This window comes from Centropristis striata, chromosome 11, assembly GCF_030273125.1.
Source record: "Centropristis striata isolate RG_2023a ecotype Rhode Island chromosome 11, C.striata_1.0, whole genome shotgun sequence".
Taxonomy (NCBI): domain Eukaryota; kingdom Metazoa; phylum Chordata; class Actinopteri; order Perciformes; family Serranidae; genus Centropristis; species Centropristis striata.
Genome location: NC_081527.1, coordinates 22460570 through 22602299, shown reverse-complemented (window position 1 = coordinate 22602299; position 141730 = coordinate 22460570). Strand labels below are relative to the sequence as shown.

At 42.1% G+C, this 141730-nt stretch overlaps 12 protein-coding genes and 2 long non-coding RNA genes across 18 annotated transcripts in view; 8 read left to right on the top strand and 6 right to left on the bottom strand.

Annotated features, from left to right (window-relative positions):
* slc4a2a (solute carrier family 4 member 2a) overlaps window positions 1–9377 on the top strand; it is a 16228-nt gene extending 6851 nt beyond the window's left edge. Inside the window, exons 7-22 of the mRNA XM_059344889.1 lie at window positions 1–16; window positions 667–802; window positions 1435–1582; window positions 1673–1772; window positions 1857–2041; window positions 2934–3153; window positions 3705–3908; window positions 4036–4184; window positions 4620–4814; window positions 5279–5488; window positions 5836–5925; window positions 6271–6437; window positions 6769–7022; window positions 7624–7793; window positions 8799–8972; window positions 9083–9377. The exon at window positions 1–16 is cut by the window's left edge and continues 165 nt beyond it. Of these exons, the coding sequence (XP_059200872.1) occupies window positions 1–16; window positions 667–802; window positions 1435–1582; window positions 1673–1772; window positions 1857–2041; window positions 2934–3153; window positions 3705–3908; window positions 4036–4184; window positions 4620–4814; window positions 5279–5488; window positions 5836–5925; window positions 6271–6437; window positions 6769–7022; window positions 7624–7793; window positions 8799–8972; window positions 9083–9163 (2499 nt within the window). The 3' untranslated portion in view covers window positions 9164–9377. The remainder of the gene's footprint in view (window positions 17–666; window positions 803–1434; window positions 1583–1672; window positions 1773–1856; window positions 2042–2933; window positions 3154–3704; window positions 3909–4035; window positions 4185–4619; window positions 4815–5278; window positions 5489–5835; window positions 5926–6270; window positions 6438–6768; window positions 7023–7623; window positions 7794–8798; window positions 8973–9082) is intronic.
* Window positions 9378–14587: 5210 nt separating this feature from the next.
* LOC131980980 (uromodulin-like) lies at window positions 14588–26697 on the top strand. The gene is given in 10 exon segments (XM_059345281.1): window positions 14588–14649; window positions 14872–15665; window positions 16103–16189; window positions 18255–18572; window positions 20338–20546; window positions 24166–24323; window positions 24461–24706; window positions 24824–24983; window positions 25866–25944; window positions 26027–26697. Coding segments are annotated over 10 exon segments (2121 nt in total). The 3' UTR covers window positions 26035–26697.
* A 6982-nt stretch (window positions 26698–33679) lies between these two features.
* LOC131980718 (dnaJ homolog subfamily C member 5-like) lies at window positions 33680–37083 on the top strand. Its single transcript, XM_059345006.1, has 4 exons — window positions 33680–33786; window positions 34090–34303; window positions 36058–36232; window positions 36880–37083. The coding sequence occupies exons 1-4, from the start codon at window positions 33680–33682 to the stop codon at window positions 36972–36974; spliced, it is 591 nt and encodes a 196-aa protein (XP_059200989.1). The 3' UTR covers window positions 36975–37083.
* A 1945-nt stretch (window positions 37084–39028) lies between these two features.
* On the top strand, window positions 39029–52743 carry LOC131979734 (E3 ubiquitin-protein ligase TRIM63-like). The gene is made up of 9 exons (XM_059343729.1): window positions 39029–39151; window positions 39930–40102; window positions 50059–50233; window positions 50444–50539; window positions 50938–51171; window positions 51281–51303; window positions 51584–51708; window positions 52041–52342; window positions 52500–52743. Exons 1-9 carry the CDS (start codon window positions 39032–39034, stop codon window positions 52572–52574), a joined length of 1323 nt encoding a protein of 440 aa, XP_059199712.1. The 5' UTR covers window positions 39029–39031; the 3' UTR covers window positions 52575–52743.
* A 553-nt stretch (window positions 52744–53296) lies between these two features.
* Window positions 53297–55352, bottom strand: LOC131979735 (corticoliberin-like). Its single transcript, XM_059343730.1, has 2 exons — window positions 55305–55352; window positions 53297–53887 (listed from the first exon to the last, which is right to left on the bottom strand). Exon 2 carries the CDS (start codon window positions 53879–53881, stop codon window positions 53459–53461), a length of 423 nt encoding a protein of 140 aa, XP_059199713.1. The 5' UTR covers window positions 53882–53887; window positions 55305–55352; the 3' UTR covers window positions 53297–53458.
* Window positions 55353–59227: 3875 nt separating this feature from the next.
* Window positions 59228–67280, top strand: adhfe1 (alcohol dehydrogenase iron containing 1). Its single transcript, XM_059345433.1, has 14 exons — window positions 59228–59344; window positions 61135–61172; window positions 61362–61411; window positions 61955–62008; window positions 62669–62823; window positions 62940–63136; window positions 63219–63296; window positions 63515–63620; window positions 64692–64844; window positions 65165–65263; window positions 65531–65609; window positions 65722–65818; window positions 65985–66142; window positions 67036–67280. Exons 1-14 carry the CDS (start codon window positions 59292–59294, stop codon window positions 67117–67119), a joined length of 1401 nt encoding a protein of 466 aa, XP_059201416.1. The 5' UTR covers window positions 59228–59291; the 3' UTR covers window positions 67120–67280.
* Window positions 67281–67421: 141 nt separating this feature from the next.
* On the bottom strand, window positions 67422–69079 carry LOC131981128 (uncharacterized). Its single transcript, XR_009395274.1, has 3 exons — window positions 68937–69079; window positions 68551–68657; window positions 67422–68349 (listed from the first exon to the last, which is right to left on the bottom strand). It is a non-coding gene; the product is annotated as an uncharacterized LOC131981128 (long non-coding RNA).
* Window positions 69080–70511: 1432 nt separating this feature from the next.
* Window positions 70512–76645, bottom strand: LOC131980304 (transcriptional activator Myb-like). Its single transcript, XM_059344515.1, has 12 exons — window positions 76565–76645; window positions 75734–75853; window positions 75372–75443; window positions 75087–75182; window positions 74739–74959; window positions 72878–73013; window positions 72613–72792; window positions 72430–72525; window positions 71260–71352; window positions 71048–71181; window positions 70899–70959; window positions 70512–70817 (listed from the first exon to the last, which is right to left on the bottom strand). The coding sequence occupies exons 1-12, from the start codon at window positions 76643–76645 to the stop codon at window positions 70725–70727; spliced, it is 1383 nt and encodes a 460-aa protein (XP_059200498.1). The 3' UTR covers window positions 70512–70724.
* Window positions 76646–77367: 722 nt separating this feature from the next.
* Window positions 77368–79098, bottom strand: LOC131980782 (uncharacterized). 2 transcript variants are annotated; one of them, XR_009395247.1, is made up of 3 exons: window positions 78924–79098; window positions 77769–77833; window positions 77368–77476 (listed from the first exon to the last, which is right to left on the bottom strand). It is a non-coding gene; the product is annotated as an uncharacterized LOC131980782 (long non-coding RNA). The 2 variants fall into 2 exon arrangements; XR_009395248.1 differs by having other exon boundaries at window positions 77769–77830.
* Window positions 79099–80444: 1346 nt separating this feature from the next.
* Window positions 80445–99736, top strand: wdr33 (WD repeat domain 33). The gene is made up of 21 exons (XM_059344602.1): window positions 80445–80617; window positions 85942–86159; window positions 86896–86964; window positions 87308–87412; window positions 87689–87784; window positions 88791–88942; window positions 93112–93209; window positions 93624–93750; window positions 94318–94472; window positions 94688–94766; window positions 94862–94972; window positions 95112–95206; window positions 95289–95375; window positions 96018–96157; window positions 96284–96439; window positions 97144–97983; window positions 98059–98116; window positions 98223–98547; window positions 98649–98806; window positions 99003–99182; window positions 99264–99736. Exons 2-21 carry the CDS (start codon window positions 85956–85958, stop codon window positions 99410–99412), a joined length of 3384 nt encoding a protein of 1127 aa, XP_059200585.1. The 5' UTR covers window positions 80445–80617; window positions 85942–85955; the 3' UTR covers window positions 99413–99736.
* Window positions 99737–100120: 384 nt separating this feature from the next.
* sft2d3 (SFT2 domain containing 3) lies at window positions 100121–101399 on the bottom strand. 2 transcript variants are annotated; one of them, XM_059344605.1, is made up of 2 exons: window positions 100434–101399; window positions 100121–100332 (listed from the first exon to the last, which is right to left on the bottom strand). In XM_059344605.1, exon 1 carries the CDS (start codon window positions 101217–101219, stop codon window positions 100533–100535), a length of 687 nt encoding a protein of 228 aa, XP_059200588.1. In that variant the 5' UTR covers window positions 101220–101399; the 3' UTR covers window positions 100121–100332; window positions 100434–100532. The 2 variants fall into 2 exon arrangements, with proteins under 2 accessions (XP_059200588.1, XP_059200589.1); XM_059344606.1 differs by having other exon boundaries at window positions 100438–101399.
* Window positions 101400–101962: 563 nt separating this feature from the next.
* si:ch1073-184j22.2 (dual specificity protein phosphatase 18) lies at window positions 101963–106449 on the top strand. Its single transcript, XM_059344607.1, has 2 exons — window positions 101963–102907; window positions 103574–106449. Exon 2 carries the CDS (start codon window positions 103583–103585, stop codon window positions 104189–104191), a length of 609 nt encoding a protein of 202 aa, XP_059200590.1. The 5' UTR covers window positions 101963–102907; window positions 103574–103582; the 3' UTR covers window positions 104192–106449.
* Window positions 106450–106813: 364 nt separating this feature from the next.
* On the top strand, window positions 106814–132916 carry pex5lb (peroxisomal biogenesis factor 5-like b). 2 transcript variants are annotated; one of them, XM_059344603.1, is made up of 14 exons: window positions 106814–107150; window positions 114137–114211; window positions 117339–117453; window positions 118760–118969; window positions 119235–119355; window positions 120297–120384; window positions 120638–120736; window positions 123057–123176; window positions 126635–126778; window positions 127618–127688; window positions 127854–128066; window positions 129965–130130; window positions 130873–131030; window positions 132301–132916. In XM_059344603.1, exons 1-14 carry the CDS (start codon window positions 107136–107138, stop codon window positions 132497–132499), a joined length of 1794 nt encoding a protein of 597 aa, XP_059200586.1. In that variant the 5' UTR covers window positions 106814–107135; the 3' UTR covers window positions 132500–132916. The 2 variants fall into 2 exon arrangements, with proteins under 2 accessions (XP_059200586.1, XP_059200587.1); XM_059344604.1 differs by lacking the exon at window positions 114137–114211 and having other exon boundaries at window positions 106817–107150.
* A 4058-nt stretch (window positions 132917–136974) lies between these two features.
* Window positions 136975–141730, bottom strand: part of rasal2 (RAS protein activator like 2) — an 85477-nt gene continuing 80721 nt past the window's right edge. For both annotated transcript variants that reach the window (XM_059344601.1, XM_059344600.1), the window contains exons 15-18: window positions 141368–141562; window positions 140952–141154; window positions 140044–140131; window positions 136975–137621 (exon numbers count right to left, since the gene is read on the bottom strand). In XM_059344601.1, coding sequence (XP_059200584.1) covers window positions 137463–137621; window positions 140044–140131; window positions 140952–141154; window positions 141368–141562 — 645 coding nt within the window. In that variant the 3' untranslated portion in view covers window positions 136975–137462. The remainder of the gene's footprint in view (window positions 137622–140043; window positions 140132–140951; window positions 141155–141367; window positions 141563–141730) is intronic.

Here is a 141730-nt window from a genome sequence, read left to right as displayed (position 1 = left end):
AGGACCATCTCCCACGGTGAGGAGGCCCCCTGGGGGCCAGCAGGCTCTTTGCTGCCCCTGGGGGCCAGCACTGGCATGGCACAGTGTTTTAACTTCAGGTTGTAGCCAGAGATCGTTCAGCTGTTCTTTAATTTGGGACAAATGACTGAGACTTATTGAAAATGTGTGCCTTAAATGATGGGATAATGGATGGCTTAATGATTGGATTATAATCTTTTTTTTTTTTTAAAGATATTTATTTGGCCATTTTAAAGGCTTTATTGATAGTGATATGAGGTTTAGAACCCGGCCCACCTGCTCACGAGGACAATGCCTCTATGCTGTGCCACCGGGATGCCCTGGATTATGATCATTTTTGAAGGATTATCATCAAGGGTTTATGGTGAATTTTATTTTATATTTATTGAATAAAACAGTAGCCGTCTCCTCACTGTGTTGTTTAAGGGGCTGAATAGGCAATCATGTCAACTTCAAGTCGCATTTCTGTTGAGAAGTCAAACAGTAATTATGACAAACTTTCACACAAATGTCTGAATTTCGGGTTACGAAGAGTTGATGTTTTCTATCCAAAAGTCAAAGGTCAGCATCACTGTGACATCATCATGTTGACAGAGTGATTTGGTCAGTGTGTGATGTCAGTGTGTAATGTCACGGCGCTGTGTTTAGGGGCGGTGCTCCTGGACCTGAAGCAGCGGACTCTGCCGGGGATTGCTCAGCAGGTGGTGGAGCAGATGGTGATCTCAGACCAGATCAAAGCCCAAGACCGGGCCAACGTCCTGAGAGCCCTGCTGCTCAGACACAGGTCCTACATCTGTCCATCCATCCATCCAGCCATGCATCCATCCATGCATCCATCGATCCATCCATCCATCCATCATCCATCATCCATCCATCATTCATCCATCCACCCATCCATCCATTAACTCATCCATCCATCCATCCATCCATCCATCCATCCATCCATCCACTCATCCATCCATTAACTCATCCATCCATTCATCCATTCATCCATCCATCCATCCATCCATCCATCCATCCACTCATCCATCCATTAACTCATCCATCCATCCATCCATCCATCCATCCATCCACCCATCCATCAATCCATCAATCCATCCATCCAGAATCACTGTGTTGGGTTCATATAGATGTATTAGCGGCGGGCCCTGGTTGAACCAGACTCCATTCAGAAAACCATCATTTTAACAGCAGTTAAGTTGTGTTCTTCAGACCTGAAAAATCATTAATTCAGACTTTTTCCACATCAGCATCATGTTGGAGTTATTTCAGCATGCTTTAGATCCATTTATTTACTTTAAATCACAGATAAATCACTTCGTTTGATGTGTTGGTGCTGTAGCAGCAGCCATCAGACTCAGTTCAGGATCAGATTATTGATCCCTCCTCTGATGAAGAATGTTTTTCCTCTGTCAGTCACCCCAGTGATGAAAAGGATCACAGCTCCTTCAGTAAGAACATCTCTGCAGCCAACATGGCCGCCCTGATGGACAGACACAACGGCCAATCAGAGCCCTCCATCACTCCAACAAATCACACGGAGGCTGACGGAGAGAAGAACAAGGTGTTAATAACACATCCCAGCATTTGATGTATCTGTTAACCTGTTAAATATCTGAATAATGAATCCTAATGACATTAAAATGTGATGAAGCAGAAAGAAGCCCCGCCCCTCAGCCACTCCCGATCCAAACACGAGGTGAAGCTGATGGAGAAGATCCCGGAGAGGGCTGAGGCCACCGTGGTGCTTGTGGGTACGTTGGCACATCATGGCGTCTTAACATGTCGCTCCGTGTGTGGTTCAGTGGGTTCAGTGTGTCCCTCCGCTGTGTCTGCAGGCAGCGTGGGCTTCCTGGAGCAGCCATCCGTGGCGTTCGTGCGGCTGCAGGAGGCGGTGTTGCTGGAGTCTGTCCTGGAGGTTCCCGTCCCCGTCAGGTTCCTGTTCCTGCTGCTGGGCCCGCCAACCGCCAACGTCGACTACCATCAGATCGGACGCTCCATCTCCACGCTGATGTCCGATAAGGTGAGTCCCACCAGGTGGCGCCAAACAGAGAGTAAGCGCCTGGAACACAGCGGAGAACCTGCAGGACGTACAGAGACTACTCCTACTTTATGAATATGGAAGAAATATCTTTCTTCAATCTTTATTGAAGAGCGTAGATTTTCAGTTTGAGAGCATGATTTTATTCCTTTTCAGTGAAACAGCTCCTTCTCGTGCTCAGATTTATTCTCCTCATGAATATTGGTGCGTGTAATGCAGTGTATTACCTTCATCGTCTTCTAATTAGTAAGCCTATTTATGTTGACACCCGGTGGTCAAAGCCAGGGGCCGCATAATTAAGGTAGTGTTGGTTATGCACTGCAAAAGATTTGAGTGCGTGGACTTTAGATCTGATCACAGGACATATTTGCATGCGAGCGAAATGTTTGTGTCAAAGAAGAAGAAATGTGAGCACAAGCATGTGATTTTTGAGTTCAAGTAAACATTTATAAAGAAAGCAGCAGAAATCTGAGTGCGAGCACAAAATGTAAGCATTAGGAGAATAAATCTGAGCACGAGAAGGAGCTGTTTCACTGAAAAGGAATAAAATCAGGCTCTCAAACTGTAAATGTATGCTCTTGAATAAAGATAGGATATTTCTTCCATATATTAACCTCATAACTTCTGTCTGTCCAAACCTTGAGCACAAATATCTGAGGAGGTTGTTATTAGGGACAGAGCTGCTGCTGTCTGTGTTAAATGTTACTTTAAGTTATACATGTATATGTATGTATGGTGGGAAACAGCTACTGGTACCTATGAAGACACTAAGGAGGGATCAGAAGATTTTCAGGCTGTTGGATAGTTCTAGATCTTATTGATGACGTGGTGAGAGTGAACCTGCAGCATGACGTTCCTCTGTCTGCTCCTTCAGCACTTTCACGAGGCGGCGTACCAGGCTGACGACCGCCACGACCTGCTGACTGCCATCAACCGCTTCCTGGACTGCAGCATTGTGCTGCCGCCCTCCGACGTCGGCGGCGACGAGCTGCTCCACTCGGTCGCTCGCTTCCAGAGAGAAATGCTCCGAAAGAGAGAGGAGGAGCAGAGCGGCAAGCTGATGGAGAAACAGAGCAGCACTCAGCAGGACCAAGGTCTGTTTACACAGAGCAGAGAGGAGAGGACAGGAGAGGCTGTTTACACAGAGCAGAGAGGAGAGGACAGGAGAGGCTGTTTACACAGAGCAGAAAGGAGAGGACAGGAGAAGCTGTTTACACAGAGCAGAGAGGAGAGGGCAGGAGAAGCTGGAAACATGACAATACTTCAATATGTGGATAAAAATAGTTTTACTACATTCAGGACACAATAATTTATCAGAGAAATTAAACTTTTTTCTCATTTCTGTCGTTCGAACTGTGTTATTCTGCAGAAAGACTTCTTCTGATTGTGCGGATTCCACAGAGCTGCAGGACTCATAGATTATATAGATTTGATATATTTCAGTTAAACACAAGGACACAGAGAGGAGAATGTAGAAAGAGGAAAAAAGCGTCCTGAAACTGTTTGTTGGGTTCAGTTCTATCATGATCAAAGAGGAGCTCAGTTTGAATTCTTGTAATAGGTAGAGCAGTGAATCTTTCTTTCATATTGTAACGTGCCATCAGCTGGTTGATCCATTCTGACGGACTCTCCTCTGACCCCCCAGACTCCCTCGTCCCCTGTAAACCCGGAGACGAGCCTCTAAGGCGCTCAGGCCGTCTGTTCGGAGGTCTGATCAAAGACGTGACTCGGCGCTACCCGCAGTACCTTAGCGACATCCGGGACGCTCTGAACCCTCAGTGCATGGCTGCCATTATCTTCATCTACTTCGCCGCACTGTCGCCCGCCATCACCTTCGGGGGACTCCTTGGTGAGTCTGGATCGCCTGATGAGGTCCGGTTGACCAGTTAAAAATCACTGCAAGTCGACCGTCCTTCTTTTAAAGTCGTTCCACAGCGTTCCATGTATGAAGGTTTAGTTGTCTTCCTGTGGCTCAGGCGAGAAGACAGAGGGTCTGATCGGTGTGTCGGAGCTGATCGTTGCCACAGCGATGCAGGGCGTGGTGTTCAGCGTGCTCGGGGCTCAGCCGCTGCTGGTGATCGGCTTCTCCGGACCGCTGCTGGTGTTTGAAGAGGCCTTCTACACCGTCAGTTCACCTCAATACGCTCAGAGACCTTCCTCTGTTTACTGTCCATCTGTCCAACTTCACCTCATCTAAAGAACACTTACTGTCCCCCTGTCCTCCTGTCCCTCTCCACCTGTCTCTGTCCCCCTGTCTCTGACCCCCCCATCTCTGTCTCTGTTCCCCGTCTCTGTCTCTGCCCCCTTGTCTCTGTCCCCCTGTCTATGTCTCCCTGTCCTTGTCCCCGTCTCTGTCCCACCTGTCTCTGTCCCTGTCCCCCTGTCTCTGACCCACCTGTCTCTGCCCCCCTGTCTCTGTGGTCTCTGTCTCTGTTTACATGAAGTCATCAGTGTCTCTCAGACCGTGTTACACATAAACCGTTATGCAGATGATGTTTTCTTATATTTCTTCAAAATATAACAGCGTCCTACCTGTTACCTGCTGCGTGTGTGTGTGTAGTTCTGTAAGGAGAACGGGATAGAGTACCTGACGGGCCGGGTCTGGATCGGGTTCTGGCTGGTGCTCATTGTGCTCCTCACCGTGGCCTTCGAGGGAAGCATCCTGGTCCGCTTCGTGTCCCGATTCACCCAGGAGATCTTCTCCTTCCTCATCTCCCTCATCTTCATCTACGAGACCTTCGCCAAGCTCATCAAGGTGATAGACAGACAGACAGACAGACAGACAGATAGACAGATAGACAGATAGATAGATAGATAGATAGATAGATAGATAGATAGATAGATGGATTGTGATTTTATCTTCAGCGTCATGTTTTTATGAATCAGTAGATTGTAAAATGTCTCTAGTCAAACATCAATAAACAGCCATAAGTTATTACACAGATCAAGTTAGATAAGTAAGTAAAAATAACGAACAGTAAATATCTGTATGTTTTTTTTACGTCAATATGACTGTGAATGTTTGGAAACTGCTGACAGACTTTTGTTTAAAAACATTTTTTTTAATTCAATTTAAAGTTTTACTGTAAGAAAACAGAAAGTTTTCCATAGAATTCTCTGTAATTTGACATCAAAGATCTTTAGGCAATTAAATAATACTGTATATAAAATCTGTCATGTCCCATTATATTAATTCTTCTTCTTCTTTGTCTTTCTTAGATCTTTCAGGAGCATCCTCTCCAGAACTGTCTCCGTGGAAACAACACAGTGTCTCTGGCGCTGTGCAACTTCACTGCAGCAGCCGGGGATTCTGGGAAGGTTGTTGGAGAACCGAACACCGCTCTGCTGTCGTTCGTTCTCATGGTGGGAACATACTTCATCGCCTTCTACCTGCGCAAGTTCAAGAACAGCTCCTTTTTCCCCGGCAGGGTCAGTAACAGAGCCAACACACTGCAACCTTCACCAGACTCCAGTCAGAAAACCATTTTACCGTTTTAATAGCAGAGTTGTTTCTCTTCAGACCTGACAAAGCATCAATTCAGACTCATGTTATAGTTATTTCAGCACCTTTAGATCTGTTATTCTCATTAAATCACAGATAAATCTCTTTACTGAGCTTCAGACTGATGTGTTAGTGAACCAACAGTAAAGTGACACAAGGAGAAACTTGGTCCTGTAGCAGCAGCAGACCTGGACCTGGACCTGGACCTGGACCAGGAGTTCACCTTGAGAGGTTTTGTGTTCCTCACTGATCATTAAACCTCTCTGTCTTTCAGCTCCGTCGGATCATTGGAGACTTCGGCGTCCCCATCGCGATCCTGCTGATGGTGCTGGTGGACTACAGCGTGGAGGACACCTACACACAGGTAGGACCTGCACCGGGTCAGACCTGCACACCGGTCAGACCTGTACTGGGTTAGACCTGCACACAGGTAGGACCTGCACCAAGTCAGACCTGCACCAGGTAAATAGTAAATGGACTGCACCAAGGCTACCAGGGCACACTGGTGCCACCTGCCACCATTGGTAATTCATTCACACACCGATGAACGCAGCATGGGGAGCCATTTGGGGTTTGACCACTCTACCAACTGAGCCACAGCCGCCCCTGACAGCCAGGTCAGACCTGCACCGGGTCAGACCTGCACCTGGTAAGACCTGCAGACTCTACCTGTGCACTGACTCTCACCTCTCTTCCTATTGGCCAACAGAAACTGAACGTGCCTAGTGGATTCTCGGTGTCCACTCCGGAGAAGCGGGGCTGGCTGATCTCTCCTCTGGGCTCAGACGGACAGTTTCCTGTCTGGATGATGGCCGCCAGCATCCTGCCGGCCATCCTCGTCTTCATCCTCATCTTCATGGAGTCTCAGATCACAGCGTACGACCTCTTCTTCTTCTCTTTGTTGTTCTGCTGCAGAGCCTCAGTAAACATTTTCAATATTATATTATTAACCTGTCGCCTTAAAACGATACGTTTTTAACAGTGTGCTGATGAGACTAAAGTTACATTAATGATGCAAAATGTCACCATTAAACTGTAAAATATGCAACATTTCCAATCAAATTGTTTATTCGTTGTTTGTTGCATCCTGTCTGCATAGAGTCATATATTAATATTTTTGGGGTCAGTGTTGTTTGCAGGAGTTATGTAATGTATATTTTCATGTGTTCTGCTGTTTAACTGACTGAGATGGATGTGTGTCCTTCAGGCTGATCGTCAGTAAGAAGGAGCGGATGCTGGTGAAGGGAACTGGCTTCCACCTGGACCTGCTCATCATCGTGGTGGTGGGCGGAGTCTCTGCGCTGTTCGGGTTACCGTGGTTATCGGCTGCCACTGTGCGCTCCGTCACCCACACCAACGCCCTCACCGTCATGAGCAAAGCTGTCGCCCCCGGAGACAAGCCTCGCATCCAGGAGGTCAAGGAGCAGCGGGTGACCGGCTTCCTGGTGGCGGTTTTAGTTGGTAAGTTCTCTCTCAGCCCCGACTTCTTCCTCACCAGAACTCTGTTAGTCTGATGTAACGAGAGAATCAGCAGCAGGAGGAAAAATATCTCTAATGAGGAAGGAAAGATCCAAATATGGTCAGACCATCACAGAACACACACCAGAGTCGGGACTAAGTCATTGTTTTGCAAGTCATCTAGAAGTCTCAAGTCTTTGCCCTCAAGTCAAGTCCCAAGTCCTACAGTTTGAGTTTCGAGTCCTTCCAAGTTCTTTTAACCTCTACCTATTCAAATTTATACACAGAGAGATAGAGCGGTCCTCAGTCACAGACTTTTTAATCTTTGAGTTTTGGGGAGTCTTTTTAAGTGAAAAGGCTCGAGTCCAAGTGAAGTCATAAGTTATTAGTCATATTGCAAGACTCTTTACATTTTGTCAAGTCCAGTCAAAAGTCATCAAATTCATGACTCGAGTCTGACTTGAGTCCAAGTCAAGTGACTCGAGTCAACACCTCTGACACACAAACAAACATTTAAATCTGACCAACAACACATTAAAGTGTAAACAGGGTCAGATTCTGTCCAACAGACCAAAGAGACCAGACCTTTGACCTCTCCCCTCAGGTCTGTCCATTGTGATCGGGGACGTCCTGCGTCAGATCCCCCTCGCCGTGCTGTTCGGGATCTTCCTCTACATGGGTGTGATGTCACTGAATGGGATCCAGCTGACGGAGCGCCTCATCATGCTGCTGATGCCCCCAAAGTACCACCCCGACCACAACTACGTCCGCAAGGTGAGCCCCGCACAGGCTGGGGACTTTATCTTTCAAACTGATTTACAAACTCGACTTTGTCAGCTTTGACACAAATGACTCGTGACTTGGAATTTAATCTACTAACTTGACTGACTCAATGATGTTCTGATCAGAAACATTTACAGAAGATGTTCTAACAAAGATCTCAGCCAATCAGTTTGCACGAGGCAACAGACGAGTCACCACGAGTCCCAATTTGACTTGGGACTTGTTTGACTCAGGACTTGTTGGACTTGAATTGAACATCAAGTGGATTCTGCAAACAATTCACAATAAAAACTCTCACCCATCTCACCTGTCTCTCTCTGTCTCTGTCTCTGTCTCTCTCTCTCTCTCTCTCTCTCTCTCTCACCTGTCTCTCTCTGTCTCACCTGTCTGACCTGTCTCTCTCTGTCTCTCTGTCTCTCTCTCTGTCTGACCTGTCTCACAGGTGGGCCAGTTTGTTATTCCACTCTTGTGTTTTATGAAGAAACAACATAACGTCTGTGTCCTAAATGTTTTTATTATTGAGATATGTGAATAATAATCAGCACTGATTCGATGGTTTGGAGTTCATGACCTCTTTCTGTGGTTTATCAGTGTTTTATTATTTGTTTTATTTGGGTCAGAAATGTGTTTGCAGTTCTGATGAACACGGAAACAAACTGTTGTTTAATGATTAATCTTTAGTGATCTTTATCATCCTGATACAGTTTCCTGGACAGATAATATGAACCTTTTTTATGATGTTATTTCAGATTTAGACTGAACCTTTGTTCCCAATAAAACATTTAAACATGTTTTCATATTTATAGAATTGTTCTAGAATACTGCAGAAACTCAGTAATTAAACAGTCAAAAGTCTTTTTGTTTCTGCAGATTTTTGGTCCAAACTGACACAAAAACAGAAAAAGTGTGGATGTGAAGGCTCTTTGAGTCTGACCCAGATACTTTAATACTTTAAGTACTTTAAACTTTAGATACTTTTAATTTATATCTTCACAGGTGAGGACATTAAGGATGCACCTGTTCACTGTGGTGCAGCTCACGTGTCTGTCTCTCCTCTGGGTGGTCATGGCGACAGCGGCGGCACTGGCGTTCCCGTTTATGCTGCTGCTGACCATCCCCGTGAGGATGCTGCTGCTGCCGCGACTCTTCACCCGCCGAGAGCTGCAGAGTGTGAGTCACCACGACAACATCCTCACAGCTGCTGTTAGCCAGTCAGCTAGGTGTTAGCGACCCCTGCCCTCTGACCCCTGACCTCTGACCTGTGTTCTGTGGTCCTGCAGCTGGACGCTGACGATGCGGAGCCTCACCTGGAGGAGAAGGAGGGGCAGGACGAGTACTCACAGCTGCAGATGCCCGTGTGACCCGGCAGCAGCCTCCTGATTGGTCGCTCCTCCTCCCTCATTAGCATATCTGGCGTGCATCCTGCTGCAGCGCCAGGCGGTGGACTGAGCTTCTGAAATCCTGTTTTTATAAATCTGATGCGTATTTCCTGTGTGGGAGTGGGTTTGTTTTAAAGATCTCACTAACTGAAACGTCTCTCATGTTTTCTCTCTGTCATTAAAAGCACATTTTAGCTTTAAAAGTTACTTTGTTGCATATTTACTTTTTCACTCTCTCGTTTTAAACTCCACCCAACAACCGGATCATAAACTGTTATCATCATTAACCAGCAGGTGGAGCAGGTCAGCAGGTTCTTACCAGCTCAGTCATTGGGCTTTTCCACCAGAGCCGGTTCTCGGTTGGTGCCCAATTGCGGACTGGTTCTTTGGTTTGCAACGGCAAAGAGCCGGCTCCCAGCCGGGATCTGCTGGTCTTGAACCATGAACCGCTACATCAGGGGCTGGGGGCAGGGCTATCAGACCAACAAGACCAACTGGGTGCCGTTGGAGAGAAACCAACTAAAATGTGTATCATTTATTTATTTGATTTGTTGAGCTGCAATGTGATTGATACGTGCGAGCTAGCGTGCTAACATTAGTTATTTAGCTAACATTATTTTTTAGTTGGCGATTGATAGCGTGATAATGTTAGCGGGCTAGCGTTAGCTTACAACAAAGTCCAACATTAACATCTTATGTTTAGTGTTAATAAGAGTGTATTCGGCGTCCATAGTAATCAGGATGAGCACAGATGTGTTGTAGAGACATATTAAATTGGCTTAGAGGGCGGAGACATATACAGACATTAGCAGTGACATAATGACGTGGCTCTAGAGCCTGTGGAAAAAGCAAACAGGTTCATAGCTGGTTCATAAGCTGAACCAACTGTGAACCAGCAGTAGCACTGGCTCCGAACCGACCAGGAATCGGCCCTGAAACTGCTTTGGTCAAAAAGGGGTATCAATGTGCTGATAAATTAACGTGTGTTGTTATGTGGCAGCACCAAAGTGGAAGCGAAGGAGGAAGTGAAGAAACAGAAGAATGAAAAGCTCCTCAGAGGTCAGACTGGCAGGAGACCACCGATAGAGTCCTGTGTGAAACTAAAGCTCACAATATTATAAGTCAGTTAACTTCAGTGAGTTCTGACCTTGTTTAGTCTCAAGCTTCACTTTACTGAGTTCACTCCTGTCTCACTTTCATAAAGCTGCTCTGATGTCTACATCAAAAACAAAAAATAAAATGATGTATTAGCTTTTTTAGTTTGTTATTCCACTCTTGTGTTTTATGGAGAAAAAAACATAACATCTGTGTCCTAAATGTTTCTATAGTTCTCTAGATATGTGAATAATAACCAGCACTGATTTGATGGTTTGGAGTTGATAACCTTACTGTGGGTTATGAGTCAGTTGTATTTGGGTTGTGAGTCAGAAATGTGTTTGCAGTTCTGATGAACACGGAAACAAACTGCTTTTTTGTTTAATGATTAATCTTTAGTGATCTTTATCATCCTGATATGATCATTGTTTTTCTGCCTAAGTTTCCTGGACAGATAATATGAACCTTTATTTATGATGTTATTTTTAATTTAGACTGAACTTTTGCTGCCCATGTGCTGCGACGTGTTTGACCCAGATACTTTTTATTGGCTTTATAACTGATGATTGATGAAGCTGCCTTTAAATATCGTTCACCAGAAACAAACCGTCAGAACTGAAGAACTAAAGAACTAAAGAACTGAAGAACCAAACTCCACTCAGAGCTTCTAAAGGTAATTGAACTTTAACTGATTATTAGGGCCTCGGGGCAATCGCACCGAGCACTGGTCCCATACAGCAATAGCTGTAGGAACCAGTGCAAAAGCCCCGAGCACTACTGTTATACTGTGGATTTCTTCTTCTTCCTCTTCCGGATGCAATTTCGTCCCGCTATTAGTCCTACAACTTGAAGAGTTGCAGGACAAATTATATATCAAAACGTGCAGTTTGATCGGGATTGGTGTGCTATTACTTTTCTCTACAGAATACAAATTTTTTGTGACGTAAGTCGCGAAAAACTGCCCAAAATTTTGCATTGAAATGAATGGGACGGCTGACAAAAAATGAGCGAAAAAGAACAATAATTGGAGATTTTTAAACGTCTACTCCTCTGGCATAATTTCACCTAGAGACTCCATTTAAACTTTAAACAGTAGACACAAGTCTTGTGTATCGGTGTATTAATCCACGTTTCGATAGGTCATATAGTTTTTTATCAATCCCTGTTCAATGACCATGATCATTTTTGGAGAAATTCTGAGATTATAATGGGTGTGTATTGCACGGAATGTTCGTGTCAGAGTGTGTAATGTCATCGCTCAGAGTGTAGAGGGAGAGGTAAAACTGTCAAAAAATAAAATTTAAAACTGCGCTCCAGGCCGCAAATTCCACTCTACAGAAATAATTTATACATAGAAACGTAGGAAAATTTGTCTTCTCACTCACAATCCTCTGATAAAGCTGTCAGAGTTATAGTTTGGGCGTAAGACGCAGAGATGATCCACCAACATGCACCAACAGCCTCATTGGCTCCCATATTAAAAACGCAGGAAGATTTCGGAAAAAGGGAAAAAAAACATATTTTTTAAATCGCTCTAACAATGCTATTTTTTCATTTTTCTTTAAAAAAAAACATTTGTAGACGTTCAGGAAGAACTCAGGACGCTCAAAGTGAAGTCGGATCAATGATAGGTATTATGGTTTTGCCAAAAATGCTTTCTGTTCGAGACCAGAAACTTCAGTCTGTCCACCTCTGCTGTCACTATGCCGGAACAGGTGCCAGTTAATTCTGTTGATTGCTTTGATCTGATTGCCTTTGATCTTTGATGTGATTACAGTTACAGATACACACACACACATGCGTGTAAGCACGCACACTCCTCACACATGCATACACATACTTCAAACACGCACGCACGCACGCACGCACACACGCACACACACACACACACACACACACACTTTGAGGTTAAAGGGCATAGCTTGAAATCTCTGAAGAATCTCATCATAGTGTACACACACCGGCAGTAGCCCCCGTGGCCCTTTCAAAATTTCCCCAGAGGAAATTTTGTAGTTATTATTATTATCATCGAGGCTCATAATATGCTCATAAGAATAATAATAGCTTTATTTATTTTTAATACTTTATTTTTCAACACATTTTCATATATGCAGCACAGAAACAAACAAAACAGAACTGAATCGAATCAATAAAGAAAATTATATGAACAGTAAATAAATATGCACACACACACACACACACACACACACACACACAATTCCACTCCGTGTGTGTGTGTGTGTGTGTATTTTGTATTAACTTTATTTATTCTGCACCTTTAAACACATTTATGAAGTTATAACATTTGGTCAGCTGTATGTTTCTAGTGTTTCCATTATTTTTTCCACCACTCTTTTATCAATAATGATAACCTTTATTACACTTCTGCTGGATCTGATTACATTAGTTTAACCAAACTGTACCTAATAAAGTGGACGCTGAGTGATGATACAGTAAAAATTTTCTACAAATGTACTTTTCATTTCATATCATTTTATCAGGAAGAATGTGACAACATTTTATTTAGCCGCTAAATGTGATTAATTTGTTGTTGTTTTTAACTTAGGGATTTTAGGATGCCTCTTTTATAAATAAATGATGCCTCACGCCGGAGCATCAAAAATGTAAAAAGGGCGTTATCATAAATGTTATCCCTCCCATGGGGAAATCAGAATGCACCTGAGCAACACTTATTTGGGTCTCATGGTTCAAAAGTTTGATTTCATGGCTATAAGAATTATTAATAATTATCATAAGTAATTATTAATTATTAAAATGATATTACTTGATTTACTCTAAGTCCCCTCGAGTTAGGGAATCACTCTTAAAACAGAGAAAAATATAGCCAATTCACCTTAATCAGTCTCATAATGTTACTAAACTATCAATGTGAAACAATGATTAATAATTAACTTAATAATTATAATCAAATTACCATATTCATATTTAGTAGTTATTGAAAGAATTTGGAATTATTTTCAAATAAGAGGTTGACATATCGTTTGTATTGTACAACATAAAAGGAAAGCATGTATATTCCAAAAAGGTATTTTTAAATAAACAAAGTAAAATAGTCAAAACACACAATGTACTGAGTATAGAGAGCTACAAGGTCTGTGTGTGTGTGTGTGTGTGTGTGTGTGTGTGTGTGTGTGTGTGTGTGTGTGAAGCTGCATGTCTTCACACAAAGGGTCACAAAACTACAAGATAGTGTAAAAATGTCTTTCCTGCTTTGAAGGACAATAAGTCATGTGGTGCTGTGCAAGCTTCTACAAAACTGTGTTTTTGTTAAAAAACAATTTAAAGTATATTTTATATGCAAATCAGTGTGTGAGCAGATAAAAAAAGTGTACGTATTATTGTCTGTGTAAAGCAAGATTAACATACAACTTCAAATCTTACAGCATTTATACTTAAAAACATAAACCAAATCACTGATTATAGGTCAATACTTTGTGCTTTAGTCCTTGCTGATTCTCTTATCTAAGCACGGTACATACCAGTCCATAAAAGTGAAGAATTATGAAGAAAGGTGTTGTGAGGAGGTTTAGTTTCAGGCTGAAATAAAGCAGTTCTTTGCTGATTTAGTTGCAGGATGGGTTTCAAATTCATTGCAAATTAAGTTTTGCTCGCTCCTGTTTGTTGAGGAAGTATTTCTAGCGTTTGCTATGAACGTGTTTTCGATAATCCAACCTTTCGGTGCAAAGATTAGACTGGGAGTTGTTTCAGAATTCCTTGTTAAAAAGGAATGAACATTTTCTGCAGAAGGGCCTCCAACCTGAGATGGAGGGGATCTCTACAGGGGGTGAGGAAGGAGTAGGGCGTCTGGGGGACCCAGACCTCTGTAGCCTCCTGAGGCCAGTGGAGAAAGAGAGAGAAGAGAGGGCTCTGATCTCTTTTTACAGAAGACCTCATGTAGTGTCACAGGTCTCCTGCCCAATGAGGTGATCACATATCTGTAGGGGTCAAAAAAGCCAAGCATCATGAGAGGGGAGATCTCTGAAACAAAATGGGGGTTGAGATGGTGAATGGAAATGCTGCTGGATTAATCTACATCAGTTCAAACCCACAGATGAACCCAGGATTCACATGTGGCAAGATCCCAACACACTGGTCACAATTTAAAAATATATATTTGGGAATAACGTTTAAGAGATATTACTGCATTATTATTATTATTATTATTATTATTATTGTTTTAATTTTATGTCTTTAATTTGTTTGTATTTGAGGAATGCTTCCATCATGAACTAAATCTGTAATAAACATTCAACAAAAACAATCAAATTCTTTACGTCACAGTGACTAAAAATGATCGTCGGCCTGCTTTTGCTGCTTCTCATGGAGGTCTGTCCGGCTCAGAGCACAGGTGAGCTCATTTACAGAGAATTCACTGTAATTTTACATCAAAGACCATTTTAATATTTTTTATAATGCTGTAAATTAATATAATGTCCCATTATATTATTTACAGACTTAAAGTTTTATTTTATGGTTAATGTTTGTAATAAAAGTGATATGTGTTTTTATTTGTAGAATACAGTATGTTTCTGTAGAGTAACTGCTGATCCGTGACGCTCGCTGTGTTCTGTCTCGTCCTCAGGGTCGGCTGCTATCAGCTGTGCGGCCTGTCACCAGCTGGCTCGCTGCCACTCTTCCCTCCAGGACAACGTGGAGACTGTGGGCGTGTCCTGTAGTTGTGAGGACGGTGTGGTTGGAGACGGCGCCACGTGCTACAACAAGAGCACCTGCAACGACGACTGCTGCGGCCGAGGCTTCCGCTGGTCGCCGCTGCACGGCTGTGTGGACGTGGACGAGTGTTCGCTGCCCCTCCCTCCCTGCGGCCCCGGCCAGCTCTGCGAAAACACCCGCGGCTCCTTCACCTGCCTGCTGCCCGCCGATTCACATCAGGCAGCAACCAAAACCAAACCACGATCGGTGGTGTTCAGCTGCGGGGATACACAGTGCCCCTTTGGTCAGGACTGCCTCCAGGAGAACGGCTTGGCTCGCTGCATCGACCCGTGTCAGCACTACACGCCGTTAGATGACGCCTGGCGAGCCACAGACTTCAGGACAGACCCGTCGTCTGTGGCCTGTGACAGCCGTTCAGACTGGCAGGGCTGGTACCGCCTGTTTGTAGGTAACAGCAGCGTTCGGATGCCGGAGTGATGCATCGAGAGTCACATGTGTGGCACCGACACCCCGCTGTGGCTGCTCACGCCCCACCCGCCGCAGTCTGAGGGTATTGTACGGGCGGATGTCTGTGGCAGCTGGGAGGGAGGCTGCTGCCAGTTTCACTCCAACATCATCCATGTGAAAGCCTGCCCAAGAAACTATTACGTCTACAAGCTTGTAAGCCCAAACTTGTGTAGGCTGGCTTACTGCGCAGGTACGCAACAAAGATTAATTTATTCTGTGTAGAGTCGAGGCTGAATGCTGGATCAGATCTACAGACCTGTTAGAGTCCGAGGAGCCACAGAGATTAACATTCAGCCACTATCTGAAAAGATTTACCACAAACCCCCAAAACTTCTCTGGAGCCGATCAGAGTTTATTCTCAAACAAGAATAAGACCTGAGTTGATCTCTGAAACTTCAACCATAAATGCAAAATTTTGCATCAGATTATTTAATGTAATCGCCTCCTGATATCTGCTGAATCTCCTTATTTTCTAAAATAATAACTTCCTCCCTCGTTACAAGACGGTCATATTGTTTTAATCTGGACGATGAGTCCACGTGTACTAAAGATGATCATGTGTTAAAAGATCATCTGGTGCATCAGAATCACTCATGGATTTGTTGTTGTTGTTGTGTTCCTAATCAGATGTCAACACTGTGGTGTGTGACAGCTGTGCTGACGGTGAGACCTGTGTGAGCGACGACAAGATCAGTTGGAGGTGTGAACGTCCAGGTGAGACCCTGACACGAAGCTGCTGGAACACACAGTGACGGTTCTTCAGCTCACAGTCGGCCTCCCCTTACCTCGCCATCTGAAAGATCTTCTACAAGTTACATTAACCAGGACGCCAAACAAATGTGTTGAAAATTTTATTGACATTTTGACCGGCAAATTTTAACAGGCGAAAGAAAAAGTGATCTAATGTTTGTTTCTATCCGCTACTGTTATGATTATTAAGAGTCGGTTCAATGAGTCAGCAGCAGGGGGCGCCACCTCTACAATCAAAAGTATCAGAGCCCCACCCCCGACCATTAAACCTTCTGTGACGTTTTATTTGACTTCTAAGAAATTATGGTGTAATGCGCAAATTCAAAATACAGAATAAAACACACATGTTGGGTCTCTAAAGAGGTTCTTCAGGTAAAGGGTTCTCACATCATTACATCCTAATAGATTCTAGTAACCTCAGGATAATTACAATTTTTAGGATTCTAAATACATTGTGATCAAAACACTCGTATCAAAGCTTGTTTCCTGTTTTCGTTTAGCTTCTAACCCTCAGGTGAGGTTGGTGAATGGAAACACGCCTTGCTCTGGTAGAGTGGAAGTCCTCCACAACAACCAGTGGGGAACAGTCTGTGATGATGATTGGGGTCTAAACGACGCCCAGGTGGTCTGCAGACAGCTACAGTGTGGCCCCGCCCAAACTGCAACTATCACCGCCCACTTTGGACAGGGCACCGGGCAGATCTGGATGGATAATGTGGCCTGTTCAGGCAGCGAATCTTCATTATTTAACTGTGGCCATAATGGGTTTGGATCACATAACTGTGTCCATGGTGAAGATGCAGGTGTCATCTGTTCAGGTTAGTCACATTTATTGCAGACTGAAGTCATCCAAGCTTGACAGTGCCAGAACCTTATCCTTAATCCCAGTTACATCTTTCACAATGTTTAACCTGACCCCACCCTCAGCCTCGCCCCAACATTCATTATTTAAATGTGGCCATAATGGGTTGGGATCACAAATTTCAGGAGGAAAAAGAAACTCCAAAAACTTCTCTAAAGCCAATCAGTTGAAGGCAAAAAGAGTTTATCTCAAACAAGAACCAACCCGAGTTGAACTCCAGAATATCTACTAAAAACTGCAGATGTGAGTGATGTGTTGAGGATGATGTGCGGCAGTTTCACCTGGCAGAGCACAGGAACCGCGTTCTCACTCGGTCCTCATGGCGCTGCTGCTGTGACATCATCTCCATGGCAACACTCGCTGAAACCTTTCATCTGCAACCAAACAGAAGAACGTCTGCACTTTAATTGTCTGTCTTGTATATTTAACCCTCGTGTTGTCCTGGGGAACGACCCCCAGGACAACACGCGGTTTAACTCAAAGACAGGTATACTTTTGATGTAAACAAGGTCTGTTGGCCATAAACTCCAAAACCAAGGGAAACATTTGTGGTAATGTGTTGGACTGAAGTAAAACTGAAGGTGTTACACAGAATTAATTGACAATTTATACCATATGCTTTAAATAACAGTCAAACCAGACGACAAAAGGTGTACGGGGACATTACGGGGGTTAACAATGAAGAGTTTGTGCAGGATGTCCGTGTCTCTCAGACCGGTCGCTGGTCTGCAGAGTTTTTAAACCACATGCTAGGATCTGCTCAGCTCACTTGGAACCAAAAAGAGGTGGCACCAAAAAAATACCAGGTACTATCCACAAGTTCTGCTAGTGGTACCAAGCAATGAAATAAGAGCTTTAGACGGGTTCTAGAAGTCCTTCAGAGGGAGTTCCATGGGTCCAACAGAAGTTACAGAGATCCCTCAGGGGTTCCTACAGGTCTTCATAGGTTCCATATGTCGAATTCTGAAGGTTCTTCAAACTTCCCCACTGGTCCTTAAAAAGGTTCTAGGATGGACTTTAATAGAATCAGCTGTCAGTGATCTTGTCTTCGTCTGGATATCTGTAACATTGATTCTTACTATTCAAAATTTCTTCTGATCAATCCACAGATTGTTTAAAATAACAAAAACACTCGTATCAAAGCTTGTTTCCTTTTTTCCTGTTAAGCTTCTGACTCTCAGGTGAGGTTGGTGAATGGAAACACGCCGTGCTCCGGCAGAGTGGAAGTCCTCCACAACAACCAATGGGGAACAGTCTGTGATGATGGGTGGGATCTAAACGACGCCCAGGTGGTCTGCAGACAGCTACAGTGTGGCCCCGCCCAAACTGCAACTATCACCGCCCACTTTGGACAGGGCACCGGGCAGATCTGGATGGATAATGTGGCCTGTTCAGGCAGCGAATCTTCATTATTTAACTGTGGCCATAATGGGTTTGGATCACATAACTGTGTCCATGGTGAAGATGCAGGTGTCATCTGTTCAGGTTAGTCACATTTATTGCAGACTGAAGTCATCCAAGCTTGACAGTGCCGTTGCTCCGTTATCTAACTTTAACCAGAACCAAACCTTATCCTTAATCCCAGTTACATCTTTCACAATGTTTAACTTGACCCCACCCTCAGCCTCGCCCCAACACTGAGGAGGAACCAGACTCCAGGTGTTTTCAGACCAAGTGGGAGTTCTGGGGATTCCCTGAGAGGAAGTACCCAACAGGGAGTTCTACAAACGTTTGCCGACAGTAACAAAGTGACGTAAACCCCCATCACATATATTCTCTGTAAAGCTTGGAATTCAATATCGGCCCATTTCTCCATGTTTACAGTTTTGTGTTGTCTTTGTGTTTGACCGCTCAACGTGTCTCACATCGCGGTCGAATCCTTTTCTGCTGGGAGAGTAACAACTCTGAAACAGGACATCAAAAAGTTCCTCAAAACAAAGTTCTAAGAACTACAGTTGTTCCTTCCTTTTTAGCCATGTGTAGCTGGTCTCGCCTAAAACTTTGGTGTGCTGCAATCTCTGCGTTGTGTTTATATATGGTAAGGAAGGAGATGCTGACAACTGCTGGTCTGCTTGGCTGGGGTGTATTTATTCAGTGTAAAACACAAAAAAATCAGTACAGCAACATCTCATGACCAGTCTCCAAAAGCACACCTCTCCTCTGCAGGGCTAAAAGCTGAGTGTCTTATAGCATTTACTATGTTCAATTACATTAAATTGAACCAATAAAACAAAATACATCCTATTCAATTGTGCAATCACAGAAATATTTATCCACCCAACAGCAGCAGTCTTTTATATTTTATGCATTAACAACATGACAAAATAACAAATAGGGGAGCTCACATACATGTGTACAACACATAAAAATCAGTACAGCAACATCTCATGACCAGTCTCCAAAAGCACACCTTTAAAAGGAAGGTACATAACAACAAACTGCATCAGAAACGGTCTCCATGCTCTGGTAGCATAACTTAAAAACAGCGAGTTAACTTGCTACTCTGAAGTGCTGTACATGACAAAAAAAATAGATATACACACTAGAGCAAACATTATGCTAATGAAATACAACATATGTGACCTATACAAAGTACAATTTGCATCGATATTTAGCGTTTTTTAACATTTTAACACACTATTAGCAAGAGCACTTGTGCGGTCTTACCTCTCCTCTGCAGGAGAGTATACTCTCTTCCGGCGAAACAGCCAGAAGTGACATCACCGAAATGTCAAAGGTCCCCAAAATAAATACAGAAACAGCATTTTTATATGAAAACTAACAGTGAAACATGAACAGAAAATAAATAAATGGACTTTTGGTGAAATATAAACCATCTCATTTATACACCGGTTACACATGCAACACAATAAAAAGGAGGTTCTTAAAACTATTTTCTTGAGAATGTTAAAAAGGTGTCAAACACATTTATCTTTCGTTCCAGTAGGACCTATACCACCTCCAGTATCAAATCCCACAATCTTGATTTAGTTTAAAATATTTGGATGTTATATATAATGTTTTGTTTTTCCTCCGTATGACATTTGGTAAATTCACTAATTTACCAAGAAACTATTAAATTATTCATTAAATCTATGAGTCACTTAAAACATTTACATGGTGAAAAATCTGTCAACATGTTGAATTTCAAAATTCAGCCAGTTGAAACTGTGTTGTGCTACAATGACAAAGACTCTAACACCCATAATGCCTTGCTCCTGTTGACCTGTGCTTCACGTGTCGTCTTCAGGTGAACTTGGTGGTTTTCCAGAGCCGGAGCTGGAGTGTGGACAGGACCGGCTGCGTCTGACGATCCAGAAGAGTCTGCTGCAGGAGCGCGGGCTGAACCCCTCCTCAGCTCACATGATTGACCCGCAGTGCCACGAGCAGGTGGACCGCCCGGCCGAGATGTGGTACCTGGTGGAGCGGAAGAAGGGGCTCTGTGGAAACAGGGTGCAGGTGAGTTCACGTCTGGGAATTCTTATTATACTATGATCGCATTCTGCCTCCACATCCACAGAGCAACACCGTCCTCAACGATCCGTGTCAATAATAACTGATGGAGTTCCTCAGGGTTGTATACTGGGTCCTTTATATTTGAATTTGGCTAAAGTTGCATAATAGTTTTATTTCTTGGCACACAAAAAAACACAAAAAACATCTGACATGTTGTCATCTAATTCAGTTTATAACGCTCCCTGCAGTTCTGATTTCCATTTCATATATTCACATTTATTTGTTGGTTGCACAATGAAAGGCAGGTTATTCCCCTCATACTGCACAAGAAAAACAAAACAAAACTCTTTTTAATGGTGGAGTACATGCTGCGGATGCTTCTGTATCAGGTTCAGAATCAGCTTTTTTTGTTTCATTGTTAGCAAGCTAGAAACACGTCGGACAGAGAAACGTCTCAGCTCTGTAAAAGGCAACTGTGTCCTCTCTTCTTCTTCTTCTTGATGTTTTTTATGTTACACTATGTGATAGTATGTGTATTATGTTATTCTGTGCCATGTGATGCAAGACAATTTTTCATGCAAATGGAGTTTTATCTTTGAACTTGTGTTAGTGTGCCAACCCGTTCTCATTCCCAAAGCGTAATATACCGACGATTTGTCACACCCCTAGACGTATCATACTGGCGCAAAGGGTACCCTTCCACGTCTGTGTGAAACACTCTGGGTTCTCAATTGACTCCAATATAAACCCGCTCGCGGCGCTGAGAAACGCTTAGAGCAGAGGCTTACAGCCATCTATTCACTCCAATAATATCCCGACCACGGCCCTCCATGACGCTGCCAACAACAATCTGAATGGAGAACCGAGCACCCTGTGCACGGAAGTATTTTTCTCCCTATTTTAAGGATTTCTTTTAATGACATCGTCAACATTTCTCAACACAAACACATCAAAGTCTCACTGATAATTCAACAATAAAATAGCTTCATGTTGTGGCTCTCAGAATCATTTTTTTCTCCTTCGATTCTGAGAAATAAACTTTTATTTGTTTGTTTTGCGGCACTCCACTGGCGGACATTTCTCTCATTTTTAGTGAAAAAATATATATATTTTGACTTTGTTTCTGCATAAAAATGGATTTTGATTACATTTCTAGCGAGAAATATATGTTTTATTTTCTTAATTTTTCACTCAGTGAATGTACATAATCACTTTGTGGCGAAGATCTCGCCAGAAAAAGACGATCCGCTGTGTTTTATTTTGAAATCTGTTTTATTTTGTAATCTACCGCGATCATACCGGATGTGGTCCGATCCTCGCGGATGTGCTGTGCGATCTCATTGAATCGCGCTTCACTGTAAATGGCCCCGACTCTGCTCTCCTGTTTTAGTTAAAATATCTTCATTAAACAAACATTGTTGTCTTTTTTTAGCATAGATAATATACATACAGTGTAATTATTTATTAGACAGTGTGTGATATTCGATATATTGGGTAGAAATAGGTTTTCACAACCCTAATAGGGAAGAACTACAAAACGAGAGGTCTAGGGAGTTGTAGTTTTTTTAATAAAACAGGTTTTTCCCTAAAATTGGAAGTTGGAAATACTTAATTAGTGGCTTTCCAGGGGTTTGAGGGGATGTCAATCACATTTTTGGCATCAGAATTTAAATATTGTCTTGTTCAATGGGGGATTTGTTATTTTTTCAGCATATCCTAAAGCCCCCCCACTCCCACCCCTTAGTGACTATGCTCACATTATAGTCCATGTCAACACCTTTCTATAACAGTAGGTCTCATGTCTGTAACCCTTTTTGTCTCTTAGTTATAATCATTTAAATATGCCCAAGGGTTAAGGTTCAAAGGTCAATATCTCAAAGCAAGAATATTATAGAACCTTGAAATTGATATATGTTACTCTCCAGGCCAAGACCTTTCCGGTGATGTATTTGGTTTAGCTCTATGACAAAGTTTTATTTTTTTCAAACCTTGGAAATCTGCCCTAACAGACTTAGATTCCCATAGCCCTTTGAGTGCTCTGAGTGCGAGATGTGAAAAAATAAAACTTTGTCATAGAGCTAAACCAAATACATCACCGGAAAGGTCTTGGCCTGGAGAGTGACATATATCAATTTCAAGGTTCTATAATATTCTTGCTTTGAGATATTGACCTTTGAACCTTAACCCTGGGGCATATTTAAATGATTATAACTAAGAGACAAAAAGGGTTACAGACATGAGACCTACTGTTATAGAAAGGTGTTGACATGGACTATAATGTGAGCATAGTCATTAAGGGGTGGGAGTGGGGGGGCTTTAGGATATGCTGAAAAAATAACAAATCCCCCATTGAACAAGACATTATTTAAATTCTGATGCCAAAAATGTGATTGACATCCCCTCAAACCCCTGGAAAGCCACTAATTAAGTATTTCCAACTTCCAATTTTAGGGAAAAACCTGTTTTATTAAAAAAACTACAACTCCCTAGACCTCTCGTTTTGTAGTTCTTCCCTATTAGGGTTGTGAAAACCTATTTCTACCCAATATATCAAATATCACACACTGTCTAATAAATAATTACACTGTATGTATATTATCTATGCTAAAAAAAGACAACAATGTTTGTTTAATGAAGATATTTTAACTAAAACAGGAGAGCAGAGTCGGGGCCATTTACAGTGAAGCGCGATTCAATGAGATCGCACAGCACATCCGCGAGGATCGGACCACATCCAGTATGATCGCGGTAGATTACAAAATAAAACAGATTTCAAAATAAAACACAGCGGATCGTCTTTTTCTGGCGAGATCTTCGCCACAAAGTGATTATGTACATTCACTGAGTGAATATTAAGAAAATAAAACATATATTTCTCGCTAGAAATGTAATCAAAATCCATTTTTATGCAGAAACAAAGTCAAAATATATATTTTTTTCACTAAAAATGAGAGAAATGTCCGCCAGTGGTGTGCCGTAAAACAAACAAATAAAAGTTTATTTCTCAGAATCGAAGGAGAAAAAAATGATAGTGAGAGCCACAACATGAAGCTATTTTATTGTTGAATTATCAGTGAGACTTTGATGTGTTTGTGTTGAGAAATGTTGACGATGTCATTAAAAGAAATCCTTAAAATAGGGGGAAAAATACTTCCGTGCACAGGGTCCTCGGTTCTCCATTCAGATTGTCGTTGGCAGCGTCATGGAGGGCCGTGGTCGGGATATTATTGGAGTGAATAGACGGCTGTAAGCCTCTGCTCTAAGCGTTTCTCAGCGCCGCGAGCGGGTTTATATTGGAGTCAATTGAGAACCCAGAGCGTTTCACACAGACGTGGAAGGGTACCCTTTGCTTCAGTATGATACGTCTAGGGGTGTGACAAATCGTCGGTATATTACGCTTTGGGAATGAGAATGGGTTGAGTGTGCAGCAGGCTTGTTAGCTCGTTAGCTTGTTGACTTCAGTGTCACACTGTTTACAGACAATGAGCTGAACAAAGTTGCGACTCACCTGGTGATTGTGATGTTTTTATGTGTGTTTTATGTATGTGTAGCATGCTAATGTTAGCTTTCAGCTACAGCTCTTTTATTTTCACTGATTTCATCACGTTTTTATCTGTTGCAGACCAACGGCTCCCACATCACATACTCCAACATTTTGTTTGTGTACCCAAACGTTTTGAGGGACGTCAAACTGTCTGTCCCAATTAGCATCCCTTTCTCCTGCGTCTTCCCACTCGATGACATCACCAGCCTGAACGCCACCCTTCAGTACCAGCTGCCGGGAGCTCACCGCAACCACACACGGAATTTAAAGTCTGTAGTTTTTTTTCCTCATCTGCTCTGAAGCATCAGGGCTGTTTAACAGTTGACATGTTGTGACTGCTGTCCCTGAACGCCTCGTCTGTCTCGTCTGTCTGCAGTAGGAGACTCGGCGTGGTGCGTTCAGGGGACGCCATTAGAGCGGTGATGACTCTGTACAAGAGGTCGGACTACAGCGAGCCGTTCCCCGCTGGCCCGGTCAGCCTGCCGCTGGGCGCCGCCCTGCACGTCGGCGTCTCCCTGGACTACGACAACAACAGCTTTGTGCTCCTTCTGGAGAACTGCTATGTCACAAACTCCCCCAGTGCCGACGACCCCACCAAGTACTTCCTGATCCAGAACAGGTGAGCTGGCAAATTCAGACATCCTCACAAAAAACAGGAACCTTCTTGTCAGTCTAAAGGTAGATTTTCACAAAAAAAGTTGAGCTCAGCTGCTGTGTGATTGGCCACCTCCTCCAGGTGTCCAGTGGACGGCCGCCACGTGAAGGTGAAGGAAAGCGGCCTGTCGCAGCGCGCTCGCTTCTCGGCGCTGCTCTTCCTGTTCCATGGGATGTATGAGGACGTTTATCTGCACTGCAGGATCAGCCTCTGTAACCGGAACAGCGACCCCTGCAGGCCAGTGAGTGCACTGCAGCCAGAAATGTGTTGGAAGATTTGTCCAGGGTCTGATTCCACAGGTCCAAAAAGAGGTTCTTTTTAATTCCTGAGCCATGTCTCCATTAATGCCAGAGGTCCATCAGGGGGTTCCACAGATTCTTACAAAGGTTCTAGACATTCTTAAAGTAGTCAAACAAAGTCTTAAAGTCTTGGTCCCAGAAGTTCAAAGAAGGATTCATACATTCTCAAAAAGGCCCTACAGGTTCTTAAATGATTTTCAGAAGTTCAAGAGGCTCTAGAGGTTCTTAAGGTCCCACAGAGTTCTAGAGGTCTCGACTGACTCAGAAAATATTCAAGACGTTACAGAGTAAATCTGTTGGGGTTTCCAGTGAGGTTCTTGAAATCCCTAATGCAGTCATGATAGATTTCTTTAAGGAGTTCTACAGATCCTTTAAGGGGCTGAAAAAGATATTCCAATGGTTCTAGAGATTCTAGAAGTTCAAAGGGGGGAGGAGTCCTGGGTTCCTGAAAAAGGCTCACAGGGTTCTTATAGGATTCTCAGAGGTCTTTGACAAGGTTCTACTAATCTGGTCTTAAATATCAGGAAGAAGTTCCCTTGAGTTAAAGACATCTCAAAGGTTCTGAATTGACCCTGAAGAAATGCAAGAGTTTATAGAGTAGATGGGGTCTCACTGGTTTCTTAAAGTTGGTTGAGTCCTGTAAGGTGTTCTAGAGGTTCCAACAAGAACCTGAATGAGCTTAGATGTTCCTACAGGTCTTAGAAGAAGTCCCATATAAAGTCTCAGAGGTCTGGAGGGACTTCAGGGTTCTTTAACTTGTCTTTTTATTTTCATGTTGTGTCGTGTTTATTCCTCATCAGCAAACTTTGATGACTTTCTTTCAGAACTGTTCCAGACGCCGGGCTCGGTCCACCACCGCAGCCTCGACCAATCAGCTCCCTGTCACCTTCGGACCAATCGGCTGCGAGTATTTCCTCTAACGACAGCAGAATAAAGTTTAATCGTGGTTCTAGTCAGACGTAGTGATGTTCTGATCTGTGTTCAGGGTCCTGAAACACGACAAGGCTCCGGACGTCCTGCTGGGAGCCAGACTGACTCTCTGGCCCCAGAGTTTTCTGATGAAGATGGTTAATCAGAATCAACGTTTTACACTGTTATTACACTGTTATTACACTGCTATTACACTGCTATTTCATCGTTATTACACGGCTATTGCACTGCTATAGCACTCCTATTACACTATTATTACACTGTTGCATTATGTACAAAACACCTGTGTTTGAGTTGATATTCATGCTGCTTGTCATTGTAAAGCTGAGATTCTTGTGATTATATTGATAAAACCACATTTGAACACGTTAACAAGGAAGTCAAACTTTAAGTTTAGTTCCAAAGTGGAAAAGGTTTTTTTTCCAACAGTAAATCTGTGTCTGACCTGGGATATGATTCCTCTAAATGTCACCTTTCATTGGAGCCCAGAATGACATTTGGTATGTCACCATGGTTACCAAGGATACTATTGGAGTCTCCATGAATACATAATCATAATAATTATTATGATAATTATAAAAACCTGTGTAAAATAGCAATATTTTGAGATGTCTTCATTGTAATATTTTATACTTTGACTCTGTTGTGTTTCAGCTGTAATGATCTACAGGCCTGTATTTACCAACAATATTCAGACGGACAATAAAAATCATATTTTTCACTGTGTTTCAGCTTCTATCACTCAGCAGCATCCTCACTCCTCACTCAGAGTCATTCTGACTCTTTGTTACCTTTCAAATGTGACCAAAACCAGATTTACTCCAAATTCGTGATTCGTTCATTCTTTCCATTTTCAATTGGTAATCAAAATCAAATAATGAAAAATTGACTGGTTATTCTGTTATTTCTTGTCTATTATAAAACAAAAAATGAAACAAATGCTTGTTTTTTCATATTTCAATCTTAGGCTCAGATCAAAAATACAAAATGGAAAAACGGGCACCAGGAATTAATTTGATTTTAATTTTAAATTAGTCGGGTTTACGTGACCCCGAAGTTTGACTGTTGGTCAAATCAGCTGTCCCTATATAATGTAGTGCGCCCATATTGTGATATTTATGGTAAATTCATTGAAACTGCTCAGAGCGAGCTGACATGAAGGATAAACACTTTACTGTCATTCTTTATCACTTTTTTCAGTATAACACTCTTACCAGCAGAGAGGAGATGAAGTATTAACTTTACATGAACACACCACGTGAAATAGTCAAATTGCGTCGCACCAAAAATGTGTTTGTTGTGTCAGAATAAAGTGTTACACAACCAGGCCAAAAAACAGATAAATATGGAAATAAGATTAATTGCATGATATTCACCGAACTGTTCACTGTGGATTTTTATTTATTTAAATAAAACGCCTTTGGCTATAGACTACAGTAAAATATTAAATTATATTAAAATTCATAATAAAATGCACTTGAATATTTACTGTACAGTAAATTTTCAAGTGCATTTTAAACTGATATTCCACAGTGAAACGTCGTGTAAGTTTGTGAGAATATACCTGAGGTCCTCTGGAATGTACCTGAAGTTGAATTAGTGACTGGAAACAGACATTTTAATTTTAATAATTTTTTAATATAATGTAATATTTTACTGTACAGTCTATATCCAAAGGCGCTATTTTTAAAAAAATCCACAGTGAACTGTTCGGTGAATATCATGCAATTAATCTTATTTTCATATTTATCTGTTTTTTGGCCTGGTTGTGTAACACTTTATTCTGAAAACCGCACGTCGACACAACAAACACAATTTAATTATTTCATGTGGTGTGTACATGTAAAGTTAATACTTCATCTCCTCTCTGCTGGTAAGTTTTATACTGTAAAAAGGTACTACTGGTTTGAAGCGAATGACGGCTCACTTGACCGCAGTCAAACTTCCGGGTCACGTAATCCCAACCAATTAAATATTAAAATCAAATTCAGTCCTGGTGCCCGTTTTTCCATTTCGTATTTTTGATCTGAGCCTAATATTGAAATATGAAAAAACAAGCATTTTGTTCGTTTTTTGTGTTATAATAAAAAACAAATAACAAAATAACCAGTCAATTTTTCATTATTTGATTTTTGATTGCTGTCATGAGTTATTACTCATTTATGAAGAACGAGGACTTACTCAACTTGCTGCGTCATTTATTGATGAACATGCGAGCATCACATAGACATCCTGTTTACCTAAGTGACGTCACAACCCAACTATGGTGGCCTGTAATCACATCTCACCACATCTCCCCTCTCAAGTTGGTAGACTCACATTTTTAAACAAAGATGTATCCTCATAGCATAAACATAAACATAGAGAACATAACTGCTTTTAAATCTAGGACATCGGGGTAGATTGCCCTCAGTCCACAGCATCGTAGGGATTATTCTGCCCTTGATAGATGCTGTTCCTATTAATGTAACCGTTTGGAAAGTCCTTCATAAACTCAGCATTAACAACACAGGATGTGATATTACAGACCTATGATTCCCTTTTGTTAACTGAATCAAAAGTCACATTTCTTCAAGAAAAACAATCAGCAACATATAACATACTGTACTGCATACATATTACTTTGCAAGAGCACATCTCTCAGACACTGATGGCCTTGTGCTATACCAAGACCGGCTGGTCATACCTGCTGCACTAAGGGCCAATGTGCTGAAACAGCTGCACCACGGGCACCAGGGACTAACACGGTGCTGGGCACGCGCCAGGATGTCGGTGTGGTGGCCATGTATCAGTGCAGAGATCACACAAATAGTGTCAACATGCAAATTCTGCATTGAGAACAAACCTACCCAGAGACACAAGCCTCTGCTGACCACACCTCTGCCAGAAGGCCCCTGGCAGCAAATAGCTGCTGATTTGTGTGAGTTTGAGAGGGAGGATTATCTCATCATGACTGACGACTATTCTAGGGACATTGAAATTACTCGCCTGTCATCAACTTCGAGCCGTCAAGTCATCAACAGGCTCAAGAGCATGTTTGTGAGATGGGGCATCCCACTAGAACTGGTGAGCGACAATGCCACACAGTTTCCGTCTGCAGAGTTTCAGGACTTCAGCCAGGAATACGGGTTTGTGCACACAACATCTAGCCGGCATTATCCCCAGGCTAACGGTGCTGTGGAGCGTGCCGTTCAGACAGCAAAACACATCCTGAAACAGCTTGACCCGCATCTGGCTCTTATGTGCTACAAGGCGACCCCTAGTGCTGCAACAGGAGTGTGTCCAGCTTTGCTCATGGCTGGAAGACACATTCGAACCACTCTCCCTATGCTGGAGGGCAACTTACTAGCTACTCCTGTGGACAGACAGAAAGATAGCCAGACCAAGTCAGCCTATCGGTTCTTCCATGACCGCTGCAGTCTGTGACATTACAGTGATGTTGGCACCTGTGTCAATTTTAAACTCAACAGTGCAACCGTTAACAGGTAACTCCACGAGCCACTCATCTTCTGAATCTGGCTGCTCAATTATGGCTGTCTCAGGTTCAGTCACTGCTCCCAGGAAAAACACATCATCTCCGTCAATTGTGTCATTAGAAGCCACTTTCACTTCCTTCAGCATCTTTGTTTTACAGGCCGCTTCGAAATGTCCAATTTTATTGCACTTTCTGGATCTTTTATTCTTAGCTGGGCAGGGCTGTGTTTTCCCATGTTGTCTAGTGCAGCGCGTACATGCAGCCACAGGTTCTGTCTCACGGTATGCTTGCTGTCTCCGCCATTTTCCGCCATTGTTGCTCCTTCTAGTGCGAAGCTTCACGAGTCATTTATTGATGGACATACGCGACATCCTGTTTACCTAAGTGACATCACAACCCAACTACGGTGGCCTGTACACTCTAAGAAATGATTCATGGAGTTAGTAGGTACAGCTCAAAATCAACAGCTTTTTCTGTATAAAAAAATAAGTTTGTTATGTTTATACATTATAATGAGTTGATAACTTAATTTAATAAGTTTGTCTAACTGAAAATAAATAAAAAAGTTTTAACTCAATAATGCATGGATTTTCAACGGATATTTCTGCCTCAACTCAACATGTAGGTGTATTCAGTTTGCACAACTTAAAAATCCATGTCCATGTTACTTAATTAGCTGAGTACAAGGCTGAGCGCGAACAGACCATGCGGCATTGCCAGTTGGAAGTGGAGGACACGAGTGAGCACAGCACACATCTGCTAACTTTGCGGTTTGGTGAGTAAAAATTGACACATATTAGTCACAGCAGCTAATCAGTAGTCAGTATAAGAAATAGTTTTACACAACACTAGGTGATTTTTCTTGGTCAGCAGTGCTACTGTGTAAGCTAGCAGTAACTCCTAGTAATTTGGTCTAACCGTATTGCTAAGTTTTGTTTTTTAGGTTGGTTTAGTCAGCCATTGCAGCACCAAAATCCACATTGACGACGAGAATATTATATATATTATAATATAATATATTATATATAGAGTTGCTTTTGTTAACAGCGCATGTGTATTTCTCCCTGCCCATTTCGTTGCAGTAATTTGTGTGAATTTTCTTTTGTTTTCCATCTTGAAAAAAAAAACAGTTAAATCAAATTTATTGTTATTAAGTTGCAAGTTGTAGGCATCATAGCTTAGGTCTAACCGTATTGGCTGCTAAGTTTTGTTTTTTAGGTTGCAAATGTTGATTGGCACTGGTTAACTTTGTTTCTTTCAAATTAATTTAAAACTTGTAGTGTTTGAGCAGCAATAGCCTCATGGCTAGGCTGTAGGTTACTGCACTCATTCGGTTTGTTTTAGTCAGCCATTGCAGCACCAAAATCCACATTGACGACGAGAATATTATATATATTATAATATAATATATTATATATAGAGTTGCTTTTGTTAACAGCGCATGTGTATTTCTCCCTGCCCATTTCGTTGCAGTAGTTTGTGTGAATTTTCTTTTGTTTTCCATCTTGAAAAACAGTTCAATCAAATGTATTGTTATTAAGTTGCAAGTTGTAGGCATCATAGCTTTCTGATTTACCTTAATTTAAGTTATTTGAACAGAACTGCTAGTTTTCAAAAATGAAGTGTGTAATGTGTTCTACAATTAAACAAACAAATAGCAGGCGGCTTGTTTACATAAAAGAACTATGTGCATGTGAAATGTTCCCTCTACAAACAAACTTAAAACATTTATGCTGATTCTGACCAACCAGGATGGTGATGGGGATATCACAGGCGAAGTGATGAAGATCGTTCCAACAGGTGGCATACCTGCAACCCATGCAAAGATTGTCCTGGAGGGAACCGAGGTCCTAATGGATGACATGGATATTCCCAGAGCCTGTGCCTTGCTAATGGGGCTAATATATGCACTCAACCTCAGCTACCCAAAAGAACTGAAAAGCACTTTCAAAGTCTTTCAAAAGATCTTTCTTGAGCTGGATGACCTCAAAGCAAGCCCCAAGGTAATGATGCTTAAAAATAAGCTGTTGTGCTGAAAAGGAAAGAGGCATCTAAGATGTCCTCTTATTAAAAAAAGAAATGTTGCCATGTTGTTTGGAATGTGTTGATTACTGTGTGCTGTTTAATATTGTATTGTGTATTTAATGTTGAGAGTTTAGACATTTGGGTTGTCCTCAAAGTAAGAGGAAATGTTGCGTTATTTGCAATGTGTTGTTTAAATACTGTATAGTATCTGTACTGTTCAGAGACTGTTTTAGAGTCTAAACTCTAAACTATACAATAGTTCAGAGTCTCAAATTAAGAGGAAGTATTGCATTATTTGCAGTGTGTTGTTTACAGTACGTGTAGTGTTGAAAGTTTAGACATTTATGCTCTCCTCAAATTAAGAGGAAATGTTGCATTACAGTATTTGCAATGTGTTGTTTAATTACTGTACTTATTGTGTAGTGTTGAGAGTTAAGACATGTATGCCATCCTCAAATTTCTGCAAGAGGACATGTTACATTATTTGCAATGTGTATAGGCCTTGTGCATGTAGGTGTACTGTTGAGTTTACACCTAGTTCAAAGCAATGTAGGCTATAACTTAAAATGTCACACCGCGAAAATGTTCACATCTAAGTGAGATGCTGACTGTTTGAATAAACAGATCATAAAAGTGGAATTTCAATGTGTGATATTTTCTGACTTAGATAAATAAGTTCTTGTACAAAAAAAATTGTGCTGGCTCAACATAAAAAAAATGAGGTAAGAATTTCCATGGACATTTCTGAGTAGAATGAAAGGAAAATAAATAAGTTAGATTAACTAAAAGGAGTAATTTTAAAACAATTAAAATTAAGTTGGCTTAACTTAAATAAACTTGTAGAGGAATAGGCAAATCATGTTCATTGAACTAAAGTAACTGAGTTGGCTTAACTAGAAAAGTCTTGTGGCATGTACTTAATACTAGCTAAGTTGAAATAACTTAAAAATATCCATGGAAATTCTTACCTCAATTTTTTTGCGTTGAGCCAGCACATCTTTTGTTAGAGTGTAGTCACATCTCACCACAATTGCCATTTGAAAATGGAAAGAATGAATGATACAGGGATTACTCCAAACTGTTCAGGAATAGATTTCACTTTACTCTGGGTCAGCTTTGATCTGATTTTTAGGCGTTTTAAGGTGAATTTGCAGGAATGGTGAGAGGGTTAAAATAAATAATGAAAGATTTGTGATTATTCAATAAAAATAAAGTGAAAACTTGACAAACACGTGTTGGTTTTATTCTGATGGATGTTTCCATTGAAACACCACAGCTCAGATATTAAACTGTGACACTGTGAAGTCCTGCAGCGCCTGAAGGTAACATCACTGTACTGCAGTATAACTGTAGTAATATTATAGTACTATACTACTGTCTGTCTGTCTCCCTGTCTCTCTCTGTCTCACCTGGTTGCCATGGCTCCTGTCCCTCCCTGTCTCTGTGTCCAGCGGAGCGTCTCAGAGACACCCGAGCCGATGGCGTCTCGTGGTCACCTGATCCGAGCGGCTGCTGAATGTTTGATGTCCGTCAGGGATCCTGAGAGACACAAACACCTGAACAGGTCCAGACTGCAGCAGGACTCTGAGGACCAGCAGACAGGTACTTTATGTTTTATTATAACTGTGACATCATCAGCTGCTGTAACAACAGGATCAAAGGTTCACATTATTCTTTTCATTACATGTTGTTTGTTCCTTCAGTTTGTGTCGATCAGCTGCTGCAGTGTTTGTTCTGTCAGAAAGAATAGATGATCTCTGTTACACAAAGTTTAAATTATATGTAATTTGTAATTTGGCAGATCAAAATAACTTTTAATATATGTTCTACTGAAAGATATATAAATAATAAGAGGCAGGGTGTCAGGGTGTGTATATATATATATATATGTATATATGTGTGTGTGTGTGTGTGTGTGTGTGTGTGTGTGTATTTACTGTAGACACACACACACACACACACACATATACATATATATGTATTTACTGTATGTGTGTATATGTATATGATTATATGTTGAAGCAGCGTTGAGTTTCTCTGCATCTGTATCTGAACTCTGCAGATTTTTCTACATTATTTAAAGTGTTTTGCTGCTGTTTGTCCTAATGTTTTTCATGTGTGAAGCACTTTGTTTGCTCGTGTTGCCAACATGTTCTATAAGTTAACTCTCCATTGGCTCGTCCTCCTGCGACAGGTGATGCTGTCAGGATGTCTGACGGGAGACAGCGAGCTTTGTCCACCTCTGGAGAGTCTCTGTACCAGGTCCTGGGTCTGGAGAAAGGCTGCTGCCATGACGACATCAAGAAGTCCTATAGGTAAGCCCCGCCCCCTCACCTGTGGCAGGTGATGAGTCATCAATCACACGATTTATAAACATGATCTAATTCTGCTGAGGCCTCATCCACATGGAGCACGCCACACCACCAGGTGGCGATCAAATGCTGATCCTAAAGCTCTGTCAGCCAATCAGAAGCCTGAAAAAAGACAAAACACAGTTTTACAAAAGCTTTCAGTGATCTAAAAGCACATTTGCATCCGTGTGGACCTGGCCTGAGCCTTCTGAGGTCAGTGACCATGTGTGTGTGTGTGTTGACCCGAGAACTTGTGTGTGCCGACAGGAAGCTGGCGCTGCGGTTCCACCCAGATAAGAACCCCGACAACCCGGAGGCGGCAGAGAAGTTCAAGGAGCTGAACAGCGCCCACGCCGTGCTGTCCGACCTCACCAAGAGGAACATCTATGACTCGTACGGCTCTCTGGGACTCTACGTGGCGCAGCAGTTCGGCGAGGACAACGTCAACACCTACTTCATGCTGTCCACCTGGTGGGCCAAGGTGGGCGGGGCTTACACTATCCCGACAGGAAACAGTCTGATCGCTGCTGATCCTGGTGGTCCTGATGAGAATCTCTGTTCATTCAGCAGCTGTTTAAATATGATTATTATTATTAATTTAGTCAGCTCTGAACATACTGTTTATAGTTATTAACATTGTGTTTTGTAGCATTTTTTCTGTCATTTTCATACCACTAACAAGGGCTGGGCGATATGGTCTAAAAGTCATATCCCGATATATTTAGGCTGAATATCGATATGCGATATATATCCTGATATTTTTATCGCAAAGTGAGAGCAAATGTTCAGTCAAAGTCAAATATGATATGTCAAAAGTAGTTTATTTAAGTGAACATAAATACGGTATAACAACAAGAGAACCTTTTTTTTAATCAAAGCTCCATAAAGTGCACATTTAAATAAAAGAAATATCTTAAATAAATAGCCTATGAAATAAAATAGGCCAATCTTTTTCTGAAAGAAATATATTTATATGAGAAAAGAATAATGAACATTACAAAAGAACTGAATATGACAAACCCTAGTAAGGGCAGCATTTATATCTAAAGAAAGAAAAAAAACATTTGATTGATATATGTGATATGGTCTAATTCCATATCACATTTAAAATATATATCTTTTATATCGATATATCGCCCAGCCCTACCACTAACCAATGTTTAGTATCTAGCCCCGCCCTGCGGTGCTGTGATTGGTCAGCGGTGCCTTACAGAGCCCCACCCCTCCAAACACCTGAAACTCTTAAAAACCTGAAACTCCCTCCGCCTCACCAAGTTTGGCTTTTCTTGTCACCTTTAGAAGAAGCGAGCAAAATATGTTGTTTATTAACCAAATATTCTGCTGAAGCAGGTGATTAAACCTCCAGGAGTCCTCACGTAGTTGGAAGTTTACGACTGACCAATCACAGCATTGCAGGGCGGGGCTTGTTCTTGGGATCAGTAATAACTTGTCCAGAAGGTCAGGAGAGACAAAGCTGTGGACTCGGTCCACACGTCCACAGATCAGTCTGTTCAGGGCCAACACCACAGACTGAGGGACGTCCAACCACAGTCAGCTAATTTCACACTGGTGTCACCTGTTGGACCGGCCTGCAGATGTAGAGCCAGTTCAGAAGTGGAGTCAGTTCACATCCTGGAGTCAGAGAGTCCTTCATGCAGGAACACTCACCGACCAGAGCGCCCAGGACGATCGTGTTCAAGCTGCAGTGCACTGGTCGGCTCCCCTCAGGGTCCGGAGGGCTCCGCAGTGTGGAGACGTCATTACTGACGCTGCAGCGCTGTGGACGATCAGGGCCACACGTCTCTGTGGCTGAACTTTAGAAAGTGTATGGAGGATTTCTTAACTGGCTGGTCAGCTCAGGTTGGAGGTCAAACCCGCACCGCAGGTCTGATCCCTGCGGTGCGGTGGAGAAACAAATGTTTTGTTCAGTTTAGTGTGGATTGGTGGAAAATGGTTTAGGTTGTTGATCAGTTGGTTAGTTCTAAAAGCTAAACCAAACTAACGCTTAACAGAAACTTTAGGGTTAATGTATGATCCTGACAGGTCTCATGTCGGTTTAATCGTAGCGTGATTGGACCAAACGACAGTGGTTCAGGTCGTCTTTGGCTGGACGGGATGACGGCTTTGTCAGGTTCTGTTCCTGGTCTGCGGGGTCCTGATGTTGTTGTTTACCTGTCAGGGTCCTGATGTTGTTGTTTACCTATCAGGATCCTGATGTCGTTGTTTACCTGTCAGGGTCTGTTCCTGGTCTGCGGGGTCCTGACCGGCTGTTACTGCTGCTGCTGTCTCTGCTGCTGCTGTAACTGCTGCTGTGGGAAACTGAAGCCGACGCCCACAGGTGAGGGGGCGGAGACGGACTACGTCTCCCCCCAGGACCTGGAGGAGGAGATACGCAATGACCCCGACAACGGTGAGGCATTAGGAAGTCCTGGGTTTTTATTTTGACAGTCACACAGCTGTGTTTGTCTCCTTTGTAATGAAAAAACTTTTCTACAGATTTGATAAAAAACAATCAGATCAGAATTTATTGATTAGATGTTTCTATAAAAGTTTAATATCTGAGTCAATAATGACCTAAAATATACAAAATAATCATGATGTTTAAAAGTTCCAGAGATTCTTAAAGGGGTCAAACAGTCTTGAAGTCTTGGTTCTGGAGGTTCTAGAAGATCAGGATCCATATGTTCCTGTGAGTCCTCAGAGGTCCTAGAGGCTCTGGAAGTTTAAAAGGTCCTGCAGGTCTAGACTCCTTCAGGACCTGATAGAGTTAAAGAGGTCTAGAGATTCTTCTTCAAATGGTTCTAGAAACTCCAGAAGACAAACAAATGTAAACATGACTCATGATGTCATTAAGGTATTTTAATGGATTTTCGACAGATGAAACACATGATCCACCTCAGGAAAGGTTTGATTTTTAACATTTAAACATTACCTTGGTGACAGAGTTTCACTCTGACACTGAAACTTATCAGTTAATGAATTTTATTTTGAAGCCCTTCAGGTGTTTTTACTCTTTTGTCCCAAACGTATGAAAGAAGTTTGTGTTTTTCTTTGCAGACGTTGAAACTCCGATCATTCAGCAGCCGACCAACACCAGCGAGAAATCTCAGCTGATCACCAATGGACACCGCAAATACGGAGACACCTGCTAATGAAAAAGGAAACAGGAAAAGCATCACTGCAGGAGCAGCTGGTCACTGCTCCACAAGACGAGCTGTTATTACACGTGTTGTAACAACAGGAGGAACTGAATCAGAGACACGATGAGGACAGACGAGTGTGGACACAATGTCCTCACCCGTCTGTCCTCCTGTGACTCTGAGAAGCTTGTTTAATATAATAAATATTTATGCAGTAACTGAGTACAATTACTCGAGTACTTAAGTACAATTACTCGAGTACTTAAGTACAATTCTGAGGTACTTGTACTTCCACATGTGTAACTTTATACTTTTACTCCACTACATTTATCTGACAGTTTTAGTTACTTTTGACGTTGAGATTTAACATAAAAACATGATTATTATAAATTAAAGCTCATAACAGTCTATTAAGAAGTTAAATTGAGCCCTATCTTTACATTTAAAATGATAGAAATGCATCAATAATAATATTCTAATAATATATTTGGTATATATGAAACAATCTGCATAATAAGTACTTTTAGTTTTGATACTTTAAGTACATGTTGACGATTTCTTTTGTGGTATTAGTACTTGGTATTAGTATGAGTATTTCTGCTCCAGTAAGAGATTTGAATACTTCCACCACTGATGATGTGAATAATCAAAATCATAATGTCGCTTTAAATAATATTTCTAGAAGTTGCAGTGCAGTTGTCTCGTTATCAAACTAACATTCTGATTGGCTGTTGAGCTGGGTGATGGCGGAGGGGCGGGGCTTCAAACACCTTCCGACTGTTCACACTTATTACACATAAAGTTTATAATTCAATATTTAAAGCAGCGACAAAGATCTTTGACTTGGTCTTATTTGGCGAGTGAGTGTTTCCACCAGACTCCCTTTAGAAAACGTCACGTTTTACTGCAGCAACTCAAAGTGTTTAATAAACAGTTAAAAGTTTCTTGTAGTTGCTTTAATGGTTTGTAAACTATAATCATAACAACGTTCTTTAATGACTTGATGTAAATAATGTTTTGGGTTGGAAGTCTGTTTCCTGTTGGTTGTCTTTATTTGTTTATTTGTGTGAACTGAAGTCAGCTTGGAAAATAAACCTGTGATGATGTCACGTCCTCTCGTCTGTTATGATTATGTTAATTAAGAATTTATAACTTACAAATAGGAAGTAGTAGTATTGTAGTAGTGATATTAGTAGTATTATAGTAATAGTATTGTTGCTGTAGTATTATTATAGTAGTACAGTAGTAGTATGGGTACTTTCCTGCAGCAGTGTCAGTGAGCAGCAGGGGGCACTGCAGCCTGCTTTATTTTGTGTACTGTCCCTTTAAGAAGCCTGCTTTATTCTGTGTACTGTCCCTTTAAGAAGCCTGCTTTATTCCGTGTACTGTCTCTTTAAGAAGCCTGCTTTATTCCGTGTACTGTCCCTTTAAGAAGCCTGCTTTATTCCGTGTACTGTCCCTTTAAGAAGCCTGCTTTATTCCGTGTACTGTCCCTTTAAGAAGCCTGCTTTATTCCATGTACTGTCCCTTTAAGAAGCCTGCTTTATTCCGTGTACTGTCCCTTTAAGAAGCCTGCTTTATTCCGTGTACTGTCCCTTTAAGAAGCCTGATTTATTCCGTGTACTGTCCCTTCAAGAAGCCTGCTTTATTCCGTGCACTGTCCCTTCAAGAAGCCTGCTTTATTCCGTGCACTGTCCCTTTAAGAAGCCTGCTTTATTCTGTGTACTGTCCTTTTGAGAAGCCTGTTTTATTCCATGTACTGTCTTTTTAAGAACCCTGCTTTGTTCTGTGTACTGTCCCTTTAAGAAGCCCACTCTGCTCTGTCATGTCTCCTCTGACCTTTGACATATAAGGGCATGTGGGCATGGCAACAGCTGATGTCTGTCAGTCTAAAAACAGTCAGAGTCTCTGCAGCGTGCAGGCCTCCACACTCCGCTGCTGCTGCTGTTCTTTTATTTCTTTGATTTTCTCTTCCTCAGTTCTGTCCCCCTGTCTGTCCCCCTGTCTGTCCCCCTGTTTGTCCTCCTGTCTGTCCCCCTGTCTGTCTGTCCCCGGGGCTCGTCTGCATCATGGACAGTCTGGAAAAGCAGCTCATCTGTCCCATCTGTCTGGAGATGTTCACGAAGCCGGTGGTGATCCTGCCCTGCCAACACAACCTGTGCAGGAAATGTGCCAACGACGTGTTCCAGGTGAGACACACACACACACACACACACACACACACACAAATGTTGTGAAGACATAAAGCAGCATGAACTCTGCACATAGAGAGGCTGTGGCTCGGTTGCTAGAGTGGTCGACCCACTGATCGGACGGCTGGTGGTTCGATCCCCGACCATGGCAGCCTACATGTGTAAGTATCCTTGGGCAAGATACTGAACCCCAAATGGCTCCTAATGCTGCGTTCATCAGTGTGTGAATGAACTCCCAATGGTGGCCTTCATGAGGTGCCCTCGTCCACCAGCATGAATGTGTGTGTGAACGGCTGAATGAGCGCAGTCTGTAGTTTAAAGCGCTTTGAATAAAATCGATATATAAGTGCAGTCCATTTCCATTTCCACATTCTAACACAAAGCCTGGTTATTACTGAGGTTATAATTGAGATTATTACTTATGTTATTACAGAGGTTATTACTGATGTTATTATTGATGTTATTACTGAGGTTATTACTGATGTTATTACTGAGGGTATTACTGATGTTATTACAGAGGTTATTATTAAGGTTATTACTGAGGTTATAACTGATGATATTATTAAGGTTATAACTGATGTTATTACTGATGTTATTACAGAGGTTATTATTGAGGTTATTACTGAGGTTATTACTGATGATATTATTAAGGTTATAACTAATGTTATCACTAAGGATATTACTGAGGTTACAGTGTATAAGTTGTGGTTGTGCGGGATAATAAATGTTTTATGATTGTCTTGTATTGATGAATGTACTGACCTCTGACCTGCAGGCGTCTAACCCGTACCTGACAACCAGGAGTGGCTCTACCGTGGCGTCCGGCGGCCGTTTCCGCTGCCCATCCTGCAGACATGAGGTGGTGCTGGACCGCCACGGGGTCTACGGGCTGCAGCGCAACCTGCTGGTGGAGAACATCATCGACATGTACAAGCAGGGGAGCAGCAGGTAACACATCTGTACTCACCTGGACACATCTGTACTCACCTGGACACACTTGTCCTCACCTGTGCACGCCTGGACACATCTGCACACACCTGTACTCACTTGCACACACCTGTACACATCTGTACTCACCTGGACACATCTGTACTCACCTGCTATCATCTGTACTCACCTGGTACATGTATGAAAGAGTGCGTAGCTTTCATACTGAAACATGGCGTACTCCCAAAACTAGGAAAGTACGTACGCAAACTCACCTCCACATGTATCAAACTGTGCTTACGCCAGGTTCAGCGCACCTTTCCTTGATACAACCCAATCAGTGGGGAACTGAGCGCACATGCACGAGCCTCCAGCCACGCCCCGGCTCCTCCCGAAAATGAATACGCAAATGTCTATAAATCGCCGGCATGCCCGCTGATTACCGACAAAACAACGACAAATCAACTTACTGCGACTGCGCGCGAGGTGGACGTGGTGATCTCCGGTGTGGAGGCAGGAAAAATGAGCTTTTTAGTGTCTCAGGTGTGGGATCAGCAACAAGGTGTCACTGTGGCTGTTAAAGCAGCCGGATCAGAGACCTGCACCATGACAGAAGGGTCCCTCCACACACGCTCCTTCTAAACGCCACCGTTATTGAATGAAGTCAGAGCCGTGAGAGCTGCCAGTGCGTAATGCGTGCCAATATCATTTTTACGCATCAGTTTATAAGCCACACTTAACTTGTTGTCCCAATTAAACATCACATACGGGATCAAATATGCACCACACCTGACTTATTCTGGAAGGATTTCCAACACGCGTTTTTTCTCCGGGGAGAGGGATCTGTGCGTCATGGATCGCTCTTCACCTGCAGCGTTAACATCTCCATGTTAAACCAAAGGGGAAACGGTCGGCGATCGGGACTTTGACACAGTAATTAAGGCAGGTTAACTGTGAAAAATGTGTGCGCTCTATAATCAGAATCACAAGTACTTTATTGGATATTCGGTATATATGTGACCTCTGCGTTGTGTCTTGTGTTGAAGGAAAACTCTTTACGCCGCTCAGCTCTTGGTAACAGCAGGATTTATTAACATCTGCATTTATGACAAAAGGAGACACCATAGGTAACGTCATCTGCCGTGGACAACTGGCACATTTCAGTCTTTGTGATAATCCTCCGTCTTACTGAGTTTACACAAAATTGTATATTATAAATAAAATAATCCATTGATCATATAGTGGTTTTTACAAAATAAATAATTTAAACAACTGAAGTTTGCATAATATAAAAAATGATATTGCACAATAAAATACATTTTCAACTGGACTGTTACCAACTTTTTAGTATCATTTTCTTAATAACATGGAATGAACACTTAATTCATATAGAAAACACATATTAAACATCACATAATACATACCTGCATTTATGACAAAAGGAGACACCATAGGTAACGTCATCTGCCGTGGACAACTGGCACATTTCAGTCTAGAAGGATAACGCCACGTTATAGTTAGCTGGCTATGCTAGCGGCATATCTACCACCCTAAAACATAGTGAAACAATTTGCAACTCGGAAGATATGTGCTAAATTCAGACCACAGACACATAATATCCACCCACATATCAATAGTGCAACATTTGATATTCATGCACATCGTTAACATTACTTTTGTCCACAGGATTTTACAGACACGTTACCTTTGTGATAATCCTCCGTCTTACTGAGGATTACCCACAATCCTTTGCCTTATTAATTGCGATTGCAATGCAGGTACATAATAGCGCCAGCAGACGGCGCTGTTCAACTTAGCAGAATTTATTAACTGCCTTATTCAACTATGTTACATACACCCCCTTTAAATTCTGCTAACTTGGGGAATCACAAAGTATAAAACAACCTAAAGTCACAACAATACCCTGTGCAGCAATACAAGCATAGCTCAGTTTAAGTCAGTAAAAAAAAAACTCTCCACTTGGAATAATGTCAGCAATGGGTTGGCCAATCCCAGAAACCAACATTGACTCGAAAGATGCAGTGTACACCTCTCTTATTATAAACATCGTACAGGGACAGCTGTAAGACACTTCAGGTTTGTACTAATAAAAAAAACACATTCCAAAACATATACATGTCTATCCAGAGAACATATTTCTCACAAAGGAAAACAAAGAATCAGTTGTTGACGCTGAATCATCTATAATCTGTTCATTCATCTCACAAATGAGTCGAGCTGGGGGTTTGATAGAGCTACCTGCCCTAGTGCAAAGTGGAGGTGGCTGTGTGCAAACTACATTTCCCTCTGTGAGTTCACCTGGCTGTGTACTGAGGTCAGTGGATGTACCTGACTGTGTGCCTGTTACATGTTCAGGGGAGGGGACATGATCAGAGCTCTCTGCTAAGAGCAGGGGAGGTGCATGCTGGGATCCCACACTGTGAACTGAGGTTTCAGGCAAGGGCAACTGTGGAGAATCTACAGAAGTCTCTGAGGCATTCAAGACCTCATCCACAGCTTGTTCAGCTTCAGCCATTTCATACCCATCATCCGAGGGTAGGGAGCTCCTAGCCACACCAAGGGAACAATCAGGCTGACTAGCTGTGTCAACCTCAATACTGGCATCTTCTGTCTGCAGAAGCCATGCAACCGTCTTTGTCTCACTGTCCTGCAGGTCAACTGGAAGCACTGAGTCACATTGTTCATCTCCAGCAATAGAAGAGCAGCTTGACTGTGAAGCACCATCACATCCCGCAGGGAGAAAACTCACAGGAAGAAGGAGGTTTCGGTGGACAACTTTCTCCTTTGATGTCACTGGATCTCTGATGCAGTACACGTTGATTCCGGGCTTCACATGTGCCACTTCATAAACTATGGAGTCCCATCTGTCCGCGATTTTCCTCATTCCTCGTCCACCACGATTTGCAAGCAGGACTCTGTCACCAACAACAAGAGGCGATCCTTTTGCCTTGCGGTTGTAGTGCTTCGCTTGTCGGGCCTGTTCTGTCCGACTATTCTTCTGGGCAATGCGAGCAGCTTCAGAAAGGTCAAGTTTAAGGCGAGAGACAAACTCACTGTGGTCAACAACAGTACTGCTGGGAAAGGCATGCTGGAAAACCACATCAACTGGCAGACGTGGGATCCTCCCAAACATGAGCAAGAATGGCGCAAAGCCTGTTGTTTCATGCTCAGTACAGTTGTAACAGAATGTCAGCATTTGAAGCATTTGTGGCCATCTGGCTTTGGACTGTGGAGGAAGTGCACGAATCATGTTCCCAAGAGTCCTGTTGTAACGCTCTACAACTCCATTCCCCATCGGATGATAGGGTGTCGTGTGGGATTTCTGGATGCCAGCCATTTCCAGGAGCTCTTTAATAAGCTGACTCTCAAAATTCGCCCCCTGATCTGAATGGATGCGTTTAGGGAACCCATATATACAGAAGTAGTCATTCCAGAGACGACGGGCAACTTGTTTTGCTGACTGGTTTTTGCATGGAAAGGCATGCGACAGCTTTGAAAAGTGATCCGTGACCACCAAAACGTCCACACACTTCTTGTCTGTTTGCTCAGCAGTCCAAAAGTCGATACATACTAGTTCCATTGGCTCAGAAGTACAAATGCTTTCAAGAAGTGCACGACTGTTAGGCTCAAGGGTCTTCCCGACCACACAGCGAAAGCAGTTCTTGACATGATTGAGGATATCACGCTCCATCCCTGTCCAAAAGAACCTCTGTCTGGCGAGAGAAAGTGTTCGAGCCTGCCCTTGGTGACCAGCTGAGTCGTGGAGGCCTTGGAGGACCTGTGTTTTCAGAGAATCTGGAACAATGAACTGATGAACTGTCATATTCATTTGTCTGTCCTTCTTTGTCTTGTACAGCATGCCATCCCTGATACAGAGCTTGGGCCAAAGCCGCAGTAGTTTTACCACACCACAAGACTCTTCAGCACGTTCACGTCTTGAGGGCCTCCTGTGACGCTGGACGTAAAAGAAGACTCTGCTCAAGACATCATCTTGCTCCTGCTGATTTATCAGTTCACTCCTTGGTACGGAGGTGGTTTGGTCAACACTGGCAAGCTGAGGAATAACTGGCCCTGTGCCATTCATTAGGCTGATACCTCCAGAGTTCTGTGCATCCAATACAGCTGAGACATCCTGTGAAGAGAGAGACCCTTGAGGAGATGTGGCGACAACAGCTTCCTCCCCTGACTGGGTGCCAACAAACTGGCAATTTGTTGTATATCTGAACGCATCTTGTACTGTACTATCCACCATCCCATTAACTTGGTTCAGTAATGAGGCATAAGGTTCGGTGACAAGACGATGGCTCATACACGACTGGACGAAGGGCTCTCTGCTTAAGGCGTCGGCCACCACATTCTTCGTGCCAGGGACATATTTCAGGTTGAAATTGTATGCCGCAAGCTTTGAAACCCATCGCTGTTCACAAGCATCCAACCGTGGCTTCGTCAAGACATATGTTAGTGGATTATTGTCCGTCCAGACTGTGAAGCACCGTCCTTTTAGCCAATGGCTAAACTTGTCACACACTGCCCATTTTAGAGCAAGAAACTCCAGGCGATGTGCTGGATAGTTCAGTTGGGAGTTCGAAAGAGTCTTGCTAGCAAACGCCACTGGTCTGGCGATCTTTTCACCAGGAGGCAGCTGTGACAGCACTGCTCCTAGGCCATCAAATGAGGCATCAACTGCAAGGATGAATGGCGCAGTGAAGTCTGGGTGGGCCAATGTGACACTGTGAACTAGCTCATGTTTCAGAGTCCTAAATGCTTCTTTGCACTTATCAGTCCAATCAGAAGGGGATAGTCTAACATGGCCCTTTTTGAACCTCGTTTTACGGCCTCTCTTTTTGTGTGGTGCAGCAGGCTCAGCCACAAGGCTGAACAAGGGCTTTGCCTTAGCAGAGCACCCCTCGATGAAGTGGTGGTAATAGAGGACCATTCCAAGGAAAGATCTGATTTTCTTAGCACAAGGTGTTTCTCCATCAGATTCCATGAGGTCAGCTTCCTGCACATCATTTATAGCCCGCACTTTACTGGGGTCAGTTTTAACACCATCTCCACATATGATGTGTCGCAGGAACTTGACGGACCGTCGCAGAAAATGGCACTTCTTAGGTGAGAGCTTCAGGTTATTGGCAGCAAGACGTGAGAAAACCATCTGCAGACGCTCAAGTGCAACTTGTTCAGATGGAGCATATACCATAAGGTCATCAAGGTAGCATAAAAGGCTTGTGAAGTTCTGGTCACCAAAGATGGACATCATCATACGCATGAAAGTGGCAGGGCTATTCGTCAGGCCCTGAGGCATCCTGTTATATTCATGGAGACCAAATGAAGAGGAGAAAGCTGTGTATTTTTTGTCGTCCTCATGCAGACGAACATTGTAGAACCCTGATGTAAGGTCCATCGTGGAGAAGAACACGTTGCCACCAAGTGCAGCGAGAGCGTCTGTCTGATGAGGAAGAGGGTGTGCATCTTTCACAGTTCTTGCGTTCAACCATCTGAAGTCATTGCAGATGCGAAGATCACCATTTGGTTTAGTAACCAAGACAAGGGGAGATGAGTACTCACTCTGAGATTTGCAAATTATCCCCAATTCTTCCATCTCATCCAGGGCAACGCGAAGCTTGTCATAATGGCACGGTGGTACTCGTCTGTATGGAAGTCTAAAAGGTTTGTCATCCAGTAGGCGGATTCTGTGGACAAAATCCATCGCTTCACCACAGTCCATTTTATGCCTCGAAAAGATGGACTCATATTGCTCTATGATCTGCAAGAGTTTGTCTTTCCACTCAGGGGAAACCTCACAGGATGAGAGGTCTAGGTCCTGTAGGCCCATGTCAGTTAAGACGCGTGACATCTCTTCGGCTGATCTCGACGTATGTGATGAGCTCTGTGCATACTGTGTACTAGATTGAATGTGAACTGGTTCAGGCAGGCCCTTCACAGAAAGACATGGGGTCACATCAGCAATCTTTGCATTTCTCTTAAGGGTTAGTTGCTTCTCAGTTGGGTTTACAACTTTAACTGGAACCCATCCATCTCCCCATAGGTGAGTGACGACTCTTCCCACCAGGATTTGTGCTGGTCTGGTTTTGGACTGTGTGGGTTCAACAACGACAGTGCTCCCTACAGCAGAGACCTCAGGTGCAGGCAGCTTAGCCCACACTAAATGTTCTGACATGGGTTGGAGAGTAACAGATCTCTTTAGCTTAGCTGTGCCAATCCTGGTCAGCTTTGGTCCAGTTTCACGTTCATCCAGACGAGACAGCAAAGACACCAAACGGGGCAGATTGTCACGTGGAACATCATCCACTATGGTGGTGGCGTGCTGGTCACCAACAGTGTCTCCCATACGTGAAATCAGCCACTTGATAGCGTTACTTCCAAGAATCATGTCATCCATCTGGCCTGGGACAACTAGAACAGGGATCATTACTTTATAGCCATAAACAGATACAGTTAGGTCATACAAGGCAGTGGGTGTGACATGGTGACCGCCACAACCCACAATGACAAAGTCCTCAGCTGATTTCTTTTCAATGTCAGGCATAGCCTGAGTCAGTTTTGTGTCGGCTGCTACACTCATAGTACACGCCATCGACCCACTGTCCACTAATGCTCTCAGGGCATGTCCAGTATCTGTGGTCACATTTGTGTAGAAAAGGCCATCAGTCTTTTCAAGTTTTTGAAGCCTCTGCACAATCACAGTCTTTTCTGGCGACACCATGCCACTATAGGTGTGACACAATGTTTCATAATCAATGTCCAAGATGGGAGGTTCAACCACTTGATCTGCGCTGTCCTCCCCTTCGCGCAGATCATTTAGTTTCCCTGCTGGCCATGGAGAGGAGGATGCTTCCCCTCTGGGCAGTTACGTCTGGAATGGCCAGGCAAGTGACACAGGAAACACAGTCTGTTATCTCTGCAGTGTGTGAAGGCAGAGTGAGAGCTGTCCGAACATACTGAACATGGCATGTCATTCAAGCCTTCTATTCTTGGAAGTCTGTTGTTGGTTTGTGGCTTCCTACTGTTCTGAGCATAACCTGGGCCCTGAAGCAATACTTTCTCCAACATTCCAATCAGCCTCTCCAGAGTAGAGTTGTCCTGGCATACATTTTTGTCATGTTCAAGTGTGTCTGAAGCTGGGCTCAAAGCGGCATTAGAGCCAACCTCTGCTCTGTTTATGTTGATTTTTCTACTGTCCTGGGCAGAAGACAAGGCTCCCTTCTCAAAATGGTACTCATCTAACACTTCCTGAACCTCACATGCTGACCATTTATCAATAGTCTTAGACCTGAAAGTCAGAGCCAAATCTCTACTGGGGCAGTGCCTGATGAACATGCGTGTGACTTCAATACTGGGGTTGTCAAAAGTTTTACCTTGCTCTTTAAGACATGTCGCAGCAACATCAGCAGCTCTGTTGAGTCTCAACCAATAGCTATAGGAGTCCTCCTGTTCTCTTGGCAGGGTAGCGTAAAAGTCAGCCAGCGGTACAGAGGAACAGTGGCCAGAGCTGAAATGTTTGCGCAGGAGTCCATAGATGGCCTGTGGGTTATGCTGCACATCAATTCCACCATTTCTTATACCGAATCTCACTACATCCTTTGCTCTGCCTCTCAGATGGGTCAGGATTTCCTCAGACTGATCTTCCAACTGAACACCACATTTCCGGATGTAATTTTTCATTGAATCTTCCCACTCATCGACAGCAAGTGAATCTGAACTTTCCCCTCGGAACACAGGTGGTTCCTTAGCTCCTCTCTGGGTGACCAATTGGACTTGGGAGAGATCAAGAGTGTGGCTGGGTGAGGGGTCTATCTTATTGTATGTTTCATCATGACTACTGTGCTTAACAGCTGCAGGACTTGGTGTGTTAATACGTGATATGATGTTATCAGCTAATTGTTGGCCTATCTGTTGCACAATAGTGCTCATCTGATCAAGTATTACATTATTAGCAGGAGGAGGGTCTCTACCTGATGTGCTAGAACACTGTGGCAGGGGAAACTCAAGTGTGGGCTCATTTTCAGGTGACACATCATTATTACATTCAAGGGGACTGTGAACAGAATTTCCACCAACATTTTCACACTCCACCTGACTGCCATTCAGTGAAAAAGGAACAGGTGTTCTGAATAACCCTCTACCCCGACCAACATTGCGAGGAGTATCAAATATACCAAATTTGCTGAGGCTCATATTTGGTTGTCAGATAGCAAAACACAACATATATATATATATTATATAAAATAGTGGAAATAGCAGAGACTTAAGAAAATATACAATCTTAACATCAAAACATATAGACTTCAACATACTATCATTGCACAAGTCAGCAGCAGTACGCAGGTGAAGTCTAAAATATGATAATAGATGGAAAAAAAACATCTATACCCTCATATTTAGAACAGGTTTTTGATGGTGGAAAACGGCATTTTTCTTCCATTTTCTGAGAGCTATGAACTATAAAATAATGTCAGTTGTGTGTAGTTTGAGTTTAGACATGAAAGACGTTTTAAATAGAGCATAAAAGACAGTAGTTTCTGCCAAACAAAAGTTTGCGGTGCCACCGCACATTCTCACGGCACCTCGATAGGTTGCGGAGCGGTCTGCACATTCTCACGGCAAGTTCACTTTTCATACATGTGGCGTGTGCGGAAAAAACAGCGTATGCAATGTTTTTTTGCGTACGCAGCGTTGATACATGAGGCCCCTGGACACACTTGTCCTCACCTGTACACGCCTGGACACATCTGCAATCACCTGGACGCACTTGTACTCACCTGGACACATCTGTACTCACCTGGACACACTTGTCCTCACCTGTGCACGCCTGAACACATCTGCACACACCTGTACTCACTTGCACACACCTGTACACATCTGTACGTATCTGTATACACCTGTACTCACCTGGACACATCTGTACTCACCTGCTATCATCTGTACTGACCTGGATACACCTGCACACACTATACACACCTGTATACATCTGTTGGTTTGTGAAACCTTTAATTTGATAGGTTGTTTTTTAAATTATTCCTGTCAGTTCTGATGACATCACACAGCTGATACAGATTTTTTCTAAGTGTTGAAACTGTCCAGCTCCTGTTTCTGCTGAGTCACATGTTCACAACAACAACAACAGCAACAGCAACAACAACAGCAACAACAACAACAACAACAGCAGCAGCAGCAGGTCCTGCTAGCTTGTACTTAGCTTCCAGCCCTGCAGTACAGTGTCTTAGTCTTAGTGCTTAGCTAGGCTAACATGTCTTGACACAGTGAGTGTTTGTTGGTCAACGGGATGTTTACAGTGAGTCAGGACTCTGCAGGAAGACAGGTGTGTGTTAGCTGTTAGCTGTTAGCTCTATTTATAGATGTGGGTCAGTGAGGCAGCAGGATATTTCTGGAACCTCTTGACATTCTGTGACGGAGACGAGCTGATAAACATGTTGAAGCTTTCTGCTGCTGGAGCTCAAACTGACAACCACATCAAGTCATTAAAGAAACTCATGAGATGGATAAAGTTATTTATATACAAGCAACAACTAACAATAAACAATAAACAGATTTAATGTGATGGTAAAAATATGAATATACACACACAGAGACACACACACTGTCACACACGCAGACACACACAGACAGACACAGACACAGACACACACACACAAACACACACACTCTCTCTCTCTCTCTCTCTCTCTCTCTCTCACACACACACACACACACACACACATTTAAAGAAACTCATGAGACAGATAAAGTTAATTTACAAACAACAACTATCAATAAACAATAAACAGATTTAATATGATGGTAAAAATATGAATATATTGCTGCATACATGAAAATAATATATATACATAACTATAGATACAGATATGAGTTCTATAAACTCAGTTGAATCAGTATTTATGTTAGATATTATAATATTATTCCTGTGTGTGCAGCCGGCCGGTCCCTGAAGTGAAGCCGGATCAGCCGATGTGTGAGACTCATGAAGAGGAGAAGCTCAACATCTACTGTGTGAGCTGCAGCGCCCCCACCTGCTCACTCTGCAAGGTGTTCGGAGACCACAGGGACTGTGAGGTCGCTCCTCTGGACCAGGTGTTCACCAAGCAGAAGGTGACACACACACACACACACACAGACATACACACACACACACACACACTCACATACACACACTCACATACACAAACACACACACACAGACACACGCACACACACACACACACACACACACACACACACACACAGACACACACAAATACACTCTGAAACATGACCTGTGTTTGTGTGTGTGTGTGTGTGTGTGTGTGCGTGTGTGTGCAGGCTGAGCTGACTGACTGTATCTCCATGCTGGTGGGAAACAATGAGAGGACTCAGGCCATCATCAGTCAGCTGGAGGAGACCTGCAGAGCTGTGGATGTGAGTCCACCTGTCATACCTGTCCTCACTCTGACTCACCTGTCCTCACTCTGTCTCATCTGTCCTCACACTGTCTCACCTGTCCTCACACTGTCTCACCTGTCCTCACACTGTCTCACCTGTCCTCACTCTGACTCACCTGTCCTCACACTGTCTCACCTGTCCTCACTCTGACTCACCTGTGCTCACCTGTCCTGTCCTAATACTGTCTCACCTGTCCTCACACTTTCTCACCTGTCCTCACTCTGACTCACCTGTCCTCACACTGTCTCACCTGTCCTCACTCTGTCTCACCTGTCCTCACACTTTCTCACCTGTCCTCACTCTGACTCACCTGTCCTCACCTGTCCTGTCCTCATACTGTCTCAACTGTCCTCTCTGTCTCACCTGTCCACCAGGAGAACGGTCGCCGGCAGAAGTCGAAGGTATGTGAGGTGTTTGACCATCTGTTTGCGGTGCTGGAGGAGAGGAAAGGGGAGCTGAGCCAGAGGATCAGCTGTGAGCAGGAGGAGAAGCTTGACTACATCAGAGGTCTGACGAGGAAGTACACGGAGCACCTGGAGGACACGGCCAAGCTGCTGGAGACCGCCATCCAGACCATGGACGAGTCCGAGATGGCCGTGTTCCTGCAGGTCAACCTCATGTTCAATAACAGCCACCTATTAGAATAAAAACACTTTAACATTATTGATAAAAATTATAATTACTATGTCAGCAATAACTTTAAGTTCTCCTCCACAGACGACCAAACCTCTGCTGCAGAAGTGAGTCTGAAACTGACTGTCTGATGTATTATAATAATAATAATGATATTTATAATAATAATTATAATAATGATAAAAATAATATTAATGATGGTAATAATAATCATAATAATAATGATTATAATAATATTAATGATACTACTACTACTTGTAATAATAATAATAATAATGATGATGATGATGATGATGATGATAATGATAATAATAATAAATAATAATAAATATTATTATTATTAATAATAACAATCATAATTATTATAATAACATGTTGTGTGTTGAGGATCGTAGCGGGCACCGACACATCTCGTCTGGATAAAGTCCAGCTCGGCTACGAGAACATGGATCACTACACGGCTAACTTCGAGTGCCAGCGGAGGGCGCTGCAGAGCGTCGACTTCATCAAACGTGAGGACCAATCAGACACCTCCTTCTTACTGGCTGCTGTTGGCATGTGTCATTTATAATGTGTGCTAACGTTTATCAGTGATGCTGAAGCTAATGTGTTAGCATGCTAATGTGTTAGCATTGAGCTACTCATTAAGTTTCGTGTATGCTAATGGGTTGCTAATGTGTTAGCATTGAGGTAATGTGTTAGCATTGAGCAACTCATTAAGTGTTGTGTATGCTAATGTGTTGCTAATGTGTTAGCATGGAACCACTCTCATCTGTGTTGTGTTTGCTAACATGCTAACATTAGCATGTAGCTACCCTCACATTAGTGCTCTGTTGCTCCTCAGTCGATGAAGATGATGATGATGATGACGAGTTCATGGAGGTCAGAGGGACAACAACCAATCAGCAGCCTGCTCCTGTTCATCTCTCAGCCCCGCCCCCTCAGAGACCCTCAGAGGCCCCGCCCACCGTGACATCATCACCAAAAAGCCCCGCCCCATCCTTAGCCACACAGGCCCCGCCCTCTCCGAGGGCATCTGAGGCTCTGCCCACAATGACCTTACTGACAAAAAGCTCCGCCCCCTCCTCCTCCTCCACACAGGCCACGCCCCCTGCGACCCTCCCCGCTGCAGGCTCCGCCCCCCAGGTATGACGTCATGAAGTCGGTTTTACTTGTTTAGCATTCATCATAATTTATTGATTCAATATGATATATATATTTTTTTCTATGAATACTTGACTTGTAAAAAATAATTACATTAGTAAAGAATAATTACAAATTAATTTAAAATAATATTTTTTAGTCTGATCAGCAGACAGACGACGACAAAGACGGACCAAAACACGTCTTCTCCTTCAGCTGGCTCAACCAGAAGTGACCAGATCAGGATCAGTCCAGGTCCTGGACCAGGTCGGCTCACTCTGAGCCAGTCTTTCTGCCAGACTTCAGTATTTTATTTTATATTATTTTTCATGGTTTATGTCACACAGAATTGTTCCTGAAGCTGCAGATGAATTTAATGTGAAATATTTAAACACTTTTTTTCTCCAATTAAAAAGTTTCCTGTTCAAATGTAAAATAAATTATTGTTTTATTATGAACGTCTTTCTTCAGATTTACTGAAATATTGTGTTGTTTTTCTCACCAGACTCCATTTTAAAATCCTTCATTGTACAGTTTTTCTCTGTTTGTCTGTTTTCTGTCTGAAACTGGTTGAAATTGTTCAAAAGAGCTTTCTGTAAGAACTCAATAACTTATAATAATTGATAATTATTGTCTACGTTTAGTGCTCAAAGATGAAAAAATACGTTTGTGGAAACAGATGGAGGGAAACAAACAAAAACATGCATTTAAAATGATTTAAAGAATAAATGCAAAAATAAGTTTATAATAAAAAAATGGGAATAAAGGGATATAAACACAAAAGTAAGTAAATATATTTAAATATATTTTATATTCAGTACATTTAATGGCATATTTATCTGTTTATCCAGTAGTTTATTCATGAATGTATTTATAAAAGTGTTTTATTACCAACAAACACTCTTATACATATTGTAACACTACATATTAATAAGATCAATTCACTTTATTCAAATGCTTTAAAAATCATTTGAATATTCATGTATTTATTAATCATAATATAATAGTTTCATCTTCCATAAAATATCCACGTTTCTGTACTGATGCAGGTTAAACAGATGAAATGTCAGCAGATTTGAATATGAAACATTGAAATAATAAAAACAATAAGTCAATTAGTTATTTTCCGAAACTGTCCATCATCTTGCGGTTGCTGTCGGCCTGCTGAGCGATCTGCTCTGCCCGCGCCATCTCCAGCACCTCCCGCAGAAGGTGGAAGGTCAGGTCCAGAGAGATGGGAGGCTCCTCCGCCCGCTTACCCTTCTCCCCACCCTCCTCCTGCTGTTCCTCCTGCTGCTGTTGCTCTGCCTGCAGGAGGCGCTGTGCCAGCTGCACCAGAGCTCGGTTCACCGCCGAGGAGGAGGAGGAGGAGGAGGAGGAGGAGGAGGGTCGTGCACCTCCTCCCAGGCGGAGGGAGAACTCCTCCCCCAGGTGGAGCAGCAGTGGCGGGTGGAGGAGCAGGTTGGCGGGTCGACAGTCAGCCGAGCGAGGGAGGACGGCGCCAAGCAGCGTGGCGAGCCACAACAACACGGTCAGCTTCATCTCCACCTGCAGGAAGATTATTATTATTATTATTATTATTAATGAATTAAAATTATTACCATTGTCATTTATTTTTTAGGCATTTTTAGGCTTTATTGACAGTGACAGAGTGAAAGGGGGTGACAGAGGGGAAGACATGCGGCAAAGGGAGCTCAGGCCGGATTCGAACCCGGCTCCGCCGCAGAAAGGCCTCAGCCTCCATGGCAAGCGCTCTACCAATGTGAGCCACCGGGACGCACCTGATCATTTAAAAAAAATTATAACATTATTATTATTATTATTAATAATAATAATAATAATAATAATAATAATGATGATGATAATAATAATAATAATAATAATAACTAGAAAATTTCCTCTGGGGGAAATTTTGAAAGGGCCACGGGGGCTACTGCCGGTGTGTGTACACTATGATGAGATTCTTCAGAGATTTCAAACAATTAATACTAGTAATGTTATGATACTATTCCTCTTCAAGTATTTATTTATACAGCAAACCTATGCCCTTTAACCTCAAAATGTGTGTGTGTGAAACATTTGTATCTGGAGGAGTGTGCGCGCTTACGCGCGCATATGTGTGTGTGTGTGTGTGTGTGTGTGTGCGTGCGTGCGTGTATCTTTAACTGTTATAACATTAAATGACCAGTGTGTGTGTGTGCGTGTATCTTTAACTGTTATTACATTAAATGACCAGTGTGTGTGTGTGTACGTGCGTGTATCTTTAACTGATATTACATTAAATGACCAGTGTGTGTGTGCGTGCGTGTATCTTTAACTGTTATTACATTAAATGACCAGTGTGTGTGTGTGCGTGCGTGTATCTTTAACTGTTATTACATTAAATGACCAGTGTGTGTGTGTGTGTGCGTGTATCTTTAACTGTTATTACATTAAATGACCAGTGTGTGTGTGCGTGCGTGTGTCTGTAACTGTAATCACATCAAATGTTTCTATATAGAAGATTTTTAATGCCCTATTGAAAAGAAATTAAACAAATTATAGAGACAGTAAAAAGTTTCTGTCAAATATTAGGAAACAACCGTCAGTTATTTTACTGATCATTGATTTAAAAATACAGATAATAAACAATAAAAATCTATATTTAATAAGAAATCTATACAATAACTAAAATGATTACTTTAACATGACACTTTAATATAATATATTTTTTTAAATATTATATATTATATTAAAGTGTCATGTTAAAGTAAATCATTTATATATATATATATAACGTAAAAACAGTAAAAAAATTATATTATATTAAAGTGTCATGTTAAAGTAAATCATTTTATATAAATATAATATAATATAACATAACAAAACATAACATAACATAACATAATATAATATAATATAATATAATGTAATATAATATAATATAATATAATATAATATAATATAAAATAATATGTTTTCTTACCTGATCGTCCTGCAGAGATGCTGTCTGTCTTTGTCCACCTCGGTCCTGTCTCTCTCTCTGTCTCTCTCTCTGTCTCTCTATCTGTGTCTCTGTTTCTCTTCGTGTCTTGAGTGAAACAGACACAGAAACTCTCTGTTTGTGTTCCTTCTTTATATCTCAGAGTTTGTTGGGAGGAGCTCCATGTGAAGAACTGATGATGATGATAGTGAGTCATAAAACATGCAGCTGAGAGATTTATTTGTTTGCTTGTTTATTTATTTATTTATTATAGAAGATAGCTCTTTATTATAAGAGCTTCATCATCATCCTCATCATCATCATCATCAACCCTGTGCACCAATGTGCTGCTCCCTGCATGGTGTGTTCACTGGTCTGTAATGGGTTAATGCAGAGGTGAATTTCCCCATTGTGGGATTAATAAAATGATTAATCTTAATCTATCATCATCATCATCATCATCATCATCATCATTTATCAGATATTTAATCTCCTTTTATGATAAACTTCCCATTGACTTGCTGTCTGTGAACTCGGTTCTGAGGATGAAGATGATGAAGATGATGTGACCTTTGTGTAAACAGGCTCTCTGACCTTCATCTCCTGCAGAAACACAAAACACTGTGACACTCAGCAGGAAGTTCACAGCTCTCGGAGTCTGAACGTCAAAACCACTGAAGAAGAAACATTTCCAGTGGAGGACTTTATCTGGATCAGCTGCTGGTTCATTAGGGACTTCCTGCCCCAGGACTCGTTCATCTGGCTGCAGCTTCTTCTGCTGGTGGTCTTTTTCAGGGTCATCTTAGACTTAGAAGTCATAAATAATATAATAATCCATCCATCCATTTTCATCCGCTTATACGGGGCCAGGTTGTGGGGGCAGCAGGCTAAGCAGGGCATTCCAGACGTCCCTCTCCCCAGTCACAACGTCCAGCTCCTCCTGGGGAACCCCAAGGCGTTCCCAGGCCAGGCGAGAGATATAATTGGGAGGCGCCCGGGACACATCCTTACCAGATGTCCAAACCACCTCAGCTGGCTCCTTTCGACGTGAAGGAGCAGCAGCTCTACTCCGAGCTCCCAACGGATGTCTGAGCTCCTCACCCTATCTCTAAGGCTGAGCCCAGCCACCCTATGGGGAAAGCTCATTTCAGCCACTTGTATCCGCAATCTCATTCTTGCGGTCACTACCCAAAGCTCATGACCATGGGTGAGGGTTGGAACATAGATGCACTGGAAAATCGAGAGCTTTGTCTTTTGGCTTAGCTCCTTCTTCACCACAATGGTCTCGTACAACACCCGCATCACTGCTGATGCTGCACCAAACCGCCTGTCCATCTCACGCTCCGTTCTACCGTCACTCGTGAACAAAACCCCGATATACTTGAATTCCTTCTCTTGAGGCAGTACCTCTCTCCCCACCCAGAGGGGGCAATCCACCTTTTTTAGGCAGAGAACCATGGCCTCAGACTTGGAGGTGCTGACTCTTATCCCAACCGCTTCGCCCCAATGAGTGCTGGAGGTCCTGGTCTGATGAAGCCAAAAGAACCACATCATCTGCAAAAAGCAGAGATGCAATTCTAAGGTCACCAAACCGGATCCCTTTCTCCCCCTGGCTGCGCCTTGAGATCCTGTCCATGAAGACCACGAACAGAATCGGAGACAAGGGGCAACCCTGGTGGAGGCCAACACCCACCGGGAACAGTTTTGACTTTGCGCCAAGTATGTGGACACAGCTCTCACTTTGGTTGTATAGGGACCGGATAGCTCATAGCAACCAGCCCGATACCCCATGTTCCCGCAGTACCCCCCACAAGACTCCCAGAGGGACACGTTAATAAGCCCTCTTACCCTGCGAGGGTAAAGAGCTTGTCCGCTGTTCTTTGGCCAGGACAGAAGCCGCATCTGAATCTGAGGTTCGACAATTGGCTGGAGCCTCCTTTCCAGCACCCTGGAGTAGACTTTCCTGGGGACACTGAGCAGTGTGATTCCATGGTAATTGTAACACACCCTCCAGTCCCCTTTTTTGAAATTAGGAACCACCACCCCGGTCTGCCACTCCACTGGCACTGTCCCAGACCTCCAAGTGACACTGAAGAGGCGTGTTAACCATTACAGCCCAACAGTGTCCAGAGCCTTCAGCATTTCAGGGCGAATCTCATCCAAACCTGGCGCCTTGCCGGCGGGCAGCTACCTCAGCGACTTCTGCCAGGGATACTGGTGAGTTTTCCCCTGAGTCTTCAGACTCTGCTTCCCCCACAGAGGACTTGTTGGCTGGATTAAGGAGTTCCTCAAAGTGCTCTTTCCACTGTCTGACAACATCCACAGGTCGGGTCAGCAGGTCTCCGCCCCCGCTGAACACAACTTGGGCCAAGCCCTGCTTTCCCTTCCTGAGTCACCCGACAGTTTTCCAGAACCCCTTTGGACCGAAAGTCCTCCTCCATAGCCTCCCCGAATTCCTCCCATACCCGAGTTTTTGCTTCAGTGACTGCTGCAGCTCTTCTTGCTGAATGGTACCTGTCTGCTGCTTCCGGAGACCCCTCAGCCAGCCAAGAACGAAAGGCCTCCCTTACCGCTGGTGTCAGCGGGTTCTTGGGTTGCCACCATGATAGGCATCGACGACTTTCAGACCACAGCTCCCACCAGCCGCATCGACAATTGAGGCTTTGAAGATGGCCCATTCGGACTCCATGTCCCCAACCTCACCTGGGATGCTGGAGAAAACCCCTGCAGGCAGGGGCCTCTGCTAGACGTTCCCAATTCACCCTCACTACACATTTGGGTATGCCAGGTCTGTCCAGCAGCCTCCCTCGCCACCTGATCCAACTCACCACCAGGTGGTGATCAGTTGACAGCTCTGCTCCTCTCTTCACCCGAGTATCCAGAGCATGCGGCTGTAGATCTGATGATACGATAATGAAATAGATCATCGATCTTTGGCCTAGAGTGCTCTGGTACCAAGTACACTTATAAGCAGCTCTAAGTTCAAACATGGTGTTTGTTATGGACAATCTGTGACTAGCACAGAAGTCCAATAACAAAACACCTGGTGTTATTTTGTGTTTTATAACCTTCAGACTAGTTGACATTTTTATTCTCCACTGAAGCCGAAGTAAATAAATAAATAAACAAAAAAATAAATGAAACAAAGCGACAGTCTCAGTTTGTTTAAAGGTCGATATGTCGATGCTGCTCTCTGCTGCGACCTTTGACCTTTCACTGTTTCTGTCCACACATTTATTATTAATATTTATTTATTCAGTTTGTGCTTTTATGAGTTATTTTGAGGAAATAATAAAGGAGGATTATTAACTCGGATCAGGATGTCAAAGAATAATAATTATTTTATATAATATTTCACTTCGGAATCAAATGTTTATTAATGAAGATAAATAATCATTCAGAGTCGCAATAAAGAGCTCACACAGTAACAGCTTCGGTCTCTGTGTTTGGACAATATTATTATTATTATTATTATTTTATTATTTTATTTTATTTGAAAAAAGAAAGATCTCTCCAGACTACATGAGACCAGATCTACTATTATAACCGCAAATTGTGAAATATTTAAATTCATGTTATTTATTTATTTATTTTTTTAATTAATCTGCAAATTTATTTAGTAATTAGTGCTTTTCTTTCTATTTTTCAGCTTCTGTTTCTGTGTTTGGACATTATTATTAATATTATTATTGTTATTTTTTTTTTTTTAAAGAGAGATCTCTCCAGAGCACATGAGACCCGATCTACATATATAACTGTAAAGTGTCAAATATTTAAATTCATGTTATTCATTATTTAATTTTTTTTCTTTGCATATTTATTTATTTTATATAATAATAAGATTTTGTTAATTTTTTAAATTATGAAGAGAAGCAGTTGGTGAGTGTAGCCTTTATTTTGAAAAGCGGAAGCAGTGCGTCCTGTCCCCGGGGTGAGCTTGACGTCAGTATTTGATCTCGGGGAGCAGCTCGCGCGGATCACACTTGAGAGATGGCTGGAAGAGACCGAGTGGTTCACCTGCTGCGGCAGCTGGAGCGCGCGGCGTAAGTTATTAAACTTTTTTAAAGTTTTAAAGTTATTAAGTTATTAAATGCATAGATGTATATATATAAACACGCCTTTCTTATATATATCTATGATTAAATGTTCCTGAATGTCGAACAGAAGTCACGTAAACAAGCCGCGGTGACGTAACAGGCTGCAGGACTCCCATTGGTTGTTTTCCTCTGTGACGCCAGACTCCGTTCACAAATCTGTAATTTTACACTTTCTTTATGTTGAAAAACAGCTTCCGGTCGGCGTAGAGCGGAGAGAGATATATTTAATAAACCAGCAGAGAGTTTCTGACAGTTCGGCGTCAAAGAGACACTGAAGAGTTTTAAATCTGTAGAACTTTAACTGTAAACATCATGAAACATCTGCTGGGCTATTAACTGTGTCAGCATCATTAAATCTGTATTTCAGATGTGAAAACTGAACAAAAAGTGTCCAGGTGTTTCCAGGTGGATCAGACCTGCACACAGAGTCCAGAGACTCAGTTATCAGGCTCAGTCCAGATAAGGGGGACCCTAGACCAGGTCCGTCAGACCAGTAAAACCTGGAGAGTCTAAAGATCAACTGAGAACCTGGTTCGCATTCTGTAAAATCTTTATTTATTGAAAATGAAAACAGGATTCTGTCCAGAATGTATTTTAAAGTCGAACTATTATCATATTACTGATCTTATTTTCATTCATATCTCCTGAAAATCTGCTTTCATAATTTAAATTTAAAAAGAATAACAGAAACACAATCAGTTGCTTTATTACATGTTATGTATATATATTTATATACATTTATTTTTCTAATTATTGAATGTTTGTGAAGCAAAAGTTTCCACATGGGACCAGATCCACATGGGACCAGGTCCACATGGGACCAGGTCCACATGAGGCCAGGTCCACACGAGACCAGGTCCACACGAGACCAGGTCCACACGAGGCCAGGTCCACACGAGATCAGGTCCACACGAGGCCAGGTCCACACGAGGCCAGGTCCACACGAGACCAGGTCCACATGAGGCCAGGTCCACACGAGACCAGGTCCACATGAGGCCAGGTTCTGACTGATCTGCTCTCAGATGTGTATAAAAACACTAATAACATTTAATCAAAAGATTTATTTGTTTGAGCAGAAAATAAAACAACATTTTTCACAACAAGAGCTTTAAAAAACAATTATTTAAATTTTCTTTTATTAATCTGCAGATTATCTTCTTGAGTAGTTGATTGTTTGTTTAGTCGATTAAATCATAAAATAGTCAAGAAATGTCTTTAAGGGTCTTTTGTCATATTTTTTCTCAAACCTAAAAATATTCACTTTGATATAAAACTGAGAAAAACTAATTTTTTGTGACATTTTCTCATGAAAAATAACTTTAACGATTTAAATATTTGCTGATTATTTCTCTGGCGATCGATGAATCACTGCAGCAAAATAAATTAAAGAGAGATTAGGTTATTCTGTTTGTTTGTGTGTGTTTATGGTGAACCAGAAGCTTTTATTTAACATAAAAGATTAAGTTAAAATCCTCCATTCAGAACTCCATTGTAAAAAATAGATTTTACAGACATCTTTCTCTCAGCAGTGATGGCTCATTCTGATACTTTATTTTTATTTACACAACACTTTGAGGTTTGATGATGAATGTTGAAGTTTATTTGTAAATATTTTCCTGATTCACATGTTTAGGAGTTTCTGTAACAAACTGTAGATCTGAACAGGAAACTGTCGTTAAACGTGATTTCTGAATGGAGTTCTGCTCTGAGTGACGTGTGTGTTTGTGGGTCAACAGGTGCAGATGTCCGGCTCACTCCAACACCTTCCACCGAGGTCTCACACACACACACACACACACACACACACGTAAATATTTAACTCCTTCAGTGTCAGTAATTTACTGCTGATAACCTTCAGTCCTTGAACAGATATGGACCCTCAGCCTCCTGATTGTTGTCAGTCGATCAGTAACTCGTTAGAAGATGAATAATGATAATAATTAATATTGTTTTGTTGCTGCAGGAGCCGGAGCGGCGAGCTGCAGCGTCCGGGAGACGGACTACGCCTTCGAGGTCGCTCACACCAAACTCTTTTAAACAAACCCGATTGTTTAAGAAAATCACCTGAATCACAAAAAGATGGCAGAAAAATTCTGAATACCCCATATTTATTTATTATTGTCTCAGAATTAAATTTAAAGTGGAACGTGGTCTTATTTTCCGTCATATCTCCTGAGAATCTGCTTTCATAGTTTACAAAAATTTAGAATTTAAAAAGAATAACAGAAGCACGCTCAATTGCTATATTACACTTTATGTTTATATATTTCTTTTCAAATTAATGAACGTTTTTTGTCTGTGATAGAAGTTTCTTTCCTGTGAATTTAAATGTTTATTAAAGTTCTTCTGATTGATACAAATTAATATATTTTATTCTAAATTATTTAAGAGAAGTTTGTTTTTATTTTTATTGGTTTTTATCAGGAAATACAAAGAATAATACTTAAAATAATAACAATAAAGCAAATAAAACAGGAAAATAATAATCATAATGTTTTTCTGTCAGATTGAGAATCAGATTGTTTGTTTGTTTGTTTGTTTGTGTGTTTGTGTCAGATGGCGAGCTCCAACATCAGGTACGGCGCCGGAGTCAGCAGGGAGATCGGCATGGTAACCAAACATCAACACATTCAACATCAATCAGTAAAATAACTTCACTTCTTGTTTGATTCCAAAATTACAAACAAATAAACAAAAAAGTAAGTTTACAGAAATAAATCAGGAAAAACATTTTTTAATTTGAAAAAAAAATAATTTGTTAATAAAGTGTTAAAATGTCCCATAGAACACAATGAGGAGACAAACAGCTGACTCTCTAAACTTGAACTAGAAACAGGATTTAAAGTTTAAACTCTATGCTTTTCACTGTGTGTATGTGTGTGTGTCTGTGTGTCGTTGGTGTGTGTCTTGTGTGTTGTGTGTGTGTGTGTTTGTCTGTGTGTGTATGTGTCTGTCTCTCTGTTGACCTGTAAACTTTAAACTTAAACTTTATTCTTTTCACTAACTGTCAGTTTGTCAGTTTATAATGGGTGTGTGTTGGATGACATCACAGCAAGAGTGAGAGAGGCTGGGATGTACTGTTCGACTGTCCCATAGAGTCCAATGAGAACTGGGACCAGACTTTTCACATGTTACGACAGACATGAAACCATCATAAACGTTCAGAGACTTTTATTCTCATATTGTTGTTTGGAGGAACCAGATCAAATCATTAAAGACTTTGATCTGGTTCCTGATGAACCTGAACCAGATTCTCTGGTTCTCCTGCAGGACCTGCAGAACCTCGGAGCTCGGAACGTCTGTGTCATGACGGACAAAAACTTGTCCCGCCTCCCGCCGGTGAAGGCTGTCCTTGAGTCTCTTGCCGCCAACGGCGTCCAGTTCAAAGTGTATGACGACGTAAGGGTGGAGCCAACCGACTCCAGGTGAGCTGCTGCGCTCTGACTGGCTGAGACTCTGCTTACTTATTTATTTATGTTAAATTTAAATCTTAAGAAGCTGTTAAACTGTTTGTGTGTGTGTGTCTTGTGTGTCTGTGTAGTTTTAAAGACGCCATCTCTTTCGCTAAGAACGACTCGTTTGACGTGTTCGTGGCAGTTGGCGGGGGCTCTGTGATTGACACGTGTAAAGCAGCCAATCTGTACGCTTGTCACCCCGACGCCGACTTCCTGGACTTTGTCAACGCTCCGATCGGCGGCGGGAAGCCGATCACCGGAGCGCTGAAGCCGCTGATCGCAGGTCAGTGGACAGAACCAGACCTGGAGACACTAGAGTCCAAGTCTGACCTTGATCTGATGTCAGTGAATCTGTTTCTTTTCAGTTCCCACGACGGCAGGAACTGGCAGTGAGACGACCGGAGTCGCCATCTTCGACTACGAGCCGCTGAAGGCCAAGACAGGTCAGACTCCTCACAGCAGAAATAATAATTAATAATATGTTATATCAGACTTAAGTTTCTTTCACATTTCAACATGTTTTAATTCACAAATCTGAATCAAAAGCTTCAGAACAAGGGAAAGTGTTTGTGGCATCACAGTCTGTCTGTGCTTTGATTGGCTGTCTGTCTGCGCTCTGATTGGCTGTCTGCCTGCGCTCTGATTGGCTGTCTGTCTGCAGGTATCGCCAACAGAGCCCTCAGACCAACGCTGGGCATCGTGGACCCGATACACACACTGAGCATGCCCGAGAGAGTCGCTGCTAACAGCGGCTTCGACGTCCTCTGGTACCTGTCTGTCTGTCCCTTGTCTGTCTGTCTGTCTGTCTGTCTCTCACCTGTCTGTCTGTACCTCACCTGTCTGTCTGTTGACCTGTTGACTTTTTGTCCTGTTGACTTTTTATCCTGTTGACTTGGTGACTTTTTGTCCTGCAGTAATCAGAGTGAATTAAATGTATTTTAATGTTTTATTTCTTTAAAAGTTTATTCTATGCAATTTACTGCAGATTTTATTTTGTCTTTTTTCATATTTATTTTCTTTGGAAAAATGTTTTATTATTTAAATGTATATTAGGGCAGTCAGAATATTTTCTGTTTCATTGTTTCACTAAAATTATCAGAAGAAACAATTCATTTATTTTAACATGTAAACATGTAATGAGTACATTTATAATATATAATAATAATAATAATAATAATAATAACTAGAAAATTTCCTCTGGGGAAATTCTGATAGGGCCACGGGGGCTACTGCCGGTGTGTGTACACTATGATAAGATTTTTCAGAGATTTCAAACAATTAATTCTAGTAATGTTATGATTCTATATTATATACAAAAAAAGCATTCCTTTTCAAGTATTTATTTATACAGCAACCTATGCCCTTTCAACCTCAAAGTGTGTGTGTGTGTGTGTCTGTGTGTGTGTAGCATGTGTACCTGGAGGAGTGTGCGAGCTTACACGTGCATGTCTGTGTGTGTGCGCGTATCTGTAACTGTAATCACATAAAGTGACCTGTGTGTGTGTGCACGCGTGTGTTCGTCCGCGCGCGCGCGCGGAGAAGTAGATGTTTGAAAATCTCTAATTATTGTTCTTTTTCGCTCATTTTTTTTCGGCCGTCCCATTCACTTCAATGCAAAATTTTGGCCAGTTTTTCACGACTTCCGTCACAAAAAATTCGTATTCCGTAGAGAAAAGTAATAGCACACCAATCCCGATCAAACCGCACGTTTTGATATATAATTTGTCTAGTAGCGGGACGAAATTGTGTCCGGAAGAGGGAAAAGAAAAAATCCACAGTATAACAATAGTGCTCGGGGCGATTGCTCCGTGGCCCTAATAATGATGTGTGTGTTTCAGCCATGCTCTGGAGTCGTACACGGCGCTGCCCTACGACCAGCGGCGCCCGTGTCCCCCCAACCCGCTGAGCCGGCCCGCCTACCAAGGCAGCAACCCCATCAGTGACGTGTGGTCGCGCCACGCGCTGGGCGTGGTCGCCAAGTTCATGAAGAGGTGACAACACGAATACATATTTTAATATTATTCAACAACAAATAATCAGGTTCTGTTTATTTACAACATTAAGTTAAAATGTCAGATAAACATTTTAATTAAATCAAAGCAACATTTAAGTTTTTATTTTACATGAAGTTTATTTGCAAAAACAAAGTTTTTATTTATTCATTTGTTTGTAAAATAAAAACACCTGATTTATGGAAAAAGAAAAAAAGAGATTTCTTAACAGATCAACTTGTCTGTTGACTGTTTGACTGTCTGTCCCTCTGCCTGTCTGTCTGTCTGTCTGTCTCTCTCACTGTCTGTCTGTCTGACAGGGCGGTGAAGGACCCTGAGGACCTGGAGGCTCGGTCCAGCATGCACCTGGCCAGCGTGTTCGCCGGCATTGGCTTCGGGAACGCCGGAGTTCATCTGTGGTCAGAAACTTTTATTCAGATATAATCAGATGTAATGTGATGTATTGTAATATAATAATGTGTTCATCCATCAATAATCCACCTCACATTCACAGTTAACTCCTGCATTTGCATCTTTTTTGGTTTAAAACCAGTAAGTCTTGAATCTGTGAAGAAAAATACATTAAATATTTGTGATATTTCAGTTTACAGACACCTTGATGACATCATTAATATTAATAATTAAAGGATTACCTCAGGACAGGAATGATTTGTTTCTCTCTGCAGTCATGGGATGTCGTATCCAATCGCCGGGAACGTGAAGACGCATGCCGCCAAGGGCTACAGCGTGGAGCATCCCCTGGTGGTCAGACACCATATCTCATATATTTACTGTCATAGAGACTGTAAACACTTCAGAGCTGCTTTATTATTAAGAATGAAACCTCAGAGCAGTGTGTGTGTGTGTGTGTCCTCAGCCTCACGGTCTTTCGGTGGTCCTCACGTCTCCGGCGGTCTTTAACTTCACCGCCCCGATGTGTCCAGAGCGCCACCTGGAGGCTGCAGAGATCCTTGGTACTGAAACTAGTGGAGAGAGCTTGGCTCTGCTGCACCAGACTCCAGTCAGAAAACCCTCGTTTTAACAGCAGACAGACCTGACAGCATCAGTTCAGCCTATTAATCTGTTATCCTCATTAATCACCTTATTCTGAATAACGAGCTGCTGGTTGGCGTCTCTCAGGTACAGACGTGCGGCGGGTGAAGCGTGAGGACGCCGGCGCCGTGCTGTCCGATGCTCTGCGGCAGTTCCTGTTCGATCTGCAGGTGGAGGATGGACTCGCTGCTGTGGGATACAGCACTGAAGACATCCCAGCGCTGGTCAAAGGAACAATCCCTCAGGTCAACTCTCACTTACTGATAACCATGAAATTAATTAAAAATATTAGATTTAAAGATAATTTTTCCCTGATGTGCAAATCCAGGCTTCAACAATATTCGGAATGCACTGCTTCAAATAAATAAATAAATAAAACATTTTTCTGTATATATTGTTTATATATTTTGTTATTCAATGCATATTATATGTTTGATTTTTAACTAGGGACCGAGCACCGATGGTGCGAGGACCCTATTGAAATTGGTCAGTTTATTATTATTATTTTAATGGAAAATTAATCTAGTTTTTGAGGGCTTTATCATATTCCAAAACTCACCAAACTTGGGACAAAATTCAATCACGCCGAAAATGTACGTATTTCATTGATTTCAGAAATGGGCCTGGCAAAATGACCTACTAGCGCCCCCTAGAATTTAGCCCCAAAAACAGGTTTGTCGTAGAGACACAAAATTTGGTACATTCATGTATCACGGGAAGACGCACCAAAAAGTCTCAAGAACCCATACCCAAAAATGAACAGGAAGTTTGCATGATGATGGTCTATCACTGAACAGTTCTGCATAACAGTATTTCATAAAGTCCCGCCCTTTTTGATTATCCATGCCCCCTTTTTCTAACTAATGAACCGTTTGTCGTAGAGACTTGTATGAGTTGTCAGTGTACTCAGCAGAGAGACCTTGATTACCTCGCCCCTTCAACGATCAGTGGACCTGGCATGGCCGGTTCTCACGTCGGCTCCACTCTGCTCGGGCCCGTTCATCCCTGCTTGCAGCTTTACTTATATTTTATTTTTAATGTTTATATATTTTCTTTAAAATCATTATATATTATTAATATTTCTTTCTTTCTCTGCATTTCTAAATGTTTCATGTATATTTCTGTGCTTGTGTCTCAGGAACGAGTGACGAAGCTGTCCCCGCGGGCACACACCGAGGAAGACCTCAGCCAGCTGTTCGAGGCCTCCATGAAGCTCTACTGACCTGGGACTTACCTCAGGTCTGCTCTGAGCCGGGCTGCAGACCCTCCATCTGACAGCAGGGGGCGCTGTTTCTCAGCCTGAACAGATCCTTTTATTAATGATCAAATATTGATTTTATATTTACACACAAATCTGAAATAAATCCAGATTACTGCAGCAGACTTCTGTCTATTCTGATCCAAAATCACAGCTGCACAGCTGTACCCTGATCTTGATCCTGGTCCTGTTCCAGGACCTGAACCTGATCCTGGTCCAGATCTTTTAAGACTTTTTATTATAATTTTTGACTCCTTTTGGGGTACAAAAAAACACACGAATCAAATGCAAATGTGACAAAAGTTTTGCTTGTTGATTAAAACAAGTGAATATTAATATATCATAACATAACAACATAACATATAACAAAACATAAAATCAAATAAACAAACGTTCATAATAAAGTTTATTTCTCCTGAAAGGGACGCGTGTGTGTGTGTGTGTGTGTGTGTGTGTGTGTGTGTGTGTGTGTGTGTGTGTGTGCGTGTGTTATTGAAAACTGATAATATAAAAATGTTCTGAGTCCAAAGTTTTCTTTCACTGATTTATTTCACATTTCTCAGTTTATCAAAGTGTTTAAAAGAAAGTTGATACAATTCAAGTTTCTTTTTTTGTGCAAAACAGTTTCAATAAATGCTGACTGTGCTTAGTACCAAACATTCACTGTAAGATTGAATTCAAACAAAAAATAATAAATTACAATTAATATTCAGTAACACGCTGCATATTTTTACTCAGTTTCCATCCAAAGTGCAACATTTAGTTTTAAATATAAAGTGTCTAAAATGTGTTTATGATGAAATCAAGCCGACAGATTTAAATAAAAAATATATAAATATAGTAAGTTAATACATATTCACACAAATATTTAAAAATGTAGATTAAAAAACTAAATAATTCTGAATTACCAGAAATTGTTAAAAAGTTTGTTTCAGTTGATAAAAATCTTTTTCCTGTTTTTGTTAAAATACACTTTCAATAAAAGTATTAAAATAAAATCATGAAAATGTAAACTGCTGAATAAATCAATGAAACATCAGCTGAACTGACGAGGCTGCAGTGAACATTAAAAGTAATAAGAATTCAAATGCTGACTCAGCAGAATGAAGAGATCATTTATATTAATCAAAATAATAATAATAATACTATAAAGTCACAGCAGCAGGTTACTATCTCAGCTGATGAAGATGAAACCTGATGAGAGAAATGTGACTCCGGTTAGTTTAAAGACTATTATTGATCAGGTGATGTGGCGGGACTCTCCCAGCAGGTGGAGCTGCAGAGCTCTGCCTCTGTGTGTTCTGGTTTCTCGTTTTGTATTTTTAAACAGTATTATGAAAGTATTTCTCATGTGTACTTTAAGTATGTTTTGATGCTGATTCTACACTGATTTACCTGATGGTTGGTGATGATCAGGGCTCCATGAGGCGCCGGGCCTTCTCCATCACACTCATCTGGTCCTCCGTCTCCACAAACATCACAATCCGCAGCTCGCCGCTCAGCTGTCAACACAACGCCATGACACAAAACAAAACACATGTTCAGCCACTTGCTCTACTTCTTATCACACAATTAATCTGATTAATTCACATTTGGTGCAGTTTGAGAATTTGTGTAAATAAACTACAGAGTGTGTTCATGTGTTTTTAACAACCACAGAAGATGAAGAAGAAATAAATGTAAACTTTGACAAGAATTATACTTTAACTCGTCCAGAGGAATCTGAGTACTTTAAAATGTTTGTTGGTCAGGTCTCAGAGTGTTTGTGGGTCAGTCCTTACCTCGAAGGAGTTCAGTATGTATGCAGGACATTCTGGAGAGTGCAGGAAACCGACAGGCTGCTGACACAACCACTCTATCGGCCCGTCACACAGGAGGCAGCCGAACTCCTCCCAGACAGATTTGGAGCTGAACTCTATCTGGACCCGCTGGATGGAGCTGGACTCTATCTGGACCTGCTGGAGTGAGCTGGACTGTTTCTGGACCTGCTGGGTGGAGCTGGACTCTATCTGGACCTGCTGGAGTAAGCTGGACTGTTTCTGGACCTGCTGGGTGGAGCTGGACTCTATCTGGACCTGCTGGAGTGAGCTTGACTGTTTCTGGACCTGCTGGGTGGAGCTGGACTCTCCCTGGACCTGCTGGAGTGAGCTGAACTCTCCCTGGACGTGCTGGGCGGAGCTGGACTCTATCTGGACCTGCTGGATGGAGCTAGACTCTCCCTGGACCTGCTGGGCAGAGCTGGACTCTCCCTGGACCTGCTGGAGTGAGCTGGACTCTCCCTGGACCTGCTGGGCGGAGCTGGACTCTATCTGGACCTGCTGGGTGGAGCTGGACTCTATCTGGACCTGCTGGGTGGAGTTGGACTCTCCCTGGACCTGCTGGGTGGAGCTGGACTCTATCTGGACCTGCTGGATGGAGCTGGACTCTCCCTGGACCTGCTGGGCGGAACTAGACTCTCCCTGGACCTGCTGGGCGGAGCTGGACTCTATCTGGACCTGCTGGATGGAGCTGAACTCTCCCTGGACCTGCTGGAGTGAGCTGGACTCTCCCTGGACCTGCTGGAGTGAGCTGGACTCTCCCTGGACCTGCTGGATGGAGCTGGACTCTCCCTGGACCTGGAGGAGAGAAGTCCACATGAACATGTCTGAATAAGTCCCCTTCATAGTGTTTTCTCTGACAGTATTATGAAGTGACTCTGAGTGTTTGTTCTTGTGGATTTAATGAGACATAAAGCCTCTATGTGACGGGGGATCAGCTCTCTTAGCAGAATCCTTGTTGCTATTCAGATTCTTTACCACCAAACTCAACTGTAAAACCATCCGTCCAATATCTTCTGATCCAGAGCTAAGACAGGCAGTGGTCCCACTAATGTTTCCTAGCTCTTCCTGTCTACTGGTTCTGAGATCTCAGAATTTGGGCTTTGCAGCTGAGTGTGAAGTGGTCGGGATGAGATTCAGCACTTCCAAGTCTGCGGTTGTGGTCCTCATTTCTGAGAAAGAGGGTCGCCGGTTCGACTCCGGCCTGCTGATCTTCTGTGTGGCTGTTTTCCCCCGTGGGTTCTCTCTGGCTTCTCCAGTTTCCTCCCACAGTCCAAACACATGCACCTAGGTTTAATTGGTGACTCTAAATTGCCCGTAGGAGTGAATGAGACCGTAATTGTCTATCTCTCTATAGTCTGAGACCTGTCCAGGTGAACCCGCCTCTCGCCCAATGTCAGCTGGGATCAGCTCCAGCCCCCCGCAACCTGAGTGCGGATAAGCGGTTAAGGATAATGAATGAATGAATCTCCAAGAAGGGTGGACTGCCCCCTGTGGGTCAGAGTGAGGTACTGCCCCAGAGTGTGGACCGACGGTTTGGTTCAGAGTTAGAGAGGGAGCTCAGAGTCCACCGAGAACCCTCTGGAGAGAAGCCTCGGGGTCCAGGAGGAGCTGAACGGTTAGCTGCGGAGAGGGACGTGTGGAATACTTTGGCCTGCTGCCCGCGCGACCCGGACACGCAGATGAAGATGGATGGATGTAAAGGTGATGTATATATTTATATATCTATATATTGTATTGTGTCTTATGCAGTCAGACCTCAGAGCTGCTGGACTGCTGACCGTCAAGACGGACACTTGGCTCCTCCCACGTCTCGTTCATCATCCTGCCTGAACAAACTGACACCTGAAGCACAAACACACGTCACCACAACAAGACAAACGTCTCCACTCCAGCCTGAGATCTTCACCACGAGTCTCCTCTCACCTCCGTCTGGCTCTTCAGTGGCGTCTGTGTTTGAGGAGCAGACATCAACAACGTTCTGATCCTGGACAGGACACGGTGGAAACAATAGGTTAATATGGCGCTGTGAGTCCTATGGAGACATGAAGTGTGACCTCTGACCCTGAACGTACTGGCTGCTGAGGCTGCAGTGCAGACAGGAGTCGTCCTGGTCAGTGCTGGTGGAGTGTTTGCGGGAGCAGACGGGGGTGGAGGTGAGAGCCGGACGCTGTGACTTCACATCGTCTACATCAGACAGGCTGAAGAGCTGAAGACACAGACACATGGACATCAGATGGACGTTTCAGGACAAACAGCAGCCGTGTGTCCGGTGCGGCGACTTCACCTCAGAGGAGGAGAACAGGACGGTGCTGCCTAGGCTCCAGCAGGAGGTGGAGTCCATGAAGGAGGTGGAGTCCTCACTCTTCAGTCCTGCAACCTTCAGACACAGGAAGATAAAAAGCTGAGAGACGTCAGGACAAACTCACATGTTGACAGTGGTGGAAAGTAACTAAGTACATTTACTCAAGTACTGCGCTTAAATACAATTTTGAGGTACTTGTACTTTACTTGAGTATTTCCACATATTTAACTTTATACTTCTACTTCACTACATTTTAAGGTAAATATTGTACTTTACACTACATTTAGCTGACAGCTTCAGTTCCTTGTTAATTTACAGGTTTAATATTTAACATAAAAAATATGATCAATTTAAAATTATTGCGCATTTTTATAAATCAAACCAGACAACAGTATAATAAGTCGTTTTAATTAGCCTTACCCTGACAACAAGTAAAATGCTGCTTGCAGAAATGCATGAAAATGAAAATCATTTATTTAGAATATATAAAACAATCTGATTGGGTCCATTCTGCATAACGAGTACTTTCACTTTTGATACTTTAAGTACATTTTGATGCTGATACTTTTGTACTTTTGCTTCAGTAAGTTTTGAATGCAGGACTTTTACTTGTAGTGGAGTAATTTCACAGAGTGCAATGTGGTATTAGTACTTTTACTGAAGTAAACCACTGCATGTTGACCCTTCTGCATCTTTTCAAGGACAAAAATGTCAAAATCAGCCAGAATATGATATATTAATGTTATTTTCCACTTTAAATGAGCCTTAAAGCGGCATTATGCAACTATTCTGCCTTAAGAATTTATTGTTGATCACAAACACAATGAAATTACTTTTTTCCGTCATTTATTCTGACCTGATTTAAAATGTTTTTAAATCACACCTTTGTGTTCCTTATCTAAATACAGCAAAAAATATCATCAATAAATTCCAAAAAGTGAAAAAACTTTTGTAAATGAGGTGTCACATGATGTTTTATACAAAAAAAAAACAATAAATAAACATCAATAAAGTAATCTGCTGATTCATCGATAATGTCAAAGAGAAGAACAAACTCAAGCTTAAGCTGTAAAACTCTGACGGGACAAACAGGTTAAAACATAAACTACGGTGATATAGAATCAGACTTTTAGGTTTTATTCAGACTCTTACATAACTCCTGCTCAGATCGAGTACTGACAGGCCGGCGTCTTCTCTGTGGCGTGATGAGGTCACTTCCTGTGGTCCACAACTCCAGGACTCTGTGTTCTGTGATGAAAACAACATCATAAAGTAGATAATAATAATAATATACACCGCAGGTTAAGATGAATTTCATCCCTAAAGCTGAAATACCGCCTCCATCAGCTCCGCAGGCACCGTCAGCTTGCACACGCTCAGTGAGGAGCTGCAACCTGAGGAGGAGGCGGCGACACAGGTGGAGCACAGGTGGGCATGGTTGTTGTGGTGCTTGCTCACACTCCGACTGCTGGAGCTGCAGCTGGACTCGTCGCTGACACTGGACAGACTGTCTGCCTGCTGGAGGACAGGACACAGTTAATGGGAGGGCGGAGATGGGAGGTAAGAGGGTGGAGATGAGCGGGTGGAGGTGGGTGTTGACCTTGGTGGGGATGTTGGTCCTGGATGCTGGTCTGGTGGAGGAGGAGGTGTGGAGGTGCAGGATCTGAAGGTATCCCTCCTTCTCCACCTTCCTCTTCAGGGTGGAGTTCCAGTGGTTCTTGATGGAGTTATCTGTCCTGTATTGTAAAATAAGCTCATGTTATGAGCAGAGTGAAGGAGTGACAGTGAGCAGAGATCTACTGACATTAACGTGCTAACCAGCTGTCCTGTAACACCAGCTGTACCTGTACAGGCAGCAGAGAGTCACTGCAGTCTGTCGTCAGAGAGGACTGGTAGCTGTTAGCTGTTAGCAGCTTTAGTTGCAGCTAAAACTAAAATCAAGACCTAAACACCAGCTGAGAGTTTAACAGGCTGCTGCAGTGATTGAGCTGAGATCAGTTGCTCTGCAGAGCACCCAGAGACCTACAGCCGGCAGAGAGGAGTCAGGAGTGGAAGCAGAAGAGGCAGCTCTGGAGCTGCTGTGGTGTCTCACGTCTGCTCTCTCATCAACCAGCTCTGCCCTACAAAGTCTAACTGCAGTATCTAAGCAAAGAGAAAAACTGCTTTTTTAACTGGCCAGCAAAATGGGTTGTAGGTAGGTAAGTGATGTGACACTTATTTCTACATGTATTGATGATGTCATTTTTCGGCTCAAAAATCATGACAATTTATTTGACCTTTGACCCCAAAAATTGTAGTTACTGTAGAGGGCAATAACTACAATTTTGTTGTCTTCTTTCAGCTTTTATATTTTGTTTTCAGTGAATAAACATTTTCAAATAGATTTTGTTTTAAGTATATTTATATTGAGTTGTGTTTAACAACTCTATTCAAATATTTGTGTATTATAGACTTAATATTATAAAGCAATGTCATATTTTAGTCTTAATATAATTTTATCTCACTTTTTTTTACTTAATCACTGTCTCGATAATAATTTCCCTATAAAAATAAACTTAAAATTTCTATTATTCTTGTTTTCACCACAACACAATGAAGAAATACAGGGCTACACTGTATCATAGTCAAAGCAGACCGTGGTAAGTGAAGTTACTGAGGTCTGTTTTGGTTTTGAGTTGGATTTTGTAGTTACTGCAATTTTTATATCATTATTTCTCTAAAATTAACCAAAACTGAAATCTAAAACTTTGTCACAAGATAAAACAGACATCAAGGAGTTATAAGTCAATTTTGACAAAAAATGCACTGCAGTTGGGCTTTGTAGGACAGAGCTGACAACATGAGATTACAAACCTCCACAGACAGCAGGTGATGGTGACAGCAGGACCAGCCTGTGGCAAGCTGGAAGCTTGGTGTACCTTTGTTTTTGTTTTTTTGAACAATGTTTTTATTAATTTTCAATAAGAACATACAAAACACATCTAAATGATAAAATGAGTAAAAATTAAAATAAAATAAAAAAGTGTGTGAATATAAAATAACAATTACAACAAATAATATATATATATTTTTTTTTAAATAAAAAAAATTGTTACACTCATTATGCTTACAGATAAATATAATCTACTGTTGCTTGAGAAAGTCCATTAAGGGTGTCCACACCTCTTCAAATTCTTGCACTTTACCCCTAATTACATAGGTTAGCTTTTCTAATGTAACACACATTGCCATTTCTCTAATCCAAGATTGTGTAGAAGATACTTCAGTCTCTCTCCAAGATAATGCAACCATCCTCCTGGCCTGCAGGAGGCCAAAGTTGATCAGAGTCTTACACTTAGAGTTAACAGAAAAGCAATCAGGGTATATCCCTAAAATACAAAGTTTTGCTATACAAGGTAAGCTTGGTGTACCTTTAATGTTGCTTGGATGACTTGCATTATTTAATGAGATAACCTGCGTACCTGCCGGGCAGCTGCTTGGAGATTTGGGCCCAGCGGTTCCCCAGCAGCCTGTGGGCCTGGCAGATGACGCGGTCCTCCTCCAGCGTCCAGCCACTCTTCTTCACCGTGGGGTCCAGGTGGTTGTGCCAGCGCTCGCGGCACTGCTTCCCGTTACGGCTGTGCAGGTGTTTGGCGATGAGCGCCCAGTGCTTCACGCCGTATTTCTGCACCAGCGCCATGACCTGTACAGAAAGTGTCATCATAACGCATTACTTGTTAACACAACAAGGGCCAGGTTTGTGTTGCAGGATGCAGTTTTCTATGTTACTGTACAGCAGTACTGCAGTATAGTTGGTATTCTGTGTTTACCCTCTCATCCTCATCCTGAGTCCAGGGACCTTTCACCAGCTCTGGATTCTTTATCTGCTGCCAGCGGCGATTACACTCCACCTGTGACCTCTGACCCTGAGACACAGCACAGACAGCAGTTACTGACTGCTGGACAGATTTATCACCATATTAACAGCATTTCCCTCGTCAGTGTTTCTGCTTGTTACAGACTCAGACAGTCTGATCTTCGTTGGTCATTTAAACAGATATTTCCACGCTGTGTTCCTCAGATGATCTGACCAACAGACAAATAAAACTACTCACTTTAAAATGGAGAGAAACTGAAGACCATCTGTTTGATCCAAAGTCCTTCACCAGTGTGTGCAGCTTATCATCCTGAAGAGGAAGATCACCATCATCATCATCATCACCACCATCTCCGTCAGGCTTTCTATTCTACAAAATGTTTTGATTCATAAATGACTATGAATATGTTCTGTTGATCTTTAAAATATGATGTGGGAATATAAAAGTGTAAACAGCTGAATGCTGAGCTGAAAGTCACTATCAAGCTGAATAAAGCTTCAGATTCAGCTGATTACTCAGAGACACCAACACATTGTCACGTCATACAGTCACCTGGACACAGAGTCTGAGTTAGCCCTGAATGCTAACATGACTTTTACCTCGTCTTTTGCCCATCCAGGCTTCTGGAAAGTCACTCTGGAAAATCGTCCTTTACGTTCCAAACCGCTAAAGCGACTCTTTGTACTGAGACAGGAGACAACAAACACACAATGTGTGAACTAACACACAAACACAGCACAGGCTCGGTCTGATTCTGGTGAAACTGGATCAGATTTTATGGAGAAAATATTATCTTGTTGTTTAGACTATTGTAATGCTCTGCTCTCTGGTCTTCCCAAAAAGAGCATCCACAATTTACAATTAGTGCAAAATTCACCCACACGCGTGCTGATGAGGACCAGAGGGTGAGACCACAATACAGCGGTCTTAAAATCGCTGCATTGGCTCCCCGTGTGTTTCAGGATCGATTCTATTAGTTTTTAAATGTCTTAACGGTCTTGGGCCATCTTATCCATCTGATATGCTTTTATCATATCAACCCTCGCAGGTCCTGAGGTCCTCTGGCACCAGCCTTTTAATTATTCCAAGAGTTAAAACTAAAACCTACGGGGAGGCTGCATTCAGCCATTATGGCCCACGCCTTTGGAACAGCCTGCCAGAGGACATCAGGACTGCAGAGACTGTTGATGTTTGGTCTAGCTTTTAACTGATTATTTTACTATTTATTCACCTGTTTAGTTATCTATTTACTTATTTAGATGCTCATCACATCGTTTGTATTTTCTTTCCCATTGTATTTTAGTTTTCAACAGAACCTGTTGTCTTTTAGTTCTTATCCTGTCCTGTTGTATTTTAGTCTTGTAGTTCTTATTCTGTCCTGTTGTCTTTTAGTCTTTAGCTCCAGTGTTCCCTCATGGGGGTCTCCGCACTGGGCTGTGTGTTGGGTCTGCCCGTGGGGATGTGGTCTTGGAGATTCCCTGGGCCCGGGGGTCTCGGTGGCTCTGCACCATGTGTGGAGTCCGCCCTGGTCTCCCCGGGTCCTGGTGGTCTCTGTGACGGCGTCCTCTATGGCTGTGGGCTCTGCCACCTCTCAGTGTGGATGCTCCCACAGGTTGCTTTTTCCTCATCTGGATCCTCGGTGCCTTGCCATGTCTCTACACTGTCAATCAATATGTGCTGTGTGTGAGTCGGAGTGTGTTTGTGTATGTGCGTGTGTTTGCATGTATGTGTACATACAGATGTGTATGTGGGGATGGGAGGGGTGGGTTTTGTTATTTTTATTGTCTGTTTTAATTCTTATTTTTTGTAAAGCACTTTGTGTTGCATTTATATGTATGAAAAGCGCTATATAAATAAAGTTTGATCTTGATTTCCCTCTGAGCTCCTAAAACACAGTTAACGTCCAAATAGTTAAGGAAAAGAAAACGGCTGATGCTTGTCTGTCTCACATGGTGCTCAGAGTTCTCAAGATATTGTTGACAAATGCGCTCTGGATTTTTAATAAACTACAATAATATTGTAAAGTGACTTTAAAATGACTTTCAAGTGAGGTAACTAGTAATACGCAGTAACAGGTCAAACAGTCAACAGAACACTGACATCACCATAAAAACAAATACAGACTTATTCACACATGTTTTGCTGGGGGTCCTCTTCAAAGAGTATATTTATTTTTTCTATTAAAAAATATGCAATTTCACATCAGTTTGGATCATCATTATCGTATTATAGGAAAATAAACAACACTCAAAGAGACAAAACTCGCTGCAGAAACCCACCGAGGACCGACCGCATCGGAGGAAAGTCTTTCTGGGAGTTTTGATGATTTTATGTTCATTCGGCTTCAGTGATGTTTAAAACAAAAAAAGACAAACGTTTTTACAATCAGTGCATCCACAATAATACCAACATTACCTCATTAATTAATGTTTATACACAATTAGATGAAGCCCAAATACAGTGACAAGTGCGTTTACAGGTGTGTTACAGGTGTGTGTCGGGTGTGTGTCAGGTGTGTTACACGTGTATTGCAGGTGTGTGTCAGGTGAGTTATGTGTATTACACATGTAACACAGGTGTGTTACAGGTGTATTACAGATATATTACAGGTGTGTTGTGTGCATCAGCTCTCACCAGGACCTGCGGCTTCTGCTGCTCATCACTGCTGCTCATACACACACTGACACACTGAATACCTGCTGGAGGAATCACAACACACACCTTTTTTTTTAACTTTTCATAGACTAAACTTCAACTCTAAAAAGTAGTGAACCTTCCTTTATCAGTTTGACTCTGACAATAACTAGCATACAGTTTCTGCTCCTGAACACTTTAATAACAGCAGGATATGTTAGCATAACTTCATGAAATGTTACCAGAGATACTTTATACAGTCTGTGGATCCTCTGGGCCTGGTTTTGCAAAAGTAATCTGCTTGAATTTTGGATAACAGATTGGATTAAATCTTGAAAATGGGTTATTCAAAAGAAAAAAACGGACTACATAATTTGATTAGATCACGTAATCCAATCTTGGTTTTGATCCGGATCAAACCTTTAGTTTGGGTTTTTTAGAACTTTTTAGTATGATTGATCAAAAACTCTGGATAATACTGATCCCATCAGGAGGGTGGATTCAGCATGGATTTCAGGCCCAAAATATAATTAAACTTTAAAATTGTATCAAATAATACTATATTTGGATCATGCAGTATAGCCTACAAGATATCCTATTTATTCATAAGGTTTTAATTTGATTTGTTCATCCACCAGGCTACAGTGATTAGGTAGGCTATAATGTATTCAGCCTTTCAGTATAGGCCCACAGCAAAGTAGAAAAAGTTTGGGCTCATAAAATAATCCCCCAAACAGCTGTCAATATTGACCACAAATAATATATTTAATTATGTCACTAATTAATGTATATTCATCACAATCAAATATATTTTTGTTTTGTTTTTAGATTTATTTTTAAGTGATGTATGCAATGATAAAACAGAATAACCCAGCAATGGCAACACTGGTTTTTGAAATCCAAATCAGAAATGGTGTCTAACTATTGTGTCCCTTGTTGCTCTTCACATATCTATAGTTCTACATTAAGATTTCCTATTCTATCTGAGCGCTGCTTATCCAGATTTGGTGATCCTGAAAAGTTTCTATCCGGATCAGATTGATCCAATCCGATGTTGCTTTGAAAAAAAGGATTACCAAATCCGGATCAATTTTATCCGGATTAAACATTTTGAAAAACCGGGCCCCGGAGTTTAATCAGAGAAACAGAACAAACCGTTTTAGTTCTAAACTGACGGTTGGGCTAACGTTAGCGCTAGCAGAAGCTAGCCGCAGTTAGCCGGTAAAGAGAGCCCTTAAAGACGTTAAAAAAGTATCAAAGAAAGATCAAGCCGGGACGTTATCCCGGTGAAAAGCTGTGGTCTGGTCTGAATGTCTGCCGGTTCAACGGGAGAAACGGAAATCAGGTAATTTACCGTTGACGGTTGGCGGCGGAGAGACGCTCGAGAAGGTCCGCTGCCTGCGCTGTAGAGGCAGCAGAGGCTCTCCTCTGATTGGATAGGGCCGGCGATGACGTCGCCAAACCAGGTTCATTTATTTATTTATTTAAATTAAAGACGTTACTTATGTACAGAGGTTGTAGAAGTATTCAGATCCCTTTCTTAAGTAAAAGTACTAATACCACACTGTGAAATTACTCCACTACAAGTAGAAGTCTGCATACAAAACTTACTCAAGTCAAAGTACAAAAGTATGAATGACCCACTCAGATTGTTTTATATATTCTTAATATATGATTAGATCATTTGCTTATTTAACTACCTAATATGATAATATGAGGTTTGATTTAAAAAAAATGTCTAATCACTTTAAATTGATCATGCTTTTCATGTTAAATATTGACTTGTAAAGTAACTAAAGCTGTCAGCTAAATTTAGTGGAGTAAAAAGTGCAATATTTGCCTCAAATGTAGTGGAGTAGAAGCATAAAGTTACATAAAATGGAAATTCTCAAGTAAAGTACAGGTACTTCAAAAATGTACATAAGTACAGTACTGAGTAAATGTACTTAGTTACATCCCATCACTGCTTTCTGTGTTGGTTTCCAGAATGTGTCCTGAAGCTCGTTAAAGTTCCATTCTGTACAGGCAGAGAGTGATCATGTTATTAAGGTTAATAAAAGTTATCAGTTATGGACTTAGTTACATTCCACCACTGCTCATGTATTCATTTATTTATTGTCATAAACAGGAAGTTATAAATAAGAAAAGAAATGGAAAAATAACAAAATTATCTCCAGTTTCCAATTTCCTTTTTCTGCAGAACGAAAACAATAAAAGTACAAATAAATAAGGAAGTAAAAAAAATAGATACATTGAATAACAATAGAATTAAAAATAGAAATTATAAAATAAAATAAAAAAGTAAAGGGTTAAAGTCACAGGAGTGGGTCTGTAGTTATATGAAAACATAACTGAAATATAATATTGTTTTTAATTTAATAGTTTATAGTTCAATATAGTGACAGGTAATAGTAGTATTTTTTATTATAAATAATGATAATATTATAAGGTATAGGCTAAATTATTTAAATTTGAGAATAATAATAATAATGATAATAATAATAATAATAACAATAATATATGCTAATTTATTGTAATAAATATATTACTTAGTGTTTTTACTTGGTCCGTCGGGACAAAAAAAACTCAGTTTCCCAGAATCCTTTACGCAACGGCGTCACGCTCTCCCGCCCGTTGTGAAAATCTCCCGGCATGCTTTTCTTCAGGCCAAGAAGAAGAAGCGTCATGATGGAGTCCGCTGGTGGCTAAAGTGACAAAGCTTCTTCAGGGTGACTGAATAAAGTTTGAGGCGTTCATGTTTCTTCAGAGAGAATCTTACCGGAGGATTGTAGCCGGTTAATGACAGCTAGATAGCTAGCGTTAACTGTGATCTGCAGCGGAGACTGTCGGTGAGTGAACTAGCGGCGGCGCGCTGCGGAGCCCGGGCCGCCATTAGCTCCGGCTACCAAACACAACAACACCCCCGAACAGCGGCTCAAACACGACACACTGGCAACTCTTTATTTGATTTAAAATATCACATTTAACCAACTTAACAACAGTCAGAATATATCAGCGAGGACCAGTGGTGTGTTAACAGGCTGAGCTGCCGGCTAACTGTTAGCTACCAAGCTAACCATGTTAGCAACAGCATCCCGGAGTAAAAACACGCGTTGGGTTGAAAACAGTTCAGCTCTTTAAAAAGCCAACAAAGAGGCAGTAATGTTACAGGTTCAGTGTATGAATCAGAGAAACACAATCAGAGAAGACTGTCGGACATCTTTATATGTGAGTGTGTTAGCATTAGCTCCGTGTTAGCCACCTCGTGTTGCACACAGGCTGGTTGCTGTTGTCTCTGAGCTGGAAACTAACCTTCTGACTGTGTGTTAGAAAGATTCAGGAACTTGTAAATGCGTGTTTTTATGTTCTGTTACTTTACACTTTACTGCACTACATCTCAGAGGTAAATAGTTAACTTTACTGCGCTGCTGTAGTCTTGACAGTCTGTTAGTTACTTCCTTTTGAATGAAAACCTGCATCTCCAGATGTGTTGAAAGTTTGTGACAAACTGAAAGATGAAGTGTTTACTTTCTCCTCCTGCAGTTAAATAAACTCGTAAAACCCTCTTGGATCAGCTGGAAAAGTCATAATCACAAAGATGAAAACAACTGAGAGATGTGCTTCTCACAGGACAGCCATGGTACAAACATTATGAAGCATTACTGCAGAATAAACTAGATATACAGGAGTTACAAAGAGCACAGGTCCATTATTAGCTTCCCATTCATGTTCTTTATGTATTTTTAATCCAAACATTTACATTTTGGTCCAATATGTTTTATCGCTAAATGTTATTTTCCAACAAGTCCATCTGAAATCTTTACCCCATGTGACCTGACATGATTCTTATGATGGCATTGCTACATAAACATCCTTAACCAGTCTGTGTGTTAGGAGCGTGATTCAGTATGACACAGAAGCTAAATGATGTCCTGCTGTGGACACCACATCGGTTCAGATCAGAGACACAAAGTCACAATAAACACTGACAACTCCTAAAATGACTGTTTTTGTCAAAGGAGTCTGGTGCCTTTGAAGATCTGTGGACACAGATAAATGTGTTAGACACCTAAAAACATGAGCGTAGTAAGTAAACGCTATATTTAAAGTATTTTCTCCTTTTTACCTAGCTGTCAGACATCTTTTCTGATGGGAACTGAAGCTGTTATCTGTGATCTCTTCACAGCCACCAGACTCTGTTTTAGCTGACAGAATACAGGATGTTTGTCAGGTGATTGTGTTGTTGCTAATCGGTTTATTCTGATTTCAGTTCAGTCAGATTTTCTTTAGTCCATTTGTAATATTTTATGTTTTTTCCATGCTTGTTGATATTTGAACTAAACACAAAAGATGTATATATCTCTTAAATTCAAAGTTGTCAGCAACACCTGTCATGACTGGAGCAGGAACATGACACACTGAGATGTTTAAATAAAGTGTTGTGGATCAGAGTCACGGACTTCACCTTTTAAAGGTTTTGAATGCAGTTTTGTAGCAGAGCTTTTCACAGTGTGGTGTTAATATTTTACAGCTGTAAACATGGTTTGTACAAGTGTTGAAAGTTTGGAAAAATAATAAAAAAAACTGTTTGCAAGGTTCTGACGACGCTTGAAGTTGAATCCTTAAACATGTTTTATTTAGATTGAAACAGTCACTGATGTGAAGCAGAACTCGTAACATCTGGAACAAAATGAGCCGTTCATAGTTTCTGTGTCTCAGCTGACAGAACCAGAGCCTGATGTTTATTTAGACATTTACTCACCTGCACGTCATGAAGGAGACTTTCAGCAGTTTCAACAGTTTGGATGTGGTGATAAAGGCTCTGAGAGGCTGAACTTAGTTAGTGAGGATGAAACTGTTGAATGTCTGAGTTACATCACATTAAATAATCACCGTCTGCTGTCACAAATTCTCTCAGTAATATCCTGTATTAGGGCTGGGTGATATGGACCAAAAATCATATCCCGATATATTTAGGCTGAATGTCGATATACGATATATATCCTGATATTTTTATCAAAAGGGAGAGCAAAATATTCAGTCAGTCATATGACATGTCACAAGTACTTTTATTGAAACCGTTTATTTAAGTGAACATAAATACTGTAGAACAGATGTACCTTTTTTAAAGTCAAAGCTCAATAAAGTGCACATTTAATTAAAAATAGCCTATGAAATAAAATAGGCCAATCTTTTTCTGAAATGAATATATTTATATGAGAAAAGCATAACGAACATTACAAAAGAACTAAATATGACAAACCCTAGTAAGGGCAGCATTTATATACAGTCATAGAAAAAGTTATTAGACCATTGTTTTTCTTCAATTTTCTTGTTTAGATTTGTTTGGACAAATATAAGAATAGCTGATAAGAGTTTAATCCAAGAGCTGATATCTAGACATTTTCCATGGTTTTCTTGATAATGACTAAAAATCATAATCAAGAAAACCATGGAAAATGTCTAGATGTCAGATCTTAAATTAAACTCTTATCAGATATTTTTGTTATCATATTTGTCCAAACAACTGTACCTTTTAGTTGTACCAGGCATTAAAATGAACAAGACATTGAAAAAAAACAATGGTTTTATATCACATTTAAAAATAGATATATCTGTTATATCGATATATCGCCCAGCCCTATCCTGTATCGGACACAAAAGCTCAGTCTGATCGGATTATTGATTTTGGATGGTCATATTTGTGTTTAAGGGCTACACGGTGGTGTAGTGGTTAGCGCTCTCGCCTCACAAGAGGGTCGCCGGTTCGCCTCCTGATGTGTGGAGTTAGCATGTTCTCCCCGTGTCAGCGTGGGTTCTCCCAGGGTACTCCTCTCACAGTCCAAAAACATGCACTTAGGTGTGAATGAGAGTGTGATTGTTTGTCTCTATATGTCAGCCCCGCCTCTCGATCAATGTCAGCTGGGATCGGCTCCAGCCACCCGCGACCTGAGGATAAGCAATTAAGGATAATTAATGAATATTTGTGTTTAGATGGAAGGAACAGTGCTTCCCGTAATCAGCTGTGTTGTTAGTCACTCTGCCCTCTCTGCTGTTAATTAATATTCAGTCCAGCTTCTATATCTTCTATATCTTATTACTGATAAAATTTTAATAGAACTAAATAATGTTATTAATACAAACTTTACTCTTGCTCTTTCTTTTGTCATCCGTGGCTGCCGTCTGTCAGTAGTGGAAGAAGTATTCAGATTCCTAACTTCAGTAAAAGTGCTAATACCACAGTGTGAAATTACTCCACTACAGTAAAAACTGAAGTAGAAGTACAAGTATCGGCATCAAAATGTACTTAAAGTATCAAAAGTAAAAGTACTCATTCTGCAGAATGGAACCACTCAGATTATTTTATATTAGTTGTATTGATGCATTTATGTAAGCAGTGTTTTAATTTTGTAAAGGTATGGCTCATTGTTACTACTTAATATACTTTATTGGGGTTTAATTAAAAAAGTCTAATCACGTTAAAAGTGATCAAGTTATGTTAAATCTCGACCTGGAAAGTAGCTAAAGCTGTCCGCTAAATGTAGGAAATATTTGCCTCTAAATGTAGTGGAGTAGAAGTACAAAGTTACATAAATTGGAAATACTCAAGTACAACTTCATCAAAATTGTGCTTAAGTCCAGTACTTGAGTAAATGTACTTAGTTGAATGCACTTATTGTAAGTCGCTTTGGACAAAAGCGTCTGCTAAATGACATGTAATGTAATGTAATGTAGTTATATCCCATCACTGCTGTCTGTGTTGGTGTTATAGGATTATGAAATATGCCGATAGGCACTTGAAGCTTTTCTTGAGGTTTCACAATGTGTCCTAAAACACGTCAAAGTTTCATTCTGTACAGGCAGAGAGTGATCATGTTAATAAAGTTAATAAAAGTGATCAGTTAAATGTTAATTTTTGAATATAATGTAATTTAATTGGAACAAATAGAAATCAACTTTTAATTAAAAACTATTACCCATCAGTAGAACATATTTAATCTTGAAATAAAGTATTGTTGCATTATTTTTTGTGTGATAAACATTGTGACTAATAACCAGTGAAGTGGTTGTGTGGTCACAGTGATCTGTAAAGGTGTACACACTTAAAATCTCTTTATTCTACACGTGTCATTTAAAATAAAACATTTGCACTAACCAGATCCTGTTAAAAACATTAAATTCTATATTTTCACATTCATGTGCGAATCTTCTGAAGAATTAACCGTTTGTTGCTCTTTCAAAGGTCCAACTTGCATTAAAATCATGTTATGTCATCATATTAGTGGCATAAACTGTCATAATAATATCCTGTGTGTGTGAGAGAGAGTCAGATAATTACTGAGACATGAGACACTGAAGCTGAAAGCAGATGAATTGTTCAACATTTTCCACTGAATGTTAGTTTTTACATTTGTCCGTGTGTCAGAACGTTGAACATGAAACAGCGTCACTGAGCTGTTAGTTTCTAAAGTTCATCTCTGAAAGTTGTTCTGTGTGAAGTGGTTCAGCACAAAGCTTCACACAGCAGATTTTAAAGTGTTTTTTTTCTGAGGATTAAATTAACCGTTAGTGGAATAAAAATAATTAAAGTGAAGCAAATGTTCACCTTTTTTCTTTTTCTTTGACACTTTCTCTAATGGTGATATTCAGTCTGTGCTTTGTAAATCAGTGATGACTGATTTATGATCAACTGACAGGCCTTTAATATTTATCTGCTCATATACAGTGTGCCTGTAAGAATAAGGTTTATTATTATTATTCCTCAGTGCTTCACAGTGAAGAAAGTGAACATAATAAAATATTAAAAGCATTAAAGTGAAAGAAGAAATCTAGGTAATAAAAAGTGCAGCAGAGATCACATTGGTGTCAACCGCATTCATGTTATAAAGATTTATTTTATTCAATGAATTTAACGTGTAAAAGTATAATAAATCCAGCAGAGAGTTAAACGTGCAGATGTTTAACATCCAGCGAGCTGCTTCTCCCAGTCTGAAATGATCCACATATCAACCTGATTATAATTATTGATCAGTTCTGATTATTATTGATCAATTCAAATCTGCTGTGAATCTGTTCTCATGTTATTACTGAGAGCCGAAGTCCTGTTTGTGGCAGCTGCTTCATATTTTCTGACCTGTTTGGTGTCTCTGACTCTCTCTCTCCCCTGCTGCAGCTTTCCAGGTCACCATGGCGACGGACATCGGCTCGCCGCAGCGGTTCTTCCACATGCCGCGCTTCCAGCACCAGGCGCCGCGGCAGGTGTTCTACAAGCGTCCGGACTTCGCCCAGCAGCAGGCCATGCAGCAGCTGACCTTCGACGGCAAGCGCATGAGGAAAGCCGTCAACCGCAAAACCATCGACTACAACCCGTCAGTTATCCGACACCTGGAGGTACGCACGCCACGCACGCACGCCATGCCATGCTCCATACACACGCCACGATTCACACCTAATCAAATCATCAAATCAAACTTTATTTATATAGCGCTTTTCATACATAGAAATGTAACACAAAGTGCTTTACAAAAAATAAGGATAAAAACGGACAATAAAAATGACAAAACCCACCCCTCCCTCCCTCACATACGCATCTGTATGTACACACACATGCACATAGACACGCACGCACACAAGCACACACTCAGACTCACACACAGCACATATTGATTGACACGCAGCAGAGAGTTGACGCTTCTGTTTTTCTTGCCATCACATTGTCTGATGATGTCATCACTTTGAAGCAGATTTATTCACATCACCATATACACGTCTACATTCTGTTCCTAAATATCTCAACAACTAAAACTTGTAAACGGTTAAAATATTTAGTTCATGTTTCTACAGTTAGAAATCTTTTGGATCAAAATGTTTCCTTTTGTTTATTTAGTCAAACTTTATTTTAATTCATAGCTCAATGTCAATAATTATTATTTTTAGTATTTTAGTTTCAGTTGTACAGATTTTATTGATATGAATATTTAAAGACTTGATAATACATTTCAGAGGGTTGTTATTAGAGATCAAAGCTCCTTTTGTTATTATAATAATAATAAAAATAACAATGAAGACATTAAAGCAGCTATTGGTGTTTCTGGGATCAGATGATGAACAGACGTTTGTTTTTCAGAACCGTTTGTGGCAGCGAGACCATCGAGACTTCAGAGCCATCCAGCCTGACGCCGGCTGCTACAACGACGTGAGTCACAACTAACTGTGATGATTTATAAGTTTATGTGAATTATTCTCTTCTGTTGTTTATTAAGAGTTTCTGGTCTCAAGCGTTAGTTTCAAGTATTCAGTTCAGCATGATGTTAATTAGAGTGACAGGGAGGGGGCGGGGCTACATGCTGATTGACAGGTCCCTGTGAAGCTGTTTGCTTCAGCTTGAATTCTTTTCTTTTTTGAATCTGTTAATAAAAGGTGAAGCTGTGATTCAGGTAAAATGGTAAAATTCAGCAGGTAAAATGATCTCCGCTGCACATTTCCTGTTCGCTCTGACTGTAAACCTGTTTGTTTGTTTGTTTGTTTGTTTGTGTCAGCTGGTTCCTCCTATCGGGATGTTAAACAACCCGATGAACGCCGTCACCACAAAGTTTGTCCGAACCTCCACCAACAAAGTCAAGTGTCCCGTGTTCGTGATCAGGGTGAGACAGAAATATCTATCTTCACATTTACACATTATATTCCCTTTTATGGCAAAATAGATTAAAATGATTATTGTGTGATTTTCCTTTTCCCCCCAAATATTGCCTTTATCCTTCTCACTAGTATATATTTATATTTGATTTTGTGCTGGATTTAAAGGATTATACTGTTTGATATTTTATGCTCTATTTTGAAAGGTGCTGCAGAAATGAATCAGATTTAGTTATTGGAGACCTTGTTCACACTGATTAATGTAAATGTGTGTGTGTGTCCAGTGGACTCCTGAGGGACGCCGTCTGGTCACCGGGGCGTCCAGCGGAGAGTTCACGCTGTGGAACGGACTCACCTTCAACTTTGAGACCATTTTACAGGTAAATATCACCTGCACAGCTGACCTCTGACCCATGGCACACACACATTTTGTGTTAGAGCTTTTGTGTCTGTTTGTCGTCACACATTTTGTATCGAAGCGGATTTAAAAAACGTCTAAAGGAGAATCTTATTGTCTTATAAAATGTTTTAGAATCAAGAGGGGTTAATAAGTTACACAAACACTAGGTGTGTTTCCACTGAGTCGTTGTTGTAAAGAGAGTGTTTTGGCTCCGCCCATTAGTTAGTTCCCCTCTGCCTCTGTTTCCATACAGGTACTTTAGTAGCGGCTAACCACAACAGACCGACGTGGCAAGCACTGCGGCCAACTTAGCTACTTTGTCTCTATATTTAGACTATTCAGACCCTCTAAAGACTCTTTGTCTCTATATTTGGACTATTCAGACCCTCTAGAGACTCTTTGTCTCTATATTTAGACTATTCAGACCCTCTAGAGACTCTTTGTCTCTATATTTGGACTATTCAGACCCTCTAGAGACTCTTTGTCTCTATATTTGGACTATTCAGACCCTCTAGAGACTCTTTTGTCTCTATATTTAGACTATTCAGACCCTCTACAGACTCTTTGTCTCTATATTTAGACTATTCAGACCCTCTAGAGACTCTTTGTCTCTATATTTGGACTATTCAGACCCTCTAGAGACTCTATCTGTATTTTTACAAGCGGCCCAGTCCTCCCGTAGCAGTCTCTCCCAGCTGCAGTCAGAGCAGGAGATGTTAACCAGTGTCCAGTCTGCACCAGTCTGACAATGAATCACGCCTCAACCGTATCCAATCAGCATCGACTAGTCAGTAGCGGCTCAGAAAGTTCCAACCTGAGGCAGGTACTGTCTGAGCCGATAAGCGGTGAAGGTGGCAGATCCTCTCTAGATCCACACCCATATCTCATTAGAGGGAAAAGAACCTGATGACAACGTGCCTAATGTATGTCTCGGTGTCCACATGAGACTGACTGACGTCCTCTCTGTCCCTCTCTGTCCCCTGCAGGCCCACGACAGTCCCGTGCGTGCGATGACGTGGTCTCATAACGACATGTGGATGCTGACGGCGGACCACGGCGGCTACGTGAAGTACTGGCAGTCCAACATGAACAACGTAAAGATGTTCCAGGCTCACAAGGAGGCGATTAGAGAAGCCAGGTTTCTACCCAATCTCCCTTTCACTGTAGCTAGGCCCAGTGTCCTGCTCCACGCTGCGGCCGGGCACCGGCACCACACGCCACTGCTGCTGCTGCTGCTGTTGTTGTTGTTGTTGTGGTTGATTCATGACAGATGTGTGTGCTGTTGCAACACTGCAGTGATCTGTTGTTGATGTTGTTCCTCATGTGGCTGATGAGCCGTTTATCTCTGTCCTGTTGAATAAAGTCTCCCTCGTTTACTGACCTGGGCCGGCCCCCAATCAATCAATCAGTCATAATAAAGATTACAAGGCAGGGATCAATAATAAAGATTATAAGGCAGGGATCAATAATAAAGATTAAACATTCTGCACTCAGTCCAGCTGTTAGATGTTTAAATAAAGTTCTTCTTCTACTGTTAAAAGTTGCACAGAACCACTGGATCCTATATTTCCCATGATGCACCAGGACAGTGTCTCAGATGCCACAGCTCCAGTTTGTAACGTAGCTGACAGGAATTAGAAAGGATCTGGCGCCTGGTACCGATCAGGCAGACGGATCAGGTAGACTACTGTGGTAGCCTGGCCTGATGACATCACTGACATCATCAGGCCACAGTTGACATGCGTATAGTAGAAGTGGGCGTGCTCGGTGATCAGTCAGCTGATTGGCTGAGCAGAACGCCTGCACCGTGTGATGTCATCAGCTCCTGATGACATCACACATCAGGTGTTATTCTGAGAGAAACTCCGCCTCATCTGCTGCTCAGAGGGACAGGAAGTGATGCAGAGGTTTATATTACAGAAACATAGTATTATATATATATATATATATATATATATATATTTATTATAAAGAAATAACGAGGAGAGGAACCAGCTGGAAGAAGAAAAAATCCACAGTATAACAATAGTGGTTGGGGCTGCTCGGTGCGGTTGCCCCGTGGCCCTAACTACAGGAGGTGAAGCATAATCTGGATTCATTCTCATCAGAAAATCTCATCTCAACATTTTCCTGTTAATTCAGGAACAGTTTCAATCCAGATCTCTGTATCGTGTTTATGTGAAATCATTGTGATCTTAATGGTCTTTTATTCTGACAGTCTGTCAGGGCTGTTATTGTGACGGCTCTTTGTTTGTTTGAACTTTTCATGGGGGGACGAAGAGAGGGAACTTATTAGGGCCCAAGCACTAACAGTGCCAGGACCCTAATGAAATTGGTCCGTTTATTATAACGGCAAATGAATCGTGTTTTTGAGGGCATTATCATATTCCAAAACTCACCAAACTTGGAACTAAATTCAATCCCGTCGAAAATGTACATATTTTATTGGTGACCTACTAGCTCCCCCTAGAATTGAGCCCCTCACACAGGTTTGTCGTAGAGACACGAACATTGGTACATCCATGCATCATGGGAAGACGCACCAAAAAGTCTCAAGAAGCCATATCCAAAAATGAACAGGAAGTAGGCCATCTTGGATCGAAAATGGCGTTTTAGACGTTTTTCGCCTTTTCTACGCCGCATACTTTAACAAACTCCTCCTACAGATTTAATTCGATCAAATTCAGACTTGGTCAGTACCATTGAAAGGCCTTTGGGATCAAAAGGTATGAAAAGCTTTACTGACTGTCACAATATGTGGGCATGGCGGCAAATTATGGCGTTTTGGCATAAAACACTAGACTGTATAACCATACATTGTCCAATCTGTCTCAAACTTGTCATACATGATTAAGGTCCATCAGTGAACTCTTGCATAACAATATTTCATAAAGTTCTGCCCTTTTTTGATTAGCCATGGCCCCTTTTCCTAACTAATGAACTGTTTGTTGTAGAGACTTGTATGAGGTGTCACTGTACTTGGCAGAGAGTCCTTGATTACCTCGCCCCTTCAACGATCGGTGGACCTGGCGTGGCCGGCTCCCTGACGGCTCCACTCTGTTTGGGCCCGTTCATCGATGCTTGCAGCTTTAATAAAAAAACTAACCATTTAATTTGGGTTAATCACAGAAATGACTGTAAAGCTGCTATATAGGCCACATATATCTATCTCTATCTGTAGATATATCTGATAGATATAATCTGACCTCAGGATGTTAACGTGACTCACTGGTTTCAGACTGTTGGGGGGTGTCATGGGGCTGGGGGTCAAGGGTCACGGGGCCACCGACACATCAAGGCTCAAAAATAGTTTAACTATGTTACATCAGCGTTGGTGTCCCGCAGAGGTTTGGAGCGTTGGTTGTGCACGTCCTCAGAAATGAAGACGACCTGCCTGTGATGTTCAGTCTGCAGTAGAGGGAATCCATCGATATTTAGCCTGGCAAGATTATATCTGGGCAACACGGTGGTGTAGTGGTTAGCACTGTTGCCTCACAGCAAGAGGGTCGCCGTGGAGTTCATGTTCTCCCATGTCAGAGTGGGTTCTCTCCTGGTACTCCGGCTTCCTCCCACAGTCCAGAAACATGTACTGAGGTTTAATTGATGACTCTTTACTGCCCGTAGGAGTGATGAGAGCTTGATTGTCTGTATCTATTGCTGGGTGTACGCCAAAATATTCTCCCAGTCCCAGACTAAAAACTGAAAGTCTTTAGTAAATCTAGGATTTTTATTGGAGTCACGGCATGCTCCCGTCATCTCGATCGTTCAGTTTAAGGTAGTAATCTGCACTGTTTCATGTCAGTCTTTTTCTAGTCTTTAGGGTTTGTCACAGTAACGTAACACGATCAACAACCAATAGATGAGCGGATCAAAGGTCCCCGGTTCCAGACCGGGCAGTAAAATCACTTCGACAGGAAAAAAGTATCATCACAATAATGCTAGTAAGGTTCAGTCCTAAATAAAAAATATTGTTATGTCATATATTTAGATTTTTGGGTGCACTGTTTCTTAGTAAAGAGAACATTAAGGAGACCCAGTTAAAATGTATAAATAAATGTATACATAAATAAGTAATAAATAATCAATGATTAATGTATGATTAACTAAATTAAAGTTGATGGAGCTAATATAATTCAATTAAACAAATTAAAATTTAATGACAAATGATAATCATGAATTTATTTCTAAAAGTTCCTTTCCTTTATTGTTCCTTATATCTATTTTTACTGTAAAATAGTCAACTTTTTTCAGCTTTGTGAGGGGGCATTTTGGTTGATTTTTGTGTTTTTATGCTTTTCATATGGACCAGATTAAAACCAAACAGCCTGTAGCAGAGTTAACCTCTCAGCCTTTTATTCATATCAATAAAATAAACTCCGTAAACTCAATAAATCTAGAGAGAATTAACAGAAATAATAAATGTTTGTTTTTGAACTTTTCTTATTTTTGCTAAAATGTGAATAAAACAGATTCACCTACCAGCTGATTTTAAATCAACATTTTAATCTCAGGTTTAGTTATTCTTTTCCTGCTGGAATATTTCTGGCAGTTTTTAGGTTATTTATTTATTTATTTTTTAAATGCTCTCAAACCCATTGGCAGGTTTTGGGAGTTTAGAGGTTAAACATTAAAAATTATATAAAACTTAAGTGTGAAGTGAGTGCTGCTCCACTCACAGATATTGTATAATAATTAATATAATAATATATCTAACAGATGTTGTCATCTGTATCGTCCAGCAGGGGGAGACACAAACAAACAATCTTGACTTAATATTTCCACTTTTCATTTTCTTGAAACTAAATTTTGCCTCATGAAATAATTTGTTTGTACATTAAGAAAACATTTTGTTAATTAAGCTTCAGAGCTGAAATAACCACGTTTTATAGAAGATATTTCCACTGAATATTTTCTTTTTTTACCAGAGGAAGTTCATATTTATTGCAGGTATATAAAATGTGATATAACTCTTCCATTATGACTTTAATAGCTTTTTATTTGAAACTTTACATGACATTTTACACTTTACATTGACACTTTACTTTTTTTTTTTTTTTTTGGTAGAAAATCCGTAAAAATAAACTGAATTTTTCTGAATTAAGAAAAATGACCTTTAAAGAGATCAATAATAATAAATTTTATAATAATCATATTATTATTATTATAATTTGTTAATGAGAGAAAACAAAAGAAGAGCTGGAAAAGAAAGATGTAATAATTTTTTTGTTAAGATCCTGTAATTATTTATTATAAATATTATTAGAATATTGTGAAACGACAACTGATGTGGTGTTTGTTTGTTGTCAGTTTCTCTCCGACAGATAATAAGTTCGCCACATGTTCAGACGACGGCACCGTGAGGATCTGGGACTTCCTGCGCTGCCACGAGGAGCGCATCCTTCGAGGTAAACACCACTTATTATAGGAAGTTATAAGATTTAAATAAATAATCACTAAGAGCTGTTGATGGTTTCTTAAAGTTTAATAACAGTGAATTATTAACATTTATTCTCAACTTAAAGAAAATATTTCCACATTTCATCATGTATACGGATTAAAATGAAAACGTTTTAACTTTATTCTGACAATCTATTAGAGAAATGATGTTTATATAATATGTATCATTATATAAATAAAATATCTGCCTGTTTGAGCTGCAGCTTGAGCAACAATTTGGACATTAAAGTGTGCTAATAATCTGTATTAAGTTATATTAATATAAGTGATTTATAACTAAAAATTTATTTTTTAAAAACTCAGAAATTTAAGTGGAAAAAGGCTAGAAATAAAAGTCATAAATAAAAACTGTGTGTGTGTAGGTCACGGAGCGGATGTGAAGTGTGTGGACTGGCACCCGACCAAAGGCCTGGTGGTGTCGGGCAGCAAGGACAGCCAGCAGCCCATCAAGTTCTGGGACCCCAAGACTGGTCAGAGCCTGGCCACGCTGTAAGTCCTGCAGCCAGACCTTGACCCCTGAACCATGATCCTTTATCCTGATCCCCAATCCCTGGTTTAGACCCTGTTCCTGATCCTTGACCCTGATTCCTGATCCCTGACCCGCATCCCTGAACCTTTATCCTGACCCCGATTCCTGATCCCCAACCCCAATCCCTGACCTTTACCCTGATCCCCCATCACTGATTCCCAAAGCCTGATCCTGATCCTGATCCCCGATCCCTGATCCTGACCCCCAATCCCAGCTCCTTAATCCTTGACCCCTGATCCTCAACCCCTGGTTTAGACCCTGATCCTGATCCCTGATCACTGATTCATGACCCCCGATCCTTGATCCCGATCCCTGATGCAGATCCCCGATCCCGATCCTGATCCCTGACCTCTGATCCCCGATCCCTGATCCTTGACCTTTGATTCTTGACCCTGATCCCTGATCCTGACCCCTGATTCCCAATCCCTGATCGCCAATCCCTGGCCTAGCCCCTTATCTTGACCCCTGATCCCTAACCTCTGACCCTCTATCCGCTGTCCGTTACTAACCGCCCTCTCTCTGCTCAGCCACGCCCACAAGAACACGGTGATGGAGGTGAAGTGGAACCTGAACGGGAACTGGCTGCTGACGGCGTCCCGGGACCACCTGTGCAAACTGTTCGACATCAGGAACCTGAAGGAGGAGCTGCAGGTGTTCAGAGGGCACAAGAAGGAGGCCACAGGTGGGCCGGGCGCACGCACACACGCACACACGCACACACACACGCTGCTCATGCTTTATTTGTTTTGGTTTGTTTTTATTTATTACTTTTTTTTTTTCTAGCCTTTGTTCCGCTTCAATTTCTAACTTTTTAAAAATGTATTTCTGTTTTGGTTCTGACTGTGTTTCTATTGTTTCTGACTGTTTGTGGCTGTTTGTTGTTCTGCCCGTCTCCAGCTGTGGCCTGGCATCCCGTCCATGAAGGTCTGTTTGCCAGTGGAGGCTCTGACGGCTCTCTGCTCTTCTGGCACACCGGGTAATTAAATTATTATTATTTTAGCTCACGATGAACCTTTACTGGTGTGAGTGTGTGGCTCTGACCGTGTGTCTGTGTGTCTGTGTGTGTGTCAGGGTGGAGAAGGAGGTGGGGGGGATGGAGATGGCTCATGAGGGGATGATCTGGAGTCTGGCCTGGCACCCGCTGGGTCACATCCTCTGCTCTGGCTCCAACGACCACACCAGGTACCGCTATTTATTTATATTAAAAATCGATATATAAACAGATGTATATACACAGAAGCACATCAGTGTCTGACTGGCTGTGAAACAGTCGGAGCAGCTTTGTGTCTGAACTTTTCTCTGTGCTGTTTTTCCATTTCAGTAAGTTCTGGACAAGGAATCGACCGGGTGACAAGATGAGAGACCGTTACAACCTGAACCTGCTGCCGGGGATGTCAGAGGACGGCATGGAGTACGGTGAGCGGCAGGAGGACGAGTCCAGACCTGCTACAGGTCCTGATCAGAGCTGAGGGTGACTCTGTTTCTCTCTGTGTTTTAGATGACGTGGACCTGAACAGCGTGGCGTCCATCCCCGGCATGGGGATCCCCGAGCAGCTGAAGGCCGCCATGGAGCAGGAGCAGAGCAGTGAGTAACACCCTGGAAACTGCAGGGAACAAAAAGTCAAAAGATGATTTTTTTTTTCTGGTCGTTTCTCAAAAAATCAGTCAGAAAACATTAAGAGAAAACAAGTGAAAATGTATTTCTCAGCATTTTAAATCAGGGCAATGTTTATGTCTCATATGACCTATTTTATGTTTTTGGACAATTTAAAAATGAAAATGAAAGATAACCTCCTCAAAGACAAACAGTCTCTGCCTCATGTGTCTGACGTAGGAAAATTCTTCTGTAAAAATATCAAACTAATTTTTGTTTTTAATTTCCAATAATTATGTCTTAATTTAAGAAGAATTATTCTTTCTTCATCAGCAAAATCTGAGGAGTGAATCTAAAAAAAAGTTCGGACTCATGGTATTCGCTTATTATTTTCCTGCCATTTGTCCAAGTCCCTAATAGTTGATGGAGTCCCTCAGGGACCAGCACTAGGTCCTCTGATGTTTACTCTCTACTGTCCGTATGCTAATGAAACCGCCTCGTATATAACCAAAGATCTCCTCGTACCTCCTGTCTGAAACCTTTCTAGATGTTTGAATACAGCTGTAAATGTTTCATGTTTTTAAAGGTTCTCAGGTGTCACTGTATTGTAACTACGGTAACTGTTGTCTTCAGGTAAAGAGGCCGCTCCTGATGTGGAAATGTCGATCCCTGGTCTGGACTGGGGCATGGACGAGGTCATGGGTAAAGACGCCAAGAAGGTCCCGCAGAAGAAAGTTCCGTACGCCAAACCAATCCCGGCACAGTTCCAACAGGTAAACACCTGAAGATCACCTGGACTTTTATCATGAAGCTGTAAAGTGTCCTGCTGAAGCTTTAATGTGGTCCATGCTGCAGAAACAGTATAAATGTTGACGGTGAACTTGTCCTCGCCTCTTCAGGCCTGGGCGGAGAATAAAGTACCCATGATGCCGCCCGGTGGAGATTTGTCCAAAGACCGGAAGGTTGAGCAGAAAGTGGACGGGAAGAAGAAAACTCAGGCGGAGATTGAGCAGGAGATGGCAGCTCTGCAGTACACCAACCCCATGCTGCTGGAGGTGAACCTCTTTACTGCTGACCGCTTCCTTATTACTAACACCCCCCCCCCCCCAAAAAAAACAACAACAAAAAACCCAACAACAACCATACCCCCCCCCAACAACCGATATTTCGATACCATTTTTTCCCTCCCGATACCGATTCCGATACTTGTGCTGCGGATATCGAGTACCGATCCGATACCAATATGTTATAAAAAAAAATATCATACTACACCTGCATGACTGTGATATGATTATCATTGTGGTAAGGCCCGGCTAAGGTTAAACCCTTTGTAAAACATGAATAATACAGCGGTTCGGATCAATCTGGGGGGGGGGGACATATCCCCTCCATCCCTAGTGCCATCTGCGCGCATGCTGGTGGGAGATTCCAGTGTGAAATATTGCCACACCGCCAACGTGATTGTGCTACGTAGCTTAGCTCCAAGCCTCGTGTCAACCTGCTCTGACACCCGTGTGTCTGTTGTGTCTGTGTTACAAAATCTATTCCTCCTCGTCCCTCTAAAACAGCAGGCTGCATGTTGCAACAATTTCCCATACGGAATCGGAATAACTCTAAAAATAACTCCTTCCAACAACCACCCTCCTCATCCATGCTAACACACAGTAAAACTTCAGTGTCTCATGAAACCATCAGTTGAAGACTGAGACAGAGTTTATTCTCAATACTGATTTTAAACTTCTTTGTTTTGTTGCTGCAGCAAATGAAGATGGACCGGATGAACCAGATGAACACAGACGGCAACATGGGGCCCCCACAGGGGCAGGGCCCTATGCCTCCCTTCCCTGGCTCTGGAGGCCCCGGAGGTCCTGGGGGCCCAGTGCCTCCGGGCCAGCAGGGCTTTCCCCCAAACATGCCTCCTCAGCCGATGCCTAACAACATGGGGCCTCCAATGGGGCCCGGAGGCATGCAGCCTCCTTTCATGCCCCCTGGACAGATGGGGCCACCATCGGGACCCCAACCCCACCAGGGCCCTCCTCAGGGCATGATGGGACCACCAGACATGTCAGGACCCCAAGGTATGCAGAGACACCCCGGCCCGCCCAGAAATATGGGCCCCCAAGGGCCGCACGGCATGGGACCCAGAGGAATGCAGGGGCCCCATGGTGGGATGATGGGCCCCCCTCCTCGAGGGATGGGTCCAAGGGATCCACAGGGGCCTCCACCTCAGGGGGGCATGATGCCACCTCAGGGGAACATGATGGGCCCACAGGGTGGGATGATGGGGCCCCCACCCAGGACACACGGCAATGTGCCAAACAACTATGGGATGGGCAACATGCAGGGGCCCCCGGGAGGGATGCACGGGCCTCCAGGAAATATGCAGGGGCCCCCAGGTAACATGCAAGGACCCCATGGAAACATGCAGGGCCCCCATGGAAACATGCAGGGGCCCCCAGGCAACATGCAAGGACCACATGGAAACATGCAGGGGCCCCCAGGCAACATGCAAGGACCACATGGAAACATACAAGGGCCTCCAGGTAACATGCCAGGAGCCCATGGAAACATGCAGGGGCCCCCTTACATGCAGCACCAGGTGAGTGATCAGTTCCAGCAGTGATTTGTTCTGGTTTTACTGGAGCACGGTATGATTCTGATGTGGTCTTTCCAGGGTCAGAACTCGGGGCCCATGATGCACGGGATGGGGCAGCAGGGGCCCAACAGCAAAGGTAAGACCCACCACAGTGAAGTTTGAGTCTTATTTAAAGGATATTCAGTTAGTTTCAGTTGATTGTTTGGTCCCTGGTCCTGATAACCACTGTGGACTCCTCTCAGACCCTCGGGGGCCGCCGCCCAGCCACCACATGGGCCCTCCTGACAGGCAGGGTCCCGGAGGATCAGACCAGGGCTCAGGTCCTTACTGGGGGGACAACCAGCAGGGTCGCCGTGGACCGCAGGACTTTGATGGTAGCCAGGACTTTCATGGCAGAGCAGAGGAGGGCTGGAGACCAGGACCTGGACCTGGATACCAGGGGGGAGGGGGACACAGGGGGGGAGGTCATCGAGGAGGAGCAGCAGGAGGAGGAGGGGGCAACGGAGGAAACTGGGGCCCCGATGATCGGTTCACTGGAGGAGAGTTCAGAGGACGGAGAGATGACAGGTAAGACACTTTCCTCCTCAGTCTGATAAACTGGAACCAGCAGACAGATTTGATCTGGACTGGTCTGAGCTGGACTAAACCGGACTTTCTGCGTGTTTCAGGTTCAGAGGAGGAGGCCCCGGCCGGCCCGGAGCTCGAGGTTATGCTGACGAGTACGGAGGCCAGGAGGAGGGCTTCGATGGCCAGGAGGAGATGGGTCGAGGCTGGGACAATGGCGGCAGAGGGAGGCCGCCTCGAGGAGGAGGTCCGCCCCGAGGAGGTGAGCCGCCAGTGTGCTAACAATCCTCCGAGTCACAGAGAGGTTAAAGCTCAGACAACATCAGACAACATGTGAATGGGTGGATGAGCGCAGTCTGTAGTGTAAAGCGCTTTGAGTGGTCAAAGGTCACTTTGACCTCCATAAATGATTTTTTTTTGGCTGTAATCTCTAAGAGTCTCTCTCTTCCCGTCTGTAGGTCACGATGGTTACCGGGACAGCCAGCAGATGCACGACGGCTCGTCCCCGGTCGGACGCGAGCGCTCATCTTCGCTGCAGGGGATGGACATGGCGTCACTTCCTCCCCGGAAGCGTCCGTGGCAGGACGGACCAGGAACCGGAGACCCCCGGGAGCGCGAGTCCCCCGGAGCTGATGGAGGTGAGACACATTAATTTACTTCACTACAGCGCCACCAACAGGACCAAATATCAGTCCATCTGACCCTCTGATGCTCTGCAGGTCGCCCCCCACCCAGAGAGGACGGCGGTTACGGGCCATCTGGTCGAGGTGGACGTGGCGGCTGGGGTCCTGCAGGACCTGGACCAGGCCCCAGGAGAGGAGGACCAGCACCCAGAGGACCACCGAGGGGGGGTGTCCGGGGCCGGTAGTCCCGTCCCCTCTGGTCCCCCCACAGACCTGAGACCAAGTCCAGATCCTGAGACGAACTTTTGGTCACGTGACACATTCAGATCTCTGCTGCTGTGAAGGACGCTGGCTTCTGATTGGTCAGCCCCGCGTGAATCACCTGCGCCGACAGGTGGACGGACAGGAAGCGTCTCACTGAAGCACAGATAATTTTAATGTAAAATATTGTAGAGAATCATCAGCTGTCTCTTTTATTTCAGAGTCACTTCGTCTTGTTGCTTTTTTGTAAAAGATTTCTATGTTTTTGTGTTTTCACTGAGGTGGACAATAAAGATTCACTCTTCAAATCCTCTTCTTGACGGGGGCAGGGCCTTAATACAACTCAGGGTGGAAAATGGTTCAATTATAAAGTTACTTTGATAAAGTTCATTAACTTCTGTTGTTTTTAAAAGCTTCTAGAAGAGTTTATTTGATTCAGTTCACTTTAGTTTCACGTTAGATTTACCTTCCACGTCTTCAAATATCAAAGTTTTATTATTTACTCTGAAAACTGAACTGTTTGGGACAATCAGCTGATCCAGTTATTTAACTGCAGTGTTCAGACAGTAAACATGCTGAATGTTGATTACAAACCTGTCACTTATTTTTTTTTTTACTTTAAATTTTGTTTTTCCACTTCAGGAGGTCTCAAGGAAAATGATAATACATGAGTGTACAGAGGTCACAGTTGATACATTAAAGACATGTTTAGATTTTTATTTACAGTATTAAAGAATCTCTTCACTCACACAAAAACATTAAAAGTACACCAGAGAAAATAAAAGTTTCACAGTTCAAACATATTAAACTTTATTTGGTCCTCTGAACAGTAGCAATATGTCCACCCCGCAGGTCAGGGATTAGGGTCCGTCCTGCAGGTCAGAGTTCGGGATTAGGGTCCGTTCTGCAAATCAGAATTCAGGGATTAGTGTCCGTGCTGCACGTCAGGGTTCAGGGTTTAACAATCGATAATCAGCTCGCTGATCAGGCTGCAGAGGAATGTACCGACAGAGGTCCCTGTGGGGCCCTCAGCGGCCCCTGACCCCCGTGTCACCCCGCAGTGGGTCAGTGAGGTCTGCCCGGTGTGGGACGCCCGGGCACCGGTCAGATCGGCATGGTTTTCCCGGTGACGGTCCTCTTTAAGGCGGACGCCGCCATCCCCCCCATGAAGCGGATCCCGGCGCTGCCCCCGGGCAGCAGCGACACTACGGACCCGACGATGACGGCGACCTGCAGCGCGGCTCCCAGCGCCGTCAACACGGTGCTGTGGAGGCTGAGCGCCGCGTATAGAGTCCCGCCCAGTGCGCAGAGGTAGAGCAAGGCTCCGGGGGAGGTGGGCAGGCCAGCGGCCAGCCGGCTGGGGCCGCGCAGAACCGCCGCCGCCGCGATGGCGAACAGCGACCCAAGTGACCATAGCAGGGCGAACTTGCGGGCGTAGAGCAGCAGCAGCGGGGCGTAGAGCGCCGACAGTCCGAAGCACAGCGCCGAGAACGACACGCAGACCCCGCAGGCCACCAGCCGCTGCCGGCGGCTCATGCCCGGCAGGCAGGGGTCCGGCTCGGCCGACCACGGCCAGGAAAACCCGCTGCTCCCGCTGGAGTTTGAGCCGGACGGACTGCCGCTGCGGCTCCCGGACCACGGGCTCGACCACCGCCCGAACCAGCTCCCCGTCACCGGGTCCTGGTTGTCCATGTCTACCGTGGTGCTGGAGCTGGACTGGGAGATGGTCCGGGCCCCGCCGCCCTTGGACTGGGCCAGGTACTCCTGCAGCTGTCTGTTTAGTTCCGCCATGACGGAGGAGCTAACAGGCTAACTGTTAGCAGGCGGACCTCTTCTTCTTCGGCTGTTTCTGCTTCTGCACTTCCGGTTTTTTAATTTTTCATACTAAGTTCTAACAGAATAAAATAAATCTGATGGTTCAACAATAAAAGCACAGAGAAACATCAGAGATAAAATAAATTGTGACTAATAGATACAATAATTTCAAACAAATCCAATTTTATACTAAATACATTTTTTCATTACAATTAATAAAATATAAAAATAATATGCACAGATAAATATATAAATGGTTTTGTGGAACAGTAATAACTGATACCTCTGTCCACAGGAGTTTATTAATTATTATATCTGGTCCTTGAGGAGCTACTGCTTCATCATTTTATAGCAAATATTTTTTATTGTTTAGCAGACAGATGTGACAGGACTTAAAATACAAATTAAATTGATTAAAAAAATAAAAGTAATAAATTAAAATAGAAAGAAAATATAGGAAAATAAGAAAAAAGATCTTTGTTATACAATAGTTTAATGTATTTTAACAGAAATTATGTTTAATTTCTTCAATAATATGAATAATCATAATAATTATAATAGTGCAGTAATCAGAGGAACATGTGTTAGAAAAATTGCATGAGGAAACCTTGAAAATTGATAATCTGTCACCAACAGAAAAAACCTCACCATTTTTCTGCGCATTCTTTGATGGGGAAATGAAGAGCTGGAGACGTCCAACTTTCTCAGTTTAACAAAAGTTTTATTACAATACGTCAAAAAATGTGCACTTTACAGAGATCTCCGGGTTCAAAATTAACTCATGTCCCTGAATACAAACAGACGTGTTTTCAGTTCGTGAAGTCTGAACCACGACTCCCTCCCTGGAACCCATTAAAATAACCTTACAATTATTTACAAAACATGCTGGTTGATTTCTTCCAGGAAGTCCCGCCTTCTTGATCGCTGATTCGCCAGTTTTAATGCATACAACGGCACGTCATGCCACCTGGTTGCTTCCTGCCGAAACCAGGCCTTGCCCTGATCTACTAACAAACTTGTTAGCACAAACATTTTTCCTTGTTATGACTTACAGACATTTTCACACGGGATTTTCATTTGGCCTTCAGACACACATACACACACAGCAAAAACTATGCATCAATATATCTGGATGTCATTCTTTGTGAGTTATAGAATCTTAATCAGTTTAAGCAAATGGAAAATATGTAATTAAAGTAATCATAGTTTTCTACATCAATATTAACACACAAACACAATCAATGTATCAAATCATATTGTCTGACTTAATATAAATGCATAGAGATATTTATTACAGTCAAGGTTTGACCTTTGATAGTGACCTGCGTCAGAACAGAGAACAGAGACAGAGAACAGAGAAATAAAGCATAAAATCACATACCAATATAGAAAATAATCAATTATTTTAACAATTGATGTGTGATAATTAACATGTGAAGAGTTTAAATATTTAAAATAAATAAATACAAAATATTTAATATGTTTCAGAGTTTGTCGTTTGATCTTTTACTGGTGAAAGGTCACATGACTTCAGTTTTCAGCTGTTGGACTAAAATTAACCCTCAGAGAGACACACACACACACTACCTTCTACGGTCTCAGAGAGAGTGTGTCAGAGCTGAGATCAGAGGAAGAAACATCAAAACTACAGAGAAATAAAACAGGTAACGCACACTGAGGAGTTTCTGTTTCTAACTGAAATGATCTGAGAGATAAAAACTGTTTGACTGTTGAGAAAAGAAGCTTCATGCTACACTAACAGTTTCCCTCTGCTGCCCGTCTTTGTGCTAAGCTAGGTTAACAGTTTCCCTCTGCTGCCAGTCTTTGTGCTAAGCTAGGCTAACAGTTTCCCTCTGCTGCCAGTCTTTGTGCTAAGCTAGGCTAACAGTTTCCCTCTGCTGCCAGTCTTTGTGCTAAGCTAGGCTAACAGTTTCCCTCTGCTCCCAGTCTTTGTGCTAAGCTAGGATAACAGTTTCCCTCTGCTGCCAGTCTTTGTGCTAAGCTAGGATAACAGTTTCCCTCTGCTGCCAGTCTTTGTGCTAAGCTAGGCTAACAGTTTCCCTCTGCTGCCAGTCTTTGTGCTAAGCTAGGATAACAGTTTCCCTCTGCTGCCAGTCTTTGTGCTAAGCTAGGATAACAGTTTCCCTATGCTGCCAGTCTTTGTGCTAAGCTAGGCTAACAGTTTCCCTCTGCTGCCAGTCTTTGTGCTAAGCTAGGCTAACAATTTCCCTCTGCTGCCAGTCTTTGTGCTAAGCTAGGCTAACAGTTTCCCTCTGCTCCCAGTCTTTGTGCTAAGCTAGGCTAACAGTTTCTTCTCGTGTGTTTGACAGGTCGTGGTCATGTCGGTGTCTCAGATCACGCCAACTCTGTTCCTGAGCGGCGCCGACGCCCTGAATGCGGCGCTGGTGTCTCGGAAGGGAATCACGCTGATCGTGAACGCCACGCTGAGCCACGCCTCCCCGGCCTTCCCAGGCGTGGAGTGTGTGCGCGTCCCGGTGTCCGACCTGCCGAGCGCTCGCCTCGGAGACCACTTTGACCGAGTGGCTGAGCGCATCCACGGGAACCGTGACGGCGGCACGCTGGTGCATTGTGCTGTGGGGATGAGCCGCTCGCCGGCGCTGGTGATGGCGTACCTGATGCGATACCGTGGCGTGACGCTCTGCCAGGCGCACCGCTGGGTGCAGGACCGCCGGCCCTTCGTGCGGCTGAATGCGGGCTTCTGGGAGCAGCTGCTGCAGTATGAGCGCCGGCTCTATGGCAAGAACACCGTCAGAGTGGCCGCTGCCCAGGAGCCGCTGACACAGAGGGAGCCGCCACCACCACTGCCGAGCAGGCTGACGCTGGTTCCCAGGTCGCCTCTGATGACCCGCACCTCGATGATGTCACGACCGCCGGCAATGACGCCGGCCAACAGGAGAAGAAGAGGAACCAAAATTGGTGGCGTCTGAGCGCCGACAGGCCCCGCCCCCTTCCTATATTACCCACAATTCAGCCAGACAGGATGTGAGGTCAGCGAGGCGGCTCCAGATCAGTCGTTATTATAAATGTATTATTTTCACCTGAAGGTTCCAATGATTTCCTACAAAAACTGACAGTATAGAAGTCTATGAAAAAATTATCTCATAATGTTTGTTTGATGAGTAACACAGCAGAAACCTAAAGCCACGCCCCCTCTGTATGACATCAGTTCTGTCTGTGCTGTGATTGGCTCATAAACATTGACTTAGTTTTTGTAGGATATCATCTGAACCGTTGATTCAGTCCGACCAATCATCTGCCAAGGGGGGTGGGACTAACCAGCAGAATGGTGAGAGACTTGTTTTCATGTTTTTATTTGTTTCCTTTGTTTTGTGAAACTTCAGATTCTGGGTCCAAACTGTTTCCTGTTGTTCTCAGGCTGTGGATCTTCTGGGACCTGAACCCATCAGGGACTCTTCAGGTCCTGAAGGACTTTAAACTCGTTCAGAGTTTTCTTCTTCTTTTTCAGGTTTTAAACTAACTGATGATCAGGGGCCTCATGTATCAAAGAGTGCGTAGCTTTCATACTGAAAGATGGCGTACTCCCAAAACTAGAAAAGTACGTACGCAAATTCACCTCCACATGTATCAAACTGTGCTTACGCCAGGTTCAGCGCACCTTTCCGTGATACATCCCAATCAGCGTGGAACTGAGCGCACATGCACTAGCCACCAACCACGCCCCGGTTCCTCCCACAAATGATATGCAGATGACATGCAAATGACTGTAAATCGCCTGCATGCCCGCTGATTATCGACAAAACAATGGCAAATCAACTTACTGCCACCGCGCGTGGTGGACGTGGTGATCTCCGAGGTGGAGGAAGGAAAAATTAGCTTTTTGTTGCCTCAGGTCTGGGATGAGCAATAAGGTGTCACTGTGGCTGTTAACGCAGCCGGATCAGAGACCCGCACCATGGCAGAAGTGTCCCTCAACACACGCTCCTTCAAAACTCCACCATTGTTTAACTTAGTTTAAGCCGTTAGAGCTGCCAGTGTGTAATGTGTGACAAAATCATTTTTACGCATCGGTTTATATTATTAACTTGTTGTCCCAATTAAACATCACATATGGGATAAAATATGCACAACACCTGACTTATTCTAAAATGATTTCCCACGCACGTTTTTTCTCCGGGGAGAGGGATCTGTGGTCATGGATCACTGTGCAACTGCAGCGTTAACATCTCCATGTTAAACCAAAGGGGAAACAGTCGGCACTTAATTGACACAGTAATTAAGGCAGGTTAACTGTGCAAAAATGTATGCATCCAATATCAAAATCACAAGTACTATTGATCCCCGGAGGGAATTTCTGTATATATAAAAATAGTGGAAATAGCAGAATATATAGACTTAAGAAAATGTACAATCTTAACATCAAAACATATAGACTTCAACATACTATCATTGCACAAGTAAGCAGCAGGTGAAGTCTAAATTATGATAATAGATGAAAAAAACGATCTATCCCCTCATATTTATTATTATTGATGGTGGAAAACGGCCTTTTTCCTCCATTGTCAGAGAGCTATAAACTATAAAAATAATTGTGTGTAACTAGAGTTTAGATATGAAACACGTTTTAAATGGAGCATAAAAGACAGTAGTTTCTGCCAAACGAAAGATTGCGGTGCCACCGCACATTCTCACAGCACCTCGAAAGGTTGCGGAGTTCACTTTTCATACATGTGGCGTGTGTTTGAAAAACAGCATAAGCAGTGTTTTTGTGCGTACGCAGCGTTGATACATGAGGCCCCAGGTTTCTCTGTTGGAACACACTGATTATATTTATATTAATAATTCTGAGACCGTGGAGTCATTTCTCACTGTTTTCTGAGGATTCATTAAAAAAAGTTGCATCTTTACTTCTAATAATCGGTATCTTTCCAGTCAGAGCTGCAACAGAACTGAAGATTACTGTGTTTCAGTGTTTGTTATATTTATATTCCGCACGGTTGGATGGATAATGGATGTTTTGTTTTGGTCGTTCTCCTGCCGGCCACTGGGGGGCGCCTTTCAGCAGACTGAACTTATAAACAATCAAACACGTTTTTCTCTTCTTATTGTTTCATCTCTGGTTCTGACGACATTATAATTATTGTGATCGTTTCATCTGACAGCTTTTGTAAACATGATGTTTCTGTTGTTAATAAAACTTGAACACAAAGTGTTTAATATATATATATATAGCATGTACATTTATCATCATATTGATATTATTAATATATATGTAATATATGTTTATATTCTGCACAAACCGTCAATATATGTTGATATTATGATGTAAATATAAAAAAAATGTTTGTTTAAATTAAATAAGAAACATTCACATATACATTAAATGTCATAAACATAATTATCTGCAACATATAACACCATACAAAACTCTCTTTAATATAAACATATTTATTGTTATTCATGTATAAATGTTCTGGACCTGTTTATATGTTGATAAATCAAGAGGAAATTTTTCTCTGATTGTAATAATTTATAGGTGACATATATGTCAACGCTTTTATTGTGGAAACCGGAAACGGAAGTCTCCGTGTGTCGCTAGTGCAGCTTGACTTCGGAGCCGCTCGGTCCGGGTCGGCTCTGCTCGGGTTATTGTCGTCCCGCCCTCCACCGGAGCGGAGCGAGATGAAAACCGGATCCCAGTGTCGGACAGTCTGGACAGAGCGGACCGGGACCAGCGGAGCGCGGAGCGGAGCGGACCCGGACTTCAGGCGTCGTCCTGCGGAGGATTCTGCGCTCGGAGGCCGCGGAGCGACAACGAGCGGGTCTCCGCAGCGGAGCCGGGCTGCGGTGCTCTGCTGGCGGCTGCAGCTGCACGCTGCGACCCGCTGAACGGCGGAGGACGGACCGGGAGACATGTACCAGGTCCAGGTGAGTCCCACCTGCCGCAGGAAACACCTTTATTATTATTATTATTATTATTATTATTATTAGGCTTTATGTAGCTTCAACACATCAAAACATTCATATATTTCTGTTTGGACATTAACCATTAATATATTTGTAATTTAATTACTGAAAATAAAGAAACCTTTTAGGAACAGAGAAATAAACACACTTCAGTTAAATTAATTATTTTAAATGTGACGACAAGTAAACAGTTTCACAGAAAATCATCTTAATATTTCTGCTCACTTATTAATTTTTACTGTTTGGAACAAAAAAATCGATGAGATCGACAGAAAAATAATCAACTATTCAGAAAATCCATTAAAATCATTTTTACTATTTTATATAATATATATTAATATTTACTGTTTACATCTGAGTTTTGGAAATAAATATGAATCTGTTTCAGCTGAAGAGAATAAAATCAACTGGAATCTGACCCAGAGTCAGTTTACAGAAACATCAATAATTCATAGTAACTGAATGTTCAGAAACATAAACAGCTGATTCAGCGGAATAAAACTTTTATTATATATTTACAATATAATTTATAATATTACTGATTATTAAACTATGACATTACAACATCAAACACAAACAAACAAACTGCTGCAGGTGTAAATATTAAAGTAACATTAAAGTAACTATAACAGTAAATATACAGTAAATACACAATGAATATTCAGTAAATATTACAGTAAATATTCAGTAAATGTTCAGTAAATATTCAGTAAATATACAGTAAATATTACAGTAAACATGAAGTAAATATACAGTATATATTGAAGTAAATATTACAGTTAATATTACAGTAAATATACAGTCAATGTGAGTGGTGCTCGCTTTTATATTTATTTTCTTTTGTTGAAAGATTGTCAGTTTTGTCATAAAATACATAAACCTTTTCATCTGTGCATGAAAAATATATTTAAAAAAAAATCAACTACATCAACTTAAATATAAATACAAGTAAAATACTGATAATTATTGAACTATGAAAATATGATGAAAATCAGAAGTTCACACATGATGTCGTGATCATTGATGTTTTATTATATTCTGATTAATAACTGAGGGATTTAAAGTATTTGACTGTTTATTATTAAAGAGCACAAAGTGTCGTTAGTGTTCACGATATTAATCATTTATTTAATGATTTATTAATATCTGTCTCGTGTTTCGATGCGTCACATTGTTTCATGTTTGTTTCTTCAGAAAGTTTAATAAAGTCGCTGATTTTTACAAAACGACTTGTCTTTGTGACACAAACTGTAAATGTTGAAACAGGAAGCTGAGATCTGTTAAAGCTCCTCAGAGCGACGGAGACCATCAGTTGAACATAATTTATTATTTATTATATTATTATTGTTGGGAAGCCGGTCGTGGAAAATGTAAACACAGAAATAATTTTTTACCTGGACGACTCTGCACCAGTTCCTCTCTTAAGGTTTTCTAGTGGTCAGTCTTTGTTTCTGAGACTTTATTCAGCGTCTCCTGTTTGAGACATCTGTCCCTCTGTGGACGTCTCACAGGTCCACAGTCTGCTGGTCCTGTCCCTGGTCTGATCAGGTCACAGTGAGTCGGTTAGAGGACGACCAGAACCAGGATCTACCCAGATCAGCCTATCTGGACTCTGGTCTGTGAGAGTCCTGATGGGAACTTTATCTCCAGAGGAGGAAACGACCCGCAGCAGATCAGAGTCTCTCAGAGTCTCTGGTCTGGTGTCTTTGGTCTGTTGGACAGAATCTTATCCTGTTTACACTTTAACGTGTTGTTGGTGAGTTCCTTGTTGACACTGTGTGTGTGTGTGTGTGTGTGTGTGTTGTGTGATGGATCTTTCCTTCATCATTAGATGTTTCTGCTGCTGGTTCTCTCATCTCTTCCTCCTTTGGTTGAGAGTTTTTCTTTGGTCACCAGACTTGGTTTGAGCGTTCACAGCAGATGCTCTGATGCTCTGATGCTGAGCTGTGATTTGCTGGTCAGAGATCTGTGTTAACTAGGTGGACTGGTGTACCTAATAAAGTGGCCGGTGAGTGTTTGGTTTATGAAGACTCAGACTGCAGAGAGTCACTGCGTTACATCACCAGCCGTTAAAGTTTCATGAAGTCTTCGTTGTGTCTCAGACTGAGAGAGTCCAGAATCTGGACCAGGACCTGGACACACACAGACACACACACACAAACAGACACACATACACACACACACACACACACACACACACACACACACACACACACACACTCCTGTGGGACTCTCGCTGCATTAAGCTGCAGTCCTTGTTGTTGAATCTTCACAAGGACACTGCTCATGTTTCATAACTCTTCACTCTATCATAAACTATAGATATGATATATTATATATTTTAAACTATAGATATGATATATTATATATTATAAACTATATATATATATCATATATTATATATATATTATAAACTATACATACTATCATAAATCATAAACTATAGATATATATTATAAACTATAGATATCATATATTATATAATATCAAACTATATATATCATATATTATGTATATAATAAACTACAGATATATTATATATAATAAACTATAGATATCAGATATTGTATATACTATATGTCATAAAGTATAGATATCATATATAATATATCATAAACTATACATATCATATATTAAATATCATAAACTGTAGATATCATATATTATATATATTATAAAGTATAGATATCATATATAATATATCATAAACTATACATATCATATATTAAATATCATAAACTGTAGATATCATATATTATATATATTATAAAGTATAGATATCATATATTATATCATAAACTATACTTATCAGATATATATTTAATAAACTATAGATATATTATATATAACAAAATATAGATATATATTATATATATAATAAACTATATAAATATATTATCATGAACTATAGATCAGATATTATATATAATTAACTCTAGATGTAATATATGTCTATATATATTATAAACTATAAATATCATATATTATATATACTATGTCATAACCTCTAGATATAAAATATATGTGTTATATATCATAAACTATAGATATCATATATATAATAAACTATAGACATCACATATAATATACATTATAAACTATAGATATCATATATTATATATATATATATATCACAAACTATAGATATCATATGTTATATATATATATTATAAACTATATATATAATATATTATATATATCATAAACTATAGATATCATATGTTATATATAATAAACTATAGATATCACATAATATACATTATAATCTATAGATATCATATATATTATAAATGATATATATCATATATTATATATATAATAAACTATAGATATCACATATTATATACATTATAAAACTATAGATATCTTGTCACTGATGAGTCATAGCTCGCTGTCAGCGGCGTGTTGGCGCACTGAGAGATTCACCAGGTTCAGTCTGGTGTTTGTAACGTTTAACCGAGCTCTCCTTCATGTTTATTGGAGAATCACAAACCGTCTCTAAAGCTGCACAGTGCCCCCTGCTGGACCTCAATCATCAACTATCATCAACAACAAACACAATCCGCTGATCAATTCTCATTTCAAGATTCCTTTAGTCAGAGTCAGGATCAGGATCAGGGTCAGGCTCAGAGTCAGAGTCAGGGTCAGGGTCATGTTCAGGTTCTGGTTCAGGGCCAAGGCCAGGTTTAGGTTCTGGTTCATGGTCATGTTCAGGGTCAGGTTTAGGTTCTGGTTCTTGTTCTTGTTCTGGTTCTGGTCCAGAGGCTCTGGTTCAGGTTCAGGGTCATGTTCAGGTTCTGGTTGAGGTTGAGAGGTTCATATGATGACTCTAGAGCAGGTTGAGTGTGTGTGTCCTCTGCAGGCCCCCGTAGCGGTCTGTCCTGGACACACAGGGAGCCTGGAGGGAACACGCATACAAGATTAATTATGCGCCGAGCTGATATAAATATCTAACTCTCCGGGGTCAGAGGTCAGCTCACATACTCCCACACCTGAAGACTTTATATTCCTCTGAGCTGAAGCTGTTCCTGGTGCAGAGCCGGTCCTAATCTGGAACCAGCTCTAGGTGTTTAGGGTCAGGGGCTCCGGCTCCTGCAGGAAACAGAGCAAACACAGTGAAGACGAGCCGATATGAGTCTGAACCCGCCGAGTCGGACAGAGAGACTTATGTAGAGACGACGAGTCCAAACCTGAGGATCTGCTGCTGGGGAGGCAGTTCCTCTGAGACCAGAACCAGAAACGTAACTAGAACTAGAACTAGAACTAGATCTAGATCTAGATCTAGGACTACAACCAGCTCTGTTATCCTTCCTATAGAATATACTACACTAGGATCTGCTGCTGGAGAGACAGTTCCTCTGAGAGCAGAACCAGGAACGGAACAAGAACTAGAACTAGAACTAGAACTAGAACTAGAACTAGGACTAGAACCAGAACCCGAACTATAGCAAGGACTACAACTAGGGCTAGAACCAGAACATGTACCTGAACTAGAACTAGGACTAGAACTAGGACTAGGACTAGGATTAGAACAAGAACCAGAACAAGAACCAGAACAAGAACCAGAACAAGAACCAGAACAAGAATCCGAACTAGGACTAGGACTTGGACTAGAACCAGAACAAGAACTAGGACTAGAACCAGAACCCAAACTAGAACTAGAACTAGGACTAGGACTAGAACCAGAACCAGAACAAGAACAAGAACCCAAACTAGAACTAGAACCAGAACTAGAACTAGAACTAGAACTAGTGTTGGACCCAGAACCAGAACTAGGACTAGGACAGTACTCACAGTACTCACAGTACAAACAGTACTCAGCAGCTCTTAAGTATTACTGCAGTATTATTAGCAGTTCTATTGCAGTATTATTAACAGTATTACTGCAGTAGTAGTATCAGTATTACTGCAGTATTATTAGCAGTATTACTGCAGTAGTAGTATCAGTATTACTGCAGTATTATTGCAGTTTTATTAGCAGTATTATTATCAGTAATGCAGCAGTATTGTTAGCAGTATTACTGCAGTACTATTAGCATTATTACTGCAGTGTTATTGCAGTTTTATTATCAGTATTCTTAGGAGTATTACTGCAGTATTATTGCAGTATTACTGCAGTTCTGGTGGTGTTGTGTGATGTGAGTGCAGCTCCTCTGCTGGGACTCTGATGGAGACTGTTTGCTCAGCACAACAGCAGGTTATTTTTAGTCCACACACACACACACACACACACACACACACACACACACACACACACCGCTGGGCGAGCGACACTGACAGAGGAGAGGAGAGAGAGAATCAGACAGTTTGAGCTCAGTGTTTTGTATTTCCGTGTGGTTTTATGGTTCATTTTTTATTAATTCATATTTATTAATTAATAATAATAGAAGAATATTTTGAACCCAAATTTAATTCAGGAGCAAAACTGAAACTGATCAAATAATAATTATGAATATGTTTACAGAGAAAGAACATTTAACAAAATCTAATAAATGTGTTTTACTTTTTCTTTCAGTCATTAATAATCTAGAATCCATCAGCTAATAATAAACTGACTCATGTTTTATTGATGCTCCGCTCACTCAGCAGCACACACTCATACACACACACACACACACACACACACACATATATATACGTCATATTGACCTCAGCTGCTGGATGATACAGCAGATGTAATAATCTATATTTATATTTGAGTTTGTGTCATCCTGGTTCTGAAGCTGTTTCTCTGAAAAGGATTATAGAAGAACGCATCGTTCTGTTCACAAACACTTTGTTTACTCAGCAGTTCATCTCAGTGTGAAATGCTGCAGCTGGATCCGCTTCTCTGGTCAGGTCCGGTCCAGTCTGCTCTGGTCCGGTCCGATGTTGGAGGTCAGAGCGTGGGCAGACTGTCGGTGCAGCGTTTGTCCATAAATGAATGAGTAAACGTGTTGATGAGGTGTGCAGCTCAGGCTGCTATAATAATAACAGAGAGCTGAAGCTGAATAAAGACCCGAGTGTTTCAGAGGCTGCATAGGTTAAAGGGATGAGAGAATAAAAAGCTGATCAGATTATTGAGTGTGCTTGGAGGAGCACACTATATACTCTCCACTGGGCTTCTTCCATGTTTTTTTCGGTTGACTACTCCTCCCAGAGTTTTGGTTGCACATACATTAAAAAGGTATCAAATCGACCGGCTTGGCCATGAAAAGTGTGCTGTGACTTTTCTAAGGCAAACAGTTTTCAATGATTCGCCAAAAGCACGCCAAAAAATCCCCCCAAAAAATCCCCCCAATGTTACCTTATGGAGAGGCTAGAGTGGCTGACATCATAGCTAGAGTGCAGAGGGAGAGAAAAATTTGTCAAAAAATAAATTTGGATACTGTGCTTGAGGCCGCAGATGCCACTCTACAGAAATAATTTATACATAGAAACGTAGGAAAATTGGTCTTCTCACTCACATTGGTCTGCTAAAGCTGTCAGATAGTTTGGGCGTAGGACCACAGATGATCCACCAACACGCACCCACAGCCTCATAGACCACCATGGTAAAAAGGAGGGAACATTTCTGGAGGGAAGCAGAGGTAACAGTTTCTTCTGATCGCTCGAAAAAACAATTTCTGAAGTCGGATCAATGATAGGAGCTACGGTATGGCCGAAAACACTTTCTGTTTGAACTTTCAGCCGTTTTTCTCTCTCTCAGTGGTGTCAAATGTCACAGGAGCAGCTGCAATTGATTGCTCTGCTGTGATTGGTGGCCACCACCTGGCCCTGGTTGCTTGGCTACCAAAGCTTAACTCTGATTCTGAGATGCAGGACTTCTACATTTATATATTTCATATGTATTTTACATATTTGAGGCGCAGTGATGAACTTAAGTGAGATAATAATTAATACTGATCATAAAGCTTTAACATCCCTGCGTGTGTGTGAGTGTGTAAGGTGTGTGTTGTCTGTTGTAGGGGACAGGTGAAAGGGTCGTTGCCATGGTGCTGAAGGAGCTTCCTGCTGACCCCCCCGTCACCGTGACAACCAAGGTCGGCATGACGACAGACTCACTTTGATGTTTCTTTCATTTCATTTCTGTTGGTTTCAAGTTTAGTTTCATTATGAAACAAACTTTATTCAAATTAATCTTCAGTTTGAATCTGAAACGATGCAGCAGCAGCAGTTTATTTATTTATTTATTTTATTTGCACAACAGAACAACAACGACGGAGTAAATAAACAGTAATAAAGACAGAAATTAATTTATGAATTAATAAACAATACAAAATCGTAGCATCAGAAACATTCACATGAAATCTTTGCAGCTTTTTAACCCTTAATTACTAAAAAACATGTTAGACTGAAGTGTGTCTATGTAAACGTGGCTTCATAACAATAAAACAACATAAACAATTATAGAACAAATAATATATTTTTTAATGAATTTTAATCCTAAAAACTACAATAATGTCTGAAAGCTTTGATCTGAACATGAACATATTTCTTGATGCAGAAACTCTGAAAGTCCAGTTTAACTTAATCTATACCACAGCTCCCTTAGACTCCTATGAGAGTCACTCTCCTGGTGAAAGTCTTCGTGTGTTTGCCACTAACTCCAGACGGGGACTTGGGGAGGACCGGTGGATCCTTTCTGTTAGTGACCTGCAGCTGTTGCAGGCTGTGATGTGGTGTGGTGGTGACTGTTTCAGGACATCTGAGGAAAGATTCCTGGTGAAATGAATCTGCAGCTCGTAGCTCGTCTCTGTCAGAAACAGAGCAGCCAGCTTGTAGCAGGCAGGTCACAGCGTGGCAAAGCATCATGGGAGGAGAACCAACCTGAACTTTGAGGCCTCATCAGACTGAATGAGACTCAGATCAGATTCATTATGTCTGTTTTCCACTGCGACCTCAGTCTGAACACTCACGTTGCTCTAGCTCCGCCTGGTCAGAGAGTTCCTCTAGGGTAAACCCCTTCACTGTCAACAACAGAAACAATACACAGAGCTCCACCTAGGCCTGTCAAGAGAACACAGTTTTTAGGACGATATATTTTCCCAGAAACTATCAGGATTAAAGATAGTATCGTTGTATCAATGTTGTTTTAGTTTTATAACCACATTAGAGCATAATAAGTACATCCTTTTCCATAGCAATGCATTTTTAAATCTGGAGAATATTAAACATTGGAATTGAAATTTGGAAAATACATTTTAAAATATCGTAGATAAATAAATAAACTACAACCAAAACAAATAAAATAGACTTTCAGGCTCTGAGGTAATCATTCTGTATTACGTATTTTTTTTCCTCTTCATACCGCCTGTCATTTGCAGCTTTATTTTAAACACAAAAAAGCACAAAAGTCACTGTATGCAAACGACAATATATTGAGTCCAGAAAAAAAAACTATCTAAAAAAAAAAACCTGTCCATTTTTTAAATGGAATGATAAGTTGATATAGTAATTATTATTGTGACAGGCATAACTCCACCTGCTCTGAAGCTGCAGATTTATTACTTTATACCTGCACATTTACTGCAGCTCACTACACACACTTGCAACAACACGCACGCACGCACGCACGCACGCACACACATACACACACATGATGATAAAAAAAAGCGCTACATGACATGTAATGTAATGTAACACACACACACACACACGATGATATGAAGTAAAGTCCAAACTTTGTGTTTGAATGATCAGCAGCAGCTCGGTAGCAGTGTGTTGTGAGGATTCAAACATCTCTTTATGTTTCACAATATCTGTTAGAGATTTTTTGTTTAATATGCAAGATGAATTTGGCTTGGTTATTTGAGATACCTGTTTGTTTAATGTTTTTACTGGGGATGCCATATGATGATGAGCGCACCTGTGTGTGTATTTAGGAGAGGAGCCCCAGATGAACAGGTGAAAAGGTAGGCAGGTTAACAGGTAGACGGGGAGCGGTACAGTTTTTGACCGCTCAGTGACGCCTTTTTGGTTTTACAGTATATAGTGCTGGAAAAGCTTTTTGTGATCAGTCATGTTTTTCTTTTGTTTATTGTGAAATAAATACAGCGAAGCTGACGGACGATCTCAGGCTTTTATTTTTTTAACTGAAGGGGCGAGTGTGTCCAAAGCTACAATCCTGAAAGGACTGCGATTATATTTAAAAAATAAGTCACAACAATATCACTTTACAATTCACACGTTCCATCAGGTGCAGGACAGACAGCAGAGTCCAGTCCTGCTGTCTGTCTCTGAACACTCTCAGTGTCTCACACTGTCAGAGTTAGAATAAAAACAGAGATGACAACACAAGTTCCTGAAGCCGCTCTGAGCAGGATTTAATAAAAAGCTTCCAGAATACGACCAGCTGTGAGTCAGGTGACTGTAACACCTGTCCGGTCAGGTGTGTGTGTGTGTGTGTGTGTGTGAGTCAGTTATGCCTGTCACGATAATTACTATATCAACTTATCGTTCCATATAAAAAAATGGACACGATAGTTTTTTCTGGACTCAATATATTGTTGTTTACATGCGTGACTTTTTGTGTTTTTTTGTGTTTAAAGCTGCTGCAAATGTTTGACAGGCGGTATGAAGTGGAGAAAAAATACGTAATACATAAGAAACAACTATATTTTCAAAGCAGCCATTCCAGCTGTTTATATGTTATTTTAATAATGAATCAATATAATACATAATATTCATTTCAGTGCAATGTTTTGTTAACAGAGCCTGAAAGTCTATTTTGTTTGTTTTGGATGTCGTTCATTTATTTATGTTTTATATTTTTAGGGTATTTTAATATTTCTTTTCCACATTTCAATTCCAATGTTTATTATTCTCCAGATTTAAAAACTCATTGCTGTGCAAAAGGATGAACTTATTATGCTCTAATATCGTTATTAAACTAAAACAAGATCGATATGATACTATTACTTATCGTGATAGTTTCTGGGATCGTCCTAATACAGGACTAGAGTCAGCAGGATGGTCTGTCTGTAGTCTGATGTGTATCTGGTTTATATTATCATGTTATAAAGACACAAGTTCTTCTTCCACACTCACTTTATCTGTTGAAACATTTAGATTAAACTTTGTTAAACTTTGTGACATCATCCTGATGCTGAGGGTGTGTGTGTGTGTGTGTGTGTGTGTGTGTGTGTGTGTGTGTGTGTGTGTCTCCAGCTGGTCAGGGAGCAGCAGGAGAGTCGTCCCCTGCTGAGCCCCTCCATCGATGACTTCCTGTCAGAGAGCCGCAGTGACGCCCCCTCCACCAGACCGCTCACCTCCAACACCGCAGGTACATCTCCTAATCACCTCCTCATCAGAATCTCCTCCTCATCACCACCTCCTCATCATCACCTCCTCCCCCCTCCTGCTGTCTCCCTCATCCTACCCAGTCCTCCCCCATCCTCTCCTGTCTCCCTCTGGCACCTCCCCTCTGTCTCAGCAGGACTCCCCCTCTATCTCCCCTCCTGCTCTGTGTGAGTCCCATGTGGTGGAACAATAAATAAATAAATAAATAAATAAGTCAGGAGAATCATCATCAAACTCATTTCACATCAGAAACAGAATGAACTCTTCTTCTTTTTCTGTCGTCTTTTTATTATCTTTCTGCACACATCTGTCTGTCTCTCTGTCCTCCTCTCCCTGGCCCCCTCTCCCCCTTGTCCCCCCCCCCCCCCCCCCCCCCCCCCCCCCCCCCCCGTCCTCCTCTCTCTGTCCTCCTCTCCCTGGCCTCCTCTCTCTGTCCTCCTCTCCCTGGCCTCCTCTCTCTGTCCTCCTCTCCCTGGCCTCTCTCGGTCCTCCTCTCTCTGTCCTCCTTTCTCTGTCCTCCTCATCCTGTCCTCCTCTTTCTCTCCTCTCTCTGTTCTCCTGCTGTTTCTCTGTTTTCTCTCAAATCTCTCCGTCCTCTAACTTTGTGTCCTTGGCTGTCCTCCTTCCTGCTCTGTGCCCATCTGTCACCTCCGACTCAGCAGGAACCCCTCCCATTAATTAACACCTCTGACCCACTCCGTCCTCCTGTCTCCTCATGTCCTCCTGTCTCCTCTTGTCTTCTTGTCTCCTCCTGTCTTCTCCTGTCCTCCTGTCTCCTCCTGCCTCCTCATTTCTCCTCCTGTCCCCTCCTTCCTCCTCCTCACATTCACGAGGAGCTGTAAACAGACTGTGTGTGTGTGTGTGTGTGTGTGAGAGATCATGTTTCTGCTGGTGACATTTAAAGGTCACTGAGTTTTAAAGCATAGCTGCGTTATTGTTCCTGAAAACTGAAATCTAATATTCAAATGTATTGATTTCAGATCAGTTTTTACTACTTATAGAAACCTGACAATCAGCTGTTTATTTAGAATATATGAACTTCAAGAGTGTCCTTCCTCCACGAAACCCTAACCCTACATGAGGAAATCATGAAAGTATGAAATATAACAAGATCATAAGTATAATAAGTCCTAAGTGTGAAGCAGCTGAACACCAGATATTAGAACATGTGGTCAGCTGGTTCAGCTTTATTCACAAGAAATCTCACAAACTCAAGATCACAACAAGGAAATTCATGAACTTCCTCTCACACTAACTGGACATGGACCCGTCCCCCTGTCTGTCCTCAGTCCTGTCCACGGCTCTGGACCTGGTGGACCTCAGCGAGCCAGGGCACAGCAACAGCACCAGGGAGTCCAGGAGGAGTCCTCTGAGGAGAAAGGGCAGCTCCAGGAGCCCGCGGCGCCGCACCAGACCGGATGAGACGGAGCTGATCCAGGTGGAGGTGGAGCACCAGCCCGCCAGCCCCAGAACCCCGGAGAGGGTCTCCCTGGACTCAGGTACACACACCTGGGACAGAATCACTCAAAACCACAACATCAGCTGTTGATCCTCTTAAAAGCTCTGAACTCAGTCAGTCGTTAACAACTTTAATCCAAGCTTTTAATGTGATGGGAACACTTTCTGTCAACAGCTCAGGAGACAGAGACAATAACTACAGCTCAACGTGTGTCTCATCTTATCTCCTCATAGTTCAGTTTGATATAAAATATAACATCATGTGACTATGAGCAGCAATAAACTTGTGTTGTTGACATGTTGCAGTTAGTCTGTCGTCTCCTCTGGATAAATGGGACGAGGTCAACCTGGACGTGGAGGACGGAGGACGCAGGAGACGATACGAGAAGAAATGCACCTCCCATCACTCGTCAAGCGAGCTGCTGTGGTAAATTATAGTAATAATAATAATAATAATAATAACTTTATTTATTTAGCACCTTTAATAACAGCAGTTTACAAAGTGCTTGGACAGAGAGCAGTTAATCACAACAAGAATGATGCCATAAGGCTAAAAACAACTCTTACATTAAAAGAAAAACAATAAGAGACAGAGCAGGAACAATCACAAGACATTCTCAGATACACAGAAAATAAAAGGTAAAAGGAGTAAAAAAGTAAAATGTGAAGAAGTAAAAGGAGTGGTGAGATAGACAGCATTACATAAAAGCAAGTCTATAAAAGTGGGTTTTAAGAAGTGATTTAAAAGAAGTTACTGAAATATCAGAAACCAGACAACATGGACAGTCTGTCCGTCAGAATCTCTTTATTCTACATGTGTAATTTAAAATAAAGATCCTGTTAAAAACATTAAATTCTGCTCTTTAGAGACACTGTGAAGACATGATTGATTCTGCTGAGACAAACGGTCACGTGACAAATATTCACTGAAAATCTGTTTACACAGAGCAGAGAGGAGAGGACAGGAGAGGCTGTTTACACAGAGCAGAGAGGAGAGGACAGGAGAGGCTTTTTACACAGAGCAGAGAGGAGAGGACAGTCATGTGACAAATATTCACTGAGAGTCTGACAGAACTGCAGACAAACGAGACGATTCTGACAGAATCATTTTTGACATTTTTGTTTTAGTCACTTTTTATGATGTAAATGTTCATAACAGATGATCCGTTCAAGGACCGTCAGACAGTTAAAACTCTGACATTAATGCCTGTTTTTTCTGCAATAAGCGCTGTGATTTTTGGTGATTATTTTAATCACATTCAGAGAATTATTATATGGCCTGGAGGAATCAGACCCCGCCATGATGTGTGTGTGTGTGTGTGTGTGTGTGTGTGTGTGTGTGTGTGTGTGTGTGTTTCCTTCTTTCAGGTCTGCAGAGTTTAAAACTGATCCGCTAACCAAGAACTCCTTCGACATCCACAGCTTCGACGATCTCGACTTTATATCTTCAACACAGGTCAGCTGATACAGCAGTACTACAGTACTCATAGTACTCATAGTACAGCAGTACTCATACAGCAGCAGCATGAATATCAGCAGCAGTACTAGAGTACTGTAGTACTGCTGCTGATATTCATTTTGCAGAACTTCCTCCTGACAGACGCAGTGTGTGGTCCGGCTGTCTCTTTAAATTCGACTTTTAAGACCTTCAGAGTTTCCTGTTGTTTTGTCTGGCTGACCTCTGAGAGTGTGTGTGTGTGTCTCTTCAGGACTGCGTGGCGTCCCGACAGCGCAGACGGACTCGTTCCCTTCTGGCCAGAAACGAGTCTCTGGAGGACGAGTTTGTCAGAGCCAAGGCTGCTGTGGAGGTACACACACACACACACACACACACACACACACACACACACACACACACCTTCCTTTCCCACAAAAAAAGTCCTTACTGTAGAAACAAGTATAGAAAATGTCCTCTCTTAGGACTCTTCTCTGGTGCTCAGGACAGAGAGAACAGCAGCTCAGTGTCAGATCAGATCTCAGATCACTTCCTGTCCTTCCTGCAGACTTGGGATCAGTTTTCATATCTGACACTGAAGAAATAATATCCTCCGACCACAGAGCGGATCCTCTCACAGGCTGATGTCTCAGTGAAGTGCGGAAAACACACAAAATAACTAAATATGTTTTTACTTTGATTATTTGAATTCCCATTTTATAGTAAAATCACGATAATTTCCCTTTCTGAAGCTGACAACAAATTCAATTCAGGTTGATTCAGAATGGTTAATGATGATTCAGGTTGGTTCAGGAAGGTTCAGGATGGTTCAGGTTGGTTCAGAATGGTGCAGGTTGGTTCAGGATGGTTCAGGTTGGTTCAGAATGGTGCAGGTTGGTTCAGGATGGTTCAGGTTGGTTCAGGAAGGTTCAGGTTGGTTCAGGTTGGTTCAGAATGGTGCAGGTTGGTTCAGGATGGTTCAGGTTGGTTCAGAATGGTTAAAGCTGGTTTAGGTTGGTTCAGAATGGTTAATGATGGTTCAGGTTGTTTCAGAATGGTTCAGGTTGGTTCATGAACCAACCTCCCCTTGTAGGTGGCCATTTCCTTCACATCAAAAAGGAGGACACTTTGCATACATGGGACAAACAAGCAGATATTTGTTTGGTAGGATCCGGTTTTAAGCAGAGTTGTTCTCTGATTAGCTCGATGCTAGTCAGTGCTAGCATGTCTCTTGTCTCTCTCTTCGCATCTGCTGCTCACATCTACATTGCTTCGACATAATTCATCCCTCTTACTTTTTGTAACAAACCTGTGTTCTCTTGCCCATTCCGGGTTAAAGGAGGTCTTTCTCTTTGGCATTTTCAGACTTTCAGCCACTGAGAGCTTGATTGATGTGTTGATAGGTCGCCACACGAAAATGTAACCAATGGAATTACTTATTTTGACACAATTTTTTTTACACACATTTTTAGCCAATAAGTATTAAACTAACAAGGTAACAACAGGCGGACTGCAGCCGGACAGGACATTTGAAAGCCGGACTGTCCGGCCTAAAGCCGGACGGATGGCCCCCCTACGCTCTTGTCTCTTCAGTTTTACTGGTTTCAAGCTTTCGTTTACTAGCACTTCAGAGCAAATGAAATACTGTGGATATTCTGTGGTGTTTTTTGTCATGCATAAAAAGCCATACTTCAAGAAGTCGGGCTGATATTTACGGAGCCTAGCCGGTGTCGGCCCCACTGCCCTCCGTTTCTCGGCTGGTGGTCCCGTTAGGCTTTCTGCTGGTAGACATTGGGACCCCTGCTGCTGCTGCTGCTGCTGCTGCTGCTGCTGGAGCTTTTCTTGGCAGCCATCGCTCCATTTTTCCAGCATCAGTTATAGCTAGCTGTGGTAAAGCAACAACGTAACAGTTTTTTTCTTTTTGTTTGTTTATTTTTTCCGCTGTGCTCACTGAACAGTATCTCACGCACACAGTTCAGATAATACAATTTTGGACAAATAATGAAGCAGACAACAAATAAAACATCTCCCTGTCTGAAATTATGTAACTTAATATTAATTTCATGCATTTATATTTTTTCCAAAATGATTTGGCGACCCCCAGAAATCATCTCGCGACCCCAATTGGGGACGGGACCCCAAGGTTGAGAATGGCTGGTTTATATAACGGTTTGATCCAGTCTGGAGGAAGTGAAGTGGACTACCAGCTCACTGATTGAAGTACAGATTAATTTGGTGTTGAGGTTTTTCAATCCTTTCAGCTCATTGAACCAATCACACGTCTCATCTGATTAAAAGCTCTTCTTCATCACAGCTGACAGCTTCTGAATTTAGGTGCAGGTGTTTTAACCCCTGAGGTCCCAGACTGACTGTCAGAGTTCACCACCAATGTGTCAACAAGAAACTTTCTGTTTCTGTTCTGCTGTGGATTAATAATGCAAACGTTCTTTAAAACAGAAACACAGCTCCAGGATCAGTTTTATTAGTTTATTATAATATATAAAATATAAATTAACTATGACTCCCAGGATGCATCTCACTGACAAACAGCCAATCACAGAGCTTCATGGTGTGTGGTTGAAGAAAACTGATCAAAGACAGAGGCTGTGGTGAACATGTCCAGGTGCATCATGGGAGACGTAGGACTGGTGAGTCAGAGAGTGTGTGTGTGTGTGTGTGTGTGTGTGTTTCAGTCGGACACAGAGTTCTGGGACAAGATGCAGGCTGAGTGGGAGGAGCTGGCTCGGAGGAACTGGCTGGAGGACTCTGAGGGTCAGGGGCCGATCCCGCCCTCCGTCTCACCTGTGGAGAAGGTAAACTCCCTCTCACACACACACACACACACACACACACATAGCCAGATGTTAATGAGGACGCTGCAGTCCAAGCTCAGACCCTTCACACGCAGTCGCCAAGGATACAACTGAGTAACATCACTAGCGACCACAAGAGGCGTGAAACACCAGAGTCAGGACGCTTCCCTGTCAGTGTAGGTTTCACCTTAAAGGGACAGGTCAGGGGGACGTCCCGGTGGTACACCTGGTGGAGCACATACCATAGATGCCTTGTCCTCGCGAGCAGGCGGCCTGGGTTCGAATCCGACTCGGAGCCCTTTCCTGCATGTCCTGCCCTCTGGCTCCCCCTTTCACTCTCTCTCACGATCACAAAGACAATGAAAACACATACAAACAGACTAAAAAACAGCTTTTAAGCAAAGGCTATTACAGCATTATATGATCACATGAAGTAATTAATGAAATGGTGTATGTATGCGCTAATTATTGTTTTTAATTATCTCCATGTTTTTATTTTATTTTTATCACTTTTATATGTTTTATTTATGTTTCATACTGTGTTTTGACATAGTACATATTTGTATACTCCTGCACTGAGTATTGCACTTAATTTCGTTATGCATTGCATAATGACAAATAAAGATATTCTATTCTATTCTATTCTAAAACCTTAAAAATGGCCAAAAAAGGGAAAAAAAGTGACAGTTCAGGATTGTGGACACTAAGTTTTATGAAACAGCTGTCAGTGGTGTCGTGGATGTGAAGCTGTCAGTTACTCTCTGAGCTCCGGTGTTGGAGTTCTGGCCAAAACAATAAAGAAACCAACTTCACTTCTAGGGCTGGGCGATTTGGACCAAAGGTCATTTCTTGATATATTTAGGCTGAATATCAATATCAATATCATGATTGAATTATAGAAGTCCAATTCCAAGAAAGCTGTGATGCTGTGGAAAACTAAATGAAAACAGAATGCAGTGATTTGCAATTAACTAACGGTTTGTGCCAGAATGGGCTCTTTATTCATGCACCCTTAATATCTTCACCCAGTAACTGCCACATATGGCTATTAGGTAGCTAACTTTAGCTTGTAATATACAGCAGTTAAACCATTTGGTTTGAAAAGAAAGGAGTTACATTTACAAACAAAGCCTGAACTTTTTCAAGAGATTTGTTAGTATAATAGTGTCATCATCACTGCTGGTCAAACATGTTTTTTCCTCTGTCACCTACAGATCTTAAAGGAAAAAGTGAATGGGACAGTAGGGCTGGGCGATATGGACCAAACGTCATATCCCGATATATTTAGGCTGAATATCGATATAAGATATATATCCTGATATTTATCGCAAAGTGAGAGCAAATGTTCAGTCAAAGTCAAATATGACTTGTCACAAGTACTTTCATTGAAATCGTTTATTTAAGTGAACATAAATACTGTATAACAACAGGAGTTCCTTTTTAAAAAAATCAAAGCTCCATAAAGTGCACATTTAAATAAAACATCTCAAATAAAAATAGCCTATGAAAAAAAATAGGCCAATCTTTTTCTGAAATAAATATATATATGAGAAAAGAATAGCAAACATTAGAAAATAACTAAATATGACAAACCCTAGTAAGGGCATCATTTATATATAAAGAAAGAAAATTTAAAAAAAATTAAACTATATTGATATATGCTATATGGTCTTATTCCATGTCACATTTAAAAATATATCAATATATCTTTCATATTGACATATTGCCCTATTCACTTGGCAATATTTTGTTTCTTGAAAAAGCCAGAAGTAACATCCCTCCGCCTGCAGCACAAGGTGAAGGTCTGACCTGTCAGGGAACACGTATATGTGCAGTAAAACTTGTCGTCTGTGACTCTGTCTATTCTATGGTCAGACCCGGTCAGAACTCTGACACGTAGGTTGAATCGCGCAGAGCCAGAAACAGAACGATCTGGTTCTTCACTCTGGTGTCAGAGCGTCAGATTGGTTCCTGCTGGTCCTGCTGGTTCTGGGGGTCTGACAGTTGCTGATACAGCGAGGAAACAGAAACCAAGCGTAGGGTAGCAGGTTCAGTTTTTCCCATAATGCATTTCTCCCTCATGGAAGTCTTTTTGTTTTCCCCGGAGGAAGGAAGTCTGCAGTTATTAATAATGACGGATTATTCCTGAGATGGATGTTTGACGGCATTAATCTGCAGTTTAATCCTCTGGAGCATCGTAATCCTGCAGTAATCCTCCGCCGCCCACAGGTGTTACATCACTACGGTGACGGAGGGAAACAGCTGCTCCACTTCTCCTTCATGTTCCACTGAACCTGCAGCCGCCTGATTGTTCTCTGTCTGACTGTTCTGTCTGACTGTTCTCAGTCTGACTGTTCTCTGTCTGACTGTTCTCAGTCTGACTGTTCTCTATCTGACTGTTCTCTGTCTGACTGTTGTCTGACTGTTCTCTGTCTGTCCTCTGACTGTTCTCAGTCTGACTGTTCTCTGTCTGACTGTTCTCAGTCTGACTGTTCTCTGTCTGACGGTTCTCTATCTGACTGTTCTCTGTCTGACTGTTCTCTGTCTGACTGTTCTCTATCTGACAGTTCTCTGTCTGTCCTCTGTCTGACTGTTCTCTATCTGACTGTTCTCTGTCTGACTGTTCTCTGTCTGACTGTTCTCAGTCTGACTGTTCTCTGTCTGACGGTTCTCTATCTGACTGTTCTCTGTCTGACTGTTCTCAGTCTGACTGTTCTCTGTCTGACGGTTCTCTATCTGACTGTTCTCTGTCTGACTGTTGTCTGACTGTTCTCTGTCTGTCCTCTGACTGTTCTCAGTCTGACTGTTCTCTGTCTGACGGTTCTCTATCTGACTGTTCTCTGTCTGACTGTTCTCTATCTGACAGTTCTCTGCCTGTCCTCTGTCTGACTGTTCTCTGTCTGACTGTTCTCTGTCTGACTGTTCTCTGTCTGACTGTTCTCTGTCTGACTGTTCTCAGTCTGACTGTTCTCTGTCTGACGGTTCTCTATCTGACTGTTCTCTGTCTGACTGTTCTCTGTCTGACTGTTCTCTGTCTGACTGTTCTCTGACTGTTCTCTGTCTGACTGTTCTCTATCTGACTGTTCTCTGTCTGACTGTTCTGTCTGACTGTTCTCTGTCTGACTGTTCTCTGTCTGACTGTTCTCTATCTGACTGTTCTCTGTCTGACTGTTCTCTATCTGACTGTTCTCTATCTGACTGTTCTCGGTTTGTTCTCTGACTGACTGTTCTCTAATAAAATAGTTTAATATAATATAAAAACATATTTTAAATAATAAATTATCACGTTGAATATTAAAGATAAGAGCAGAAACAGGAAGAGCTCTGAACTCTTTTATTAATGTTTCTTTTCCTCATTGATGTTTTTCACAACAAGCAGCTCAATGAGGTTTTTCTTCTGAACTGAGTTTTGATTTCTATAATGATTTGTTCTAATATTCATGTTTTTCTCTGTGCAGAGTTACTTCTTTAACAGCAACAACCCGTACAAAGACTGGCCCAGTGCCTTCGCCGAGGGCCAGGAGAAAGCCCGGGAAGGGGACCTGAACGCTGCCGTGCTGTTGCTGGAGGCCGCCATCCTGCAGGACCCGCAGGACTCTGAGGTCCTCACTCAGTACATTTACATGACACTTTAAAAAAACAAATTATTGCCTTAATGTGACTATAACTAGACAACATGTAATCGTGTTAGTCCGACTAATGTCGGAGTTCTCTACTACTACTCTACGAGTTCACTTCTCCCATTAACCCATTGAGGCCTGAAAAATCGCTGGGCGATTTTAAAATAAGCCTCTAATTTTCTGGAAATTCTGGAAAAAAAAGTGTCAACTCTTCTACTAAATAATAGATTTTTCAGCCTCTGTAGCAGATCGAAATGAAATTCAAAAAGGTATTTGAGAGCTTATACAAATACTACAAAACGACGTATCCGCTTTCCAGGCTTCAATGAGTTAAGACTCCCAGATAATGCGATTGGAATAGGTATATGACAAGACAACGCATGTCAACCCCCCCTTCCCGTAGAGGGTCAGTAGCGACAGCACAAAGTGTCAAACCAAAGAAAGGCCACTGTTGTAGCCCTCCAACATCATGTGGCTCAAAATCTCCATCCTTCTTGTTGTTCTTGTTGTTCTTGTTGTTGGAAAATGCCGGTTTCCCGCCTTTCTCTACTTGTTTACAATGTTGTGATACGTCAACAGAAAGGGCGGCATATTAACCTGCTGATACGAAGCATATCGCCACCCAGTGTTGAGGAGGAGGACATGTTCCCGTCAGTTATTCGATTATCTCAGTTGATGTAAACTGGGAAGAGGACAGAAGTCTGATTAGACGCGAAAATCAATTTTTAAGCAGCTCGATTAAACTGCATGTAAACGCACTGAGTGGCTGCAGCAGAGTCCTGCAGGGACCAAACTCACAGTGACCCCCCTCTGTGTTTCAGGCCTGGCAGGTGTTGGGGATGACTCAGGCTGAGAACGAGAACGAGCAGGCGGCCATCGTGTCCCTGCAGAGGTCAGTATGTCTGAGCTGCGCCCCCTGCAGGCCGGAGAGGGACGCTGTAGAAACCTGGTTTATTGTGTCAGACATGATGAGTTAAAATCAGAGATAAAGTCAAGCTTCTGTTTTTCTTTTTGTGAAGCTAACTGCTGCTAAGCTAACGTGTGTTACCTGCTGCAGGTGTCTGGAGCTCCGCCCCAACAACCTGCCGGCGCTCATGGCGCTTGCCGTGAGCTTCACTAATGGCGGCATGCAGCGAGAGGCGTGTGATTCTCTGCGCCGCTGGATCAGCCACAACCCCCGATACAAACACCTGGTCCTGGAGCGCAGGAGCCCGCTGAGGGGCTCCCCGGCTACACCGCGCAGGGGCCCCCTCCCCTCCACCCCCGCCAGGTACCCACACCTGAACATCACTGACACTGAGACTACATTACCCATGAGTCTCAGCGGCCACAACTGTAGAGCCAGTTCATCATAAGAGAATTGCTTATTTATCATCAAACAGCTGAAACTGTATATAAACACAAAATATATATAAAAATACATTCAATCTAAAAGTACAAAAAGGTTGTAAAAATAACATTAAAAAACCAGACAAAAATATTTATAAAAAAATGTAAATTACAAATACAAGAAATAAAACATATATTAAATACAGAACAAATACAAAAAATACATGAAATATATTAATATGAAACATATTCATATATATAAGTTATTTTTCAAATCAAATCAAAATTACTTTATTCATCCCTGAGGGGAAATTCAGTTAGTCTGGTAGAATGAGACAGCCTGATGGCTGCAGGAGAGAAGGATCTTTTGAATCTCTCCGTCCTGCAACAGAGAGAGAGGAGCCGTCCACTGCTGTTTTTTTGGTCCATAAAGGTTTTGTGTAGCAGATGATCTGGTATTTCAGGATGATGTCAGGATGATGCTGCCTCCCCAGCAGACTGCAGCATAAAACAACACACTACCACCACAGACTGATAAAACATCTGCAGCATCTTACTACAGATGTCCAGAGATCTGAGCTTCCTTAAGAAAAAGAGGCGGCTCTGCCCCTTTTTGTAGAGAGCATCAGTGTTTAAGGACCAGTCCAACTTATTATCCAGGTATACACCTAGACACTTAGAACTTGGCACCACCTCCATGTCCACCCCACAGGTATACACTGGCTGAAGGGGGCTTGAGCCTGCGGAAATCTATGATCATTTCCTTAGTCTTTGAGGTGTTCAGAAGGAGATAGATAATCTGTGATCCAGGAGATGAAGGAAAGATCCACTCCCATCTCTGTGAGCTTGTTTTTGAGTATGTTGGGTTGGATGGTGTTGAATGCGCTTGAAAAATCAAAGAACATGATTCTCACATAAGCACCAGTTTCCTCCAGATGAGCAAGGGCACGATGAAGCATGTAGAGGACAGCATCGTTCACTCCCATGTGACAGACAAGGGTGGAGGCTCAGGTGTAAGAGGGGGGGTGGATGCTGCTTTGGAGATGTAATTAATTAATCTTAATTAACGCGTTAAAGTCCCGGCCCTAATAAATAAATAAATATATATATATACACTACCGGTAAAAAGTTTTAGAACACCCCAATTTTTCCAGTTTTTTATTGAAATTCAAGCAGTTCAAGTCAAATGAACAGCTTGAAAGGGTACAAAGGTAAGTGGTGAACTGCCAGAGGTAAATAAAAAAAGTAAGCTTAACCAAAACTGAAAGATAATGTACATTTCAGAATTATACAAGTAGGCCTTTTTCAGGGAACAAGAAATGGGTTAACAACTTAACTCTATGGAGTCTTGGGCTATTTTGTCCATTTTTGAATTCTTTTCATGTCTTTGTAAGTCATTTTGTGTCTTTTGGTGTCTTTTTTTGTCATTTTGTGTCTTTTTTTGGTCATTTTGTGTCTTTTTTTAGTCCTTTAGTTCAACATAAAATGTGATTTTGAATCTTTTTTTTATTTTCAAAACACTATCATGCTCAATAAAGAATTTTAAATGTGCATTAATTTCAGAGTAGACTGAGACATTAAACTGCATCATTTTCAATAAATTCTGGAAAAGTTGGTGTGTTCTAAAACTTTTGACCAGTAGTGTATATATATATATGATACTATACAATACATAATTATTATATTTTTTTATGCATGTCATGTATATTTTCATACCAGTGTGCATCTACATTCAGGGCACACTGACCGGCTTTTCTGTGTGTGTGTGTGTGTGTGTGTCTGTGTGTGTGTGTGTGTCTGTGTGTGTCTTTGTGTGTGTGTGTGTGTGTGTGTGTGCAGGTTGGAGCTGCAGGACGTGCTGCTCCTCTTCCAGGATGCAGCTCTGTTGAATCTGGACTGTGTGGATCCAGACCTGCAGACCGGACTCGGGGTTCTCTTCAACCTAGGCTCAGAGTTCAACAAAGCTGTGGAGGCGTTCAGCGCCGCGCTGTCCGTCAGACCACAGGTACACACACACACACACTCACCACACACAGACATAGACACACAAACACACATACACACAAGCACATAGACACAGACACACACAAGCACACACACACATGCTATGAGGGGTATTTTATGCCAGCGAACTATACTAAAACGCGTGTACAGCGCCTATGCGATGACATCAAACCTCTAATGTGCGCGTGTAAATTCCATTCTCTTTCAATGGACAGACGAGCGTCGCATAGGCGCCACGCAGACGCTGCACACGCGTTGCTGCACACGCGTTGCCTCTTCCTCAGTTTGGTGCCTGAGCAATGGTCCAGTCCTGATATACTGTTATGGGCGTACAGACGTGTGTGTGTTATTGACCTAATGCCAACGCATCAGGGTCCTGATGATCCTACTACGTTCGCACATGGCATGACACTTGTCACCCGCCAGCCGCCACCCCTTCATTATCTGGTGTACTCGCAATACGCGTGCCTTTTCATCAGTCTTTATGCAGGCACGGGCGACATGGTTAAGGCGCTTTAGTATAGTTCGCTGGCATAAAATGCCCCTCATACACGCACACCTGACATGCACGCATGCACGCACACACACGTTTGTGTGCGTGCGTTCGTGCACGTCAGGTGGGCACACATACCTCTGTGTGTGTGTGTGTGTGTGCAGAGGTTCACATGGTGCAGACAAAAACGTTTTGTAAAACGAGCCCCAGTGTTCTTTGATCATGTGGTTTACCTGCTGCCCCCCCTCAGGACTACCTGCTCTGGAACCGTCTGGGGGCAACGCTGGCCAACGGCGACCGCAGCGAGGAGGCGGTGGAGGCCTACACCAGAGCTCTGGAGCTGCAGCCCGGGTTCATCCGGTCCAGATACAACCTGGGGATCAGCTGCATCAACCTGGGAGCTCACAGGTAGCCAGCTCAATGTGAACCAGTCCTGGTCTGACCTGGTCCTGGTCTGACCCAGTCCTGGTTGGACTCTGTCCTGGTCTAACCCGGTCCTGGTCTGACCCGTTCCTGGTCTGACCTGGTCCTGGTCTGACCCAGTCCTGGTTGGACTCTGTCCTGGTCTAACCCGGTCCTGGTCTGACCGGGTCTTGGTCTGACTCTGTCCTGGTCTGACACGGTCCTGGTCCTTCCCGATCCTGGTCTGACTCTGTCCTCGTCTGACCTGGTCCTGGTTGGACTCTGTCCTGGTCTAACCCGGTCCTGGTCTGACCGGGTCTTGGACTGACTCTGTCCTGGTCTGACACGGTCCTGGTCCTTCCCGATCCTGGTCTGACTCTGTCCTGGTCTGACCCGGTCCTGGTCCTTCCCGGTCCTGGTCTGACCGGGTCCTGGTCTGACTCTGTCCTGGTCCTGATCTGGCTCTGTCCTGGTCTGACCTGGTCCTGGTTCGACCCGTTCCTGGTCTGACCCAATCCTGGTCCTACCTGGTCTTGGTCTAACCTGGTCCTGGTCTGACCCGTTCCTGGTCTGACCTGGTCCTGGTCTGACCCGGTCCTGGTTGGACTCTGTCCTGGTCTAACCCGGTCCTGGTCTGAACGGGTCTTGGTCTGACTCGGTCCTGGTCTGACACGGTCCTGGTCCTTCCCGATCCTGGTCTGACTCTGTCCTGTTCTGACCCGGTCCTGGTCCTTCCCGGTCCTGGTCTGACCGGGTCCTGGTCTGACTCTGTCCTGGTCCTGATCTGGCTCTGTCCTGGTCTGACCTGGTCCTGGTTCGACCCGGATCTGGTCTGACCCAATCCTGGTCCTACCTGGTCTTGGTCTAACCTGGTCCTGGTCTGACCCAGTCCTGGTTGGACTCTGTCCTGGTCTAACCCGGTCCTGGTCTGACCGGGTCCTGGTCTGACACGGTCCTGGTCCTACCTGGTCTTGGTCTAACCTGGTCCTGTCTGACTCTGTCCTGGTCTGACCTGGTCCTGGTCTGACCCGTTCCTGGTCTGACTCTGTCCTGGTCCTACCCGGTCCTGTTCCTACCTGGTCCTGGTCCGACCTGGTCCTGGTCTGACCCGGTCCTGGTCTGACCTGGTCCTGGTCCTACCTGGTCCTGGTCTGACTCTGTCCTGGTCTGACCTGGTCCTGGTCTGACCCGGTCCTAGTCTGACCTGGTCCTGGTCCTACCTCGTCCTGGTCTGACTCTGTCTTGGTCTGACCCGGTCCTGGTCTTGCCCCTGCAGGGAGGCGGTCAGTAACTTCCTGACGGCTCTGAACCAGCAGCGGCGGTCTCAGCGCTGCAGCAGTCAGCAGATGTCGGCGAACATCTGGGCGGCGCTGCGGATCGCTGTGTCCATGCTGGACCGGCCCGAGCTGTTCCAGGCCGCCAGCGTAGGGGACCTGGACCTGCTGATGAGGGCCTTCGACATGGGGGACGTCTGAGGTGATGCGGAGACGTGGACGGTTTGGTTTGAAACCAAAGAGACGGCGCCGAATGAAACCCTTTGCAATATAACAGCACAACCCTTTAGCTTCCTGTAAGAACACTGTGCGGCGCCACTGATGGCCGACGACGAGGTCGGAGAGGACGGCGAGGTCAGAGGTCGGCGAGGCTGCATTATTTCAGGGCGTCGACTCGTCCTTCAGTTTAAACACGTGGCATTAAAGCTCCAAGTTAACAGTTTAGAGAGAAACTTTAACCAGAGCCAGCTGTGATGTCATCATGTAACACGGTGACTTCACTGCGTTACAGCTGTTTCTCTTTAAACACACAAACTTTATCGTCTTTTATAGTTGGTCATAATTTAGTCTAAAGCTTTAATTTACCTCCTGTTCACTTGTTCATTTGTTTGTTTATTTACTGACTCTGTCCTGGTCTGACACGGTCCTGGTCCTTCCCGATCCTGGTCTGACTCTGTCCTGGTCTGACCCGGTCCTGGTCCTTCCCGGTCCTGGTCTGACCGGGTCCTGGTCTGACTCTGTCCTGGTCCTGATCTGGCTCTGTCCTGGTCTGACCTGGTCCTGGTTCGACCCGTTCCTGGTCTGACCCAATCCTGGTCCTACCTGGTCTTGGTCTAACCTGGTCCTGGTCTGACCCGTTCCTGGTCTGACCTGGTCCTGGTCTGACCCGGTCCTGGTTGGACTCTGTCCTGGTCTAACCCGGTCCTGGTCTGAACGGGTCTTGGTCTGACTCGGTCCTGGTCTGACACGGTCCTGGTCCTTCCCGATCCTGGTCTGACTCTGTCCTGTTCTGACCCGGTCCTGGTCCTTCCCGGTCCTGGTCTGACCGGGTCCTGGTCTGACTCTGTCCTGGTCCTGATCTGGCTCTGTCCTGGTCTGACCTGGTCCTGGTTCGACCCGGATCTGGTCTGACCCAATCCTGGTCCTACCTGGTCTTGGTCTAACCTGGTCCTGGTCTGACCCAGTCCTGGTTGGACTCTGTCCTGGTCTAACCCGGTCCTGGTCTGACCGGGTCCTGGTCTGACACGGTCCTGGTCCTACCTGGTCTTGGTCTAACCTGGTCCTGTCTGACTCTGTCCTGGTCTGACCTGGTCCTGGTCTGACCCGTTCCTGGTCTGACTCTGTCCTGGTCCTACCCGGTCCTGTTCCTACCTGGTCCTGGTCCGACCTGGTCCTGGTCTGACCCGGTCCTGGTCTGACCTGGTCCTGGTCCTACCTGGTCCTGGTCTGACTCTGTCCTGGTCTGACCTGGTCCTGGTCTGACCCGGTCCTAGTCTGACCTGGTCCTGGTCCTACCTCGTCCTGGTCTGACTCTGTCTTGGTCTGACCCGGTCCTGGTCTTGCCCCTGCAGGGAGGCGGTCAGTAACTTCCTGACGGCTCTGAACCAGCAGCGGCGGTCTCAGCGCTGCAGCAGTCAGCAGATGTCGGCGAACATCTGGGCGGCGCTGCGGATCGCTGTGTCCATGCTGGACCGGCCCGAGCTGTTCCAGGCCGCCAGCGTAGGGGACCTGGACCTGCTGATGAGGGCCTTCGACATGGGGGACGTCTGAGGTGATGCGGAGACGTGGACGGTTTGGTTTGAAACCAAAGAGACGGCGCCGAATGAAACCCTTTGCAATATAACAGCACAACCCTTTAGCTTCCTGTAAGAACACTGTGCGGCGCCACTGATGGCCGACGACGAGGTCGGAGAGGACGGCGAGGTCAGAGGTCGGCGAGGCTGCATTATTTCAGGGCGTCGACTCGTCCTTCAGTTTAAACACGTGGCATTAAAGCTCCAAGTTAACAGTTTAGAGAGAAACTTTAACCAGAGCCAGCTGTGATGTCATCATGTAACACGGTGACTTCACTGCGTTACAGCTGTTTCTCTTTAAACACACAAACTTTATCGTCTTTTATAGTTGGTCATAATTTAGTCTAAAGCTTTAATTTACCTCCTGTTCACTTGTTCATTTGTTTGTTTATTTGTTTGTTTGTTTGTTTGCGGCTCCTGCAGGATAGGGGAGCAGCAGCAGGTTAACCCTGGCGCCCCCTGCAGGAAACTTTAAAGCTGCTGTTTCTGTCTTTTTGCTGTTTTGAGTTGCAACTTTATTTTGAAGGTGTGTTTCCTATTTGTGGCTTTTATTTTGAAGGTGTGTTTCCTGATTGTGGCTCTCAGGTGAATCTTCAGTTTGACTTTTTTTTCTCACAAACTGAAGCAGAGAAACGTATTTATAAACTGCTTCCGATATTAAAGATCACATTTTAACCTCAATATCGACCAAGTATCTGATGTATCCACTTGCTTTGTTTAAGCTTCATTTAAAGATCATTTACCAACAAACTGACAGACAAAACAAGATGCATGTTTGTTTGTTTGTTTGTTTGTTTGTTTGCTGCTGACACAAACACCGAGAGGACGGACTGATTCTGACAAACTTTATAATTGTCTGAATGATGGAATCTGAGCAGTGGAATATTAATAAAGATGTGACTGGCTGTTTGTTTCTCATGTACAGACAATAATCTCATGTAAACTGATATTTTAGAAATTAAACAACTGAAACAGAAAAAAATTATTTCTGATTCTTTTATTTTGTCTCAAACAGGAAGTGATAAACGAGTGATGAACATGTTTAACGAGGAGCTCTGTAGCATTTTATTGTATTTTACTGAGACTGTTTTGACTTTAGTGTCGACTTTATGGGCTGTGGGGGACAAAGGTCAGTGTCTGTGATTCTGCAGAAGTTACAGAAAAACACCATATTTTGAGAAGTCCAAAATAAAAAAAAAAAAGGCATACTATAGCATGTAAAATTAAAAATGCTAGAAATGGCCTAATTATAGTCTGTTGATACATGTGATAGTATAGTTACTGTGATAGTATAGTTTGTCCAAAAATAGCCATCAAACACCATATGGGATGTCCAAAAATGACCCCATCAAAAAAAGTCATATTTTTGTCAAAAATTGTCAAATTTTGAAATGCTTATGGGTCAATCATAGTCTGTTGATACATATTAGAGCATAATACGGCCAGAAATGACAGTAAAACACCATATAATTGGATGTCCACAAATGACCCCTTCAAAAAAAGTCATACTATTGCATGTCATTTTTTGTTGAAAAATTTAAAATGCCTAAAAATGTTTCAAATGGGTCGACAGTCAGTTGATACATATGAGAGCATAATATGGCCAGAACTGACGGAGAAAATCATATTATGGGATGTCCAAAAATGACCCTTTCAAAATACATTTTGAAATGCCTAAAAATGTTTAAAATTGGTCAGTTACAGTCTGTTGATACATGTAGTAGTATAGTTTGTCCAAAAATAGTGAAAAAACACCATATTATGTGGTGTCCAAAACTGACCCTTTTAAAATAAAGTCATACTATAGCATGTCGATTTTGGTCATAAATGGTCAAATTTTAGAATGCTTAAATTTTTTTTAAATGGGTCGATTATAGTCTGTTGATACATATTACAGCATAATACAGCCAGAAACAACAGAAAAACACCATATTATGGGATGTCAAAAATTTGAAAAAGAAAATACTTTTTTTTTTACATAGCATGTCAAAAAAAGTCAAAATATGGTAATTCTGTCGTTTGTCCCAAATGGCTAAAATGATTAAAAATTGTTAATCGTAGTAATAGTATAATACATCCAAAAATACTATAAAAACAACAATTTTAGAATGTCTTAAAAATAATTTTTTAATTTTTTAAAATGCCCAGATACTCTCAAAATGGTCTTATTCTAGTCTGTTGATACATGTAGTGGGGTGGCTTTTCCAGAAATAACAAAAAACACCATATTTTGCGATGTCCAGATTTGAAAATAAGTCATAGCACGTGGAAATTTTTTATACATTACATGTCATTTAGCTGACGCTTTTGTCCAAAGCGACTTACAATAAGTGATTTAACCTGATGGTTCTAGCCTTAGACCACAGGAACCAAGTAAGAACCGAACTTTAAGAGCCAACTGTAACCGCTACAGGAGTGCTATATGCTGAAGAACAGTAGAGTGATTTTCTGCTTCTTTTAGTCACTTTTGGACAAACGACAGAATGACTGACATTTTTCGACATACTATAGTACGACTTTATTCTCCAGATTTTTGGGCATATTTTAAAAATGTTGTTTTCATAATATTTATGGACATATTATTCTGTTACTATGACCATCAAGTTATTTTAAATCATTTTATTGCATTTTCAGACATTGACTGTTTTTTTTTGTACTATGGTGTTCTTATACAGTTTATTGATTTTCCATTCAGAATCACTGAACTATGAATTCAGTTCAAAATCTTCAGTTAATTCTGAATAAAGAATAAAACCTCTTCGTCCTGCAGCCAACAATCAATCCGTAGATTATTTTACATATTTGTCGAAAAAATATTTCTAAATAAATATTTCTTCACAAATCTCAAAGCAAAGAGAAAAACTTGTGTGAAATAAAAACACGTTTGACTTTCAGGAGCTTTTATTCAACGTGGGACAGCAGACAGGTGTGACCTTTGACCCTGACCCTACACAGTCTCTTCAGTAGATCAACAGGTGGAGGAATAAATTAAAACCCACAAAAACATCTCAGCAGGTAAAAAAAACAAAAAAAAAAACCTCCACTCTAAAAAATAAAACAATAAAATAAAATAAATGGACTTCAGTCTGACGACAAAAACAAAAATTAAGATTAAAATAAAAACGATAAAAAAGTCGGTTAGAAAACTTGAGTGCGTTTTAGTTTTTGGTTTGTTTCTTCCTCACTGTGCTTCTGTGACACACACACACACACACACACACACACACTCACACACACACACACACACACTCTCTCTCTCTCTGTACACTGAACAGATCAAACCTTCAGTATTTACACTCGTATTTATAGATTCTTTCTTGCCGCCGTAGCTTTAAGAGTCTTAGCCCCGCCCCTTTGTCCCGGCCGGCCAATCAGCAGCTGCTGTTCTTGAACTCTCCGTTCTCAGTGATTGACAGCTTGGTAGGGTTGCTAGGCGACAGGCCGTTGCGGACACTGTAGCGCTCCTTCACTTGCGTCAGCGCCGCCATCAGCCGCGAGTTCGCCGTGTCCAGAGAGCCGATCCGCCTCTCCTGATTGGACAGAGAGGGAGAGGGGGCGGGACAGGAAGTCAGGCGGACAGGTACAAAATAAAAGCTTTGTGACAAAGTATCGGGTTAAAAACACATCAAAATTTCAATAATTAATTTATCCCTGAAAACAATCATTGGATGGATGGACTTCATTGACAGTTTTGTATTTAAATGGATTTTACACAAATTCTCCTCAATAATTATTAAATAATAAAGAGACATTAGATTAGCAGCTAAGACTTTAAAGTTCATCAACAGAAAGTTAACATATTAATAAATTAAGATGTTTCAATTATAATCACAAAACATCTAAAACATTTTTTTTAAGATGTAATAAATGTGTAAATTGGTAGATTTTCTTATGAGGCTTTCAAAATCCAAAACTGAAAGAGACAAAGAGTACAAATCTAACAAATAAATTGAGACTGAAACATGATTTATCACCTTAAAAATATGATCAAAAATACTTAATTTTCATTGTAATTTCATAAATTCTTTAAAGGTAAAATAAATACATCAGTGTTTGAGATAATTAAAGGTATTTTGTCATATTCTGCTTTCTATCAGGAATCTTTATGGCTTTTAAACATCGCTTATTGATTTTTTTTCAAGTTAAGAGGTAATTAAAATCACATTTTGTTAAAAAATGGAGCTGCAAATGTTGGTTATTAAATGAAGATGATAAAAATAAACAAGCCTTTTAATTTTCTCTATAAAATATAAATAAAGGATGTTGATTTAAATCCACTTATTTTTGATGATTTAATGACTGAAAAGAATTTCAAACAGCTAGAATGGATTTATTGATTTAAACCTTTAAGAAGTTGTTATTATGATGCAATAAATCTGTGAGAGTGGTGATGATGTGAAGGTATTTTGGGCAGCAGCCGAACAAACAAACAGCAAAACAACAACAACAAAACAAATAAAAACTGAAAGAATAAATGTGATTGAAGCTCCTGGACCTCCTTCTTCTTCTCCTCCTCCTTTTATTTATAAAGAGAGTGGCGGGTGGAGTGGTGGTGGTGGGGGGGGGGAGAGGAGCAGCCAAAACAGAAATAAAATCATCTCAGAGCTTCGACAAGTTTAACTAGAAATATCATCAAAAACACCTCGTTTACATTTAAATCCCATTTAAAATTTCATGAAATATAAGAAGAGTTTAAATATACATTTTTTTGCAGATTAATTGGGATCACAGTTCTGAAAAAATCCCTTAAAATTTACCAAATATATTAATACATTTTAAAATATATATACACTGCCTGTAAAAAGCATTCATCCCCCTTGGAGGTTTCACTCTTTTGTTGCTTTTACACATGAAATCATGGTCAATATAATTTGGCCTTTTTAAAAATAAAGAAATATATATATATATATATATATATATATATATATATTACCTTAAAGTTTTAATGAAAGCTGGACTTTTGTGTTGTTTTAATTATATTTAAAAAAAACAAATTTTCCCCCCTAAAATATGATCAAAGATAGATTGTAACTTCATTAATAATTTTAATGAAATATAAAAAGATACAAGACGAGTTGATCTAGAAATATCGTCATCAAATAACACCTCGTGTACATATTAATCCCATTTAGAATTTCATGAAATATAAAACGTTTTTTTTAAAATGATTTTTGTAACCCATTTATTTTTCACCCCATTGGCTACATCATGATCCTTTTCCCTGGTAGGACGTAGCGCGTGGGAGGATCAAGTTATTCTGACCGGTTCCACTCCCTCCCATCAACATATTAATACATTTATATATATATATATATATATATATATATATATATATATATATATATGTATATATATATATATATATATCCTGTCAGATAATAAAATATCAGCAGCAGATCTTCATCATGAAGAGATTCTGACACAAATTTCAACATTTTCAGCTTTGTTTGGTCTGTTTTTATAACGGAAACTTTAGGAACTGATGATGCGTTCAAGGTCCGTCGGAAAGCTCAAACTTACCATAATGTCTGTTGTTACAGTTTTTTGGATTTTTGCTGATTTTTCTCAAAATAATTGTTATTTAATAATATATAATTGTTATAATAGTTATTGTTTTCTGTACAATAAGCTCAGAGAAATATAGCTCATAACTTTATACAGAGGTGTACCTAATAAACTGGTTTGTTAAAACAAACGGACGATGGGTGCTGCGCTCTGATTGGCTGCTCGGCCATGTCTGTAAAAACAGCGTGTTGTGTCGGGTGGAGGGAGGGGGTGGGGCTTCAGTCACTACTTGCCTGATTGGTTTATTTCACATCCGTTACTGACCTGAAATCAGTGAAGACATGTTGAGAACAAGAACTAACAGCTGCTGCTCCTTTCATGTTTCACACCAACTTTACTTTGGAAGTAACAGGAAGCTGTGAGGGGCGGCGCCATGTGATGTCATACCTGAGCGTCGATGATCTTCTGTTTGGCTTCGATCACCGCCTGCATCTCGGCGTGGTCCCGCCTCAACTCCTCCTCCACCGCCATCAGCCTGGAAACAACATCTCACATGTTAGAAACAAAGATCCATCAAGGTCGACCTCATCTTTCCACAATATCGCACCAAAGTTCCTAAAACAGACTCAAATGTCTTCAAAATGTTCCCAAGATGTCATCTAGAAGTAAAATGTTCACAGTCATTTGTTTTCCAAAATCACCCTCAAATAGCAGCAAAAGTTCCCATAATAGAGTCGAAAAGTGTCAAAATGTATTCATAATGTCCCTAAAATGTCAACAATCAGTTGCAATATATCATCGAAAAGTTCCTGAAATAGCATCCAAATGTTCCCAAAGTGTCCATAAATATTAAAAAACCTTGAGATGTTAAAAACTGTCACTCTGATGTCATCCTTAAGTTCCCTTAAATGTAATGTCATTTGTTTTTGTTTTTCAAAATGTTCCCAAAATATCTGCAGAAAGTTCCCAAAATAGCATTAGAAAAAAAGTGTTTCAAATGTGTTGCAAAATAAATAAAAAAATCACAAAAGGTTCCAGGAGTGTCAAAATGGTGAAAAGGTGTTTTCATGTGTCTAAAATGTCAACAATTAGTTCCAAAATTGTTCCCAAAACAGCATCCAGAAGTTCCCTAAAATGTCAATTTTTTGCCCAAATATCTGCAAAATGTTCCTAAAATAGCAAAGAAGGTTAGAAAAAAGTCCCTCAAAAGTCAGAAATTATACCCCCCCCCCCCCCCCAATAACATAAACAGCCCTCCAAGTGTTCACAGTTTTCAAAATATACAAAAAGTGTAAAAATGTCCCTGAAATCATTCAATAAACAATGAGTGTGTGTGTGTGTGTGTGTGTGTGTACCTGCAGATGATGCTCTTCATCTGTCCGTCCTTCTCCTCCTGCTGCCTTCTCAGTCTCTCCTCGCTCTCCTCCAGTCTCTGCTTGTACTCCTGCAGGAGCTTCTGCATCGTCTGCTCCTGAGCCAGCAGACGGCGCTCATACTCCTCCAGACGACGAGCAGACACACGCAGACGCTCCTTCAGACGGGAAATCTCCTGCTCATACTGGGGGGGACGTGGAGGAGGAGGAGAGAGAGGAGGGACAGAGAGGAGGAGGAGAGAGGAGGAGGAGAGAGGAGGAGGAGGGACAGAGAGGAGGACGTGGAGGAGGAGGAGGGGGAGGAGAAGGAGGAGAGAGAGCGGAGGAGGTCAGTGACACCAACAACTTCCTGCCTTATTGTGATCATTTCTAACATCTGTCCAGGTGTGTGTCTGTACCTTCTCAGTGTTCTTGCCCTCCTCTCTGCTCCTCTCTCCTGCTCCTCCTGCTACTGCTACTCCTCCTGCTACTCCTCCTGCTACTCCTCCTGCTCCTCCTCCCTCCTCCTCCTCCTCGTACTGGCCGTTGTTCAGCACCCAGGCTGCCGTCCTCTCCACCGGAGACATGGCCACCGCCTCCACCGGGGACACCACCTGACCACCAGAGAGACGTTACTACCAGCCTGTTCTACAACCGACTCATTAAACGCTGTCACAAATGAAAATGTTCCCAAAAATCTTCCTAAGGTGCTGCCAAAATCTTCAGAAAAACAGTCAACAAAAAAGTTCCCAAAATGTCGTCAAGTAACAGTTTGAGTTTTT

Bases quoted from the DNA above. Each gene is read 5' to 3' on its own strand.
- LOC131979735 (XM_059343730.1), bottom strand. From the start codon at position 53,881: ATGAAGCTGACCGTGTTGTTGTGGCTCGCCACGCTGCTTGGCGCCGTC.
- si:ch1073-184j22.2 (XM_059344607.1), top strand. From the start codon at position 103,583: ATGTCGGTGTCTCAGATCACGCCAACTCTGTTCCTGAGCGGCGCCGAC.
- wdr33 (XM_059344602.1), top strand. From the start codon at position 85,956: ATGGCGACGGACATCGGCTCGCCGCAGCGGTTCTTCCACATGCCGCGC. The intron at 87,785-88,790 runs GTAAATATCACC...TGTCCCCTGCAG, and splicing joins ACTTTGAGACCATTTTACAG to GCCCACGACAGTCCCGTGCG. The intron at 97,984-98,058 runs GTGAGTGATCAG...TGGTCTTTCCAG, and splicing joins CCCCTTACATGCAGCACCAG to GGTCAGAACTCGGGGCCCAT.
- sft2d3 (XM_059344605.1), bottom strand. From the start codon at position 101,219: ATGGCGGAACTAAACAGACAGCTGCAGGAGTACCTGGCCCAGTCCAAG.
- LOC131980718 (XM_059345006.1), top strand. From the start codon at position 33,680: ATGTCTGACGGGAGACAGCGAGCTTTGTCCACCTCTGGAGAGTCTCTG. The intron at 33,787-34,089 runs GTAAGCCCCGCC...GTGTGCCGACAG, and splicing joins GACATCAAGAAGTCCTATAG to GAAGCTGGCGCTGCGGTTCC. The intron at 34,304-36,057 runs GTGGGCGGGGCT...TTTACCTGTCAG, and splicing joins TGTCCACCTGGTGGGCCAAG to GGTCTGTTCCTGGTCTGCGG.
- adhfe1 (XM_059345433.1), top strand. From the start codon at position 59,292: ATGGCTGGAAGAGACCGAGTGGTTCACCTGCTGCGGCAGCTGGAGCGC. The intron at 63,137-63,218 runs GTCAGTGGACAG...GTTTCTTTTCAG, and splicing joins GCTGAAGCCGCTGATCGCAG to TTCCCACGACGGCAGGAACT. The intron at 65,264-65,530 runs GTCAGAAACTTT...TTCTCTCTGCAG, and splicing joins AACGCCGGAGTTCATCTGTG to TCATGGGATGTCGTATCCAA.
- LOC131979734 (XM_059343729.1), top strand. From the start codon at position 39,032: ATGGACAGTCTGGAAAAGCAGCTCATCTGTCCCATCTGTCTGGAGATG. The intron at 40,103-50,058 runs GTAACACATCTG...CTGTGTGTGCAG, and splicing joins TACAAGCAGGGGAGCAGCAG to CCGGCCGGTCCCTGAAGTGA. The intron at 50,540-50,937 runs GTGAGTCCACCT...CCTGTCCACCAG, and splicing joins AGACCTGCAGAGCTGTGGAT to GAGAACGGTCGCCGGCAGAA.
- LOC131980304 (XM_059344515.1), bottom strand. From the start codon at position 76,645: ATGGTGCAGAGCCACCGAGACCCCCGGGCCCAGGGAATCTCCAAGACC. The intron at 75,444-75,733 runs GTAAAAGTCATG...CTTCCTCTTCAG, and splicing joins CTGGATGGGCAAAAGACGAG to GATGATAAGCTGCACACACT. The intron at 75,183-75,371 runs GTGAGTAGTTTT...GCTGTGTCTCAG, and splicing joins CAGTTTCTCTCCATTTTAAA to GGTCAGAGGTCACAGGTGGA.
- pex5lb (XM_059344603.1), top strand. The intron at 117,454-118,759 runs GTACATCTCCTA...GTCTGTCCTCAG, and splicing joins GCTCACCTCCAACACCGCAG to TCCTGTCCACGGCTCTGGAC. The intron at 123,177-126,634 runs GTAAACTCCCTC...TTCTCTGTGCAG, and splicing joins CCGTCTCACCTGTGGAGAAG to AGTTACTTCTTTAACAGCAA.